A 115,117-nucleotide genomic window follows, 5' to 3' on the forward strand; every position below is an offset into this window, starting at 1 on the left:
AGATTACTAGAAAAGCAGTAACATGTTGAACACATCAAAGAAAACTACAATACTGATAAACATGAAATAAGTCTTGGTACCAGGAATAAGGTAAAACGGTGATTATTTACTGAAAATCCAGAGAGTTGACCTTCTAAAAGAGACAAGAAGATTAGCCGAAGGAAACTATTGTCTGTCTTACTCCTCTCTTCTCTTCACTATAATCAGCTTTGGCTCCCAAGTCAAGGGAAAAGAAAGGCTCCAGTTAGGTGAGATCAATGCCAATCTCAGTTAACTATTTAAGATGGCCAAGTGGAGTCCCCTCAGAATGTCAATGTTACTTTAAAATCTAACACCTGTGAGCAGTAAAATCAAGCACAGAGATTTCTCTACACTCACCTAGTGATGTCCTAGACATAAAGGAAAATTAAGTTTAAAATTAAGAATTTAGGGACACCTGGGTGGCTCAGCGGTTGAGTATCTGCCTTCTGCTCAGGGCGTGATCCTGGTCTGGGGATGGAGTCCCCACATCGGGCTCCCTGTGAGGAGCCTACTTCTCCCTCTGTCTGTATCTCTGCTTCTCTCTGTGTCTCTCAGGAATAAATAGGTGAAAATTTTAAAAACAAAAAAAAATTAAGAATTTGAACAAGATCTTAAAAGATGAGAGATTTTAGGTGGTTATTTCACTCCTGGAGTCAAGCAAGATATATTGTATGATTCTGTTAGGATTTACATAACCGGCTGGATCTCAAGCATGCCTCTTCTGTGTGGGTGATGGTGGTCGCTGTAGCAGGGGAGAAATTTATGATTTTTAACTTTAAAGCAGCAACTATTTTCTTTATTTCCTAACAATTTCTCAGGCACCCCAAGACAGTCACACGCATCTCTCTCTCTTTTGTAAAAATATATTTTGTTTCTTCTCTCTCTCTCAGGTAAGGTTGACTTTCATAAGGAAAGACAGGGATGGTGGTAAACATTGGAGTTTGTCTTTAATCAGTTTTCCTGTCTCCTATTTGGTATTGCTTACTTCCCTCTGGGTCATTTCAATGAAATTAGACTTCACTGTGCCATCCTAAATAAAGGAAAAGAGGAGTATGAATTAATGAAGTTTGGGTAATATAATTCTTTTAATGAAATTCAGGTTTATTGCTTTAAAGAATCTATGGTAATTAAAACTAGACTGAGAACTGCTTCGTTGAGATTCAAATTTAATAAATAACGAAGCAAGATTTGCAATTAGATTATCATATCCAGGCGCCAGCCCAAGTATTGCCGACGTCTGCTTATATTGTAAGTATACTATTTTATTCATTTATTCATTCATTCTTTCCACACAAACTTATTGAGCACGTATTATTTGCCTGACACTCTGCTAGATGCTAGAGATACAATGTTTAACAAGAGAGAATTGCTTCTTCACCTGATTGCACCTTGTATAACTGGAAAAACTTTTCTTCTAATTAATCTTTCCCCTTATGATCTTATTTACATGATTCCATATATTCATATAATCACAAACTCACAATAAATCTAAATTAATGAGGCTTTATCCTGCCCTTTTTTTTTTCCCCAAGGGCAGAAACTGATCAGCAATTCTTTCTTTTTCTGCAGCCGTGTGTCTTAAAAGATAAGAAACCACCTCAATCTGTTTTCTTTTTCTCTGACAATTCACAGGAAATAGATGACTTTTGATCTGAAGACACCCATCAGGTTAGTCTCCTCTTTCTTTCTGCTGTACCAATTATTACAAAAGTTGTAACAAACAAGTTAAGAGTAGTATTATGAAGGCAGGCAAATACTGTACTGTAAAAACACGGTGGAAATCCATTTTGGTGGGAAGAAGCTGAAACCTTCTAATGGGTCACAATAATACAGCTGTCTCAGGTGGAAAGTGACTTTGGAAAGTTACGGTTATGCACACAAGCGTTACCAAGCTTCCTTCTATCATGTAATAGTGTTTAGCGTTCAGAAGTCCCTCTGCCCCGCAGCGCCAGTGGTAAAGGGCACAGAGTCCTGTAAGGACAACTGAGTCTGGTGGTCCCATCTCTGCTGTGACCTTAGTTCAGCGGCCTCATCCCTTAGGGATGCAGCATACTCAGAAGTACAGTAGTTGAAATCAGAAGCCTGATCTGATCTGTGACTATGGGCAAAACTCTTTTCAACAGTGGGCTCTTCTTTCAAAATGATGAGGTCAGGCCAGAAGTTCTCTAAAAGAGTCTACAGTGTTAATCTTCATTTCTAGAATTAGAGTTAACACCAGAGTTGTTTCCCAGGTTGGAAAAAAAATGGTTGTGAATGGCACTTGCTTGTTCACCACTCTTCTTCACACTACTACTTTTGAGATCTTTGCATTAGACCATCCAAGGATAGAGGAGAAGGTGGTAATAAGCCCATATTATGGGTTGAATTGTGTTTCCCACCCCTAATTTGTATGTTGAACCCCAACCCCCAACACCCCAGATTGTGACCTTATTTGAAGATAGGGTTCTTAAAGAGTTAAAAGAGAGAGTTTAGAGAGTTCAAATGAGGCCATTAGGATGGCTATAATCCAATATGACTGGTCCTTATAAATGATAGGGATTTGGACCTAGAGGTACACACAGAGGAAAGGTGATCTGAAGACACAGGAAGAAGACAGCCATCTGCAAGCCAAGGGGAAAGGTGTGGACTGGATCCTTCACTCTCTCAGCCCTCAGAAGAAATCAGTCCTGCCAACATCTAGAACTCAGGCGTCTGGACTCCAGGACTGGGAGATGATAAGGTTCTGTTGTTTAAGCTATGCCATTTGTGATACGTTGTTAAGGCAGCCCTAGCAAACTAATACACCCCATGAGCTAGTTCCAAGAGCACCAAAAGGATCTGACTATCACAGGTAATAAAAGGCTTGGATCCTAGATTTCTTGCCCTTTCCAAACACACACCTCAATTTGCATGTTTCCACCTCATGGCACCAAAACTGCCAACAGACATTTTAACAAGATAGAAATAGATGATGTGATGTCAAGAATTCCTCATATGATTTGCCCACCCTCAGAGAATGAGGCCTCCTTTCTAAAACTAGTCAGTTGGATTTGATAGTAAGGACCCCTTTTAGCTACAGTATCTGCATAAACGTATGTGGCAGGTAACAGAATCTACTGAGACAATTTAAGAAGGAATGATATGATGAAAATGGTGCTTTAGGAAGATCAGTACTGACAAGGCAAAGGAGGGATTAGAAGGAGAGAAATAGAGGTTAAGGGACACGATCATTGTAATTGGTCAAACAGGTGAGATGGCCAAATAGTCAACAGAATTAGATTAGATCAGTGAGTGATTCTCAAACTTGAGTGTGGGCCAGAATTGCCCTGAAGACTTCTTAAAACATAGATTGCTGGACCCCATCCTTAAGGATTCTATGTCATTAGGTTTGGGGAAGAGGACCAGAATTTCAATTTCTAACAAGTTTTCCAAGTGAGGCTGATTCTACTGCTTTAGGGAGCACACGTTGAGAATTACTGGGCTGGACTGTCATGACACCCTAGAGAATTTGGGCTCCAAGTTCTGGTTAAAAAAATTTCTTTTTTCAAATTTGGATTTTGGCAAAATCAAGATTTGTTTATGCTTTAGATTTTGTCTTTGGCCTAAATGATCCAAGCTGTTAAATACACAAGAGTACCAACTCAATGATAATTGTGCAAAATTCTGTCTGATGTGGAGCCATATTAACCAGGAATTAGAGGCCTCAGATCCTAAACCTGAGGGGGAAAGATCATGAATTGGTGTCTTCAAATCTGGCTACAGTTTTCTTTTAAGTTAAAAACATAGGTGATTACCAATTCTATTCCTCCAACTTTCCTACCCCAGTTTAGATCACTGATTTATAATTTGCAAAGCCTTTCCATTTGATTTTCATAGCCATTGATGAATTAACAACTACTAGTTCTGTTAATCATTCTATGTACATAGGCTGAGAAAGTATTTCTCCCAATTTACAGATTAAAAAAAGTGAGTCTCAAATGGGGTTTTGCCCCTCTTTTTTTTTTGTTCTTGCCAGGATTTAAATAATTTTCCAAAAAAGATTAATGTTCCAGCTCCAGAAGTTTCTCTTAACGTATATAATAGAAACAATATTGGACTGATCATTAAATTCACACAAGCAATTTAAAGCAAATCGCCACAGAATTAAGGTCCATTAAAAACAGCCAATCAGCCCTAACAGACTTCTCCATTTGTGAATTATGGATTCTGCTTGAATATTCATTCTATCACATTGATCGAATGTGTTTCTTTCTTTGGTGTTCTTAGAATTAATTTCAAATAAAGTGGCTTCAAGCCACAGATCCAGAAATCATTTCTTGTTAAATGAGGGGAAAATAAGCCTCTTGTTTCTGATTTTCAGCGAGTTCACAAAGAGTAAAAGCCCAAGAACTGTACTTTCTATTAAATCGAGAAGAGAGATGTGTAATGAGGAAAGAATTTTGTTCAACAATAGCAGCAGTGCCACATAGCTGACCAGCTGGAGCCCAGCCCAGCTGCGGCCCCACAGCCCGCCCTTCCAGAGAGAAGCCAGCGTGGCTCAGCAGAGGTGCTCTGACAGAGGGTGTTTGCCCTCAGCCTCCATCCAAGAAACCAACCATCCCTTTCTGTAGTGCGATTTACGCATTTAGAAAACGTTATCCTCTCTCTCTCTCTCTCTCTCTCTCTTTTTCGTTTCCCAACTCCTGTCCTTTAGATCAGTTTTGTGGCTCTTGCAATGAGCATTATAGTATATTGGGTCTCTCCAGTTGATCCTTGGGTTTAAATGAGCCATGAGTTATTTTCATTTCCTTGGGAACTTAATTTTACTCAAAAGATGAGGGTTACACACCAACACTTTATCCTCATGAGAAAAAGCAAGAGAGAGACAGAGACACAGAGACAGAGAGAGGGAGGCATTCTGAAATCGACGTTTCAACCTCTCCTTCCTGATTGCTATTTAAAGCACTTATTCTGACTTGGAGAAAAAGTAATATATAGTTCCTTAATGTGTTTAGTTAAGGACCTCATGAATCATGTGGATTTCTCCACAGCCTAAGTGGCTATTATGCTGACCCAAGGGTGTGCCATTTTGTGGACACTTCATCTGTGTGTCCCTGTTTATTTGTAGCAAGCAAGCCCAGTTCTGTAAGACACTGATTAGAGAGGCAGTAGAAGTTGTTATCTACTGTAAGTTGCATACAGCAAGAAGCTGCCAAACAGTTCACATAATTGAAGATGCCGAGCTTTCAGACTTGATTGTGATTTTGGTTTGGGGCTTCCAATTCTAGCTCACGCTCTCAATAAGTCTAAGACTACTCTTTATCCTGAATGATTCCTTTTCAGGAACAACCACGAATCCTGGAGATCGCATACCAGTTGTTGCGTTTAAAACTTCATTTTTAACTACAACAACCTCATCCTTAGTCCTCTCAAAACTAATGAACCAACGCTGCTTCCTTTGCTTACCACTGGATTTCAACTTTGCAAGGAATTTTACTAAGTAGAGAGAGGCAGTGGGGGGTGGTGATGGCAGTGAGCTAGCACTAAGCAGAGCTTTCTTACCAGCTGTTATACATCAAGAAGACAGGCTTCTGTAACCCTTTCCTGGCATACTAGTGCAACACAAAAGCCAGACACTCGTGGTTGATAAAGATTTTCCCTTGAAAACATAGACACAACATAACATGAATTAATTCATATTTAAAAACGATTAATAAAATATGACACTGTTTGTGTCCGTGTTTTAGATTACTGCAGAAAAGTGTGAGAACAGAGGCACTGAACAGTGTTGGTATCCGTGACATCCCCACATGGCACCGCTATTTGCTTGTTTCTCAAGGAAAGCCACTCTTTTCCCTCTGAGACATAGATCAAGAAAACACCAATCTGAAAAGTATAAAGAAAAAGTTTAGGGTTGGACCTGAACTTGGTCACATCTCAGAAGTGTGTTTAAGGGTTAATTCCAAGGCACCTCCCAGGAAATGACAAATGTTTCCACAGCCCAAGTTTTCCTCATTCCCCGGCCCCCAATATCCAGACTTTCAGTCTTCAAATAGTTAGAAAAAGTGTTTGGTTTGAAATAATTCCTGAGGTTTAGCTTGCCTCACAAACCACATTCTTTCTGCCCTCCTCCCCCAGCCCAGTTTTAAGAGAAAAAAAAAAAAAAAAGAGGAAAAAGGAGATGGCTTGGAATTCTGATGATAGACTTTCATAAAATCGGCAAACAGTGGTAATAATAATAACAATAATAATAAATCTAAAGCGTAGGATTTCTGTAGTTGCCAAAATATTTGTCTTTAATTTAGAGATATCTGTCTTCTTCTTTACATCTTGAATTCATTCTGTGGTTTTCATTTTGCAGTTTTCCATTTTAACTTAATTCCAGTGTCACCCTACAACTCCCATGAAGACATCAACTATTTTGTGAAGCCCAAGGTCCCCGGATGTACCAAAAACCTTAAATCAGTGTCTGTAAGCTTTTTTTTAACTTGCAGATGCCAGGGGCCCACCCCTAAAAATTCTCATCTGATTTGGGTCCTTAGAAAGTGTAATTGGTCTTCCAGTGATTTAAGGCAGAACGGGGCTTGGAAAACACTGCTACACACACACACACACACACACACACACACACGCATGGACTACTCCCATTTAATGACTACCATCAGAGAAGAATAGTCATCTTTAAGAGTTCCATTTGGAATTCTGCTGCAGGGGATATCCTCTTTTTGCTTTATGCTAAACTTCTTGAAAAAGTGGCCTGTCTGCCTCACTGCTTCTTAACCCCACTGCCCACTTACACTGGGTACAATCTAGTTTTCCCCCTAGTGTTTCCTAGATCAGTGGTCAGTTATCTCTTAATCATAAAGCTCAATGGTCTTCTATAGTCCCCTGCTTCTTAAACATACTTTCATCCTTAATACTTGACCATCTTCACCTTCTTGGAGCCCATTACTCCTTTGCATTTGGAGCTCTGCACTCCTTCAGATGTCTTCTTATCTCTTTGCACTTTCTCTGTATCCTCATACTCCTGCTGCAAAAAAAAAAAAAAAAAAAATCCTTCCAAATCTGCCATTGGCTGTTTTATTTTCCATCTCCACAAATTCTCATCTGGCAAGCTTATTCAGTCCCACAACTTTAAGAGCACCTCTTCACCAGGAGCTCCCCAGATCCCTCTCATTCTGACCTCTTTGCCATCTGCATTCCTCTCCCTTTACTGTTCATAAGACTCCCTCATCTGGCTTTTCCACCATACCCCCAAAGCAACATATTCAAAAGGAAGTTAATCTTTTCTCCCAAACCCACTGCTCATATGGTGTTTTGTGGTTTCATAAATAGTAGTTCGATCCTCTAATCAGTTGGGGCTCTAAGCTACAACATCATCTCTGGCTGATTCCTACACTAGCCCACAACATTCAAACAGGGATCTAGGCCTGTTGATTTTTCCACCCAGATGTCTGCAATTCAGTCTCCTTTCTAGTCCTACTGCCAGACTAGAAATACTGTAGCATTTTAAATAAGGTGGAGATTTTTTGAGAACGAGAGTATTCAGAAAAAAACTCAAATGTTCAAGATGAGACTTGAACACTCCATGAAAGACAGATAGGATTTCAATAAGTCAAAGGAAATATGGAATGAAATCTCGTGGAAAGATCAACATGGGTCAAAGCGCAGATATGGGAATAAGCATGGCATGTGCATATGTATTGAGGATTTGTCGCACTAGAGCCAAGTGTGCTTATTAGTCTCCAAAAGTGACTCCCTAATAAACCATGCTTCTAGGTAATCATACTTTATGCCACGCCATCCTCCTAAATCTCAGTTGGCACTGAGGCTGTCTTTGTGACTATAGAATGTATTGGATGTGGCACTGCATCACCTCCATTCCATAACTAAGACAAAAGTCTCAAGGCTTCGGCTTTAGTCTCTTAGAATGCTCTCTGTGGGAGCCAAATAAGAAAACCAACTGCTGTGCTGAAAATGCCACATGGAGACATCTCTGTCAATAGTCCCAGTTGAACCCAGACTTCATCATCTCTATTAAGGCAACACATATACTGCATATATGAATGAAGCCATCTTGGACCCTTTGGACAGAGCAGCTGCTGGCTGAACCCTGAATGACCTCAGTCAATACAAAGTAGAACAGAATAATCACCCAGCTAAGCCCCACTTGAATTCCCAAGCCATAAATCAAGAATTTGGTATTTAAAGCCACTAAGGTCCAGGCTAGCTTGTTAGGCAGCAATAGATAACCAAAGCACAAAGACAAATTTTGTTGAGTAGTAGAAAATAAGATTAAATATGTATGATGCTTCCAAATTATGGAGAGCCTTGAAAACGTCAAGCAGAGAGGCTTCTTTTGCTGATATAGGATAATAGAGAGTAAATGAAAATTTTGAGCAGTAGAAGGATAATCATAGCATTGTGTTGAAAGATAGTTTGCCAGAAACACATAAAATGCATACATGAATGGCAAGCATTTGACAACCTGATATAAAAGATGTAAGGTATAAAGTTGGTTTTGTTGATATAAAAGGAGTTATTAACTTGAGCTTGCTACTACCTTAAGGGATTGTTGCTCTGGCTAAATGGGTCATATGCATGACAGTACTGGAAAGCTCATTCTAAATACCAGATAAAATAAATTCTTGTTAGTTAGATGAAGGAGGGACTAGACTGCAAAGTTGGAACAGCAATCTGTGAGTAGTGTGAAACATTGCTTATTTAGGATAAGGGATTTTGTCCCTCTCTAGCCTTATTTTCCACCACTTCCTGCTACATAATTTGTACCCTAGCCCCATTAACAATAAGGGTGACTTCAACACTCTGGTTCATACTGTACCCCCTACCTCTATCTTGTCTTTCTCTTCTTATCTACCATGCCATCCTATTCCTCTTTCAAAACTCAGTGAGAGGTTTGCTTTTCTATAAGCTTTTCCTTGATTTTCATAGTTTGAATTAATAGCTCTCTCATTGTGACCTCTACTATACATTGTACTCTATAATAATTTCACATCATATTAAATGGCATTTGTTGGTTTATGTATTTGTATTTCCAGTGGAACTACACCGAGTAGCTTTGATTATCTGACACACAGTATGGGGCTTAATCTATGTTGTTCTTTTCTTTTTTTTTTATTAACTAGAACATTAGGGATAGTAATACAAGAGGGTTGAAACAAGTGGCATTTTAAAGAGAAAAAATAAGATGGTAGGAATGACTGAATTTAAAGAACAAAGACTATGGAAGAATCACAGGTGATCCTGAGGTTTCAAATGTGGAAGACCACTATGGTACAAAGAGACTCAGGAAAATATAAAGATTTTGGACATAATGGTGGAACACTTTTGAAAAGCTTAGATGTGAATATGCTGAACTGAGAAAATGACAAAACATCCGAATAGAAATATCCAGAATTAGTTGTATATATAAAGCCAACATTGAGTTCATGGAACAAAAGTCAACCTTTAGTGGGGATGCTTATATTAGAACAATAAAATTCAGTTACCTCCCTGTTAAAAGATCTTTTCAGAGGAATAGTGCACAGAGAGGAGAGGAGACCCATCTTCAGGGACCAAGAGAAAGAAAGAAAGTTACAGAGGGAAATTAAAATGGATCAGTATTCATAAGACTACCAATGGTGATGTCACAGAAACCAGTGGCAGTTGCCTGCCAGTCAGCAGCAACTAAGGTCCTGCAGTCATCTCAAATATACCAGGTGCAAATCTAAGTTAAATTCACAAGTCTGCCTTTCCCCCTTCTGTCCCCATATTTATTAGATACCATCATCCACTCAGTATTCCAAAGGACATTTAATAATCATTCATAATTCTTCCCTTAATCCTGTTATTCTCTCAGCAAATTCTGTGAACCTGCCCTTGCAACACAATTCTCCTCCTCCTTCTGTCCAACCCACCACTATCATGTTATGTGATACAATTCCTTTTTAACTGCCTGCCTCCAATCTCAACTCCCCAAGATCCATCCTTCCCATTGCCAGACTAACTGTTCTAAAACACAAATCAAACCGCAGAATTGCCCTACTGAGAATCCCTCAATAATTCTCCATTCCCTGCAAAGTATACCTTAGCCCTCCATGACATGGATGTTGCCTACTTCTTCACTTCTCTGATTCTTTACCATAAACAGTTCCCATGCTCCATCCATGGGAAATTATACACAGGTATTACAAATACAACACACTTGAAAAGGAATCTGTCATTTTCTCAAGCTTAAATCCACTCTTTGGCCAGGATTCTTTGTCTCGGAAGTGTTATTGCAACAAGGTAGAAAACATTTGATTTTTTCTTTTCCTGATTCTTTTTTTTTCTTTAAAGATTTTATTTATTTATTCATGAGAGACAGAGAGAGAGAGAGAGAGGGAGGGAGAGAGAGAGAGAGAGAGAGGCAGAGACACAGGCAGAGGGAGAAGCAGACTCCATGCAGGGAGCCCAACGTGGGACTCGATCCTGGGTCTCCAGGATCATGCCCTGGGCTGAAGGCAGACGCCAAGTCACTGAGCCACCCAGGCTGCCCATCTTTTTCTGATTCTTATAGCCTATATCCACCTAATTCTCTTCATCCCCAATATTATCACCCTAGATCCACTACCAAACTACCAAACATCTCTCATTTGGAAGAATCTCTCTTTTTGTTTTTTTTTTTAATTTGTTCATGAGATACCAGAGAGAGAGAGAGGCAGAGACACAGGCAAAAGGAGAAGTAGGCTCCCGTCAGGGAGCCCAATGTGGGACTCAATAGCGGACCCAGGGATCATGTCCTGAGCCAAAGGCAGACACACAACCACTGGCCACCCAGGCATCCTTGGAAGAATCTCTTAAAAGTTCTCTTAGAGAGTCCTGTTTCACGCATCCTTCTACAATCCATTCTCAAGAAAACAGAGTTGTCTTTCTAAACAAAAGCTGATTGGGGTTAGAGTTAGAGAGGAGGTTAGGGTTAACATTTGGTTTAGGAATTAATATTCTTCAGTGGATTCTCATTGCTGCTAGGATAAATTCCTTAAGATGCCTTTCAAGGCCCTCCTTGATTGTCCTCTGGCTAACCTGGAACATACCTCTTTGGATTCAATCCCAACCTCACCCATCTATCTTCCCCTAGCTAAATGGCATCCATTTGTTATGGACTGAATATTTGTGTTCCCATCAAATTCAACTGTGATGAATAACCCCCCTATGTGATGATATATAAAGATGGGGCTTTCGAGACATTATGAGGTTTGGACGAGGTCATGAGGGTGAGGCCCCCATGAAGGGATTAATATCCTTTTATGTAGAGGCAGAAAGACCAGAGATCTCATGCTCTCTCTTCCATATGAACATAAAACAAGAGGGCAGCCATTGACAAGAAAAAAAGTGGGTTCTTACCAGGAACTGAATCTGTAGGCAATTGACCTTGGATTTCCCAGGTTCCAGAGCTGTAAGAAATAAATGTCTGTTGTTTTAGCCACTCGATCTGTTGTATTTTGTTATGGCAGTCCAAGACAAGACACCATTCTCATTCTGAGTTTGACATTTCCCCAGAATCCTTCTCTATGTCTCATGGCTAGACCAGGGTTGCTGCCATATATTCCCATAGCACCCCACATATTTCCTGTCAGATGATTCATCACAGTCTACTGTGCAGACTTGTTTAGTGCCTGTCTTTTCTGCTAGACTATAAGATCATGAAAGCAGGAACCCTCTTGCCTTAGATTATCAGCGCCTGCCACAGTGCCTGAGACATGGTAGCGTAAAATAAGTATTTAATAAATAAGCGAATGCTGCTATGCTTTTACACATTCTTGTTTATTTCCTGCAGTATGAACCTAACAAACCCTCACCCATCAATAATCATCTTCTCTTGGAGATCCATCTTAATATTCTCATACAAAGTTAGATACCTCATTTGTTTTCCTACAGAAACACCTCTATCATATTGTATTGTTTCTTTCTCACACCTCCCCACTAAATTATGAGCAACTTGAAGGCAATTATCATCTCAAGCATCCATTTTTCCTTAGGCCTGTGATTCAAGTCATGTTCGCTGAATAAATGGATAAATGATTCACTTGAGAAAGAGGTAAGTTTAGTAATATTTCTTCCAATATGGAAGGATGGAGCTATCCTAACTATTCAGTGATTCCAGTTCTTCATTACCATATTTGAAAGGCATCATGAACATAAAAGGAGCTATAGTCTGGTTTTTTTAGGGTATAGAAAGTAAGGGTGTAAATATAGTCATTTCACATTAGGAATATACCTTCAGTTAATTATGAGACTATTCCACCAAGTCCTTATTGGTCACTATAGTACATCTTTTAACCCATTCTTCATGTTTAAAAACAACTGAAGTAGTAGAGATTCCTTAATGTTCTTTGGGGGAAAAAATCCATCTAAAACATTAGAGGCCATATAATTTTAAGTTCTGTTAGAAGTTTCCACTATTCTTTCTTAAACAATTATTTTTCTATTTGTAATTCTTTTAATTACCACTGTCATTCTCTGACTTCACTTTCTACAAATATTTTGGAGATGAAGTCTATAGGAGATTTGAGTTCTAAGAATTGGCTAACTGTACTATTTCAGATTTTTGCCATTGTCTGGTCACAAGACATTGATGGAACCACTTTATGTCTCTGGAATAACTCCATTATGCTTCACATCAAGTGTGGTAATCAAGACTGTAAAAATAGAGCAAATCATCTCTTAAATCCCTTTTTGCTCCCCACTCCTGACATGGGCTTTCATACTTGCTGAAGCTTTATCTGGAAAGTTTCCTCGGCTTGAAGAACATTTTGTATTATTCGAGACAATAATAGATAGCTCACATTGATTTGCCATATTATTTACTAGTCTTTCTTTCTCATGAGACTGTGAGCTTCCTTTAAAAAATTGCTTAAGGTAAAATTCGCATAAAATAAAATTAACCACCTTAAGGTGTAAAATCCAGTGGCATTTAGTAGATATAGTGTTATGAGACTATAAAACTATATAGTTCCAGAACATTCTCATCATCATCAAAGGAGACCCATACCCATTAACTAGTCATTCTCTGTTGCTCTTTCCCCCTAGCCCTTTTGCCACTACCAATATGCCTCTGTGAATTTCTCTATTCTGGATATTTCAAATAAGTAGAATCCTATATTATGTGACTCTTTGTGTCTGGCTTCCTTCACTTGGCATAATACTTGGAGGTTTATCCATGTAGAAGCATGTATCAGTACTTTTATTCCTTTCCATAGATGAATAAAATTCCATTGTATGGATATACCACATTTTGTGTATCCATTCACCTATTAATGGACATTTAAGTTGTTTCCCCCTTTGATTATTGTGAATAGAGCTACGATGAACATGTCAGCTTCTCAAGGGCTGAAGTTGTTTGTTTTGATATCCTCAGAGCCTAGATAACTGATTAATCAAAATTCTATTGAGTATGATATAATGATATAAATATTTTTAATGATTATACAAAGACAAGCTCATAAACACACACACACACACACACACACAAATTCTGCTTCTCCTCCTGTAGTAATGATACCAAAGGCCACTTGGTAGCCCAAGGCAAAAGCTTCTCCATTTTCCATATTTAATTGATCATCAAGCCCTATCAATTTTAAGTCTTAAATATCTCTCAGATCTGTCCTTTTCTTTCTTTTTTTAAAGGTTTTATTTATTTATTCATGAGAGATAGAGAGAGACAGAGACACTGGCATAGGGAGAAGCAGGCTCTTCACACCCTGAGCTGAAGGCAGACGCTCATCCGCTGAGCCACCCAGGCATCCCAAATCTGTCCTTTTCTTTCTATCTTTACGCTTCAACCCTAGATTAGGCCTTCATCATCCCTACACTATTACTATGACTTTCTAAATGATTGCCCAGACTCCTGGCTCTCTCTACCGCTCCTTGGTAGGACACAAATCACCACTGGACACCACTGCTGAAAACCCTCCAGTGGTTCTCCACACACTATGTATTAAAGAAAGCCTCCTTAATATGGCCCAAGATGCCCTTTACAGTTTTTCTTTTTTAAGATTTTATTTATTTGTTTGTTATTTATTTATTTATTTATTTATTTATTTATTTATTTATTTATTTATGTTAGAGAGCAAGAGAGTGAGAGTAAAGGGAAGAGTGGAGGGAAAGGGACAAGCAGACTCCAAGCTGAGTGTGGAGCCTGATGCAGAGCTCAATCTTACCCTGAGATCGTGATCTGAGCTGAAATCAAGAGTCAATTGCTTAACTGAATGAGCCACCCAGGCACCCCTATAGTTTTTCTTTAATTTACTATGGTCTTATTTTTTCACTGGCCTTTAATTATACCTTAACTTCTAACTCCATGTATATATCCTCTCCCCCCCCCCCCCCCCCCAGTACATCCCCTTCTTCTTCAATACCTCCATTCTCTGACTATTGACACTGGGGTAAATAAGACAGGCTAGGCAATGTTGACATCTAAGGTGGATAATCACTTGTTATGGAGTCTGTCCTGTGTATTGGAGGATATTTAGCAGCATCCCTGGCCTCTATCCACTAGACACCATTAGCACACACCCCCTACAATGGGAAAAAAATGTCTCCAAATATTGCCAAATGTCTCCTGGGGCCAAAATCAGCCAGGGTTGAGAACCACTATTCTAGAGGGAAGTTGTTATAACCTTACTTATTTTTTAAGTTATGATAAATGTCACCTGCCTCTACACATGTTGTACCACTTCTCCAGGAAGGATTTTCCTTTACTTTTGGCCTGATGAATTCCTCCAAGAATCAGTTTCAGTGTTTCCTTCCCCTAGTCATCTATCCCAAGCAGAATCAGTTACTACTTCTTTGATCCTCCTGTAGACTCCCTTAGATCTTGTTAAAACATTGTTCTCTGAATAAACACAAAATATCTTTGTTTTAATGAGCTAATATGTTATTTTCTCCAATTATGTAAGCTAATTTCTCCCCATGAGTAAATTGCCTCTACTTCAAATTTTAGTAAACAAGGGATTTCAGTATATGCAGATTTCATTTTGTATACTTTTTCCTCAACCACAAAATTTTAGATCCAGTATATAAGAATTATAAGTCACTCCTGTTGAGGATGATTAGAAACAAAAAAAAGAAAGAAAGAAATTGGGTGTCGAGAATAAAAAAGTAAAGTAAAGCAGATGGCATGGCAGTAAAAGGGTTTTGCCTTGAGGCTTTAGGAAATAAGGGAATCTGAGGAGACATAAACCAGGACCTTAAAATGGCACTCCCACAGCTGCAAGGAAGCAGGGAAGTGATATTTGTGTAAGAGGGGCCGGATGGCATGTGCTTTAGGGAGTTATCTCTGGGACTGAGGACGCAGGAGTCAACAGTTCCAAATCATGAAATCAGAAAGGCATTGCGCATTTGGATGGAGAACCAGATACAGGGGGAAAAATCCTTTCATATGCATATTATCTTCAGCAAAGCAAAGCAAATTTATGGGCATTTCATTGAAATGGCAGGGGAGAAAGACCCTGAGAAAATTCTATTGAGCAAAAGATGGTAAATGGAAAGCAATTGTACCATAACCATTATTAGTAATTTAAGACGTGAAAAATGTTACTGATACTCTCTTTAGCATGCTGTCTTGATGGTTCTACTTTAGAGATGATACAGAGATTTATAAGGGTTGACATTTAGTCCCTCCATAACCTGATTTTCCCCCTTACATTTTAAGTACCTTGAACTGAAATATCTCCTTATCCCCACAACTGGGGAGAATCTGCTCTGTATTTGTGACATCTCCAGAGATTGGAATGTATACTGTATCCCTCTGTCTATCCCCACATCTGCACCTGGCATATAACTGGAACCCCAACACTGTTTTTTGAGCATACAATCCAAAACAAGATGTGGCTAGAGGAACTGGCAAAACCTATTCTCTTCTCTTAGATGGAGTCTCTGAGAGAAAAGTGGAGATTGGGAGCAGGCCCAGCAGAAATGGACTCAGCTGCAGCCAATAGCTGGAAGTCAGAAGCAGGGAAAGCACAGAGATAACGAGGATGTGCCGGGCCGAGCCAGGACTGCTATCAGTGAGGTCCTGCAAGAAGAAATGCAGGTGTTGCAACAGATGTTGGAAGATAGAGCCCTGGGGAAGCACTAGTGCAGATCCAGGCAGGCAGGTCTACAACAATAACAGGAACATAGAGACATGGTGCTGAAGTTAGGGACAGGACTCTGGTCTTCAGGGTGTCAGGAAAGGGTCATGGGAGGGTTGTCAGGAGCATGTCTCACACCCAGCTCCCAACACTGTATCTTGCATGGACAATAACAGATTCATGGAATGAACAAGGCCACTCATTGAGAAAATAAGCACATTATCAAAAGAGGAACTTGGGTACAAGAGGAGACAGAAGAATGGGCCTCACATTTAGACTGGGCTGTAGCTATAAGAAGTCCAGACAAAAGGAACAATGCCACAGCGTCAAATCCAAACTTGACAGAAAATGTTAGAACTGGAGATTCTTAATCTCATCTTCTACCATGACAGGGTGGATTTCCAGAGTCTGGGTAGGACTGGGTCTGAACATGTACATAAGTGGCCACAGTTGTAAAACCAGGACCCTGTGAGGAAACCCAGCTGGGACTCACAAGCAGGAACAATGACGTCTGCGATTGTTTTAGTCTAGCATGTTGCACATTCTGGAGTTCTGAATAGGAAGATTTGTTCACTCATGTACTCTCTTGGGTGCTTCAGAAGGAAAGTCCATTTTTTAAAGCTCTGGAGTGCCATTCTAATTCAAGTATCAAAACATGACATGGGAACCATAGGGAATAGAAGCATATGCCTGTGATATCAATATATAAATAAAATGTTTCAAAACATCATCTGGGCCTTTGGGGAGGGGCATTATTCAGAATGAGTCATGAATTTGCAGTAAACCATGATCTTTCTTGCCTCACCTGAACTAATTACCCAGGGAATTACACCCAGGACCACAGAGTGGTGGATTCCAAGGTACTATAACAGGGAGAAGTTAATTGGTCCACAGAGGGACTATGGCTACAGCCCAGACGTAATTAGCTACGAGTTCCAACCATGAGGCCAACCACACTCAGCTTTCCTCAAGCGTTCACATATACCCTTCCTCACACATTTTTCCTCTATATATGCTATTTATCCAAATAAACTTAAATCAAATTTGGATCAACAAAACAGGATTAAAGCAGTCTTCCTTTGATGTTACAAATACTATAAATAAAAAATAATTAATAGCCTTTCAGAATGTTCAGCTACCCATTCCCTGAACCAAGAAGAATTAAGAAAAGAAGCAGCAAGTCAACAGATACATTGGAAAGAGAGTAAAAATAGATATGAAGGGGGCTTTCTGGAATGAAGGAGAATAGAGAAGAGGAGATAACATTTTCTTAACTGGACTTTCCCACTTTGCTATCTTGTCATGTTTACCTCTATCCTCCATGATGCAAGCTATAGATCCAATTCAGGTTTAACCATAATAGTCACATTCCTCAATATTAAATCACCTGACAGCTGTTAGAACACAGACTACTGCTAACCCATGTCCAGAGTTATTTAGTAGGTCTGGGATGGGGCATGTGATTCATATCTCTAGCAAGTTCTAGGGTGATGCTAATATCCAAGGACAATACTTTGAGAAAGATCTGGAGAAAACCTTGAACTTTGTTGAGCCTCATTTTATCCTCTCTAAAATAATAACTAATCTTCAGATTGTTGTAAAGGCCAAATACTGCAAAATATTCCAGGTAAATGCTAGTTGTTATTTTAATTTAAAGGAAAAAAATCAAGAGACTGGGACTTAGGAAACACCCCCCCACCCCCCAGTCACAGGTCTGTAACAAGGTATCTGGTCATATAACCTCTCTAGGCATGTTACCTCATTTATAAAATATATTAATTCAGGCATCTAAAATTTATTGAATACTTGATGTGTGCTTCACACTGGCCAGACATTAAAAATATGATAGAAAACAAATCCTGATTCTACACATTTAGAATTATGATTATGTTTTGGATGATACCTCAATTGTCTTTCAACCCTAACATTTTGTGACTTTAAAATTAGTAAAATTAGCTTTTTCTTGTTTTTCAATCACTTTGTTTTTCAATAATTGGACTTGAAATATTTATGAGACACCAAGGAAAAATTAGGGGCTATTATTGGGTGAGTAGGCTAAAACACATTCACGTATTATTGAAGTAAATTTCATGTGTTCACTGCCATTCTTACCTATCAATAAAAAGAAAAATTTAAGTGTGTGGGTCAGATGGTAAATCAACAATGAAGAAAATAACCACAACGGACATTTAGTTCCATATTCCCCAGTGCTGTCATGCCAAATCAGTCTTCATTAACTGAGTAAATATTTGTTGAGCATCTATTATCTAATAGGTGCTATGATAGGATAAAGGGTTGAAAGTGTGAATAAAATAGGCATTGTTGTGGCTATTAATGACCTCACATCTAAGTGAGGTCAGTCAATGGAGAATTAACTCATTTCACTAATGAATCAACTGTCATTGTGAGAGCTACTAGATATTAGAAGTACAAGGCATTAGAAAATGTGCAACGGGAAGATGCTCAGCATCACTCATCATCAGAGAAATGCAAATCAGAACCACAATGAGATATCACCTCACACCTATCAGAATGGCTAAAATCAAAAACACAAGAAACAACAGGTGTTGGCAAAGATGTGGAGGAAAAGAAACTCGTGAATTCTTGGTGGGAAGGCAAACTGGCACAGCCACTCTGGAAAATGGTATGGAGTTTCCTCAAGAGGTTAAAAATAGAATTACCATATGACCCAGTAGTTTCACTAAAGAATATGAAAGCACTAATTCGAAAAGACATATGCACTCATACAGTTATTGAAGCACTATTAATAATGCCTAAATTATGGAAGCAGCCCAAAGGTCCATTGATATAGGTCCATGGATAAAGAAGATGTGGTATGTGTGTACACACACACATATACACACACACTGGAATACATAAAAAAAAGAATGAAATTTTGGCATTTGCAACAACATGGGTGGATCTAGAGTATAATGCTGAGTGAAATAAGTCAGGGCAGAGAAAGACAAATACATATATAGAATTTAAGAAGCAAAACAAGTGAACAAAGTGGGGGGAAAAGACAAACCAAACCAAGATTCTTAACTATAGACAACACTTGCCATATTTTCGAAATAAAATTTCATTAAGCCCTTCAAAAAAAAAAAAAAAAAAACTATAGACAACAAATTGATGGATACCAGAGGTGAGGTGGACAGGGGATGGGTGAAATAGGTGAAAGGGATTAAGAGACATTTATTGTAATGAGCACTGAGTAATGTATAAAATTGTTGAATCTCGTTATGCACACCTGAAACTAAATAACACCATATGTTAACTACATAGAATTAAAAACAAAATGAAACGAAAATGTACAATGGAGACTTAACTCATTCTAGGGTATCTGAGAAGCCTTAGACCAGTCACTTCACTTCTCTAAGTCTCAGGTTTTCCACTTGTAAAATTGGGAATAATAAAACATGTCTCCCCCCACCCCAAGATTTAGATAATGACTATTGGAGGTTTGAGACAATTTATGTCAAATTCCTAGCATAGTACTTAGCACACAATATAATAGGTAGTTATGATGGCTCATTAACTAACAGAAAGATTATCCATGCAAATAAAGAATTCCAAAGGTCAGGATCGAATTTGAAACTCTAAAGAGTTCATCAGTAATACCGTTAACTTAATTCGCTAGTTATTTTTAAAAGATGAAATATAAATTATATGAATTCTAAATATGGCAATATATATAATTAAGTCTTTTAACTTTTTTCTTTATGCAATGTAGGAACCAAAGAGAATGTATCTTGATTCAACTTAATGGGTAAATCAATCAGTTACCAACACCAAGAATCTTTCTTGCAACTGAAGTAAAAGTCTCTTTATTTCTTCCAGCTACTTGAAATGAATTAAAAAATATGACTCTGGAAACCAAGCCAACCAAAGTTCTAATAAGCCGGAGTGGACTTTTGGAATGCATCAGCATTCTGGTACTCTTCAATTTAAGGATAGATTTGGAACTAGTTGAAGAAATGTAATCAGCATCTTCTCAAAAAAAGAGGTGAACTTAATTGAAAGCTGAAATTTTTGTGCCCTAATATATTCCTCTGGAATTATTAGGCTTAGAATAAGTAACCAATAACAAGATACCACAAAACAAATATATTCATACAATCTATACATGAGAATACTCAGAGTCCTGTGGAAGTCAGGAGGTGATTGTTTATTTCATATTTCTAAACTTGAAAAACGGGGCACTGAATCCCAGATTAAGCTGGGATTCATAAACTATGAGATAAATTGACTGTCTACACATTTTAAGAACTCCTGAAGAAAAAAAATGGTCATTCACTATCAAATAAAAAAAAATCTACAAGTACTTAATTGCTCCTTGCTTCAATGTTCAAAAGCAAATGAGGAGGTATATAATGTAGGACAACTAAAGGAGAAGAGCATTTCAATGGAAGTCTTTAGAATGAAGTTCCTAAGAACACCTGGGTGGTGGGTGCAGTGGTTGAGTGTCTGCCTTTGGCTCAGGTCATGATCCTGGGGTCCTGGAATTGAGTCTACCATCAGGCTCCCAAAGAGAGCCTGCTTCTCCCTTTGCCTATGTCTCTGCCTCTCTCTGTGTGTCTCTCATGAATAAATAAATCTTTAAAAAAAAAGAAAGAAAGAAAGAAAGAATGAGGTTTGTGTTAAGATTAAATATCTGCTTCATAAAGTCCCTAACATATATAATTCCCTTCCATATGAATCCTAACATCATCCATAAACTGTACCCCAGCTTTCTCCTTACTTCTGTTATACTCCAATTTAACTTCAGTTCTACCCCAGATGTGTTTGTTACCTCACTCTTCCATCTTCTCATAGCTTGATTCCATTCCATTGAAATCAGCTCATCAAGTTCACAGGTGACCTCTGGGTTGCTAATTGATGTAGTCTGTTTAGCCTTTACTTGATCTCTCAGAAACACATGAAACTTCAGCACACCAAAAAATTATACTCTCCTCCCCTAAACGACCTGTTCCCTTGCCTTCTGTGGTGGAGATGCTACGGTTTTCCCCCATCCCATGTGGCTATTCCTTCTAAGTCACCAGGATGCATTTTCCTCTTCTGTCTATTGCTTACGTGCTGAGCCCCTTCAGAGTTTTGTCCTGGGTTCTTCCTATTGTCCACTTCCACACACACAGAGGATTTCATCCTGTCTACCATGACATCAGTAATCTAATGTCTTTGACTTTGTCCATATGTACATATGACTATGTAGTTGATCTTTTTTATTTTAAGATTTTATTTATTTATTCATGAGAGACACAGAGAGAGGGAGACAAGACACAGGCAGAGGGAGAAGCAGGCTCCGTACAGGGAGCCCGATGTGGGACTTGATCCCAGGACTCCAGGATCACGCCCTGAGCCAAAGGCAGATGCTTAACCGCTGAGCCACCCAGGCGTCCCTGTGGTTAATCTTCTAATGAACACATCCTCTTGGGTGGTCCACAATCACCCAACACTGAACAAGCTCAGATTTGGCTTCTTCATCCTCTCCTCCCTCACCTCAATCAAGTCTTCCCCTCAGATGTTTCCCACCTCAATGGACTATGCCTGCAGTTCCTCCAGTCTTCCCTCTCCCTTGCTTCCCCCAACCAAACATCAGACTACTTCCAACTCTAAGGGCACTACCTTGGTCCCAACCACCATTGTTTTCTGGCAGAATTACTGCTGCAGCCTCCTAACTAGCTCCTCTGCAGCTGACACCATCTTTTTAGATGCACTTTCATTACATAATTTCTCTGCTTAAAATTATCTAAACACTTTCTGTAGCACAGTTTAGAAAACACAAACACCAAAATACAGTTAAAGATGCTTTTTCTTTTTTGATCTAGTTCCTGCTAAATCCACCAATCTCATCTCTAGCTTCTTCCTCTATTCTTTCCCTCTCTCTCCCCACCCCAACTCCATAATCCTACCCTGCTGAAATGCTTCCGTTCCTCAGAACTGCCACATTTTCTAATGCCTCTGTACCTGGATCTCTCCCCCATCTCTTCTAAGTCTTATTCATATTTAAGGCTTGAGCTTGCTACATTCTCCAGGAAGCCCTCTTGACTCTACCTAGAGAGTCTAGATTAGGTGTCCATCGTAAATCCTCCCATAAACACAAAAGCATCCTGTTCTCCCCCCATGGCAGTACTCTCCACGCTCTTCTCTATCCTCCAACGGACTATCAGCCTCCTTAGGGTAATGACCATGACATTCTGTTTCACAGCTATAAACTTTTATAGTGCCTGGTACAACACTAAATATTACATGAATGAACATATATTTAAGTGATTAGCAGGAACTGAATAACCCAACTGATTGGATGTAGGGCAGGAATCTCCATGCCTTCCAAACAGATATCACAGAGAGAAGTCAGCCCTCAAATCATGTTAGCTACTACCTTAATTATTTGCTAATACCTTGTCAGCAATTGTTTGACAAACAACTCAACTCAAACTCGAACTCAAATGAGATAGGGTAGTATTGGGGGCTTTCCAGAGTGGATCCTCCATAAATGTTTGAAAGGAGACATTAGTCAGATGCTTACTCTGATCAAAGAAAAGAAAGGAATCAATGTGTAAGACAACATGGCTTTAACAGGCTGTTCACATCCCTTTATCAGGCAGACAGACACTCAGGTCATACTTTAAGGTGTGGCCCAGTTTGAAAACTGTGGGCTGTAGGGAGCTGAGGAGCCCATCTGTTTTGCAACAGAGAATACTTTAGGAGTAGGAACCCAGGTGATAACTGTCAAGCAGCAGAAGGCTGATCTCTGCCTCCTTTCCTCTGCCCCACCCCCCAGGTCTCCCTCATCCACTCCTTCACTCCTTTCTCCCCCTGCTCAGTCGCCAGCCACCAGCCCAGGTGCCAGACACCCCCACACTCACACACCACGGCAGCCATCACCAGGGCTGTCCTTTAGGGTTTGGGTCAGCTCTCTTCCCAGCTCCACCCCTATTGACACAACAAGCTTCTCTCTGTGGCACAAAACATTTAACAGAGATCTAACTGTAAACACTATCTTCCCCAATGAGTGATGAGTGATGAGTACAAGTCAAAATAATGTATTAAAATGGCTGGGACTGCAATCAGTGTTACGCTTAAAAAAGAATTCTCCTTCAGTTTTCACCATCTTCATTGTTCTGTCTAGTTCCAGGGCCTCCTACCAATCGCTGACGACTGCCTGCTTCAAACCCTGCCACATCAGCAGGGAAGTTGCCGGGGCAGCATTTGGTATTTGCATCAGTTTCCAGGAATGTGTTTCAAGTTATCAGTTTACTCTGCAGAGATGTTTTTCCTTTAAGTTTATAAATGTGTGCTTGAGCTGATATTTCTCTAGTTTTCAAAAACTAGCTGAGCATTTTTTATGCTAAGAAAGAGTTTATAGTTGCACTTCCACAAAATGTTCTCCGATTTAAACTATCAGATTTGACCGCGGCTTCCTCCTTGTAAACATCCTCCTGGAACTGACCAGATACCCTTTCAAATTCCTTCCCTCCACGTTACTTCAAAACGTCTTTCCACATTTTCTCCCAAGTCAGTACCCTTAATTAGAATAAAAGAGGGGTTTATTATATGAGTTTTGTTTGTTTCCTTTTATTTCCATTAACCTGTTTTCTTTTAAGTTTAGAGGAAGCAACCAGTTTAAGAATATTCGATCCCTTTGGTTTATAGTAGCTGCTGATGGAGTTAACTTAGAAATTCTTCCTTAAAGCACAGCCAAAAAAAAAAAAAAAAATCAAGGAAGAGATAGGGGAAAGAAAGAAAGGAGAAAAAAAAAGCAAGGAAAAAAAAGCAGCCCACTCACTTCTGTTTGGCACAGCAGGAATTGACCCAAAGATGCCCCTTTTGCGTTGACTTCTGGGAGCCCCTGGCATTCTGAGTAGCACCTGACTGCCTTATTGGGGGTGCAGAGGGAGCAGAGGTGCAGCCCCAGCCCTATGGGCCTGGAATGACATCTCAGGAGAGTTGGGGAAAGGGCGGTCCACTGAAGTTGACTGCACCCAGTATTTCACAATTCTCAGGACCTCTCAAGGAGTCCTTTCAACCTCAATCCCTCAGGGTCAAGGTCCCAGCTCCTCCTCTCCCTGGTGGGGAGCAGAGAATGGGATGAGCCCTAAAGAGGAGATGGAAGTTGGGTGTTCAGGAGAGAGTAAATATATACGTTGATGAGGGCGCTGCTTGGGTAGTTACCGGAGAAGACCACCCCAACTCAGAATGGAATTGGAAGCCCCTCTAGATGGGCTAGGCACTTCCCCCAAGGTGTAGAGAGGAGCCCCCCATGGAAGCCAAGAAGGTGCTTGGGCGTTGCCCGTAAGAGGGGGGAGATCACTGAATGCACACGGAGGTCCAGAGGCACTGGGGGCACCCCCTGGAGAGTTATCTGATGAGTCCAGGCTCAACATGGAGCTGGTAAATCCAGACAAGGCATCCGTGGAGAAGAGGAGGTGGAGGGTGGAAACCTGTAGGGGAGAGGACGGATTCTCCGCTGCAGCCTCAGAAAGGAGAGACCCCCCCCACCCCCACCCCCGTTAAGAGAGGCGTCCAGGTCGTCAACTGCAGTCATTTCGCAGGGCCAGATCATCTCCAAAGCCTCTGCGAGGAGACTCGGCGTCGGGAGCCATCGACTTTGCCTGATGGCTGGGTCTCGTCTACTGTGCACAAAGCACATCCTCCCACCCCCGCCCCCGTGCTCAGTGCCACGCTACCCCTCGGGGCTCCCCCCCCCTCCCACGGTGCGGGCCTCGACTCCAACCCGACCCTGCACACACAGAACCCCCCTCTCACCCTCTCCCGGAGCCAGAAGAGAGAGAGAGCTACTGCTGAAAAAGTGGGCGCACACACGCCCTAAAGCTGGAGAAAAGCTGGGCGCGGGCGGGGGCGGGGGCGCGGGCGGGGGCGGGCGGCCTCGGGCTGCGCCACGCTGTCGACCCCCGCCCCCTCCTCCCCCGCTTCCTCTGCGCCCGCCGGCGCCCTGCACCCGGCGGGTGGCCCGCAGGGCACAAGGTGAGGCAGGGCTGGACAGCTCCTGCTTTGATCTCCGGGCCCCGGTCCCCTCCACGGCTGCCCGGCCGCCCCGGGATCTGCACAGGCTGCCCACGTCGGTGTCTGCAGAGCGCTCCGACGTGTCCAAAAGTGTTTCCAAACTTGGAAAGGGCGGGGAAGGGCGGGGGGATGGGGAGGGCGGAGGTATGCAGACTGCGAGTCAGACTTTCCCCTTGAAAGCCTCAAAAGTGTCCACGTCCTCAAAAAGAATGGAACCAATTTAAGAAGCCAGCCCCGTGGCCACGTCCCTCCCCCCTTCGCTCCCTCCTCTGCGCCCCCGCAGTCTCCTCCCAGCTGTGGCTGCCCGGGCCCCCAGCCCCAGCCTTACGATTGGTGGAGGCGCTTTTGGAGGCACCCTCGGGCCAGGGAAACTTTGGCCGTATAAATAGGGCAGATCCGGGCTTTATTATTTTAGCACCAAGGCGGCAGGAGGGTTCGGCTAAGTTGGAGGTACCGGCCACGACTGCATGCCTGCGCCCGCCAGGTGATACCTCCGCCGGTGACCCAGGGCTCTGCGACACAAGGAGTCTGCATGTCTAAGTGGTAGACATGCTCAGCTTTGTGGATACGCGGACTTTGTTGCTGCTTGCAGTAGCTTCGTGCCTAGCAACATGCCAATGTAAGTGCCTTCGGCTTGTTTGGGGCAGACGGGGGAGAAAGGTTAGATGGGTGGGCACCCTGGTCTGAAAAAAAAGGAAACCTAAAGTAAATCCTAGGGGCAGCTTGGAGGGAAGGCTCCCTGGCATGTAGAGAAACGCAGGCATGGCTGAGAAACGTGGAAATTATTTGAGAAATGAAAACATAAAAGGCTCAACCCTCGCCAAAAGTCAGGGAACTTTTCTCTCACTCAAGTGAGTCTTAATTTGGACTGGAACCTCTGATTAGGGAAGCTCAAAGGGAGCAGAACGTCTTTTTCCTAAGGATGAGGTATTAACAACTAGCAGGCCCTTGACTGCACTGATGCCCACCTTGTAAAACTCGAGGCCTGCTTTAGAAAGCCCTTGAATTTAGAAATGAAGAACTCACCCCCTGAGGGCTTTTCTCTTCTAGGCGGTTTAAGGCTCGCCTGGAGGATGATGATGACTCTGAGGCGCCCTCTGGAGGGAGGACAATGAAAGCACAGGGGACCAGGCCTTACGCTAATGGAATCCCCATGAGAGACTCTACAGGTTTACACAGAGGTGACCTGCACTTCCGATTGAAGGCATTCCCTCCCTGCGTGTCCTGGACACACTGGGTGGGAAAATGATGTTACTTGGAATGGATACATTCTGAAGAGTAGAATTAGCTTCTTAATTTATCTGGCCCTGGAAATGGTAACATTCTTTAATCAATATCTCTTCTGCCTTCTGTTGAGCCTGAGAGTTACCTCTTTGTCATGTTCTCAATGACAATCAGACATTCTCAACACAGCAAGTTGGAAAATATCAACACGGATCTGAAGCTCAAGAGACCGGGGTTTTCCAATGACTTTGCCACTAATTTACCACGTGACCTGGGGCAAGTCCAACTGAGCCTTTTCTAAAATGCGGAATGCGGATTAGATGGACTCCGAGGCCACTTCCAGCCATAGGTTTTATGACTAGGCCTCTCTGTCAAGATAGAATGAAGAAAATCAGTCAGTTTTTGAAAATGGCTGCCTAATTACCAAAGATACCAACTTGATAGGGGATGAGGGGTGTCTGGCCACACCCAGCACTCCAAAAAGTTTGCTCCGCCCACATGCCACGGTGTCTACCATTGCATCATTGTTGATGCATTTGTGTGTGTGTGTGTATTCTCCCTTTGTCCACTTTTAGTATGCACACTGTGGATATTAAGGAATAATTGTATAGAGCAAATTCACATCACCAACTTTGTTTTTTATGAGATCTGAGGATAGGGGGAAAAATTGTTTCCTAAAGGAAAGATGAAAACAGACCTAGGGAAGTCTGAAGATACAAAAGGCAACTCACCTTCTGACCAACAGCCAACTGCAGTCTGGAATAAAACTTACTAAACACACATTTCTTCAAAATGGCTCAGTCTGAGTAATTAAAAGGCAAATTTCCAAAATCATAAGGACTTCCGTTAATCAAGTCTGGGCATAATTATTCTTCCTACTGATGGACACAATGAAGTAAACATATCATTTTCCTAATTTAAAAGTAATTCTCAAAAATTGCCCTTAAATATCAGTGCTGGATGTGGTCCACCCTCCTGAATTGTGACTATTGCAACAGATGTTCTCACTCCAAATGACACACTTCTTGGCCACCTAATTAAAGCAATTTTTAGGGGTGATTCATCTTGTTGCCAGCTTGGCCACCCTTATATCCTGTGTTAACCTATAATTTTTATACCGTAGGAGAGGAATTCAGTCTTTAAGGACTTAAAGCAATTATGGCAAAGGGGGGGATATTACTTGAGTGTGTTTTTCCCATTAATTCTCAACATCTTTAATCCACAGTTTTTCCATTTATACTGAGCAATTCCTTCTCAGGGACAAAAGTGATACATATTGGTAGAATGACCTTACCTAATTTAAGCGAACCAATTTAAAGCAAAATTTCAGATGTCCAAATGGCCCCATTTTCATAGTAACTAATTTGCAAATTAGACCTTTTGAAAAAGGACATTAAGAAAGGTATAAGCTAAAAAATAAAAGAAAGAAAGGTATAAACTGAATGAACTACTACATAACGTTTATTAAAAAAAAAAAGTCTAAGTAACATAGTTCCCTAAGTTTTCCCTTTTTGGATTTTTAAGTATCAAAAACTATCTGAACTATAAATTATTTCCTCATCAATGTACTGATCTTACTCACATTCAGCGATCCACCTATGCAGTTAACCAACTTAATTACTACGCATTAGAAATATCCTTCAGACGCATTAATATTTTACAGTGTTTATAAAATAGTAAATAATTAACAATTTAATTCAAAATATATTTACATACTAATATTGCAAACAAATCACCCTGCTGATCCCTGCCATACTTTTGACCTGCATAATTTCCAAGTCATTAGAATATTCTTAATAAAAAATATACTTGATCCTTTAATTAGGTAAGCCAATTTTATAGACTATCTATTTGTTAATCACTGCTATAGATCAGTGCAATGATACTAATAATTATTTCTCTCTTTTCTCTTTCCTTTACAGCTTTACAAGAGGTGAGTAAAATTATCTTTAGAATTTGTTTTTTTTTATACTGGAATAGCTTTGGCCACACTAATGCCTTCTCTGGGGAAGAAAGAGGAGGCTACACTCGTGTTAAACAACCTGGATTCCCGAGAAAATCATCATGAGTTATGGTAGTCAAACTTTGCTGGCTGTCTAGAAAGTACCCACCCCAATTTCCAAAGTGGGCGGTGCTACTGGATAAGACCACCCTCACAAGAACACTCATAAGAAACAGAATGAATAATCCTGTGGAAGTTTGGGTTTTAAGCATCTGCTACTACAAAGCAGGAGACTTCACAGAGCTAGAAAATCTTGTTACTCTCTTGGAATCACTTGCAAGAGTATTAGGAACAAATTCTTAGCTCATGAATTGAATTTGAGGCATAATTACAGATAAGTATACATTTTGGTTCTGAACCTATTTAATTTATTGGTAAAATTTTAAATTATACTTTGAAATACTGAAATAATAGGATGCACAACACCGTGTAGATATGTTTTTATACTACACAGAAATGGGAGCCATTTAAAAAGTATATAATTTTCTTCATAATTATTTCTTGTTCTTTTCTAGGCAACTGCAAGAAAGGTAAGAGTCCAATACTTTTCCATAATATCTGAAAAGATCAGAAATAACTTCTAATTTAACTGAATTTATAGTAGACTACAGAAAGAAAATACTTAGTCAAGATTTTGCCCACATGGATATGCATTAGCTAAACCATAAAATAAAGTAGCTTTGATGTCTAAGAAAACCAAGCTTTATTATCTTCCAGCATTATCTCTAATTACACTTATATTATACAAACTGGTGATTTACATACTAAAGAAAAAAAGACTTGTTTTAATTCTGGAGATGGAATGAGTATTATGTTAATTATAGGTAGTAAATTAAAGTTTATTTTAAAGGGCTTTGGCTATATAAATATGCTGTTAACGACGTAACAAAATGGTAATTTAATCCACATAAATCATATTTCTAAAAATAGTAGTTATAATATTGGCCTGATGACTGGTGACTTCAGCCTCTAGTCCTCCAGTTTAAAGACATTACATGTAATTATAATAAAACAATATACTTTTTTGTTGTTGTATTATGCCATTTTTACAGCTACTATCTCATGATATTGTGTTTAGATCAGTCTTAGCGACTAATTATTATCAAGAATGCTTGCTCATTCACTGGTAATTGCTTAGACATTTATTACTGTGCTGTTTGTGTCTTCTTCATAGGGCCCAACTGGAGATAGAGGACCACGTGGAGAAAGGGTGTGTAATTTTTGAACTGTTAAAAGGCTTTGGACCATATTTAAACACTACATGTTAGAAACTACAGAAAACTGACAGTTTATGAGTTTTATGTATCCAGATATTTGCACCACTTTTTAAGCAGATAATGCCCTAAGGAAGAGGTGAATGAGTATTATTATATGTAATCAATAGTTTTTTACATCAAAATTATCTTTTTAGAAAGCAAAGTTATTAAAAGCAGCCATATTCTTTGCATGGTCTTTCTTTGTTTTCAGCTGACCTGTCCAACTTACGCATAATGGAAATGTATCTGCCTACCACCACAATCCTCTCTTTGCACATGTTTTTTTGTTTGCTCTTCAAGTAAGATCTCTTACATAGCCTGGGAATAGTAGCGAAACAGTAGTCAACAATGTTTCTTTCTAAATTCATAAATGTGCAAGTTAGGTTTACAGTTTATCCATGGTATTCTTAGATCTTCCTGCTATGCATATTTGGCATGTATAACTACATTATGTGACACTTTTGCCAATGTATAAATACCTATACCTTATATCTGTTGAGAAGTGCAGACTAAAATGCATTCCACTCAATCTATTAGAGGTAGCATCATGTCAGTAAATTACTTTAACAACATAAATAGCGTTAATGGTAGGAAATCTGCAGGATCTTCTACCTTGTGATAAAGTAACTGTATTCATTATCATACCAATTAATCTACCATTCATACATTATATATCAAAATAGCTGAATAAGTTCATCAGTCTGAAACTGACAATCAAAATATAGTACATCACTCACTGTGCACTGTTTTCCTTATGAAGTTTATAGAATTATAAATTGTAGCTATAATTTCCATCCTTTATTTGGATACTGGAGCTCCATTATGAATTAATATTCAAAGACTAAGGTATCCCTCTTTCAGAGGAACTCATCTGCCTTGTGTCTTCTTTGTATATCAGACACTAAACCCCCTTCTAAAAGAGACCCATGTCCTAAGTGAAGTTCAATTAGTGATAAATAACAGCATATTAAATTTACTTACCTCTTGAACATTGAAGGGTCTGAACAACTGACCTTACCACATGTATCCTTAGGTCTCCTTTTTTATGTATAGGTTCCTATGGGATCTGTCTAACCATGATAATTCGCTTTTTACAAAACAGGGTCCACCAGGACCACCAGGCAGAGATGGTGACGATGGTATCCCAGGCCCTCCTGGTCCACCTGGTCCTCCTGGCCCCCCTGGTCTTGGCGGGGTAAGGTGTCCTAAGTATTGCTAACTTGTAGCTAACTTAAGTTTCTTCTACCTCTATTGGAGGAAGGATCATTGTGGAACTTATTTTCAGTAGTTAAGGTAGAGTCTGCTTTTTGGATATTGGTATATTTTATTTCATTTCTTTGGTTTCTTCATTCAAGATTTTACTTTGCCTGTTCTCTTTCTGAGCCCTTGTCAATTACAGGACTGGTCTCTGTGTTCACTGAAGGTAGCTGCAGCCCTCACAACTATTATTTAATTTGGGGATTTAATATCTTTCATCAGTAGGGTACAAATAAGAAGTGTTGCATTATTAAAGAGTTTGATTAGATTGAATTATAACTGAAATCCCTGATCTTCAGCAATTTCACAAACATCCCACTCTTTTTATTCTCCTTGGCTTGAAGTCTGCTGAACCAACATTCAAAGTAGTTTTAGGTTTAATTTGCTTGAAACTAATTTGAGAAAAGTACATTTCCCTTTTTCATTAATATCTTCTTTTAGCTTTATGTCTTTAACAATGGTATGAGTGCCAAATGGCCTCACTGCAGGAAGGAAAACATATTTGCTTAATTGGTTAGCACTATGAATCAGAAGCCTGATTCTAATACCCAACTGTATGCCAGTAAAATAAGACCTTTCTCCCCCAAAAGATCTTATTATGATTGCTTATCTACTGAGTGCATTAAAAAGCACCTTCTTTAATAGATCTACCACTATAAGAGAGATCTTTAACAGTAAAGTTATTACTGTGAACTATTTTTTAAAAGTTTAATCTTCCAAGGGGCATTTTAATTTAATTTTCCTCTAAACTTCAAAACTCTTTACATCCTTTTTGAAACTCCAGCTAGAAAAAGGTCTCCCAGTCACTTTTGCGTCATTCTGAAGGAGCCAGGCAACAGGTGGGAATGCAAAGGTGACCTCTTGGTCTCTGCTTAATTTATCAGGGATCTCCAGGGACTTAAAGTATAGAAAGCTCCCCTTTCTCAGTGTAGAGGTAGAAGGTAGGGAGAGGGAAGCAGTGATTGGCAGGGCAGGAAAGAGTTTGAAAAATAAGGTAGAGAAACTTCCCACTTCAAACCAGATGTGGACTAAATTTTAAACCTATATTTTCTCCTGACTTTTTAGGAACTTAGCTCAATATGGAATTATAAACTAAAAAATATATAAAAATATCTCTCCCTTTTAAACAACAACATAAAAATCTTTACAAGTAGGATGAGAAAGTGAACTACAGAGCTAATAATTTTAATATATATAATGTATTTTCTCCCCTCTAGAACTTTGCAGCCCAGTATGATGGAAAAGGAGTTGGCCTTGGCCCTGGACCAATGGTATGCTTATTTCTTTTTAATTATGACCAAAAAATGACTGAATAGAGAATTTGTTTCTATGTTAAAAATTTCACTTTGCCATTTCCTTAGCTATCTAGGTTAACTAACTCAATACTTAGATCACATAAAAGCAGCAACTCCGTTTGTATTCAAATCTGTAATAATTTAAGCCTAGATCTGGGGGTTGAATTTTCTGTACAACATGTTTCCAGTGTGTAAATAATTGCTGGACATAGTAACCATAATTTAAATATATCAATTGAATTCAAGAGTGATCACTCTGATTAATTTTTTTATACTCTTTAACACTGCTCACAGTTTTAAGCTTAGAGACATGAAGCTATTAAGTCCCATAATCTTTCTGGAAAGAAGCAACAAGTTCTAGTCCAGTCTATTTTTTTTAAGATTGTATTTACTTACTTACTTAATTAATTAATTAATTTATTTATTTACTTATTTTGGTGATGGCGGGGAGAGGGAGAGGGACAAGCAGACTCTGCACTGAGCACAGAGCCCGAGTGGGGTTCCATCCCAGGACCTTGAGATCACGACCTGAGCTTAAACCAAGAATCAGGAGGCTTGAGACTGAGCCACTCAGGAGCCCCAGCCCATTTGTTCTATAGCTAGAGTTTTAGATTTTCCAGGGCCATGGAGGTGGTTAATGACAAAACATGGACTAACCTCCAGGCAGGATGTCTGATATTCAACGATACCATGTGTCACATATCTAGCACTTGAATAAAACTTCAATTTATTCAACAAATATTTATCTGTACTTTGCATAGTATAGTGCAAACTATACAGTGCATCAGGGATGTAGCACTGAATATGATAAAATCTCACCCTCCCTGAAAGAGTTAACAATACTGGAAATGTTTCCTTTAATACCTTTTGATAAAAATTCCCTTTTTAGTCTATTAATTATAAGTGCATACAGAAAAGAGTATAAGTATAATTTAGCATCATATCACTCAGCACAAATAGTTAGCAATATATACTATAATTTGAGTAACATCTAGAAAAGTTCCCTAGATGATGATGATGATGATGATGATGGTCTATCTTTAAAAAGTGAGCCTTCCAACAAGCATTAGTGAGATGTGTTAGGGGAAAAAAATTACATGAGCATGCAAAATATACTAGCATGCATAAAAGGGAAAAATTGCTGGAACTAAAAATATTAAGTTGGTTAAACACTACAATTTAAAGTTAACATGGTCTCTCAAGTATAAATTTTACCTGGACAATGCATTCAGTTCTCTATCTTCAAAAGAAGATGTTCGGCTGGACCTAATGGTCCGCAATAAGCTAATACACTATAAGGGCAAGATAATATTTTCTGTAAATTAAAACTCTCACTTGAGAAGTAATGTGCCTTTAATTGATGATTTCCAATTTCCTGATTTTTCCTGGTAATTTAAAACATCCATATCTGAAATGAAGAAGTAGAGATTTTCTTTGGCTTTGTTTATATTGGATATTTGAAATTAGCCATTTCAGCTAATGCCGAACATTAGTCAGCTTTAAAGCAGTACCTATGCCTCAAGAAGAAGCTAAAGGGAAAAAAGTAAAATACTAATAAAATAGCCTACATAAGCCCAGAAAATTAATATGGATTTCAGATTCCCCTGACTTTGGAACATTCTCTGGGGGGCATAAAACAGTGTTTTACTTTTAAATATCAGTGAAATATAATTTAAGCTTGCACATCCACACACAGTCACAGACATATGTAATCAACAGATATGTGGCTCACAAATAAGAAAGATAGGCAGCAATAAAGTATTAAAATAATTTTCCATGTTGGAAAATCAATAACTATAAAACCCCACAGGGTTCTTCTCTGAATTAATGAGTAATCATCGTCCGTCTCACAGCTTCCACAAAATAAACTACACTTTATGTAAATGAAATTGTTGCAAATATGCAGAAAAATGAATGAATATAATTAAAAATTCATGGTGTCAAAGAAAATTATTTTTAATATATACCTAAAAAAATTATTTTGATTGAAAAGTGACAGTTTCTTTTAATGTGGAAGCAATTTTCTAAAACCAAACAAATAATTCTTATAATTAAGATGATGTGCTTTTTAATAAAATCCATATTATTTCACTCTAGGCATTAATACATTGGGGCAGACTTGCCTGCAGAGTCCCCGTGGTTGATGTGTCATGAACAAATTACCCTAGACTTACCAATGCAATATTTTCAGCTTGAAGGAACTGGCCCCTACAGGAGAGCTTGCACAGGCACTGATTACCACAAAGAGGAGTCAAGAATGTGGATTTAGCTCTCAAGCTAGCAACACTATCTCACTCCACTTGTGTGTGACAGAATGGAGAACAAAAGAAAGAACAATCTGCTATTGTTGTGGGCCACATTTTCAGTAATGATATTAGAACCTTCCTGGAGGATGTTTTAATATTTTATTTTTCCTTCACCCCTAACTTTTGTCTAACATTTTCATGAGTCCCCAACAGCCTTAAAAGAGACTATTAGGTTATTTAACAAACCCCCCTCTAATCATTAAGGACTTTTGATCCTTTTCAATTCATGCTCCTTGTGGCGATAAAAATACCAATCTCTTAGCCAAATATAACATGGGGAGATGACCTGTGATTGAGGGCATCCAAATGGAAATGCTTCACCAACTGCATGAAAGAGACCTGTGGCCATCCATCCAATTGTGTTCTGCTGATTTGGGTTAGGAGAAAAGGTGAAAGCAAAGACAGAGAAAGAGTGGAGGAAATGTCAGTCCTTAAGAGACTCCTGGGAGAAACAAAAACTAAGAAAAAAAAAACAGGATAATTCTTATCCATCTATCACAAAATGTCTGTGGCACTGCTCTGCTAATCCTATCTAACTCAAACCAAAGCCATGATAACTCATCAGTGCTCACTATACTTGTCTTCTTTACAGGGTTTGATGGGACCTAGAGGTCCACCTGGTGCATCTGGCGCTCCTGTAAGTATTGGAAGCTTGTAATCCCTCTTATGTAAAAAATAAAAATAAAAAAAAAAATAACAGAATTAAAGAAAGGTGTGGAGTATGACATACTGTTTTCTTTTAGGGCCCTCAAGGTTTCCAAGGACCTGCTGGTGAGCCTGGTGAACCTGGTCAAACTGTGAGTACATTTTTGCCCTTTATGGTAAATTTCTTCTTCAAGAAGTTTATTAATATAATCTTAATGAAATGATTGGTCTCCTATCTTCTTAGGGTCCAGCGGGTGCTCGTGGTCCACCTGGGCCTCCTGGCAAGGCTGGTGAGGATGTAAGTATTTACTTATAAGCATTTCCAAAATGCCATTTAAACACTCCTGCCTCAACAAGAATTTCTGGATTCAAATGAAGTATTCTGCCAAAAGCTGAATGTGCCTGACATAACTCTCCCCATATGGAAAATGTTATTTTAATGAAATTTCAATTTGTTTTGTATTTAAGGAAATTAGTTGTTAATTAAATATATATTTGGACCCATATCTTTATTGAATGCCTTTTTCCTATATTTTAAAAACCAAGATGTTCTGACTTCCAGCTGATGGCTTAGCAAGAAAAAGCTTACCCTATGATGCTTTCATGTTTTAGGGTCACCCTGGAAAACCTGGACGACCCGGTGAGAGAGGAGTTGTTGGACCACAGGTAAGCTTTCTATCCCAGTGGATCCAGTCCAGGTATCAGAGGCATCTTGCATGCAAGATGGTCGGTAAAACCAGGATGGGTCTAAATGACCACCTAGATGTTTGACCACCTGTACCCCTCAATGAAGGCATCTGACAAATCAAGGAAGCTAGTAAGAATGCATACGGTTTTCATTAATGCAAGGGATGTCCTCTTAATGACAGCAAGCACACTGTAAACTAAATCGTGTTTTGTACAAATTCCATAGTATCGGTTACTCAAATTAGAGCAAGTTAATTTGCTGCTCTGTGCTTTAAAATATCCTAGTCTTTGATTCCAAGCTCGAACTTCAGTGAGAAGAAATGAAAGGGAAGAAATCGTTGTATTCTGATTTAGAAGGAAAACATCATTTGTCTTCTTCTGTGTTTCTTTTTAAGGGTGCTCGTGGTTTCCCTGGGACTCCTGGACTTCCTGGCTTCAAGGGCATTAGGGTGAGCACATTCTTTACCCAGAAGAGAAGAAATGTTGATTATTTTTAGGAAAAGTGTCAACTATATTTAAACTCCCATGTGACACATACTTGCTTCCAAAGTCCTGGAATTCGCCAGAGTGAAGAGAGAAAGTTCACATGGCTGAAAAGTCCAGTGGGGTGTGCTTTTCTCAGTATGTTCGTAGCTTTCAAGAATTGAGGATCCCTATGGAGAAAATTGTATAAAAGGCATATGACTTAAGAGGTACTTATAACCATCTGAAGATCGTAAAATTATTAAAGAGAGAAATGATGTAAGAGAGCACCTAGTTCTCGTTCCTTCCCTTTCAAATGCAGGGAGGTTTAGTGACTTAACTGGGGCAATGGAGCAAGTTTGCTGGGTGCCAGACCCTCCAGTGCACTGAAGCGGTACATGCACGATTCACTCAGGAGGTTGGGATTTGACCAAGCACGATAATGGAATGGCATTTTAAGAATAAGAATTTGCATTTCAGGGACACAATGGTCTGGATGGATTGAAGGGACAGCCCGGTGCTCCAGGTGTGAAGGTAAATACTAAATCAGAAGTATTATCTTTAAAACAATTGACTGGTAATTCCCCATGATGGTCAGAAAGTGTATTCTTAATGAAGACTACTCTTATTTCTAAGAGTATCGTATTTCCTCCTCAATATTTCAGAGCCTTCAATGGCGAGGATATGGAATTCTGTGACAAAAGGCCAATTATTAATACTGTTTATTTAATTCAATATCTATTAAGCAGTTGAGATAAAAATAATGTCGATAGTTTCTTCCTTCATTTCCTATCCTACAATTTCAACCAATCTTTGCAGCCAAAATAAAAGTAAATAAACATATAATCAGATATTAGAACGCTATGTTATTTTAAACTGTAAATTCTCCTTTGCCACGCACTAATTAGATAGGTACATTCATGTCACAATACACTTTTCAACCTCTTTCCTGTGATTTATCTGTGCACACTCAAAAAAATTTTAATTAGGTAATTAAAGTCTCAGAAGTGTGTTATCTCTTGGCTAGGCTCTTCTCTGACAGCGTTTTCAACTATAAAATGTTCTCTCTCCTATTAAGGAGATAATGTGATATTAAAGTGAATACCAACGTAATTACAAATTAATGAGTAACGAATACTAGCGGGACCAGAAATGAACATGAATATGGAGAATCTGTTCTAACTTTCCAGCTGCCACACAAATGGATAAGGTCAAACTCATTCTCCCTAGAGCCTAATGTAATAGCTCAGACTACTAGTCCCAGCATCATAAAATGTTAGAGCCGAAAGGAGCTTTGGAGACCCCCTCATTTTGCAGATGAGGGAAACTGAGACTCAGAGAGAATGAGTGACTTGCCCAAAGTCACACATCTAGCAGTTAGAGGAGCGCATAGGCTAGAATCCCTGACTTTCAAAGAACAGACTTTGTGTTTATTCCCCAAGAACATACTTCACATGGAATTCTAGAAATGAAGGTTTCCTAAAGGATCTCTCAAATCTATTTCTTCCAGATCTTGATCAGATTACTGAGAAGCAAAGTTCCTTTACATGTGTTATTTTATTTAATTACTGCCACCCCTCACCCGCCACCACCATGGTTTTTACTCAAGATAAGGATATAGCTTGGAAATAAATAAGACAGCTCTGAAAAATATTATGAAGCTTTAAATTTCCATGCATTTTTACAAAAATGAAAATACCAAGTGTTAAAAAATAAGTTTAAAGAGAGTAAATATGGTTCTGTTGAAAGCAATTCATCCTCTGCCATCTCTTTCTATGATATCATTCCTAACATATAAGCCTCGTCGAAATGATATCCCAAATCTAAGGGGAAACATTAGAGCTGGGGTACATAATCCTCAAGTGACCACATCTCCCTCGTACTGTGATTTTTGGTACTATCCATATAAAAACTCATATTTTAGAAATTTAAAAATTTATGTGATTGGCATAATTGAGAAACAGTCTATATGTGTAAGAAATATTATAAAATATAAATGGTCCAAATTAAAGTAATAGGATAAAAATGACGCAATCAGAAAAAAAATAATCAATACCTGTAATGAACAAAAACTCAATCCTTCTTTTCCATGTAGGGTGAACCTGGTGCCCCTGGTGAAAATGGAACGCCAGGTCAAACAGTAAGTATCGATTACTTGATTGTAAATCCAAACGTGTACACCGTTTGCAAGCTAGAACTTCTTTAATGTTTTTGCTAATTACCATTTCCCTCGGCATTGTATTCTTTGATATTTTTCTAATAACTTTCTGAATACTTAATTGAAATCCATTACCTTTTAGTTGGAATTAGAACAAGACCTATTTATTTCTAGTGGATTCTTGCACATGTTGGAAATTGGACAAAGCAAATGATGCCTGTGACATTTTTAAAATTAGCGTTCTGGATCTCATTGAAAATATTTCTGCTTCTAGGGAGCCCGTGGGCTTCCTGGTGAGAGAGGACGTGTCGGTGCCCCTGGTCCAGCTGTGAGTGCTTCCATTTTTGTCCCTTATCCTTTTAAAAATTCTAGTAACTACTACTTGACTTTCCTCTTGACTTTGTCTCCTTATTTTCTTCATAGGGTGCCCGTGGAAGTGATGGAAGTGTGGGTCCTGTGGGTCCTGCTGTAAGTTTTGACACCAAAGAATTTGGAAGAGGTTAAGAGTGTGGGATGGGAACTCTATTCTTTATTAATTTATAAGACAACACCATTTTGGATACCTTATCAAATGTTCCATGAGGTCTCTCAAAGGCTCTGTTTATAAGTACTTGTATCCCTGGTGCTTTTCATTGATACATAACATAAAATCTACCTCACCTTGGATATCTTGAATGTCTTCCCTTTGGTATTAATGACAACAGACCAGCTGTCAGTTTTCTCTTTGCCAATATCAGATAAGATTGGGCCACTCCAAGCCACTTCAATCTTCAGGTCTTGTGTTGTTAATTTGCTGGGAGGACATATCTTAACCACATTCTACTTTGATTTCAGGGTCCTATTGGGTCTGCTGGCCCTCCAGGCTTCCCAGGTGCTCCTGGCCCCAAGGTAAACACACTGCCCACCATTCTCACTATCTCGATAAACTTCTTATTGTGATGTGAAAGATAGGCACTGTGCTTGTAGATAGATAATTACAGAACAGGAAACTTAATTAGTCCCCCTTTCAAAATAGTTATAGAATGACCAGTTTTCTCACTCCAAGCTTGAAATAGAGCGAATCTCTGTACTTGAGGCCCTGAGCATAGAAACAAAAGCCAACAAGGACATTTATTTTCTGGGACCCCTCTGGGATATACTCCCAAAGTAGTGAGGACTGGCTAGCTGAGAACCAGAGTCTCTACCACAGACGGACAGAGATAGGTGAAGATGCTAGCCAAGAGGGCAGAACGAGGCCAGGAAAGTAAGAACCCAAATCCAAATCTGTGGTGTGCCAAACCAGATGAGGGAAATAATTACAGTTCCGAACAAAGCTCATGAAACCTGGTGTCATCAAAATGGAGATAGGCTGCTTCATTATTTGCAGACTAATGCCTCAGTGCTTTCCCTCCGTTAGGGTGAAATCGGACCTGTGGGTAACCCCGGTCCTGCTGGTCCCGCGGGTCCCCGTGGTGAAGTGGGTCTTCCAGGTGTTTCCGGCCCCGTTGGACCCCCTGTAAGTAGCCATTGTCATTAACCTCTTGGAGTGGAAGCAGGCAAAAAAAAAAAAAAAAAAAAAAAAGAAGGTGTGGGTCAAAGAAGAATAGAAATAGCAGAGAGCCTTCTCCTTTCTTTTTCCTCACAGGGTAACCCTGGAGCCAACGGCCTGACTGGTGCTAAGGGTGCTGCTGTGAGTATACAGCTCTCCTGTGCTGCTCTGCGTCCAAAGGCCCTCTCACAAGCACCGCCTCATCTGCCAACCACCTCGTGACAGACCACGCTGCGTTTTCTTCACAGGGCCTGCCCGGTGTCGCTGGGGCTCCTGGCCTCCCTGGACCCCGTGGGATTCCTGGTCCTGTTGGTGCCGCTGGTGCTACTGGTGCCAGAGGACTTGTTGTAAGTGGTCATGGCTGCAGCTTTCATCTCCCTTAAATGCCAACTCTGCCATCATTTGTCACCATCTACACTTCCTTCTTGTGGTTTTATCATTCTTTTGGGGTTTTCCTTGGCATTTTTAGTTTGTATTTCTTCTACAAGCGCATGTACATGTATGTTTGTTCACACACATACCCCTCCTGCTATCCTAGAACATTACCCAAAGGTCAGTGAGGTACATTTCTATACCACTCTTGTCCCTTCAACTAAGCCAGTCCCCTGTAAGCTGTTTAAATATGAACCTGGGCACATTTCTTACAGAACTTGAACTTTTCTTTATCTTGATCCATAACTATTCCAAGATGTTTGTCGTGAGAGGGTTGTGACAAATGTTTGTCATTTGACCACTGTTTTGTATCGAACCCTAGGGTGAGCCTGGGCCAGCTGGTTCCAAAGGAGAAAGTGGCAACAAGGGTGAGCCTGTAAGTAGTTCTCTAATCACAATTTTATGGATTTATTACTTTTTTAATCCAAAAAGTCATACTTCTACTTTAAAAAACAAAGTGATTCCTTTTTCTTTGGCTGCATATGACATGAAAATGATGTTTCCTGTTCGCTCCTCTTTTGCCTTTTTCATTAAACAGGGCTCTGCCGGTGCCCAAGGTCCTCCTGGTCCCAGTGGTGAAGAAGGAAAGAGAGGCCCCAATGGTGAAGCTGGATCTGCTGGGCCCTCTGGACCTCCTGGGCTGAGAGTAGGTTCCAAATGCTCTTGACACCCAGACACACCAGAGGGGTCTGATGACACTCTTTCATTGGGAATTGGTCAGAATTACTGAGAACGTTTTCTAGACGAAGGGAGCATCTGCTTTCCATCTGCCTTATTAAATCAGTGACTCTCAATTTGGTCTGGAAATAATGTTGACCTATTTTTGTAGAATGCCTCCTCCACACATTCCTTTGGGGTTTGGATGAAGTTTTCTGGCTTGGTTTTTTATTTGTATCTCTCCCTTAAGGGTATCAAGATTCGTTGCATGCAAGCCATGTTTCAATAAATGCTGCCCTATTGGATCTAAGGGTTTTTTCCCAATTCTTTCTGTTTCACGTACTTTCTTACAGGGAAGTCCTGGTTCTCGTGGTCTTCCTGGAGCTGATGGCAGAGCTGGTGTCATGGTAAGCTGTCCATTATTCATTCCCGGGGAAGGAAGGAATTTGACACTTCTTTTCGTGGGTGTGTCGTTCGCTTCAGCCCCTTCCGCTCTCCCTTCTGTTTACTAGGGTCCTCCCGGCCCTCGGGGTGCCACCGGCCCTGCTGGTGTCCGCGGTCCCAATGGAGATTCTGGTCGCCCTGGAGAGCCTGGCCTCATGGGACCCCGAGTAAGTTTCAGATTGATTCTGAGCAAGTCACACCTGGCACCATTTCCTGTTTTGAAGGGATGATTAATATCTGAAGACAATAGAAAAATCATCCAAAGTAAATCTGTTAGGAGATTTGCCGATGATTGCCTTTTTAATTTAACTTTATCAAAGCCCAGAGATATTTTTACAAATTTGGTTAGTTCATAAATTTCTTATTTATTTCTTGATCCAATGGCTGTGAGGTTTTTGGAAAAATAGATTTATTTTAATATATCCAAATTAGGCGGGTTCTCCTATCAGCATGAATCTTTTATCTCAATTTGTGAGTTTTATATAAGGTGTCCATGAAACGTATTAGGACTATACATTATCAGTGTATTAGATTCATAAGTGAAATCATTTTTCTAGCAATCACAAAGTGCTATAATGTATTCAGCATCACACTAGCCATGGAGAAATGACCTTTAGATTCGTAGACACTCTAATCCATAGCAATAGAGTGATTTTTTTTGCTTCCATTATCTCTTATGGATGAATATCATCTGTAATTGTACCATAAACAAGTAATAAAGACACCAAATATAGCAATAAAAAATCCCCTTTGAAAATTGCTTACTAAAAGTATTTGTTTTTCTATTATGAGGTAAATAACTTGATACATTTTGCCCATATAGTATGTTGCTTCACAGTTTCTTGAGATATCTATAAATGAATCAGTTGCACTAAACTCCAATAAAAGGAAGGGCATAAAGAAGAGAGAGAAGAAAGATTTCAGAGCTCTTTTCATACCTCCCAGCCAGTGGCTAATACCCCTAATGATTTACCCTGTGCAACCAACAAGAAGTGCGGGCGGGGGGGGGGAGTGCTTTTGTGAGATTTTAATAAATGGGAGCCTCAAGCACGTGTGTTAAAGTGCCAACATGAAAGCATCCTCATTTATTTTATAGGGTTTTCCTGGTGCCCCTGGTAATGTTGGCCCAGCTGGTAAAGAAGGTCCCATGGTAAGAATTGCTCATTTTCCATTATATTTTCAAGGACACTTATTGCACCCTTATCAAGTCTATTCTGTGGCTTATTTATACATGAACACACTGAAAATAAATATCAGCCACATACATCATCTGGGAACGTGAAGGAGTAGATTGTAATTATGGAGTCCAAATGAACACAGGACTGAAAGGAGGGAAGGAAAAAGAAAAACATGGCAGGGGAAATTGAAGAGGGTGATGAGGGTATGGAAAGGGAGGGGAAAGAGGGGATTGGACACATACGAGATTGACTTGGCTGTGTGTGTACTGACATCCTATTTAGAAAAGGAAAATGGATTCATAATTTATTGACACTTTATACCAGAAAGCTCTGTGCATTCAGAAAATGATTCTCTTTCATCCTACAGCAGCCTCACCAGCGTGAGGTCAAGAGACCCTGTTCGATGCTGAGTGAGCTTTAAATAAACTTTGGTTTCAGGGTCTCCCTGGTATTGATGGCAGGCCTGGACCAATTGGCCCAGCGGGAGCAAGAGGAGAGCCCGGCAACATCGGATTCCCTGGACCCAAAGGCCCCACTGTAAGAACAGCACACCCTCTTCTCGCTTGGCACATCTTTGCTTATGTTTCACCAAAACTTGGTTTCTCTCCTGCCCTCAGTCCATTCTATCTCAAGATAGGGAGGGGGGGTCCCTTTCAACACAGAAAACTGCGAGCCACCTACCACATAATTGATCTCCAATATATCATTGCACACCTGCTAGAAATCCATCTCCTGAGTCTGTGCCTCTGAGCACACAGGTGTACCTTCTTGTCCTTGGAGTTGCAAGATGATGGATTATGCCTTAGCCAACGGAACTCAAAGACTAGGAACCTTAGAAAAGAAAGAGAAAAAAAAAAAACAAAAAAGTAACATTTCAAAATTGTCATGGTTAATTTGACTTTTTTTTTTTTTAATGTTTATCATAGGGTGATCCTGGCAAAAATGGTGATAAAGGTCATGCTGGTCTTGCTGGTGCTCGGGTAGGTGCTGACTTTGTCGTGTTATCTGCCTATGTCATATTCACTTAGGAAACACACATCCTTTGAGGCCATCTGATATAATTATGTCATCCCCTTTTCAAAATGCCATCCCCAAGGATCCTTTATGCCATCACAAAACGTATTTTCCTTTTTAAACCGCACTTATAAGACGGTGAGCTCTAACAAATCAGAATGTATATTCAGTCAAAATTATTTATGGGCTCATTTGATTTTTATTTCATTTTTTCTGTGATTAAAAAGCTATGCATATGCTAGTATGCATTCTCTAGTCTTCATAAATTGCTCTCCATCCGTGGACTTCCCACAAGCCATACCAAAAGCTAGTATTTAGGCAGGGGACCCACAATGAGTCATGCAAAGAGCATAAGCGGTGAGAAAGTAATGCACGAAGCTTCGAGTCTTCTGAAACTGTCTGACTCACAGGTAACCCTGAGCCTTTCTGTGAAATATTTTAGGGTGCTCCAGGTCCTGATGGAAACAATGGTGCTCAGGGACCTCCTGGACCACAAGTGAGTATTTCTCCCATTCTTGTTCCTACTGCCCTAAATGAATCCAGTCCTACCAAATGACCATCTCCTTTTTCCAGTCCACGAGTTATATAGGTAGACAGCAATGGTGACAACACATTTCTACTTAAGCTGTTTTTACTATTACTTTCAGGGTGTCCAAGGTGGAAAAGGTGAACAGGGTCCTGCTGGTCCTCCAGGCTTCCAGGTAAGTCAACTAAAACTACAGAACATTGCCTTTGGTCAGACCATCCAGCTGTAAATCACCATAGAACTCTTCCCCCACCACACAGAACCTGATTTCAGAACTAACGTAAGGAAGGATACACCTTTACAAGGCAAACTTCTGTGTGACTCTTTAATAGCATACAATAGTTAGTGACCATGTCGATATCAAAAAGTATCCAGAAAAACCCAGTCATTCGCAAATCCTCTGAAGAGAGCCAGAAGATTGAGATTTTGTGGTTTTTTTTTTTTTTTTAGGGTCTGCCTGGCCCCGCAGGTACAGCTGGTGAAGTTGGCAAACCAGGAGAAAGGGTGAGTAAAACAAGTGATAGTAGAATTATCGAAACTTGGGACTTCTCCCATAAAGAATGCCCTAGTGCAGTGCAATTATAATATGTAAAAAGAAACTTCGTATTTCATATGTTAATGATAGTGTTCTACTTACATTGGTACTTTGGAGAGAATACACCGAGTTACTCATGCTCCTTGGAATAACAACTCCTTTGTTTTAAAAACTGAATGAAACGCTGCATTATGAAAGGAAAATATTATCAATGAACATTCCATTTAATGGCCTTACTTTTTGTATTGTTCTTGGTAACGTTAACATGCAAATTATTTGCTTTCCCATAGTGAAAAAGTAAATGCACTGCTTTTCCATCAAACTAGACCCTGAAAAATTGCATTTAATGTTTTTCTTGGCATTCAGACATGACACTGCTAGCCACAATCAGGGCAGGAGTTCTGAGTCATTTTCTCTGGTAATTGTGATGAATGTGCCTCAATTCAGTTACATTCTGTGGCCTGGTCTCCTTTGTCAACAGTGAGGCACATTAAGGAGACAGCTGGTCAGTAATAAAGGAGATACACTTGGGTATACAATTAACTAGGTAATGTGCAGAATATGATCATTTCTATTAAGAAAGCAGTCTGTTATATAACTAAAAATAGGCAATGTCTGATATTGTCTATCATTATTTATATTATCAAATGAGATAGTCTGTTTTATCATTTTTTTAAAGTAATATAGACTAAGTGATGGAAACCTAAATTTCCTGATACTATGTTCTAGCATAGAAATATCTTTGATATCAGTGGAATTCTCACTTTTTGTATCTGTCTATATACACCTGAAAATTCTCTTGCTCCTAATAGCCCTATACTTATACACTCAGGGAGCTAGAGCCTAGCTGGCTTTGTTTGGCTATTTCAAAACTTACCTAAATATCATAATCATAAGTGGACCTCGAGAACATACATACATTTCACGATTTATCTCTTATCGTGTTTTGCTTAGGGTCTCCCTGGTGAATTTGGTCTTCCTGGTCCTGCTGGTCCAAGAGTAAGTATTATTTAATTAACTTTCATAAACTTCTGGCGATGTGTTTTTAAAACAAGTAGTGCTTTCTCTTAAAAGCTATTGATGACCTTGTGACAAATTCCTGATATTGTTCTGCAGTCAAACATAATCTGTAGAGAACATTTGATTTCTAAATTGAAAGTAGACTTTTTAAATTTAATTATTCATATTTCTTAGCCCAAACCCACACAGTTATAAGAAACGCTTATATTTCTTATACATATATACATTATACACATGTGATTATAATATATGTATTATATTCAGTAATTTATATAGACAAGTATGATATATTTGTGAAAGTGGCTCAACCTGAGCCAAGGAAAGGTAATATCTTACTAAGATTCAAAATCGATTTTTGCAATGTGTGTTGATGTTCAAAGTCTAAAGCTGAAACCATGAATTTGCTCTTACAAAAACAAAACAAAACAAAAAAAAACAAAAAAAAAAACAGATTTGGTTTGTCTGTGTGGTCATTTGAATAACCAGAGAGATGAGTTTGCCCCTCAAGTATCCTGTTAAATGGTTAGTTACCATATATCTAGGATGCCCAAACAAATTTAGTATCATAGAACCATAAGTATAACAAGGACCTTTGAAACAGTTGCAATGCAGACCGTTAAATACTATTTGCATACATGTTAAATACCCTGGACCAAGGAATAACCTCTCATGGTAATATTTCTATGCAATTGAGAGAAATATAGATAGGTAGGTATACACATGCAGGCAAACCCATATATATGTATATCCTGTTAAATATTATAACTATTACATCACTATTGCATAAGATTATTAAAAGGGGGGTAGATATGAGAATGTCTAATCCTATCTACACCTAGCATTGCTATTATAAAATGACACAATCTTTCCCTATGAATATCATGCATAACTGGCATCTATTTTTACCTATGAATCTATTACCAAAAAAGACAAAAAAAAAAAGAATTAATTCCAAATTTGAATATTGTACTCTAGAAGAAAAACATTCTGGAGTTGTAGCCACAGAACATTAAAGCTGAATGAGACTAGAGATTATCTCATCCCATTCGTTCATTTTACTAGTAGAGAAATTAAGGGAAAAAATTATAATTTGTTAATGGCAAAACCAGGATTCAAAAGCTAAAAAAGTATGAACTCTGATGTGTAAAATGGTATCTCTGAAAGTGAACAGTACAACTCTTCTAATCTCTCTCTCTCTTTCTCTCTCTTTTTTTTTTCTTTTCTTTTTTTTTTTTTTTTTTTCCTCACAGGGGGAGCGTGGTCCCCCTGGAGAAAGTGGTGCTGCTGGTCCTTCTGGTCCTATTGGAAGCCGAGGTCCTTCTGGACCCCCTGGGCCCGATGGAAACAAGGTAACATTTTCTGTTCTATATTGCTGCTTTGGCCCACTATCCTCTAGAGTAACTAGATCGTTTCCAATAGTAAATGAATTGCTTTTCAGATTTTTTTTATTTCCAACTCTGTGATGATTTCCATTACCGTAAATGACTGTTTGATTCCAATGGACCCGAATTATTCCAAAAGAAGGAAAATCCCAGTGTTCTACACACATAAATGAATTAGTATGGGCTTTTACTCTTGTGTCATTGCATGGTTTATACTTTGGTTTCCTTTCTTTTTTTTTTAAGATTTTATTTATTTATTCATAAGAGATACACAGAAAGAGAGGCAGAGTCATATAGGCTACTTCTCTGTGCAGGGAGCCCGATGTGGGACTCGATCCCAGGACCCGGGATCATGACCAGAACCTAAGGCAGATGCTCAACCACTGAGACACCCAGGTGCCCCTATACTTTAGTTTTCATCTAGAAACATCACGTACATTTGGACACTATTTTTAGGGAACAAAGTTTCACCCTCTCACCATCCTGCTTCAGAGAGTAAAATTTCCAAAGGTAGCCTGGATTTAATTTTTTTTTATATATTTCCAGCTTTATTTTTTTAATATGTATTTTTTTATTGGAGTTCGATTTGCCAACATATTAGCATAACACCCAGTGCTCATCCCGTCAAATGCCTCCCTCAGTGCCTGTCACCCAGTCACCCCCTCCCCCTACCCACCACCCCTTATTCATTTCCCAGAGTTCGGAGTCTCTCATGTTTTGTCACCTCTCTTATTTTTCCCACTCATAGTCTGAATTTTAATGAGGGAGATAAAAGTTAACCGGACAGTACATTCATCCCCCAAACATAAGCTTGACAACTTGAGTTTCGAAGTAGAATCTGTGGTTTAGATTTTAAAATAGGTGGAATTTTCTAGACACATTTCTGAAAAACAGATGACTTTAACCACAGTAAAGAGAAGGCAACTCCTATTACTGCTGATTCTTAACTTTCAAGAGGGGAGGAAAAAAAAGTAAAGATTAGCTGCAAAAAGCTATTTTGGTAGGTGGAAGGATATTAGAAAAAAATTTCAAAAGCTAAGAGGGCGAGAGGAAGCGAGAAAGTAAACAGCGTCCAGAGGATCGCACTTTCAAAGAGTTCTATCTTAGAAGTTAGTCAATAGGTTTGAAGTGTGTGCAATGGTGGGGTTTTCATATAAAGTGGGAGCTATAGTCCCCACTCTCAAGGAAATGAAAATGTAAACATCTCCCCAGTTGACGAGGTTTCTCTCCCTATTTCCTGCGTGGGCTAAGAGACTTATCCTTAAAAAAGGTTTGCGGGCAAACATTTTTCACTCTCTGCCCCGCATTGTCCCAGCCTCTTCTTTCCCACGCCTGCCTGCCTGCCCAAAGACGACCAGGAGCAGGTTATAGAAGAATCACAGCCCCCCACCCCCACTTCTCTGCTCTTCAGCCCACGGTGTCTTTAACGGCACCTCCTTCTGGGACAGGCGCCCTTCTTTTCAGTAACCTTCCTTTGTGTCTCTAAGCAGGCAAGAGTGTGATCTATTAAATGTTTAAATTGGAATCGTTCACGAGTTTTCATTTTCGTTTTCTTCTTCTGCCACCGCAATCATGGCTCTCACGTGTGTTTGGTTCAAGGGTGAACCTGGCGTGCTTGGCGCCCCGGGCACCGCTGGCGCGTCCGGTCCCGGTGGACTCCCAGGAGAGAGGGGTGCTGCCGGCATTCCTGGAGGCAAGGGAGAAAAGGTACCCTCTCAGTGCTGGGCCTCCGTCCGGGTGGTTGAACTGGAGCAGAGCAGGGCTGCGCAGGGTTGCCCAGTTTGTTTGTTTTCTGCAGTTCCTGGTAGGTGGCCTGGTAGCCTTTCGCTGTCTACCTCTACGCGCTCCCCTCTGCCACCTAGCACCATCGCATTTCTAAACTCTCTAATCTGGCAAAATTCCTTGCTACCATGGAATTTCACGCAAACAGATGGTGTTGAGTAATACATGAGGCTCATTTTAATGCCACTAACAATAATGCCTCATCCTGCCCTAATTAATGGGAAGAAGCTATATTGAACAGCTGTCAACCGTGCTGCTGCATTAGTTATGCCATAAGAGTGATAAGGCACTGAAGCCCATTGTGATGTTGCCTTATAATTCTGTCCGCATGAATTTGTACCTTGCTTGATTATGCTTCAGGAGAGTGTATGGAAATTAGAAAAGAATATTTAGCAATAATCTAGAGAGAGCCTTGAATTATTTTTTCCTTAAATTTTTTTCCCATTCAACATCCTGTAGATTAATAGGGACGTTAGTAAATATTAAATGACTGAAGGTGAATAACATTTTCTGTAAAAAAATAAAATGAAATAAAATAAAATAAAATAAAATAAAATAAAATAGCTTTCAGATTAATTTTGATTCAAAAATTTGGTCAGAAAATAAAAAGTTGCCCTTGCTTTATACTTTCAGGGTGAAACCGGTCTCAGAGGCGAAATTGGTAACCCAGGCAGAGATGGCGCCCGTGTGAGTAGAATTTTGTTTGTTCGTTTGTACTTAGGTTACTGTTGTTGTTTTTTCACCTTTTACTTGATTTGAGTTGAGCAGCTTTCCAAAATAGAACTGACGAAAGAAGGATCCAGGTTTAGTGAGAGTAGTCCTCTCCTTTCTGGATCTGTGAAAAGTAGTATCGTTTCACATGTTTCAAAAGAAAGATCTTATCCCTTTGGAAATCATAACCTGAGTTTTCTACCTTCCTTAGTGTTAACTCGACCAAATACAAATTCTAAACTGAAATCTCTAGGTTTAATAGAACTTTGATTGTTTAAGTTATTATAGGACTTCGGGAAAAACAAACAAACAAACAAACAAAAAACAACAACAACAACAAAAAAAACTAACTCTTACTTTTTAAGAAGCCAGAACCTCTAACAAGGTCCTATTTATTCAAATGTGTGTCCTAAGAATTTATCACTCAAAGAGCAGCCCCCGTGATTAGTAGTTAATGCCATGGAGATGCCAAAGATGATCCCATAAAGGTATAATAACCTTACCTACAGCATTGGCAACGTGGCTCTTCCATACCATCGGCTACCTTGGTCCTCCTTCTCACCTCCCTCAGACCTGATAACTCACTTTGGCACATAGATAATAGTCCTTTCTCTGAATCACACAGTCCTGGCAGTTTCAAACAAGCCTACTCATTTGCCGCTCTCCAGGGAATTTGACAAGAGCAGAGAGTTCAGATCTCCCCAGTTCCTAACCTGCCCTTGACTTACACATTTCTATCACCTTTATCGCTGAGGTACCTTCCTCCAGAGAGCTGCGTCTAAGAGTTTTGATCATTAGAACAGAAGTACATTGAAAGCTTTCTTGAAGTCCACCCAGAGCATGCAGTGAGAGTGTTCGGTTACTGTATAAACACAGTCAGGGGGCTGGGAGAATGGCAAGGATCACTTTGGCTGGTCTGGGGGTGTTATTAACAAGACTCATTTCCTTTTGGTACCAGGGAGCTCCTGGTGCCATGGGTGCCCCTGGTCCTGCCGGAGCCACTGGTGACCGGGTAAGTGTTCATTTTCCTGGACTTGCCACTCTCTGGGCCAATAGTAGTATGTAAAATTTCCTGCCTGCCCTAGCCCCGGAGAGCCCCAGCAATTCATTTTTATGACTCCGTATAAAGCCTACTTATTTAAAAACCTGTCTGTTGTGATGGGGCAGCAGGAAACAAATGCTATGTGTTTAAAGTTCTCCTTCCCTTCCTATAGATGTGCCAACTATCTGATCTATACTTTAATCCCTATCATTTGTTTTAAAGACTTTCCTGTTGCCCATTAACAATATCCTAATGCACCAAGCCTCCTCAAAGCCTTCAATTGTAAAAAATCAATAAAATACATAGTGTGCCCATTTCGCATCGAACAGTCCACTTAAAATAGACCTTATTTATTGTACTGCACAGATTGCAGCAAATAGATCAGCTCTGTGTCCATCTAAAAATTAAAACGTCCTCCTCCTAGCATTGTGGGCACTGATTTATGGTGTTTTTGCAAGTCTGTGACCAATACCACTTCAGCCCCCAAAATGAATACAACATTAAGCACAGTAAAAATCCATTTTATTTCACTCCCTGAGATGTGCATTAGTTTTCTCTTCTGACACAACTCCAAACTCTGACAAGAGCCTACTGTCTACCACTGGTTCCTCTCCCCACCTGCTCTTTGAGCATCAACGTGAAGCACATTAACAAACTCATCTTTGGTCCCCTTACAGGGTGAAGCTGGTCCTGCCGGTCCCGCTGGCCCTGCTGGTCCTCGTGGTAGCCCTGTAAGTAGAAACCTGGGTCATTTGGGACACTCATAATTTTTAGACATTAATGAATCTAAGGTTGCCATGATGTTCTCAAACCCCTTCTCCCTCCTAGGGTGAACGTGGTGAGGTTGGTCCCGCTGGCCCCAATGGATTTGCTGGTCCTGCTGTGAGTATCCTTAGGATGAAGGTTAATCTGAAAACATTCCAAGCTGGCAAGCAGAGTGAGCTGCAATGCCTGACCACAACTGTTCCTTTCTAACAGGGTGCTGCTGGTCAACCTGGTGCTAAGGGAGAGAGAGGAACCAAAGGGCCCAAGGGTGAAAATGGCCCCGTTGGTCCCACAGGCCCCATTGGATCTGCCGGCCCATCTGTAAGTTGAATTCATTGGTGGTCAACATGGCTTGTGTCGTTACCCATGAAATCTTGTAACTCAACACACATCAATCAAGTGCCTACTGTATACCAGGAAGGTACTAGATAGAAGATGATTTAAAACTAAGAATTAACTTTTGCATTCCACTTCATAATTTGTAAACTTTTCATAAACATTGTATCCTCGTACTTTTTTTTTAGCCCCCATGAGGTGGGTAACACTGAAGTCAGGACATTTATTTTATGACACAGATAATCGTTTTTAATTTCTGGATTTGCTCCTAATAGACATGGGAGTAACTAACGCCTTTGAAGAGAAAGTAAACATTAATAAGCATTGTCTTGTGGTTTGACCCCATCTTTTTCTTTGTTTCCTTTTAGGGTCCAAATGGTCCCCCTGGTCCTGCTGGAAGTCGTGGTGATGGTGGCCCCCCTGTGAGTATTTATAATGGACCCTGCTAACATTGCTTTCTTTAGAATCTTATTGAAAACAACTTGAAAGCTTGGAGGTTTTGGGTTAATCCTAAACTTTAACAAGGAGACTCTCCAGATCCAAGTTCATGTTTTTCAGAGAAATTCTGATATTGAAGTTACCATTAGGGTCATGGGATATTAACTTAATCCCAACTGGAACTCAGTGCAGTGTCGGTTGCTACCACCTTACCTGAAGTCATAACCAAAGTTAACCCTGGGTTGGTTAGTTGTGAAATGGGTAAAAATAATCTCTCTGGTACCCTTTATCCTTTTGCTGATGTGCCCCCCCCTTCTTCTGCCCAACCATGCCCCTTCTCTTGGCACCCTGCTGTTACACTGACTCCTTAAAGACCCAGACCTCCCTAGGAATGAACTGCACTGACTCCTTCCTGCTCTCCTCAGACAGCAATTAATACTCTTGGTCTTCTGTTGTACCCTCCTCTGTAAACATAAGTACTTATCCAGTGTCCATTTCCTTCATGCCCAGCCAGGTAGTTAAGGTACTTATTAATAAATACACATCAATGTGTAATAAGAGCCTCGTGTCCTACTATCTTGTTCTTAGAACCATCATGCTGACAAATAGCATTTCAAAACAGAACATGAGAGCCTTTATGCAAAATATGCATGTACAGAGATCTAGGGTCTTCGGGGTCCTTGTTACAAAATACCCTGTATGAGGCTGCCCCTGCCTACTCCGTGGTCCATCCTCAGTCATGTGTATTGAGGATTGGCTGAAGGAGAAATTTCCATCTCACCCAAATCCCTAGAGTTGGCACTGATTGTGGAATTTTAATGTGCTTGATTCTTAGGGTGCTACTGGTTTCCCTGGTGCTGCTGGGCGGACTGGTCCTCCTGGACCCTCTGTAAGTAAATCATTTCAAAATCTGTCATTTACTCTACCCAATAGGCCTTTGCCTCTAGTAGGAAGCTGGTAGGAAACTCTCTTGGAAACATCTTACTAATATGTTGCTATTACTTTCCTGGTCTGAAATCAGTTTTCCTGAACCATTAAGGCAGAATCATCACAAATTATATTTTATAAGATCAGCATAAGAGGCTTTTATTCATGTGAACACAAGTCCCCTTTTAGGGGCATGGTCTCTTTGTTAAAAATAAAAAACAGAACAGTTTTAGTCACATATCAGATATTTCTATATCTAATTACCCTTTATGGCCAACATTCTGCCTCCGTTGTTAAGGTATAATTGTTCCTGAATTTAAAGGTGGTTTGGCCTCTAATTCAATTCTGATTCAGACTCTCCTGTCAGGACTCAAGAGAATTTAATTAATTACTAAGGATTAAGTCTTCCGGTTAAGGTTTCAGGGAAAAAAAATAGCAAAGATGTTGATTTCTTGGAATCCTTTTACAGGTTCATAACAGAAAAATCTTCATTCCCTGTAGGCATTTAATTAAACCTAGTTGAGAGCATATGTGATTCCTCAATTATGAACAAAATGCCAGTATTGGCTTTCTTCAAAAAGGGATGAGCCAGAGTCCTCCCAAGCCCAAAGTCCCATTCATATACAACTAACTCTCCTCACCATAGTTCGAATTCCAAGATGCCAGGGTCCCGGGAGCACAGCCTTTCCTCTCCTCACAGACATTTGCCGTCGCCTCAGCCTCAGTTAGTCATGTTATTACAGCTTCAGGAGAAGGAGGACAGCTGTTGCTTCTCTCCATTAGAAGGAATGTGACAAGGTCTAAATAGGTCCCCTCAAATCACCAGGATGTCATTTCATTGCTTCACACTGTTTGCATCTTCATCTCTAGAGCCTCAGCTGCTTTATCCCCAATCTGTAATGACTAACAGACAATAAATGACTCTGTCATTTGCTCCCAGGGTATCACTGGCCCTCCTGGTCCCCCTGGTGCTGCTGGTAAAGAAGGACTCCGTGGGCCTCGAGGTGACCAAGGTCCAGTTGGCCGAACGGGAGAAACAGGTGCATCTGGTCCCCCTGGCTTTACTGGTGAGAAGGGTCCCTCTGGAGAGCCTGGTACCGCTGTAAGTGATTTCAACCTCCTCTTTCTTAATACCTTATAGCAAATTAAAATAAAGCCTTTACGCAGATCTTCAAGTGGCATATATCTGTTGATAAGTATTGCAGGCTTTCAAGTAGAGCTCAGTTGAGCCAAGAAATCTGTCCAGCAGCTACTGAGGTGTCACAGCTGCAGCAGTTGCTTAGAAGGCACTAGATAAGGATGGCAATAAATGAAGGAACTCACTGTTTTATCAGAAAGGCACCTTATTGGTCCTGGGATTAGAAAAGAATCCCATAGCCATGGCCCTCCTATTGAAAGTGAATCAGTCTCAGGAAGCTACCAATTTCTTAAACATGCACTGTCCAGTATTATTGTTACTCTGCAATGTGCCTTTACTAGACCTAGCTCGGTTAGAGGCCAAAGTCAAAATTTGCTTCTTGGCATAAATTCTATAAAAACTCTATTGCATTTCATTAAATCTCAACCACATATTGTCCAGTGTTGTTCAACTGGTCTCTAGGAGGAACCGGGTATAATGAAATATACTTGCCAAGCTGTAATTGTCATTACTGGAGACAAGATATCCAAGGATATATCTTCCTAAAAGAAGGTCACTAGGCTTTTTCTAAACTAAATAAGAACAGCTTATTCTTACAATCATCAAGCCAACCTGTATTATCATCTAGGGGCTTACCCAGTAATATTATTTTTCCTCTTGTTCAGGGACCTCCTGGCACACCAGGTCCTCAAGGTCTCCTTGGTGCTCCTGGCATTCTGGGTCTCCCAGGCTCTCGGGGTGAGCGTGGTCTACCAGGTGTTGCTGGATCCGTGGTAAGTGTTTGACACCATTCTTCTGCTCATTAACATAATAAAAGATTTTAAAAGCTGCCACTTCAGATGTGACAGATTGATCACTGAATAACTCCACTTAAGATTTTTTATTCATGGCATTTTCTTTATACAGATCACATGTCACTTATCTAAGAAGCTTTAATACCACCTTACTTAGACACACGCTATAAAGATCCAGCTTAACATTATGCAGAATGATTTTTGTTCTTTTTACATGCTTAAGAACTATATAAGCTCTAATTGCATTTACTCCTCTGCAGTATGAAATGCTGGCATCATTTATCCTGTAGGAAGAATGAAGCTCTGGAAGTTCTGAATCATTCCATTAAATCTTATACATGACAGCAACTAGGAATCATCTCATCTCCATAAACCCTCTCAACTTTATGATTGTGTTTCATTTGGGATATCGGATGCAACTAGGCTCACCTAGTAGAGTGACATTCCAAAACTGCCTAAAGCTGGCTATCTGACCATGTAGGATGAGGGTCAGGATAACACCAATGATACTTCTTGCCGTTTTGTGGTCCATTCACTTTCACTGTACTTTCTCTTTTCAAACTGGAATCTCCTAGCCAGGGTCATTTTGGGGAAAGAGATATTTGCACTCAATCCAGTGGGAGGAGTGTTGTTTAATTTTCTCTGCCTCTAGGGTGAACCCGGACCTCTTGGCATTGCTGGTCCACCTGGGGCTCGTGGTCCTCCTGGAGCTGTGGGTGCGCCTGGAGTCAACGGTGCTCCTGGTGAAGCTGGTCGTGATGTGAGTCTAACACTTGGTTTGTATAATAGAACAGAGCTGAATTCCATTGTGTGCAACTTCATATCCTGAGCAGAGTTCCTCTTGTTCCAAGTGTCTGAATGAGATGGTCTGTTTCTCCATAACATTGGCATGTACTGGCCACTCCTGCTATTGAAAATATGAAAACTTATTTGGGCTGGGAGATGGCTCTTTAAATAGTATACTTCAAAGTTGGCCAAAATATTAAAAACATGTCTACAAAAACTAGGTTGGCAGGTTCTTGTACCTACTATCTTTTGACAGTCTGACAGGGGATTCACTACTGAGCCTGGGGATGGTAAGGCAGAGGAGGTGAGATGAGGTGAAGAGCCTCCCCGAGTGCCTTAACTGGTGTGGTATCTTCACAGGGCAACCCTGGGAATGATGGTCCTCCAGGCCGCGATGGTCAAGCCGGACACAAGGTCAGGACACCTCTTTGTCTTTCTCCAATTGAAAAGTGACTAAAATATAGGCCAGTTTGATGTGAAACTTCACTTTGCCTTTGGTAGGGAGAGCGTGGTTACCCTGGCAACATTGGTCCCGTTGGCGCTGTGGGTGCACCTGGTCCTCATGGCCCTGTGGGTCCCGCTGGCAAACACGGAAACCGTGGTGAACCTGTAAGTTTGTTAATACCAGTCTTTTAATGCTGGCATCTTTGTAGGCTTCACTTCTGACCTCCCCACACTGGGGCACTGCGGGGGCTTGGGGAGAAGGGGGGCTTGGCCCTGGCTGACCAGTACCGGTTTGCTTCTCCAATGTGCAGGGTCCTGCTGGTTCTGTTGGTCCCGCCGGCGCTGTTGGTCCAAGAGGTCCTAGTGTACGTACATGGTGATTTCTTCACAAATTAACATTTAAGAAGACTCAGTCCAGTCTAGGCTAGACTTCATATTGTTTAAAAAAAAAAATGTGGTCCATATTGAGAATTGCTACAAAGGCTTCTAAGTCTCTTCTATTTCAAATCTCTTCTGTTCATGTGTATGAAATAAGCACAAGAATCTAGCCACAATACGGAGTCAACTAAAGCAGGTTAGGGGAATAGATAGAGGTAGTACCCACATGGCTTTTAAACCTTTGCTTGTCTCAAGTCAGCTCTGTAAACAGATTAAGCAGTATTTGGGGGGAAGTGGGCACCATTTTCAAAGGAAGGCAAATGCCCTATGTGTCCTCCTTTTTCTTTACAGGGCCCACAAGGTATTCGAGGTGATAAGGGAGAGCCTGGTGAGAAGGGGCCCAGAGGTCTTCCTGGCTTAAAGGGACACAATGGACTGCAAGGTCTTCCTGGTCTTGCTGTAAGTACAGCGTGGACATCTGGCATGTATACAGATCTAAAATGATCTTCCTCAAATTTTCACTGCCCTTGTTCTAAACTGTCCTACATCATACTCATTTCCCATTCTCCGGCTGACTCCATCTCACAGAGATAACGCTATTTCATCCCAACACAAAAAGGTGAGGGTTAAGGGAGATTGAAATATACATATATTAAAATCTCCTGGCAACAATGTCCTTCAACCCCACTTAAAATAAATATAATTAGAGGAATGACTAATATTGCACTGCTGAAATAGCTTGTAGAAAAAAATATAATTGAATATAATAGACATAATGGGAGAAAAGAGCCCCATTTTACATTTTCAATTTTCTCAATCCAGAGTCCATTGAAACTAAAGTTTCCCATTCAATTTTAAAAACAAATCTACTTATCAGCACATGTTCTGAAAGTGTGATTTTCTGGTTTTCTCTCTCTCAAGGGTCAACATGGCGATCAAGGTGCACCTGGTTCTGTGGGTCCTGCTGGTCCTAGGGTAAGTCAACCTCAGAGACATTTGTCTCTGAAATCGAGCTGATGGCAGGCAGTGAGTCCCCAGGCCTCTGCTTCCTTGGGGGATTTTCACTGACTCACTCAGACTTGGTGTCCTTCTTCCCTAGGGTCCTGCTGGTCCTTCTGGCCCTGCTGGCAAAGATGGTCGCACTGGGCAACCTGGTACAGTCGGACCTGCTGGCATTCGTGGCTCTCAGGGTAGCCAAGGTCCTGCTGTAAGTATCATTCTGGGAAATAATAAAGAGCATCACGGACCTAAGGAATATTCTCTTCAGACTAATCAAGATGGTTGTGACAACACATTAAAGCAGTCCCCCACTTCCATATACCAGTTCTAAGAAATGTAAAAATCATATGGGATGAGCTGTTTAGCCCATGCTTACAAGTGTGCCTGGGATCCAATTATTTATTTACAGACACTTGGTTCTTTTTTGACTTGTTAGAATATGCCTCTGTGTGACACTTAACTGAAGGCGTCTGCTGTCATTGACGCCTCTCCCTATGACCCAATACGAAACCTCTTCTTTCTTCCTTTCACCTTTGCAGGGCCCTCCTGGTCCCCCTGGCCCTCCTGGCCCTCCTGGCCCAAGTGGTGGTGGCTATGACTTTGGTTATGAAGGGGACTTCTACAGGGCTGACCAGCCTCGCTCACCACCTTCTCTCAGACCCAAGGACTATGAAGTTGATGCTACTCTGAAATCCCTCAACAACCAGATTGAGACCCTTCTTACTCCTGAAGGCTCTAGGAAGAACCCAGCTCGCACATGCCGAGACCTGAGACTCAGCCACCCAGAGTGGAGCAGTGGTAAGTCAAATGTCCAAGCCAGATTGGCCCTTCTCACAAGCTGGGCTTTGCAAAGTCACTTCCCACTGACATTTAGAATGAAAAAAATTTGAGTAAAAATTGCATTAGGTGGAATTATACCTGATTGATGAAGCATTTTCTTCTCCCATCCTGCACCAAGTCTCAGGCTTCTCTTAATAAATATTTTTGCCTTTTTCATGATAATATACTTTGATTTAGGAGGAAAGGAGGAACTGTCTAATCTTGAAAATTGCCAACCTCTTCCTGTTAAATGTGGAGTAGACAGTGTTACTTCTGGGAATCAAAATTCTTTGTCTAGTAATTATTAGAACCTATGTTCCACTCAAGGAGAGGTTTTATGAGCTGGGCTTTTTTTTTTCTTTTTTTTTTTTTAAAGGTTACTACTGGATTGACCCTAACCAAGGATGCACTATGGATGCTATCAAAGTATACTGTGATTTCTCTACTGGCGAAACCTGCATTCGGGCTCAACCTGAAAACATCCCAGCCAAGAACTGGTACAGAAACTCCAAGGTCAAGAAGCACATCTGGTTAGGAGAAACTATCAATGGTGGTACCCAGGTGAGGAATCCTACAAACATTCCTTCTCCTACTAAATAATATTGTTAAGTTTGCTTGCTTTTTAATGGTCTGCATTTTAATCCTTTCCCAGAATAGGATTATTGAAAGAACCTGCTTTTTGCTCAGGTTTCAGTTCTATCCTGGACCTCGCATTAAAGATGGATTGATGGGCATATCCATGCAATCTAAAGTTATTATTCAAATTTGACTTAGCTGATAACCACTAGAGAAACTGACTAATGCCATTTAGTATGAGGAAGTACTGGCCAGCACATAACCCTGTGCTCATGCATATGCATTTTCAGGACATGTGCTTTTCCAAATTTTTAATCAAAATCTTTCACCAACTTTATTGAATGCCTACTGGTGGGAATCACAGAAAAAGAAAGAGGTCTGACTCTCTGTCTTATTTCTCTTTCATTCTAAGAAGAAACCTACATATAAAGGGTTAACTAAAACAGATACCATTTTGAGATTATCTTGCCTCAGTCTGGTAGTTCTCGTGTCCCTCCTAGGTAACTAATATTGCAAAGACATGTGAATTGTGTTTCCTATAAAAGTATCTTTTTCCCAAGGTTCAGATCTGAGGTCATCATTCTTCCCTATACCAGCCTTTTCACTCTCTCTCTCTCTTGACTCTTAGTATTTGAGTCCTTCTCCACTTAACTAGCATTTCTATTTTATTCTCTGTAGTTTGAATATAATGTTGAAGGAGTAACCACCAAGGAAATGGCTACTCAACTCGCCTTCATGCGCCTGCTGGCCAACCATGCCTCTCAAAACATCACCTACCACTGCAAGAACAGCATTGCCTATATGGATGAGGAGACTGGCAACCTGAAAAAGGCTGTCATTCTGCAAGGTTCCAATGATGTTGAACTGGTTGCCGAGGGCAACAGCAGGTTCACCTACACTGTTCTTGTAGACGGCTGCTCTGTAAGTAATAGTGAAATTTGGGAGTAGCACTTATTTACAAAAAAGGGGGGGGTTGGAGTTCTAGCTTAGACCAGTGAATGAACAGATAATGAGACCAAATTTACTCAATCTAACTTCATAGATGTATTTATTTAAATTCAGATGCTAAAGAGGATTCTTATCAGATCTTGCCTTTGAAAATTCTCTGAAATACTGAAATATATACCATGTCCATGCATTAGCTGTTTTTCTTTAAACTTGAGTTTTTTAAATGATGCTGTCTTCCCATAACTTAAAATTACTTGGGGTTAAAAGGTCCCAAGGTATAATTTATAGCTATATGTACTTTATTTTACTTATTAGTATGGTCTGCATGTAATTTTTCTCTACAATATTTTATACCTTGGAGAAAAATTAAAATTTACTCACAGTGTACCCACTCAGCTCTCCCTAATGACACACACATCCCAAAAATGATAATGTAGCAATAAACCACATGGAATATGTATTGAAATTTTCTTTAAAAAAATTAGACTGATAGGAAACCTCTCTCCCTAAAGATACCCCTGATTCTTCTGTCTCAAAGGTGAATATTTTTATCTGGGACACACTTCAGATGAACAAGCCCCAAAATGGTTCTTAAATATGTAAAGTTCTAATGATATTAGATTTAGGAATAATGCAACTTTTTATAAATATTCTTTTCTTTTTTAAACAGAAAAAGACAAATGAATGGAGAAAGACAATCATTGAATACAAAACAAATAAGCCATCCCGCCTGCCTATCCTTGATATTGCACCTTTGGACATCGGTGATGCTGACCAAGAATTCAGGGTGGACGTTGGCCCAGTCTGTTTCAAATAAATGAACTCAACCTAAATTAAAAAAAAAAAAAGAAATCTGAAAAAACTTTCTCCCTTTGCCATTTCTTTTTCTTCTTTTTTTTTTTTTTAACTGAGAGTTGAGTCCTTCCATTTCCTCTGCACATCTACTTGCTTAAATTGTGGGCAAAAGAGAAGGAGAAGGATTGATCAGAGCATAGTGCAATACGATTTCATTCATTCCCCCTCCCTGCCCCCAAAGATTTGGAATTTTTTTTTCAACACTCTTACATCCGTTGTGGAAAATGTCAACCTTTGTAAGAAAACCAAAATAAAAATTGAAAAATAAAATAAAAACCATGAACATTTGCACCACTTGTGGCTTTTGAATATCTTCCACAGAGGGAAGTTTAAAACCCAAACTTCCGAAGGTTTAAAACTACCTCAAAACACTTTCCTGTGAGTGTGATCCACATCATTAGGTGCTGACCTAGATGACATGAGCTGAGGTACTTGTTTTGTTTGTTCAGAATACAAAGGTGCTAATAGTATTTCAGATACTTGAAGAACGTTGATGGTGCTAGAAGAATTTGAGAAGAAATAATCCTCTGTAATGAGTTATATTGTGCCTTCTTTTTTCATTTGATTTAGCATCAGTATTTTACATCTTATTCCCAAATAAAAGTATGCAGATCATTTGCCCAACCTTGTCCTCTTCTTTAAATTCAGCATTTGTTCTTTGCCAGTCTCATTTTCATCCTCTCCCATGGTACCAAAAGGAAGCCTTATTTCTCGGACAAGCAGAAAAATTAAATTGTACCTATTTTGTATATGTGAGATGTTTAAATAAATTGTGAAAAAAATTAAATAAAGCATGTTTGGTTTTCCAAAAGAAAATATCGAGTAGATTTCCTTGCTTTGAAGCTCTTTTCAATATAAATATGGATTATGGCATCTCTACCAGCCATTAGACTGTTTCTCATTAAATAGAAACTATGCAAAAAAGGCAATTTGGTATAGTAGAAAGAGCAGAGAACAAGGACCCAGGAGATCTGAGCTCCAATTCTGACTTCTCCTGGTGGCTGAGTGACCTTGAGCACTTCACTTTTCTGTGTTTAATTTCTGTATCTATAAGATGGAGAAAGATAAAACATTTGCGCTACTCAAAATACATAATACTTAAGCAAATGGTATCGTAGACCTAAGTTTACTCTAAGCGGAGATCCACAGAACCTTCTGGTGTATATTATCTATTAAGCACTTTGAAACAGTGGCTGAAAGTTGGTCTATGTACAATTAATACTATTAACTAAAACAGTTTCAAATATTCAGTAAAAAATGCCATACACTTAAATCTGATGCAACTGAGTACAATGCCTGTTAGGAGGTAATGTGTGTGCTGTCAATCAGCAGAGACAGTTGTGGATAATAGTACCATGAACACCTACCTGCCAAATCAAGTTCATTTTCCTCCCCTGCACCTTTCAATGACATCTTTAATACACTTAAACATAGTAATGTGTCAAGTAAAATGTTAAGATTCATTTAGAGCTTATTTCCTGTTGCAGAACATAATTGTGATTGTAATATTTGCCTCTTGAAATAAGTCATTTCAAGATTCAATTAGTTTTAAAAGCAAAAGACTGAACATGATGAAAATCTAACATCTAAATCTAAAAAGTTACCAAGATCTATTAAACAAATGGTAACTTCAAATTATGGTCTGGCTATCATCTGAATCAGAACACAGGGATGCTTATTAAAATGCAGATTCCTGGTCCCCAACCACCAAATCAAAATTTAGTAAGGAAGCAGTATTCTTAAGCACCTTGCAAAATTCTGTTGTGCATCCATTGGGAAACCGCTGGATGTGGTGATTTCCACAGCCAGCACTTTGTAGCTCTAACATTTCCTATCTGGCAAGAATGGGTCAATATACCTGACCAAATGACAGGAAGAAAACTAAACCCCTGTAGTCAGAAAACCCAATGCTCCCTACAAATTAGTAATTGAAATGGCCAGGGCAAACTTATATGATAGCCAGTTAGAAATCTCTAGGTTTCCTCAACATGTTATGCCCTCAGGTACACAACCCAAGAAAGTTGACATACAAAGGGCAAAAGTGAAGAAGAAAACGTTTCCTGAGTACCAGTTGAGAGCCAAACACTATGCTAGATGTTAATAATGCTCTTTGTCAAACTAAATCCAAATAGGCAGATTTCTTAAGCCAATAGTCATTAATAATTTAATCATGAATGTGGGATTACAAGAAGATAGTTTAAAATACAATGGTATATCTGATAAATAACAATGAGGAAAAATAAAAATAAAAAAAATAACAATGAGGAAATAAATGATGGTATATCCAATCAAGACTAATGAGGGATGAATACTGGTCTAATAGACAGCAATAGGAAAATAGTGAAATACATTTTGATACCCCAATGACATTTATGAGTACGATTAAACAACAAAAAATGCTTAGAATGGAATGTTGTAATCTTTAAAATATTCAAGTACATTGTCATTAGAAATACATCGAACGTGCATATAAAAATGCTAAGAGAAGGTGCATTCATGGAGTAATGATAGGAATGACTCTTATGCCTCAATTTTCCAAAATTGCTGAAATGTAGTTGTATCACCTCTATCATCTATGACAAATTAACTCCTAAAATATTATGAAAAGTAAGAAGCAGTGAACAATTGAAAACAATCCTGGTTGAGGAGTGGCCATCTCTAGTGAAAGATGGTCAACCTCCCACCCACTCATCTTCTGAAAGATAAGGAAAAGCCTAGTCTCAGAGTCATCGCTCATTGCAACCCGGCCACACTGAGGGGGCCTCAGGGAGGGGTGCACAAAGCCATACATACCAGGCAGCAACATCCTCAGGGACTCCACAGTTCAGGTGCAGAGAGAGAATAAAATAATGTGTGAATGCAATTTTAAACAAAGTGTCCTCTGAGGATAGCAGAGGACACTATTAATTAATGAGAGGGGATCTCAGAAAATTAACCTTAGCTTCATGCAATAACAGTGACATTTGGGCTTAGCTGGCCAGCTTTTCCCACAGATCTCATTTCACTTTCAAATCCTCTATCTGGCTAGAGGTTTCTTCTATGGAAGCTACATATTAGAACAGTCTGGTACTTACCAAGCCAGGAGATCCACTGTGAATGTGCCTGGGGCTTGGGCAAAAGGCTGAAGGCTTGATCCTTCCACGACCAGTCCCCTCCATAGAGGCTAATCATCAGGCCTGAGGGACCCTCCTCACAACATTTCCTGACCCTTGATCCTCTGAAGGTCAGCCGTCTCTAACTTGTGCCAGTCTGAGAGGGAAGAAGATTGCATATGAGAGAAAGAAGGAGCAGGTAGCCAAGATCGGGGGACGAGACATTAATCAAGTCTGGTAAAAAGGGTCATTTAAAATTCTAAAATCAATACAGCTAATGCACTGGCAAAGAGCAAGGACACCTGACCAATGCAGAGCACATTTATTATCTTTAATGCCAAAATACTTTTTTTCTGCTATTCCACTTAATATCACTGAAAAAGAAGTTCAGAAATTGGATTATATATAAGAAAAGTTGGAAATGTCGTTTTGGGTCAGAACAACAATCCATCTAGATGAGTACTTTGCCTTTGACAGTGGCACCAAGGGAAATTTGGGAGAACGAGTGGTTGGCACTTCCTGAGAAACCAGCCTCAAAACTCCCATTTAATAACCCATTGTAAATCTTTTTTGTACATAGATGTATCTAAACCCTTCCAGAGCCCTCTATCTGTTTTGAAATATGTTGGTATTACAGTACCAACAGGAGAGAGCTAATGCTGAATTGTTAGCTCGGCTTCCTGGCCCTCTGATCAAGTAGCTAAAATATGCTTTCTATCCCTGTATCTGGATCAGCCAGGGATTCAACGACTCAGCGTCCACAGGGAAGCACCAGTAACTGCAGCCATGGGGCCATTGACAGCCCATAATGATTGACTTATCCCTGCTGTTTGACGAAATAAGCACATAATTTGTGGTCAGCAGTTGAGGTTTCCTGCACCAGCTCCACCACTGACTAGCCAAGGGCACTTGGGAAAGTCTCTTAAGTTTTCTAAGAATTTGGTTAACATACCTTACTCTCAAAGATTTCTATTAGCACCTGCTCTACCTATGTCACAGACAAATAGAACATTTGTGAATGGACTTCATGAAGTGTGGGCAAATGTTAGGTGCTATCACTAGGTCCAAAATTTCCAGTCACCAGTAGTCACCTCTTGAGTTAATCTCCTATCCTTGGCCCTCCACTGTGGGGAGAGCAGAGCCTAGAATTTAAATTTCATTGGCACCACTCTTTAAATACCAATCGATCACTTTCGAGTCATGCTTCCCTGTCAGTAAAAAATGTGATCCCTTACAATTACTTTTGTTAATCTATTTATATATAAATGTTATGCGAGTGTTATATACTACAGAACTCGCATATGATGTGCAACGTAAAATCTACAGGGAAAAGAAAACCTTTAAAAGAGAGACTATAGGTGCACCTGGGCGGCTTGGAGGTTGAGCATCTGCCTTTAGTTCAGGTCGTGATCCCGGGGTCCTGGGATTGAGTCTTGCATTGGGCTCCCCGCAGGAAGCCTACTTCTCCCTCTCTCTTTGTCTCTGCCTCTGTGTGTGTGTGTGTGTGTGTGTCTCATGAATAAATAAATAAATAAAATATTTAAAAAGAGAGAGAGAATAAATATAAATAGAAAATTCCATACTCTGGTGGATGATTTTACACACACCCTGGGGTGCATACACATTCCCACTCCCTAACTGTAGAGACTAGTACCCTAAAAAAGAATTCATGATGCGCTTCAGGGGAGTGCAGCACATCAACGAAGTGCTGAAATAGCATGCTAAATTTTGTGTGCACATGCATTTTTCTTGGGAGGGGATGCACAACTTTCTCCAGATACTTCAAAGGGCTCATGACCAAAAAATACATGTTATGAACTACTGCACAAAAGCAGTATTATTTATCTAATAAATTCTGGGCTTTTCTGAAATATGACTCTCCTATCTTATCTTGGATCTCATACTCAGAACATGCTACTTCTCCTGGCCTAGGACCTGAGAGAACCAACCAGCCACTGACCCACATTAAAATAGAGGCTTGACTTTCCTTCTTCCACTTCCCTGCTGTGGGCCCTCCAATGTTTTAATAAGGCTTGGCAGATGCTTCATGACCCAGAGTTGGACTTTACATATCAAAGTGCACCTGTCCACAAACAAATAGAAACAAATAAACTCAATAACGGAGACTGGTTAATGAGTTATTCTTTTTAGGTAAAATATGCATATGTTAATTATATTTTTTTTAAATAAAAAAAAAGCTTCAACCTAAAAAAGACTGCAATTCCTGGCAGAGACAGGAAGAGACACTAAGGACAATAATTGGAATGTGTTCCTCAGAGACCCTCAAATCATCCCAGAATCAAATGTCTCCTCCTCACCTGGCTCTTCCCAAACAGAGCTGTTATTCTGAACCGAAGCTATAAAAATAATTTTGGCCAGAATTAACAATCCTCATGGACTCCAGAAAGGTACCCTTAAATTTTCAATTCATTATAGAGTTAAAGAAATTCACAAACACAAAATGCCACCAAAGTGACTTTTTTCTAGTGCAGCATTGCTTCTGGTGCCCAATGACTTAATTAACCATCAACAGCATGGGGGATAAAAAAGGAGAAATAATTTTTTTTTAAATGAAATCTATTAATGCCAGGCAGAATAAGAACACCCACTCATAAACCACCGTGCTGAGTAGATGGCCTTTCTCTCCCTACGGGATGTCACTTCGAGTTCACTGCTCCCCCTGCTGACTGGATAATAGAACACCCCAGTCTTGACACAGCCACATGCACACCATCAGAGAATGAAAACTCAAATTTCAGAGGAGAAAATAGAACAGCCTCCTGTGCTTATTTCCTGTCTGCCCCAGACACACAGCCTTCTCTCCAGCTTCCATGCCAGCCTACCTTCAGGTCTTCAATACTCCTTTTTTTTTCTTACCCTTTTCCATCTATCCTTAATATCTCTCCCACAGAGCCAGTAAATGGAAGTCACAAGGAGGCGAACGTAAGCTCAAAAGGAGAATGGCCTTTTGGGTGAGTAGAGCTGTCCAGTGCTACAAATATTTCCCCACAATGCAGTGAAAAACTTCAGGATTGAAGCAAGGGGTTTTAGGGATTACACAGAATAGAAGCAAGAGGACGTGACAGAAAGAACAAGGGCGTAGGAGGCAGAGCTATCTGGATATGAACCCTGTCTCTCTCATTTCATCTGTAAGACAGGGATAATGGTGACCTGCCCACTGGGTGGTTAGGATCAGAAACAGGAAGACATAGCAGCTTGTAGGGTTGATGGAGAGTAAGCACGCAACACCATTGCTGGCGTAGTCCGCCACAAGGCTGGATCTTTCCTCAAGCCTGTAACTCCATCCTCACCTTCCCAGGAGTGCTGGCTTCTCTGACGACAGTGGCCTAAACTGATAGCACATCTACAATTCAATTACACTTCAATATCTCCTACTATGAAGGATTCCGGCAAAATTCCAAACCCTCGCAATTCTGATGAGTCCTTCTCCACAATCTAATAAAGAAGTACTGAGCTTTTATTAGAAGCTTGAAAATCATCTCGATTTTTTACAAAGAAAACTAACAATCCCACCTTAACAGTAAAAGCAAAAGCTAACATTTCTGGGAAAAAATTTTTTTTATTCAACTAGTCTCTGCCACATACCATTTGGTGCAAACCATTTTAAAGACAAAGCTTTCTGAGCTGAAAAAACAGCCCTTTGCTTACTTGGAAGCCAGTTCTCATACACAAATGGACTATAACTCATATGTATGTGTTGAATTAGCCAAACTTCTGACTTAATTTTCACAATTTGAGTTTCTCAAACTTTGTCTCTGGAGCAGAAATTCTAACTCAAGAGTTATCAGCACAAGAAATGATCGTAATTATTAAACTCATGTCCTTGGGGAAATTTCTTGGCCTATATGAATTTACTCAAGGGATTTAAACACCATTAAATCACCTATTATTACCAGTGCTTTGAATGTCTATATGAGTATTATTATAAGTGGATCTACTTCAAAGAAGCTGTATTATAGTCATTTCCAACATGGTTTTTCTATCACTGATTATAGGTCTCTCTTCCTTAAAATACAAAAGTCTAAAAAAACTTTTTAAAACTTATCAATGTAACTAAATTAAAGTTTCCATCCACTACTTTGCTCATCATGATATGTTCCTAATCAAAAGAATAAAAAAAAGACTTTCCTCAGATAACAAAACTGCCCATTTAACCATTTCTCTGGGTTTACTCATAATGAGTATTTACTTTTTGTCAAATATTAAAATATACTAAACTTACAGCCAATTTGAAGCTCTGCATGTTTTCTTAGAATTTCTTCAACTAAAATATCACAATAAACACTCACCTTGTCACCATAAACTATAAAAAGAGCCTGGCTTTTCTTCTCCCAAGCTTGGGAGGGCTATTTATCAAACAGAATATAAAGTCTACTAAATCCTTTGAACCTTTGAAGAGAGAAAGACAAATCAATGCCAAAAATGATGTGCCTTCTCACCAATACACAAATTAAACTGTGTATTTTGTAAGATTTATAGGGTAAGTGGGCTTCTTTTTATTATCACTTTTGCTAGGTATCTGTCAAGTGAGTCTAATTCAGTAAAATAGATTGATACATTGGGAAAAATCTCTAGTCTCCATTCTGGGATGGGGAAAAAATGATGCAGACAGTTTAGTCACCCTATACTACTCATATTATTATTTAATTGGTCTGAAATATTGTTTTATACTCCCTTGGTGATTGTAATACGCAGCCAGTGCTGAGAAAAATTGTACTTGACTAATGCCACAGGGTTCGGAAACCCTCCCTTAAAATCACTGGTAGCTGGAAGTAGGTGCAAATGTGCCTTTTTCTAGGAAGATGATGTGCAATACTCAAAGTTTTTCCAGATCCCATACAATATCTACCTAACCAGCATTGCTAGGGTGGGGTCAAGTTATCTTCATTTTCAATGAGGACATTGAGGTGATTCCCATGTACTCTCAAAGTTTGGGAACCACTGGTTTACTGCTGTCACCACATTATTGAGATATTCTTGGATGATTCTATGCCCCTCTCCCCAAAATGTTTAGGGCCACCACTCTAAAATCATGGGCTCTCTAAGCTGCTTTAAATGAGAACATGTAATGGCTCATTGAACTCGTGAGCAATTAATTTGGGAACAGTTGCAGTATTATAAATGTGATTACTTATTGCAAACCCAATTAATCCAGTCAGGAGGAATGTTAATTACAAAGGAGTATGGAAATTAGCATGAGTGCATGACTAAATGCCTAAATTCTGACCTATTATATTGTTTGTCTGGTAATTTACTTTAAAAATACTTCCACAGGAGGTCTAATGTATGTATGTGCATGTGGGCAATAAGGTAACATTAGTCCACACTCCAGGGTTGATTAGATAACCTTGCAGATACCCTAATTAGGAAAATCGAAGTTTTAGAGGTGGCTACTGTGGTATTTCAAATGGGCATTACTGAAATCTATGTCAGGGGATATATTAATTAGCATAAAAGATGTGAAAAATAAATTTTTATTGTTGAAATAATTGTCTTGAAGATAAATGACTAGCTAATAAATATTTCATATTAATAAAATTTGAACTAAGCCTTGCTCTACTTGTAGCATGCCACTTAATAGCAAGATTGACAAGAAAAGACAGATAGTCCAATTGATCTCCAACCACTATAAGCTACCTATATTTGCCCAAAACTCTTGAATCACTAAATTGGTTTAGATCAGGTCACAAAATGACTCAAAAAAAAAATTCTTTTTTTGAGAAATGGCAGGAGATGGCCAAGAAAAAACATGCAAAGCAAAACTGTATTTAATTGATTTTTAAAAAGAAATTGCATACAATAACCATATTTCTTTTATGAGCAATGGAGTATCAATCAAAACAAATCCAGACAGAGTAGAAAGCAATTGGGAAGGTTTCCAAAACTCCTAAGAAATGATCTCCCCTAATTTGGGAACAGCCAACATTTACTAGGTCTGTGATTTTATGGCCCTTTCCTCTTCCATAAGTGAAAAAGTAGACAGAGCCTGAACCAACCAGGCCATTTGACTCCTCTTTCCTGAGAATTTAAAACTTGGAGTGGAGAATGACAGAGACTGGGAGCCACTGAAGTTGAAGCATGCTAATGACAGCACTCTAGGGGTGGCCATCAACTTCTGCTGATGAAGTCCTAGAACAGCAGTAGGTTTTTGGTTGTGTTTTGAATTATGAAATAATCCAGTATCCTTTCACTCTCTATTCTGCTTGAGGTGGAGAAAAGTTGGTTTCTATTACATAAAACAAGTTTTAACTCATACATCTCGTAGCAGGATATAGAGTGCACACCAAAAACAGAGGAGTATAGAGCAATCTTAGAGTAAATAGATACTTAGTTAGAAATAAGAACCAAAAATGTGAATGGCCTAAAAAAGTAGTAGCCAGAAAAAGAATGTTGTAGGGAGACAATTTTGCAAAATGTCTTGCAGGCAAAGGTACTGAGGACATTTGTTCTGGATTATCTTTTCAAGGACATTTGTATAGTGATAGTGAATAGCCCTGAAAGAGAGAGAGATAGTATCTCCTTCCAGAGTGGAGAACAACTTTCTGTCCAGTATAATAAAGATAATGTTTCCCTACAGGGCAAATTTCTGGCAGGTTTGCTTGCAGCCCACCATAAAATGTTTGGGTTCCCTATACTTTGTGTTTCTCCATCATGACACATCCAGCTGGGTTGCTCTGCATGACCCCCATAGAACTTGGGGGCAAGGGAACCAGAAGCAAACATAAAGCTTCCTGTTGCTTGCCTTATTGTGAGTAATTACTCCTTTGTCTCTGACCTAGAAGTCATGTCTTCTGCCAGCATCTGTTCAACTGTGGCCGACTAACATCTTAGCCTTAAAGCAGAGAAAATTTCAGACCCTCCACAGTTCTTGACAAACATTTTGAAGAAGAATACATGCCAGAATGAAGCTGCATCGGATCTGTATGCCTGTCTTTCAAGTTGCCTAGCAACTAGTTGGTCACCATTGATCTGACACTCTGCAGTAACGAAAGACCGCACTATGTAGAAAAGTGTGATGGAACTGTATGCTTCTAGATCGCAGAGTTTGTCTGATTCGTCTCAGTATCTCCTTTATCACCTGCCCAATACCCAAAATAGACTGCATGTTTGACGATTTTATGTTGAACAAATTGTTAAATCAAAGAATTAACTATAAAAATGACTCTGCTGGAATATGTATGGAATTCTGACTGAGATACTTTTAAATCTGTCACATAAGTACTCTCCCTCAGAATCATTCTGTTTCCTCAAGTTCACTTAATTGTGAATAATAGAGATGACTCAAGGAAGCTCACATGGCAGGGACATACTTAGAATGGGAAAGGTAAACAGCTTTGCTGAAACTGGAGCTGGAATGTGTCTCTCTAAGGTGGCTTTAGAGATCTCAGGAGCAGGAATTTGTGGCTTTTTTTCTCTACAGCTCTACCACTAATCTGTTTCATTCATATTCTGTATTTTTGTCTTTTTAGATCTATTATTAATTGGCAGCCTTTTTTAAAAAAAAATTTTTTTTTATTTGCTACCCTAATTCCTTAAGAGATTCCGGTGCAGTTCATAAATCCCTTGGCAACCTATTAACTGATGACCTTTGAGTAGACATCTCATCAACTGTGATCATTAAAGTCATGTGGTATAACACCTGGCATTGGAAGCCATGGGTGGGGCAATTTTTCAAGGGGTGGAGGGCATGAAAGGCCATAAGCAACATCTCTATTTGGAGGTCTGCAGCCTATCCTATCCTCTCACTCTCTTCCCGTCTCTTCTTCCTCCTGAAAAATGTGTATCTTATTTCACGTGGTTTGAGTACTTTGTCTTTAGATACAAACATAAAATACAAAAACTTCTTAGACATTAATTTAAAAAAAACTTGGGTGGTAGAACATGAATTCTGGAAAAAGAAAGAAAGAAAAAAATGTCAATAAATATACCCCCAAAAAAAGTACATTTGACTTGTTTAATAAACAAAAAGCAAGATCTTAACTGGTCTATGGCTAACCTTCTTTTAAAAATTATAGTGTTTTCGCCAAAAGATCAGTCTCATGTACAGCTGGCATGAATATAAATCAGTAAAAAACTTTTGGGGAAGCAATTTAGCAGTATGGATCAAAAGCTTTACAAATATTTTATACTTTGACCAGTTATTATTCCACATGTTGGAATGTATCCTAGGAAACTAGTCCTTAAGTTTTCTGAAGACTTTTAAACAAGCAGAGTTTGTAGGTAGCGTTTTTTATAAAGCTGTGAGACTCTAGTTTTCCTTCCACAGCCCAAGTCAGAACACCTAGCTGTCCTCTAGTGCAGCTGCCCAGAGCAACCTAAGTTTGGAGATGGAGAGCTATGCTGGTATGAAAGACTAGCCCATGAAATCTTCTAACTTTGAGAAATGCCATGGCTATTTGCAGCAGGAAGCTGACAGAAGGAGCCAGAACCCTGGAGCTCTCAAAAAAGTCACAGCAAATCCACCTTTTGAACTGGCTCACGTGACTAAATGCCAATCCAACCTTCTGAACAGGAAGTGTCATGGTAAGGAGTCTCCAAGAAACACCAAAAGGTTGTATTCAAAAATGTATGTCTTATTGCCTCCTCTTCCACTGAAGTCAATCCCTCGCTGGTTACTGTGAAACCACAGTCTTCTGCCTCCTATATCTTATCAGCATGAACGTGATAGAAGTGCCTGAAGGAAAGACACTTACAACAGCAGTAAGTACTTGCGCAAAAATAATGACTGATGCTCATATCATATCTCAGGCGCAACAGTTGTCATAGCCTTATTTATAGTGAAAGATTGGAAATTAACCAAATGTCTAATAATAGTGGATTGGTTAGAGTAGATATGGCACATCCATGTGATGGATTGCAATGTGGTTATTAAGAATGTTCTCAAAGAATACTTTGTGATATTAGGGGGGATTAATAACTATATACTAAAATAAACAAGTAGATTATAGTGAAGTTGCCTCTCACGTAGGAGATTGGTTTTTAAATCATGATGAAAAAAATCTCATATAATTAACATTACCCTTGAAAATCTCCAGGTTGGATAGCAAATACCGTAACTGCATCATAGATTTCCTTTTAGCATTAGAATAGGTAACTGTGTCTGTGGCTGAGCATCAAAGCAGCTGGCCTGAGTTTAGATCATGTTGTAGGAAAAATATGCATTCTTACCACTGGAGTCATGGTCCCTGCACAAAAATGCATATACTATAAGAGACACACAGGAATTGAGACGCAGAGACTAGGAACAGCAAATTCCTATCACTCATCTCATGCTTATTCTAGGGCATATACTCATGTACAAAATGAAGGGGAATATTTTTTAAATCTATTTAAATTCTTGTCCTCTCACAGGCACACAGAGTAAAATTCACATAAGTTCAATGTGTGTAGTGATTATCTGTATAAATCATTATCTACATGTCTGAGTCTGCTTTAAAATTTTCATTTTATACAGATATGCATACAAGATCCAGACAGAGTATATGCAAAAATTGAATAGCCATCATCTCTACTGAGATTATGGGTATTGTTCGAGCTTTTACCTCTTATTTTTCTGTATTAAAAAAAAATTTTAAACGAATATTTATTGCTTTCATTATCAGAAAAAGTGACTGCTTTTAAATGGCACTCACAAAACATAGATGATATCTTTAAAACCAAGCCTTATTTTTATTTCAAATGCTTAACAGTATATAGTATTTGGTATGCAATCTCTATATCAAAAGAACAAGCACTTGGTTAAGCAAACTGCTGCGAAACACGATAGAAACATGAGAACACATGTATAGTGCAGGAAGTCTCAATCAACAGAATTCTATTAGTCTACCTCGGTAAAGCAGTGTTATTAGGGACTACTCAACAGGACACAGAAACAGCCTCCTTATATTGAACTGGACATTAAAATGTACTTGCCAAAAGAAAAAAGAAGGTTCTATCTAGATATGGATTATGTAAATATACATGCAGCGTCTATAGTAAATTACGTTAGGAGATGCCTTCTGAGCTTCCCTGAATTCCTACCCTTTATGCACTTGCCTAAAATTTCATTAAAATACCTATTACAGCAATACACTCTCTGCTCCATTCATAAAAAATGCATAGATGTACTCATGTAATAAAGGAAATTTCTCTATGAAACACATATATCACTCTAGTAAGTCTGTTTTAGTGATTGGAAAAAATAAATGTCTCATATGAGAAGGATTTAAAAGACAGGTCAGTTAAAATAGTTCTTCGATTGTGTAAAATTACTGGTGGTTGATCCATTGTGTCAGATGTGAAATGAGATTAAATTGTAAGAGTCAGTTTTAAATTCTCAGCATTAAACTGAATTAATAAATTGAGCAAAGACATGGTTCAAGTAGGATTGAAAGGTTCTGCTAAAACCAGACTGTTTAGATCCATTAGCAACACAGCTACAAAGAAAGAATATCTTATCAGAAAGGAGTGTAGGCTGTGGAAAATTAATAGAGAGTGCTAGACCCAATCTTGGTGTAGAATTACATGGAAGGGATTAGGAAGTGAGGGGAAGGTAATTAAGTAGAAAGAACAGCCGGAAAGAACTGAAAAGCGAAAGATCAGATGGTCTGAGGTTGAGCCCCTCACCATCTGTTGGCAATCATCAAAATTTATTTGATCTTATTGTGTATTTACTTTGTAAAAGGAGGGGAAAAAACCCTCATTCTAATGAATGAATAGGTGGGATACAAGGTGAATGCCCATTATAACAGAGCTCATTATTACTGGGAGTAAAATCATTGCCATTGCAACATAACAGATACAATTAATGCAATCTAATTGTTCCATCTTTGTTCATGTCTCTGACATCAGCTTCACAAAAAGGTTCTTATGCTTTCCTGGCCTTTTGTGATTTAGTTGGAGAGCTTTGTCTGTAATTTTACTGTCATTGTTTATTGTATGTCTGTCTATACAATTTGCTCTTGTAAAATTTCTGAGTGCATGTATCCATTAGCAAAGTAGGTCAACCAGCCACTTATGTTTCCCCCTTCTAATCACCATCAACACCTGGGATTTCAGTATCAGCTAAGGGTGTTAACTATCCACCCAGCTACACAAAGAAGAAAACTCAGTCCTTTCCTCAACTTTACCTCTGGCCCCCATATTCACTCAACTACCAGATCCTTCTGAATGTTTTTCCTATATGCTTTCCCTTTCAAATATTTTGGTGGCTTCTTCCCATCTTTGTCACCCTGTACTGCAACTGTAGGCTTCCGTGGTCTTTCACCTTCACTGTTATCTGCCTCTCTTCCTGTCCCCTTCAGATTCATCTGCCATCACACAGAGAAAACACAAATCTGACCTTTCAATCTTCTGTTAAAAGATTTCTGTTTCCACATCACTTACAGGAGAAAGTCAAAAGGCATCTGTGTGGTATATGAAACCCTTCACTATGGTGTCCCCTGACAATTTCACCTCTCTAGCTCTGCTTCCCCATCTCACCGTTTATACCCTTTAGCAAAACCAGAGTGATTTATAAAGCAACTACTAATAAATAATTAAGCAATTTTTATGATAATCAACTCATGACATGCCTCGGGGATGAGTATTTTCATTCATTTTTTACACCTGTGCCATGCATTACTATTTTAAAATTAGCTGCTTGGGTTTTAGAGTGCAAGGCTTGCAAGTAAGGCAGAACAGACTACACAGCCAGCTGTCACACAGGAGCATCTGTACAGGAGGTCTCAGCACACCTCAGCCAAGACTAGCAGATACATCATGTATCTCTGGACACATTAGTATTGCCCACCAGTCAAGCAGTGTGCAGCTACACAGGAGAGCTGTATATTTTCCTTTATTAAAAAATGATTGAAACAGTGTCGTTCTTTGTCTAGTATCATCTTTCACGTACCTAGCAACACACTTTTAACATGCCGGATATTTGAAAGCTTTATCAAAAAAGGCTGGCTGCCTCAAATCAAGGGTTTTATTTAATTTAGCTCTAAAGTTGCTGGAGGAAAATAAACTGATGTCAGTTTTTAATTTTAACATCACATTTGCATTGCAGATGGACTATTTAACAGTTCACATAATCAATAAAATTACTGCTGATGCACAGGATGTATTAATGAGAGATTCTAATATCTGAGTAAGTGTTTTCCTTCTGAAAAGTCAAATCATGTTTGTTTGGTTGCTTAAGTTTGTGAATTATAAGAAGTCACCTTCTTTCGATGGAAAAATAGCTAAATGTTTCCACAAGATACTTGACTCCTTGTACATGATAGAGATTAACATTATCCTGATAAGTAAAAATATTCTACCCTATTCCCCCACCCTAGAAAAGAATGTGCAGATCCAAATTTGTGTAAACTGGTTTAAAATACTGATTCATTACCATGCCGAATGCCAGTGAAGAAATATTTTGAAATGTCTTCTGTATTCTACAAATCTACAAATGGGGTGAAATAAACATTAGGCTAGTAAAAAGTGACACCACGTTTTTAAACATAAAATTTTCCTTTCAGAAAGAAAAGATGAGAATTGTTTCTATTTTGTTATTGAGCAGCAGTTTTATATTATATATCAACAACTTCATTGAAGAATCAACACCATAGACTGCACATATTTAAAGTATACAGTTCAATGTATATATTTGATATACATGTATAGACTATCATTTCTAGTTAAAAAGCTAGAAAAATAAAGAAGAAAACTATCAACTATATTCATAGTACTGTAATCACCATAAACCTTTAAAACATTGCCTTACCAAATTTTAAAAACTTTATCATATATATGTATGAATAAAATAGGTACACTTTGACTTCTATCAAACTGTGAACAAACTGCATATACTGCATATACTTTTCCTCTTTTAACTATTAGGTTTTCAAGAATATTTTCCACGACTTTAGTTAAATACAATGTACATTTTTTGTTTATCAGTAGTAAAATAATTACAAATGAATAATGAAGGCAATAGCCATATTCCTATAGCCATAGAAATATAAACAAAATAATAACCATACAAAGAATTATTATTAAACTCTAAAACAATTTTAATCTACTTAGATGAATTACAAATGTAAATATGCATATATACACATACGCTTTTTTATTAATTAGTAATCAAACTACATGTATTATTTCATACTCAAATGAATTTTAATGAGCATATTGTATATTTGTAAATTTTTGTTGCCAAAAGTTAAAAAGTACAGACATGCATGAGGAAGGATATTATCACCAATAACTCTAGTAATACAAAAAATCACTACTAAAACTTTGGAATAACATTTTTCTGGAGAGATGTAGATAAACTGAATTATTACTTAAACCCTATTTGTAAACTAAATTTGATATGGGCATTTTTCCATGTTACTAAATATCTTTTAAGTAATAATTTTAAGTAGCAAAGTAGCTCTGTAATATGGAGTACTTTTGACATTAGTATTTTTAAAATCTTGGCCAATATAGCTAAATCTTTCATTTAAAAAAAAGTGCAATCCTTTGATTAGTAATGAACTTTAATTTTTTTTTCAAATGCTCATAAGCCTTTTAAAAAATATTTATTTTGTCAGTTCTATATGCTAGATGTTTTTTCGCAGCTTCTCCTTTGTTTTTATGGTAATATTCTTACACAGAAGTTTTCAATATTCTCCTTTACAATTTTTCCTTTGCATTTTTGCTTAGCTTAAATATTCATTTCTGGATTTTAAAATCTATTTTATTTTATGTTTTTAATTTTCACATGTGGAATTTATTTGGTAAATGATGTGAGGTAACCAAGCATCCTTGCACATGAAGTTGAAATGGCATCTTTATCACATAATAAATTCTTATGTATGCATTTGAATTTAAAATTTGTGCTAGTGGAGTGATGAAAGCTGCAGTTCAATCTCAGAGCTTTTGTTCCTTTTGTATCTGTTTAGTTAAATGTGGCATTGATTTAGGGCGGTGCTTTTTTTTAACACTCCATAAAGTGCTGTTATTGAAGACTTACATTTCGATTTATATACACACATATACTTATTTTTCCTCTTCAGATTTAGATTTTCTTTAAAGCAATAGAAGCTTTCTGCAGAAAAAAAAAAAAACTTTAAATGAAAGTGTAAGGAAGCAATAAAAATTAGTTTAATCCCTCTTAATCTTAGTATTCAGCAGCGACCACTGATAACACTTTGGCATAATTAATTCTAAGCTTTTTTTTTTTCACCTCTCCACATTGTAGAGGCTACAAAAGATGTAAATAAAGGTTTCTAAATGGTTTTATAACAATGACTTTTTTATTCTTCAGATGAAGCTTTAAATTGTTTCATAATAATGAAATTCTTTATTCTTCTAATGGAGTTTGAAATGTATATTTTTAAAGAACCTACATGTATGAGTTCATACTCTGAAACAGAAAACAAGTGTTTTCTTAACTGGTGCAAATGAAAATTCTCTATTTCACCAGTGGGTGGCAATCTCAACATATACCCGGTTTGGTGTTATCAATGGAACCCATTCACGCAAAGGGGAAAACTAACCTAAAATGTCTGACAAACATAACTCCAGCAGCTGTTGTTGCCCTTCAGTTGTTGTGATTTAAAAAAGAAAACGAGTAACCTGCAGAAATAATCACAAGTAAGAACATTACACAACATGGAACAAAATTACCTTGGCTTAATGTGGGCTCAGTGAAAATAAAAGCTATGTGTTAAAATATTATTCCTTATGTGCCTCTAGAGAACACAGCGTTTTAAATATTTCCAGATAGGACTAAGGGTTTACATCAAACAAACATCCTACGATTACAGGAATTACAACTATTGCTGAAAAAAAAAACAGAACAGAACAAAAAGTAATGGAGAATACTATTGTGATGGGAAAATAGCAAATTTGAATTATTGGCAAAACATCCAAACGCGTAGTTGAGCCACCATTAGAGTTAAAGGCAGTTAGGATGGTAGAAGGCTTATAAGGGCAGGAGAATACACATGGGGATGAACTTGTAAGTAACAGCCAGAAATTGCACTTATCTCAGACTTTAGAAACAAAAATGAACAGAAAATCAAGGTAATTGGCGTTTTTAAGTGCAAAATTCAATGATCCCACACATCAGCTCATGAAAGAAAGCAGTTCTTGGTAGTTTCACTGAGAGCTTTGACCAACACATTTAGATACTTAGTCTCCAAGCCAAATAGAGTATAAATGTGGCATTTTTTTTATTCTGTAGAAAAACCCATATTCTTTTTTGCATTAATAATTTTTAAAAAACTAAATAGCACAGTCACTTGAGAGACAGAGAAAGAATCTTCAACGTGCCAGGCAGTCTAAAATTGAGAGTAGGGCTATGCTGCAAAGCTGTAGAATTTGTCTTCAAACCAAGTACATGCTCTCAAAAAGATAAAGCTTCAAATATAGTCTGTCCAATCCAGTTCCCTCTTACTGACCATGAATCCAGACCCGTTGGCTATCCACAGTCTGTTAGTTCCAATTTCCCACCTGTTTCTACTCTGGTGCTTTAGAATCTTCTGAGCCTGGGGGAGCAGGGCACAGTGAGAGTTTGACTAATGCAGAGCTCCCCCCCACCCCCGGCAAACTGGTTTTGCTCCCTCTGTAAAGACTGAGGAGCCTCTAGGGAGCATTATTTGGGTGGGGGGAGGGAAGGACAAAAAAACTGACCTAGAAATAAAGCCATAGTGACTGCAAGAGTAAGGGCTTCTAAAGTGTAGTGACTCTTGATGTCAACTATCTCCAAACCAGCCTAAGGGATTTGCATTAAAAATTGACTATAAATAGAAATCTAAAAACTGCAAACCTCTCCACTAGCATCTAACCCCAAAGAAAGAGACAGTCTTATCCCCCATCTCATCCAGTGCTTTCAAACATTTCTCATCTAGAAATTGCTAGACCACCCCTCTACTTGCTTCTTGTGACCAATGTCATTCTCAGGGTGTAGATTCCCATAATTAAAACAAATATCCTAGCAATGCAGAATAAAGCAGGGCATCTGTAAACTGGACCCTTTTTCTGCATTAATGGAATACAATATTCCTTTCGCTTTTTTAGTATTGACTCAGAGCTTTGAATAAATATTTATCAGAGGTCAGTTTAATGTGAACAGCACTATAATAGGGAGTCTGCTATCTTAAACACTAGGAGAACCATATTCAGCGCTCCAGCGGGGATTAAAGTCACCTCAATAGATGGTGATAGATGAATTAATGCATGATCGAGTGCCAAAATGAGCATGGCAGATTCCAAGAGCCTTAGTAGTTCAGAGTCAAGGAGTAGTTATGGCAGACAGGACTTAACAGCTAATGTTCATGGAGTGTTTATTTGGTGCCAGGCTCTGTCCCATGTTCTCTCAGTAGAATGATCTCATTTAATCCTCACATCAACCCTGTGAGTTAGATACTATTATTATCTCCATTTCACAAGCAAGGAAACTGAGCCTTAGAGATGTTAAATAATTGATCCAAAAGTATACATTTGTAATTGGAAAGATCTGGTTCTTGAACCTAAACAGCTTGACTCCATTCTGCTATGCATTCTCCCTACACAGCTGCGTCGACGATTTCTCAGTCATGCCCGAAAAATCAGAGGTGTCTCATTTAGCTTAGTTCATGGTGGCTGCTTTCTGATCTTCAGGGACTGACACTTCTAGGCTTCCTTTTTTATGTGAAACCAGGCAAACTGGACATAATGAAACAGTCTGAAGCTTTGTCACATCCGAGTCCACTGCATTCACGAGGATCCAAAACACGTTGGCAGGTTAGGGCTCCGTGAAAATGAGCAGCATAAACATCAAAATAACCCATAATGGAAGACTTACGAAAAGAGCTAATATTATGATCTATTTTTGATTTGGGGATAGTAACACAGATAATTCAAAACTATTTACATCTTTTTCACTCAAATAACAAGCATGACAGAGTGCATAATGTGTGCAAGGTGCTCCAATAGATACTATGGGTATTCACTGCAGGGCTTGGGGAGATGTTTATGGATCTTTAGAAGCAGATATACTTCTTAAGGTTTTTTCCTTGGGATTTAAATTTTTAATTCTAAGCACACAAGGCTATCATGACAGAGGTGAGTATGGAAGATACCACATAACACCAGAGGGAAATACACCAAAAAGTAAAAAGTCCTTCCACCAATTGAGAATATTTATAGTAATTGAAAGTCAGTAACTACAGACCTATTATGATCATATTCACAGCCTCAGGAGGACAGTGCTGTAAATAATGATAAAGTTGAAAGAATTCCTTCCACAGTAATAAAATATTTGGTCTTTTTATATTGTTCTGAGGAGAGAGAGCAAAACAAATGTGTCAATAAACATATGAATGATCCCTATTAGACTAATGAAAAGTGAAAAGTGATTTTATGTTCTTTTTTAAACAACTTAAACATTTACCTAGACAAGTACTATATTTAAGGAGCCAAATTCTGCCTCAAAGGGAACCAGCTGGCCATGAAATATAATCTCTAGCTGGATGGAGGATAAACAAAGTTTAGTTCTTCGTGCAGAACATGCAATGAAGATGGAAAGCGCATTGCCCTGGGATTTGTCCGGAGCAGGTGTCAGCAGCCTCTGTGAGATGGCTGCCAAGTCTTTATTTATTCACTCTCTCACGAACTGGAAGAGGGAAGGATTCTAGTGTCTTTAGGTCATTCACATACACAGGCCCAGAAGTGGATGCACTTTCAGGCAGCTATGTTAAATCTATAAGCAGAAATACTATGAAAAACATCTAGTCCATGTTTGCTGCTCCACTGAAAATGTGGGGATAGGGCATCTCCCTCAAAGGATCTCTCTTTCCACAATATCAGTGACTGCTTCAGGGCTTCTTTAGAGTTCTCAACAATTTCCTTTTATAATGCAAATACCCTTAAGACAGACCACACCTTACATCTATTAGTACAAAGCCCTTCGAAGTTGAAAGACAGACACCGCTCAAGCATACTTTTGATCTTATGATAAGAGAAGAGGACATTTCAATTCCAAGTGTTTATCTGGTCCCAATGGTGTGGGTGTGAGGGGCAGAGTGACAGGGAAAGGCCAAGAGTGTTGTTGCTTACGAAAGGAGTAGCTGCTTATTTTCTTGCTGTTCTGCTCATCTGCGTTAAGATCTCAGGGGCCAGTGTAGTAGATCAGCTTTGAGGCAGGAATACCACATTACAATCATATTTTACATATATTTATGCTACTGAGTGGGTCAGTAAACAACAGTAATCAAGCGCTGACCAGAAGCAGCATACCGTATTTGGGATTTATGAGAACAACAAAAATAAAGGGTGTGGTTTAACCCCTAGTTTGCTAGCCAACAGAATTTTTGCTACTATTTACCTAGTCACCAGAGACAACTGGAGCAATGTAGTTAGTTTTCCAGATCATCATGTTAAGTAATAACAGTCTTAAGTGCACTTGGATCGATTAAGGAAACATTTGCTTGTTTCTGTTGTATGCCTATATAATTATTTTCTTCATTTAGGTTGATCTTAAATAAATTTGTCTTTAGTCTATATATAAAAAGAGGAGTGTTATGTAAGATTGATGACAGAGAATTAGAGACCTTTAAAAATCTTCATAATTTGATAAATTCTGTTTTCATATAGAAACTGACAGCCACCTTCAGACTCTCCAATCGGGAGCTTTTAGCCTCTTCTGTCTGTCTTCCCTATCCACCCATCTGTCAGAAATCTTTGGTTGACTTTCAAGAGAGGTTATTTAGCTTCTAGAAATGCTTAATTCAATTACAGATAAAAATAAAGTATGAGTTTAATCAAATAGGCAATGCTTACAAAATCCCAGTACTCTCCCATGTTATAGTACCAATATGTCAATTCTAAACATGTTAAAGAAGTTAATCCCCTAGGAAGTGTTTTCCATATGACTGTCCATTGATGATAATGATTCAGAAGAGCCTTTAGATTCCAGATTTATAGATTTAATCTTTGTGAAGCCAAAGACATAAAATATCATTGTTTATATTAACTTATTAACATGCAGGTACTAAATTTTATTAATAGGTTCTGGTTCTAAAATACAGATTAACACATGCTAATATCTCTTCTTCATACATAAAAACAGAGGATAACAGAAAGAAGGAAGGCAAAGGGAAGGGGAATATTAATAAGAAAGGAAACTCTTGGTGGGTGTAAATTTGTGAGGTATCATTGAAAGAAAGACTGGCAGTGATAGCAATGAGCCAAAATTATAGCCATAAGTTTAGGAGGTATCCAGGCATCCATTGTGTGGGAAGTCATCATAACTGTAAGTCATTCTAGGCAAAAAAAATCTTTGGGCCCTTGATATCTGGAGCCCAGATATTATGTCAGAGTTGCTGTGCTAAGACACTAAGTCAGCCATCCTGAAAGAAAATACTACCCTTGCTATATCCACTTCATGTTGTATCAGGAGAACTACATCATTCTCACTGGGCACAAATTTGGATACCATTAGGAAACTAATGGTAGCCTAGCATATATGCAGAAGAATTCTGTCATGAAAGTTAAATGTCTAAATAAGATTTATTAATCATGTAGCAAACCATGAGAGACTACTAACAAACTCAGCCCCCCAACTCACAAGAAAGAACTTATGCCTGAGGAAATGAGTTAATAGAAAGGTCTCCAAAGAATATTTCATAGGATAGGAGAAATAAAGCAGGGAATGAATCAAATATCTTAAAAGCAAGAACAAGTAGTTATGAAACAAGAATAAATATCAATAAAAAATCAGCTGAAGTTTTTTAAAATGAAAAATATACTCATTAAATTATACAACTTAATAAACAGACTGAATAACATTGTGTTTACTATATAGTAATTGGTGAGCTGTAAAATATTGCTGAGGATTTCTTCTAGAACATAAAACAGAGGCTAAGAGATATAAACTCTGGAGGAAATTTTAAGAGACATAGCAGATAGATTCAGAAGTTCTAATATCTGACTTAAAGAATTTTTTAAGAAGAAAGGAAAGACAAACAGGATAGCAATATTTGGAGAAACAGAGGCAAAGAATTTCTAAGAACTAAGTGATGAGATTCCTTTGTCAAAAGAGCTCACCAAGCACTACCAGAAAAATAATTCAATAAGAAAAAAATCCAAGTCTAGAAACTTCAGAGTAAAATTTCAGACCATGAAAGAGAAGTAAACCTCTCTATTTCTCTTCTTTTTCCTCTACCTAAATGGTTTACTTTCTTCCACTTCTCTTTCTTTGGAGATAGTAGCATGACCAAAGACACAGCGGACAGTAGTGGGCCTGGAGCTGACAAAGTGATGTGGGCCATGGCACCAACAATGTATTTAAGGAGGTGGCAGTAGAGACAGGGGCCAAGTATGCATGAGGACAAGGAAAGGGGAGTAGTGAGGAGGTGACAGTGAAGCTAAAGGCCAAAGATATGGTTCCTGTGGTCAGGAGATTAGCTACATATAGGAGGGTTGAGAGAAAGAATAACCATATTAAGGATACTGGGAGCCAGATTGATCAGTGTTGGAGAGGTGAGTTACAAATATGAAAAAGAGGAAGGTTGGAAAGAGGCCTGAGTTGTTAAAGTGGAATTGGAAGTACCAATGTGAACTCATGTTTGTTTGATATATTTATGTGGGTAGATACATAGGTATAGATATGTATATATCATAATACTGTGTATGCATGTTTATATACACATATATATTTTCTACCTTCTACAAAGAGTCTAGGAGCAATGACATTCTAGTAACTAACAATGAACATAAGTGAGTGCCCAGATCAGATTGAAATAAGTATCTAAATGTCTAAGATAACATAACATTTGCTTATATATATATACATATATGCATATTGATGTATACTTATATGCATATAATATATATCATATGTGTTATATGTATATGTACATACATATAAAAGTATGTGTATATAAGTGCATATATAATATGCACACACTATATACAGAAAATAAACTTCCTTTTCTAATATAAATAAGAAGTTTGCAACACATAACCATGTGCTACCCACAAAAGAAGGTTCAACAAAGTACAAAAAGAAAAAAAACCCTGATGTTATGTACACTTGTTCATTGCCTACATACAATAAAATTAGATATAGAAACTAAAATAGCAGAAAACAAAATAAAAACATAAAATAATCGTAAATGAAACATTTATTTTCTGGTTCTCAAAATTCTCATTAAATGGGTAGAGTATTTCATAATTGATGGTATCTTAAAATTGAGGAAATGTAAGCCCAAATTTCTTATTCAAAATTGCAAAATCCAGAAACTCTGAAAATCTAAAGTGATTTTTATATTCATTTGGTAGCAAAAAATAATCTGATCTGAAATCATTTAGTAGCAAAAGCTGATCTAAATTGACAAGAGGCCATTTAAAGACTTTATTCTACTAAGAGTATGGGTATTCCTATGTTGGTGACAAAAAAAAAATGGATATTTTTGAGTACACAGTGCTGACCCAGGCCCCTCTGGGAGATAATAAATTCATACCTGGTACATAAATTTTTGGTATTATTCTAAAATCTAAAAATTTTTGAACTCTGGAACACACATCAGACCTCAAGTGGTCCTTATAGGAAATGTGGACTAGTTACAGTATTTCTTCTGCATTCTAAATTACCTAAGAAAAAAGGGTAACTAGGGGAGCTGTTCAGCTCCAATGCTTATTTTTCCAACTCCTAAAGCTTCCCAATTAAGTATTTTTCTGTGGCAAGACTACAATTTTATGGCTATCATAATATGCAAACTTAAACTGTTTAATTTTTTCTTTCTTTTCTTTCATGCGGAAAATGATGAAATGCAAACATTTTCCCTCGCTTAGAGGCAGAGTTTCAATATTAAGAAAAAAAGAACTAATATTTTCATTGTTAATGATTCAAAATCCAAGGGTAATGAGCCATCAAAGTTTATTGTGTGGGGGGAAAAAGTCAGGAGAATAAATTCAAAGAAAGGGAAAATGCCAGTGAGGGAAGTCTGAATAGAGAGGAGTGGGTTTTCTACCACCTTCCCCCATCCCTGGCTAAGAGGATGTTAGAAAGAGGGGAGTAAATGAAAGAGAGTACCAGGAGCCCCAGCAGCCTCAAAGCCCAAGAAAGAGCTTGCTACATGGGGAAGAAACAAGTGGGTAGATCTAATTAAGGACTATTGCCAAGAGCACTATTCCAGTGCCCAGAAAAGAATGGAAGGTGAGTAAGCAGGAACTCTCACTTGAGTGAGAATGTCACTACTCCAACTGATTTCTCTCTTTAGCAAAGATAAAGGACTTAATTAGAACCCAGGGCTTCACCTATTGATTTTAAGCAGGGATGTTGCCTTCTGGGTTATAGGCTTTTATTAATTCCTTACTGAATAACCCATTGAGGAAATCTGCCTCCTGATTATGATACTTCAGGACTTCTCTAAACTCAATATAGGAGAAATAAAATCCTGGACAACTAGTATAGTAGTAATGATGGGGAAATCACTCCTTGCATTTCTGCTGCAGGGGAAGGAGTACAGAAAGGAATAATATTTTATTTTGTAAGTAGCCTAAAAGACTATCTTGCATCTGAAGGATTTGCAAACATAATAGCTTATGTTTCTAGCTATCCCAACGTCTCTTTATTGATATTTGCTATCAGAAGTGTGGGCATTTTTAGCTACTGAACCAATCTACAGACTTTGAAATAAAAAGTACAAGAAATCATATTAAAAATAATTGTCATGTACGTAACAAACTAAATGCAAAAACAGATTTTGTATAGGCACTACTAAAACAAACAAACAAAACAAACAAACAACAAAACCCTGAGCAACTTCTATAATCTTACAGACTATTTCCTATGTTGACTGGATCTATATCTTAAAACCCACAAAGGAGTCAAGCTCGTATCTTTCACACTTCCATGGACCATCATTCTACTACCCATTCAGAGATGCCTAAATTACATTAACACCTGAATGCATCTCTTCTTTAAGAATCTCCATAAATGAAAATACAAATAAAAAAACTATAATGAGACATCACCTCACACTTGTCAGAATGGCTAAAATAAAAAAACCCTAGCAAGGATATGGAGAAAAAGAAACCCTCTTGCACTGCTGGTTGGAATGTAAATTGGTACAGCCACTGTGCAAAACAGTATGGAGGTTACTCAAAAAGTTAAAAATAGAACTACCCTATTATGCTTGGGTGGCTCAGTGGTTGAGGGTCTGCCTTTGGCTCAAGGTATGAGCCAAAAATTCATGCACTCTTATGTTTATAGCACCATTATTTACAATAGTCAAATTATGGAAGCACCCCAAGTGTCCATCAATAGATGAATGAATAAAGAAGGGGTGGAATATTATTCAGCCATAAAAAGAATGAGATCTTGCCACTTACAATGACATGGATAGAGCTAAAGAGTGTTATGCTAAATGAAGTAAGTCAGTCAGAGAAAGACAAGTAATATACGACTTCACTCATGTGGAATTTAAGAAACAAAACAAATAAGCAAAAAAAGATAAAGAGAGAGAGAGAGAGAGAGACAAACCAAGAAAGACTCTTAACTATAGAGAACAAACTGATGGTTTACCAGAGGGGAGGTGGGAGGGAGAATGGGTGAAATAGGTGATGGGGATGAAGTTGTCATAATGAGCACTGTGTGATGCATGGAATTGCTGAATCACTATATTGCACACCTGAAACTAATATAATACTGTATACTCTATTACTACACTGGAATTAAAATAAAATAAAAATAAAAAATAGATAAGAGTTTCCATAAATGAACAAGCGCAAGGAAGCATTATGTTAGATGACAACTTTCAAAAGAAGATAAAATCATGACTCTCATATAAATATAAAATTAACACATGTCAAAGGTGTAATTTAACCCATTAATTAAATGAGAGACCCATTACAGTGGGTTCAAAAGGAGACCTCAAAGAAGACACATTCATGAATCTGTAATATTGACACAAATGTGCAAAACTGGCTTTTCCACAGGAGGAAAAATGTTTTCCCTCTATTATACAAAGTTTCTGTATATGTCTACAGACAAAAATTATTTGCATTGTTAGCCATTTTCTACAACTTAACTTTACTCTGTACAGAGTTGTAAAATAGCTTAGAGACAAGGTTGCACATTTCTAAAGGCTCAGATAATCCCCAAAGGCTCTAGCACTGTGCTGAATTATATAGACAGAAGTCTTCTTGCTTATTCCAAAGTCTTAAATTTCCCTTATAAGTACTATTTGAATGCAATTTTTAAACTGTCACAGCTATTTCTGTAATTCTATAAGTCAAGCTGAGGATTCTGTTTTAAAGGAAATGTTCATCATTCATGTGGATAATAGTCAAGGCTTTTTGATAATTGTCAAAGTATCAATGACAGTGAGTAGGCAGAAATGATTAGTTCCTGTTCTGATACTTACTAGATATACTTACAGTTTGCAAAAACTTAGGCAAGGATAAAGAGAGAGAAAAATATTTTGTCAATCATTACTTTAAAAGTAATGTTCAGTAGAAGAAACATCCTGATAGTCATCAACAGCAATGTCAATAAATATTTTTATATGTGCTGTAAAATTTCCGGGTAGAATGGAGATCAATAGAAGGATTTTCTACTGAGAGAAAATGTAGCAAGCAGCTCAAACTTTATTGGAAACATTATAAAGAGACCTAGCTCATCCAATTGTAATTCCTGAAATACTTTTTGCATTCTAAGGCGAACAAAAATATAATGAATTAAATGCTAATGGTAACCAACATATTAACTGTGGATCAACATATTGATATAATAGGGTTTTTCTTGAATATATTATGCATTACATATGCTGAAGTTCCTTATATATAGCAGAAAGGAACCCAACCTGTTTTTACTATTTTAAATTATCACATCTTTGTGTAAATGTTATAGCATTCAATTGGGGAGGGGGGCTGTCTTTAGAATTTATTTAGTACCAAGTCTTTTGGTCAAAAGTAACACCCCAAATTACGACACCAGAAAGTAACTCACTTTCTTAAAAACATTACTTACTAATATGACAGAATTATATTGCCCCAAAATAGAGGGATTTCCTTATATACTTTTCCAAAGAAAGCTGGGGTAACTCTGCTTCCAGCTATTATAGAAAACATACTTCAGAATACTTCTCTTCCCAAAATCAAATATCAAATGCATGAAACAATAGTTTGACAACAGCAGAGAGTCCTGATGGCAGGCAGGACTTGAGAAGCAGCAGTCTTGCAGAAAAGGTAAGCACATGAGGTGAACCTCTGTGCTATTCCCCCTCAAGACATCTGCAGGTTTGTAGCAGAAACTGATGCTAAACATAAAGACACACCTGGCTTGCAGCACTCTTACTGGACTGAAGAGACAGAATTAAGTAGTTGAGAGCAGCCAATGGGGTTAAGACGAGAAAGAGGAGGAAATACATAAAAGTGATCTTGGAATTCTGCACACAATTTTCCTGAAATGAGTTCACCATCTCCAAAACTGCACATACACAGAGCAAGACTCCCAGAAACCTAGCTGACACTGCAGCATGCTAAAGAGCTAGCCAAAAGCTTTAGTGCTAAAAACAAAACAAAACAAAACAAAAACACAAAAGCTTAAGTGGTATGGTGGTACTGAGGACATATAGATTATAATTCAGGGATCACAAAAGTAGAAGGGATGTAGGAAATAATCCCATGATACATTTGAGAGCACAGAAAGGCTAGACCCTAGAAATAGGGCTCTGTCCTAGGAATAAAGGCAAATTAGAACTAGACCTGTCCCATCAGAGTAGAAAATCCACTCTTGATCAGATCAAGGTGATTTTTCATATATCTCGCTTCCTGTCAAAATGAAATTACATTACCTTTGGGGAAGTACATCATATCTAGGACCTCCATGATTTTTTGTTCAGGATGTCCAATACTCATCACATACTAATAGGGAAAATAAGAAATTGGAACATATAACAAAAAATTAGGAAATATTTGAGAATAGAAATAGAACTAAAGATGTGTGACCCAGATATTGGAATTAATGTTGGAGACTTTAAAATAACAACATTTAACAGCTACATATTCAGGAATGAAACTGGATGGCTTTCTTACACCATACAAAAATAAACTCAGAATGAATTAAAGACCTAAATGTGAGATCTGAAACCATAAAACTCCTAGAAGAAAACATAAGCAGTAATTTCTTTGACATTGGTTGTAGAAACATATTTCTAGATATGTCTCCTTGGGCAACACAATCAAAAGCAAAGTTAAACTATTGGACTACATCAAAATATAAAGGTTTTGCACAGCGAAACAAACCATCAACAAAACAACAAGGTAATCTACCAAATGGAAGAAGATATTTGCATATTGTATATCTGATAAGGGGTTAATATCCAAAATATATAAAGAATTTATACAACTCAATACCAAAAAATCCAATTAAAATGAGAAGACCTGAATAGATATTCTTTCAAAGAAAACAAACAGATAACCAACAGACACATGAAAAGATGCTCAACATCACTAGTCATCAGGGAAATGCAAATCAAAACCACAATGAGGTCTCACGTTATATATGTCAGAATGTATAAAAACAAAAACATAAAAAATAACAAATGTTGGAAAGGATGTGGAGAAAAGGGAACCCTCATACATTTTTGTGGGAATGCAAATTAGTACAGCCACTGTGGAAAATAGCATGAAGGTTCCTCAAAAAAGTAAAAATAGAATTACCACATGAGGGATCCCTGGGTGGCGCAGCGGTTTGGTGCCTGCCTTTGGCCCAGGGCGCGATCCTGGAGACCCGGGATCGAATCCCACGTCGGGCTCCCGGTGCATGGAGTCTGCTTCTCCTCCTTCTGCCTGTGTCTCTGCCTCTCTGTCTCTCTGTGGCTATCATAAATAAAAATAAAATTCTAAAAAAAAAAAAAAAAAAAAAAAAGAATTACCACATGATCCAGTAATTCTACTACTAGGTAAAAAATATATATCTATATTTACATATATTTAAATATACATTTATTAATACATATAAAAAGAAAACACTAATTCAAAGAGATATATGCACTATTTCCTATATTTATTGCTGTGTTATTTAAAAGAGCCAAGATATGGAAGCAACCTGCATCCATCCATAGATGAATGGATAAAGAAGGTGGGATACAGCTACAGTAGAATATTACTCAGCCATAAAAAAGAGATGATATAGATACAATGGAATATTACTCAGCCACAAAAAAGAATGAGATCTTACCATGTACAACCACAGATTGACCTAGAGGGTATTATGCAAAGTGAAATAAGTTAGTCAGGGTAAGACAAATACCATATGATTTATTCACATGTGGAATTTAGGACACAAAACAAAGAAAAAAGAGACAAAAAAGACTCTTAAATCTAGAAAACAAACTGGTGGTTGCCAGAAGGGAGGTGAGTGTGGATGGGTGAAATAAAGTGGATTAAGAGCAGAGTGATCATGAGAGGCACTGAGCAATGTACATAATTGTTGAATCATAAGACTGTACACCTGAAACTAAAGTAACACTGTATGTTAATTTTACTTCAATAAAATTTGAAAAATAAAATAACAATGCTTAATATATTTGTAAAAATAGAGAACACAAGAAAGAATTTACCAGAAGACAGAAATCTACCAAAAAGAATGAAGCAGGAATTGTATAACTGAAAAAGGTAACAACTTAAATTAAGAATTCAATACATGAATTTAAAAGCAGATAAGGGAAAAGTAAAGATTAATAGTTTAATAACTAGTTTAAAAACTAGAAAACATCCACATGGAAAGTCAGAAAGGAAATTCAATGGGGACAATTCAATGGGGTAAGAATAGTCTTTTTAAAGGTGGCACTGAGACAACCTCATACCCACCTGCAAAAGAATAAAGTTCAACCTATAACTCAAAATTAACTCAAAGTGGATTGTAGCCCTAAATGTGAAGCTAAAGGCATAAAACCTGTAGAAGAAACTAAGTGTAAATCTTGAAGATCTTAGGTTTGGTGATGGTTTTTTAGATATGCCACCAAAGCAGAGGTGACAAAAGAAAATAAGTAAGTTGGATTTTATCAAATTAAAATGTACTTTAAAAGATATTATCAAGAAAATGGAAAAAAATAAACAACTCCCAAAATGGACAAAAATATTAGCAAATCACGTATCTAATGAGAGATGCACCCAAAATATGTAAAGAACTCATACAACTCAACAATTAAAAAATAAAATAACCCACTTTTAAAATGGGCCTAGGTTTTCAACACATATTTCTCCAAAGGTCATACAAATGATCAGTAAGTACCTGATGCTCAAAAATCATTGGTCAAATATAAATCAAAACTACAATGAGAAACCACCTCCCAGTTATTAACATTTTCAAAATAAAAAGACAGACAACAACAAGTGTTGGTGAGTATGTGGAGAAATGAAAAACTTCAAACTGTTCTGGTGAGACTATAAAATTTTGTAACCATTTTGCAAAAAAGCTTGGCAGTTCCTCAAAAAGTTAAATAGTATTAATATCTGATCTCCTAGTTCCACTTCTAGGTATATATCCAAGAGAATTGAAAATCAACTGATGAATCAATATAAAATGCTATATATCCATATAATAGAATAGCATTTGGCCATAAAATGAAATGAAATATTTATACATGCTACACCTGGATAAATATTGAAAGTATCATGCAAAGTCAAAGAAGCCACACAAAGGCCATTATTTTATGTGATTCCATTTGTATGAAATGTCCAAAATTGGCAAATTTATAGTGACAGACAGTTATCAGGGGTTGGGGAGAAAATGGAATATGGACTAGCTAGTAATGGGGAGAGGATTTCTTTCAGGGATGATAAAAATAGTCTAAAATTACATAGCATTTACAACTCCATAAATATATAAAATTAGACAATGTATTTACAACACTATAAATATAATAAAAGCCACTGGACTGTCATACTTTAAAAGGGTGAATTTTATGGTATATGAGCTATATCTCAATGAAGCTGTTATAAATGAAATTAAAGTTCAAAAACATAACAGAACTGAATGTAGATACATGATTAAAAAAATACTATCAAAATTCTTCACTTAGAAGGAAGATGATCTAGCTGGAAGTTTTGTGATATCAGAATTAAGGAAAAGACCAAAAGTTCAAAATGTAAGTAAATCTAAATTGCTATTAATTGATTTTTAAAAAGCATCTTGTACAGTTTAAAATATATGGAAACCAATATATATCACAGCAGCACAAAAGGGGAGAGTTGATGAAATCAGAATGTTTGCAAGATTCTTTCATTGTCCAAAAACCAGTAAAAGTACTAATTTAAGGTAGATGCTACTTAACGTAGGCAATGAGAATTCAAGGATGCATACTGTAATCTCTACATTAACCACAAAAGAATTTTTACTTTAATTTTTTGGGGTTTTTTAGAGGAGAGAGAGATTTGGGGAGGAGCAGGAGGGAGCGAATCTTAAGCAGGCTTTAAACTCAGGGCAGAGCTGGATGCAGGGCTTGATCTCACGATCCTGAGATCATGACCTGAGCAAAATCTGGAGTTGGATGCTGAACTGAGCTACTGGGGTGCCCCTGGAAGGAATATTCTTATATGCATTGTTACTACCAACCTAAAAGAAGTAGAAAGAGAGTAATAAAATATACTTATTAATTCAAATAAAGTTAGTGAAGAAGCAAAAGAACCCAAAGGCAAGAGGAATAAAATCAAGCCAACATAATAAATTTAAACACGAATATGTGACTAATTACTACAGTTAAGGACAAAGTTGTTCAAGATGGATTTTAAAATCTGTCTGCTGTTTACAAAGCAACCACCTTAAAGGTAAGAAAACAAAAGTTGGAAGAAATATATGGAAAAAGAGGTAAAATACAAATACTAGCCGTAAGAGGAGTGTTGTGACTATACTAAAATCCAATAAAGTAATCTTTAAGGCAAAATGTAATAGCTAGAAATAGAGACATAGAAATATAATTTTTAAGCAGGCAATTCAAAAGCACCCTACCACACAGGCATACTTCATTTCATTGTACTTCCTTTTACTGAGCTTTGAAAAACCCTTAGGGTGATGTCTTTTGGAATTCAGAACATCTTGGATTTTAAAAAACTACAGATACTATCTCCTGTAACAACTCTGTGGAGGGAGAAGAGGGAGGTATAGCTTATAATCAAACATATTAATATTTCTTTAATCATACACACAAATATTCACAAGAGTGAGATAAATATAATCTATAAATTGCCACAGAGTAGCTCATGCCAGATCTGAACCACTTAACCAGTTTTCCATAAGATATGCTATTTCTTCCTCAGCTTTTCAGTTTTCAAATCCCAAATAAGGGATCATGGACCTGTAATAGCAAACACTCAAACTTCATTTATCATGAGCCAGGAACATACTAAATGCTTTACATCTCAAAATATTTTACCCTAACAGTGTGATTAGCTTCGTTTTACAAATGAGGAAACTGAGGCACAAGGACATTAAGTGATTTACTTAAGTTACCTATCTACTACAGAAGTGCAGAATCAGGATTCTTTTACAGAACTTCCTTCTTATCAACTTGCTATGGTGGCTTTCTGAAATCTAATTTAAGTCCTAATTACCTGAAAAGCAACACATGTAAAGGCCATTCGAAATAACAATTTCTAAATTCAGCTGGAGATCAGTCAGTTTCTGGCCAAAGGGACCATTAGAACTGTAGTAAAACTCCCCTGCTCTGTGTGCATTCTTGCACTGTGAACAGAAATAGAAAACCTTATTCAAAGTACCAATATGTACAATATCCACCATCATGGGCCGATAACCACATTTTTTTTTCTCTGCCATGCTGGCAGTGAAAGAAATAGCAGGGAGTGAGAAATCGGTGGGGGAGGCAAGCAGAAGGGAAAATAGCATGTGAAAATCAATAGGATCCCAAGTGGGTAGACTTGTGTCATTCCCATGTGTTTATCCTTCTCTTGAGAGAACAGGGTAGCAAGTTGTCTGGGCTTGACAAGAAGTCACATTGCATTGGGTATCCTCGATCTCCTCTTGAAGAATTATATAAAAGTCACATTAGAATGTTGGTTATTGATTTAGAACATTTCACACCTCTGATTTGTTCAATGTAGTAAATATAACTTGAAAAGCTTTACCAGAATTTTCTATAACTTAAATTCAACTACAAAAATACAGTGGCTTCTTTGAGGTCTCTGTGGTAACAATAGCAAATTATTAGCTTTTCTTTCAAAATCAAATGACCAGCATTTTCCAAATTAGATTTCTTTATTTTTAAAGATTTTTTATTTATTCATTTATGAGAGACACAGAGACAGGCAGAGACATAGGCAGAGGGAGAAGCAGGCTCCCTGTAGGGAGCCTGATGCAGGACTCAATCCCAGGACCCCAGGATCATGACCTGAGCCAAAGGCAGACTCTCAACCACTGAGCCGCCCAGGCATCCCTCAAATTAGATTTCTTTATAGATATATAGTAACCATATTCTGTCCAAATATCTTCTGTTTAGGTGATTAGCTCTGCAAGCTAGGGTATAACTGTGGAAAAAATATTTTTTTAATGAGATGTTTTCAATGTTAGTCAAAGAAACAAAGTATTCATTGTGTCCCTGGCCATCCCAGATAGACAAATCTAGGCTGTGTCTGTAGGTTGAAAATCATTTTAATTATATCTCTATATATCCTTGTTGGAAAATCTGCCTTATTTTATACTCTTGTTTTCCTATTCCCATTTCATGCCTTGGGCTCCCACTCCATGTAATCACAGTGTTGGCTCTTACATTTGAAAAACAAGTTTAGGGAGATTAGGTTTGATTCTCCTTGGTGGAAATGCTGGCTTACAGTCATTATATTTATGGTATTCAGGGCACATACAGAAGGTAAAAAAAAAAAAAAAATCTTTAAGAATCAAAGGGTCCAAGAAGTTACTTAATACTGAAAAAATGTAAAAGCTAGCCTGATCCATCTTGAAAAATCCAAAACATGAATGAGAATATAACAATAAATGAGCCACTCACTTCTAAACCCCAGCCTTGAATGCCATCAAGTATTAAAAAAAAAAAAAAAGCATAAGATCAAATGGGCTAAAGTGAAAAAGGACAAAACTATATAGATGAAAGTTTCAAATAACTTAGTAGCGCTTATTATCTCTCTCCCCAAGGGCAGAAGGGCCATTACTGCCGCTGTGGGACAGTGACATATTCTCTTCATTGCTGAATTGAACCAATCTCCTCTCTTATGGGTGATCACAGCAAGGGTAAGTACACTAAGTGAATCAGGAAAAGAGATTGCTGGCGGGGATGTCTGCAGACAAGGCGTGAAAGAGCTCTTCTCTGGGTTTTACCAGGGCAATCACATTATGGGAAGAGAAACTTTCAATCAACTGGGAAGAAAAGGTTATTATCCCGGAAGTCCTCTTTTTTCACCTGATCACAATTAAACATCATGGATTAAGAAGAAAGAAAGTGTCATTTGAACAGCACAGTGGCCAAAGCACCTCAATGAGTACTTTGTTCATTTGATCTCACTTGTAACGTAGATGACTTCCTCCCTCATGACACCGGTGAGACTACAGCAGAGAAGCTGGGTAATTTATCCACCATCACTCTAGCAGTACGTGATAATTTGGGATTCAAACACAAGTCGGATTCCCACCCTAGAACACTTCTTTAGAGGCAGGAATTTGTCTTCCCTTCAGATTTGGTGTCTCTCTCTCCTGGTCCACAACAGGACAAACCCTCCTGGCTTGCTTTAGCAGTGGGTTAACAGCCAACTCATTATTTCACAGATTCAGTATTACTCTACTTCGTTAAACTCTCAGCCTTCTGAGAATACTTGTGACTTCTATGTTTGCCCATATACACATTTTTTAAATTGTACCTATAATCTTAATTTATGCCTTATAAATGACACCGTAGTAGAGTAAAAGTTAAAAATAGAATTCTCCTGAACTCAGTACATGAAGGATTAAAGTTTCCCCTCAAGCTGGAAAATGAGGGAAGTTGACCCTAAAATGGTTAAGCTTGGCCTGTAATAACTAATAACCAAAGATATGAAAGAGAAAAGTTGACTGTGTCCTGCCTGTATTAACAGTTAAAGAATGTTTATTTAACCAATTCCCTTTGTTCTGATTTCATATGCATCAAATAAGTTTCAGGTTATAATTTGGTACTTCGTGTTCAATTATCTACAGAAATAGAATGGACTAGTCATAGACTAGAGTTCTCTGGTTAGTGTGACAACTATATTTCCCATTAAAAATTAATAAATTGGCACTCAATTTTAGATATCAACCTGTGAGCTTGGTTTACATCAAAGTGTCACTGAGAAATGCATCCATCCTCGTTGAGTTGAATAAAACTTCAAAACTTCAAGCCTAGACAAGCTCAGGCCTGGATCATTTGCTGTGACAAATTCACCAAAAGAAAGCCTTCTCACAGGGTTCTGTAAGGTGTCTAGAAAGTCAGCTGCTGGCTTGACCCTGAAACACACTTCTCACAGACTGGGTCTGTCTTCACATTTCTATTACTTCTGTACACTAATGTTAACAATAGTAGCGAATTAATTGTTGGCATCCTAGTCAGCCTTATGTGCAGGAATTTGCCACAAACAGAACACATTCTTCACAACTAACTGGGGGGAAAATACACTTCAGTTGTTGTCTCATCCCACTTGTGTCAGTTGTCCATCGTCAGTTTTAGGAAGAAAAACAAAATTAAAGAAGGGAGAGTCGATAATAATTGCCTCCTCTCACTACCAAGAACACCAAGCTAATGCACAAAAGATAACACTTAAAAAAATATTCCAGACTTACAGGCTTTTTCCAATTTACTATACATGTTTACTTTCCCCGGTTTTGATAAGGAAATACAAGATTTTTTTTCTGTGCAATTTTTCTCTGTCTTGAACATCTGAAAGCAGACAGATTTGCAAATCCATCATCAAGGTAGGATACTGTAAATATATTTTATTCATGTTTACCCATGTTATCTAGAGAGTTGTTTGCTTTCCTACTGTTTCTGGGGAAAAGTGAGAGCTCTACTTCACAGGACTACCACAAACAACAGTAATGTAATTTCATGACAGCCAACATGAAGAAGCACTTCTCTATCAGTTTCTAGATGTATTTTGAATTAAATCAGCCAATATTTATTGAGTCCCTAATATGCGTGCTCAGCACAGAGAAATCCCCAAGTTTATATTCATGAAAATGTTATATTTGAAGGAGGTTTTATGTGTTTATTTGAAATTGTGTTGAGACTGAGACAGAGACTGGTGGGGGTCTTCATTTGTTCTCTCATGTTGCTACCATAAAAAATTGTGTTTTCCTTTTTCTGTGAAAAGTGAAATAATATCTATAAGCCTCAGTTCTAACTCTATTATGGGTGAAGGAAAATTAAAATTTAACTTGAACATCTCTGCCACAGAAGTCCAGTGATCATTAATAGACTCTGAAACTGGTTAACACAGAGATGGCTGCTGCCATGTACAGCCATACAGTCTCGTAGAAAGAAAGTATGCCTCTATTGCTAGAAACTCTAAGCAATATCAACATATGAACCACCCTATTCTAATTCATCAATAAAATGTTGGTGAAAAAGGGAGAAGAAAAAATGTTCTACAAATAATAAATATCCATAACAAAAATATATGATTCCTTACCTCTTGTATGAGCTCTTTTTAAATATATTTTTGCACTTATTGTTTCTATAACATAGAATATGCAATATTTTCTGAATGTGTGAGGAGACTCAGGAACCAAATTCCTCTGCAGCCTGGGACAATGTCCTGGGAATGCATTTTCAGGATGCCTTTGGCAAAAGAAGAAACACACTGATAAGAACCTGTAATTTTGCTAGGTTTTGGAGAATGGATTGTGCTGAGAGTTACACTGTTGTCTTTCCCATGAGTGAACATAAAACCTCTCTGAGAACTAAAAGGTGCAATGTTGCTGATTAGAAGTAATATTGAAAGTTCCACAGACTGAATTTTGGTGGCTTAGGTATATTTTGCTTTTGGTGTGTATGTGTGGTGGTTGTTATTGCTTCTTTCTTTCTTTGGTGTAGTGTTTTTAATCTCCCTCCGTTGACCTTACCTCAACTTCTATTTATTTATAAAGCTTCTCTATAATTCCAGTGTAAACTAAGCCAGCTTCTCTAGTCTCTGTGATTGAATATGTGTGGGGACAACCATCACCAGCCATTCTACTTCAAGGCACTCTGATGTCCTTTTAAGGGATGATTTCCCCTTTTGGCGTATGATCATAGTTGGAAAGTAATTGTAGGTGCCTGCCCTGTCGGGTTCCCATCTCTAAGTACATCTAGAGAGTGGACACATGACCTAATGTCAGCCCCTTGGAGGTTTTCATCCTATACTATGAAGCTGAGCAAGTGAGGCAAGAACAAAACGAATGGTTGACAGTCATATGCAGCAGTGTCAATATACCAGACTGTATGCCATGGTGGTTGTGCTTCCTGCTTCTCTGCCATTCAAGACTCTCTAGGATAGTCCCTGTTCCCATGCCCGGCCCCTTACCTAACCTCCAACTAATTTTGAGAGGCCCCCGATACTTTTTTGAAGTCCGTTCAAATTTGCTTCGTCAGTGAGCTTCTGTTGCTCACAACTGATACCCCTTACAAACATACTCTGTAAATCAGCACCTCATTATACACGTTCCCATAATTTTTGTAATTCAGTTTTGTCTCCCCAACAGGACTGTAAGTCACAGAGTGGATATTTACTAAATTCTGAAAATATTAGGATAGAGGGTAACATAAGCTGAAGGGGATTTAAAAAAGAAGTGATAGATGAAGAAACACACTACACCTAAAGCGATTTGCCGTAGTTCACATACTTAGTAGTGGGATCAGGACTAGAACAAGGATTACCTGCTCTGCTGTTTATTACTATTTCCACCAGAACAAGCTTCCTCCTTGTTCGTTAAGTCATTTGGGGGGAAACATTAAGACTAAACCATGAATCATATTCTCAGATAATATTCAAAGAGAATATAACATGCATTCAAACAAGGAGCCCTAAGAGCAGTTATAGAGCACTCTAACAAAACAATAGAACCGCATCAGTCATTTTAGGATGTCATCCCGCGGAGCTAATGGAACACAGGAAATAATTCCCAAGAATGTGCCAAAGAAAGTAATTTCCCATAAGAACCCAAGGAAATATACTCTATAATGATGACTGCAATAACTGATATACTATTCATAAGCCTTCATTTATCATGAGCTTTATAGAGTTATTTCCATACTGAATAGAAATTTCTCTCTCCTTTTCTTCCATGAGACAGCTGCAATACTTAATGTTCCAGGATTAACCAAAAGGTATCATGTTGGATTCAGAGTGACTATTTGCATAAGTGTTGCAGGGAGAAGTTTAAGAATTGTGCCGAGAGGTCTGTAATTCACATTAGAGAAGAAGCCAGGAACATTGCTGCAAGACAGCCGAGCACACGTCCCTTGCTGTCTGTGCATTCTTTAATGTGGTTACGGAAAAACTGCACTCTAATGAGAGACAATGCATACTGCTCCTGCCAGAGATTTCCATCTCTGGGATTTAGAGCTAAGTCCAAGAGGAAAGATTTCCTGTTCTGGGATTTAAATCATAGATATCAAAGAACAGAACCTTTAGCTGCCATGTTTTCATTGTTTCCCACACATTTTCTATGTTAACAAATTAATAGTTTGCTTTTTCTTTTGGCATGATTAATATAAACTATTTATAGCTGCATTTTAACCTGTAACTTCAGTCTTATAACAAGCAGATATATCATCTAGAATCTAGATGTCAATTATAACTACTTAAGTATGGGCATCCCCCTGATGGGCAAGGATTTAATCCTTGGATATGAAGAGTTGAATGAGATGAAAACCTGGAGTAACATAAATGAATTTTTTATAACTATCTGGATATAATAGTAGTACTGAGGTCCTAAGAGAACAGATGTAACATGTCTTAGTAGTTTCTTACCTCAGAGACTAGAAGTACTTAGAATTATGTAGTATATGTGATTCATTAAATAAAATTAGGTTAATAAATCTACAGGGAGGCTAGGGCCAAGAAAATGCTTGAAATGTTTTGAGAAAAGCCAAGTTGTCATCAAAATATTTTAACCAAGGCCTACAAGGCCCTCTGTTAGTTGGCCTCTGCCCACTTTGCCAGAAGTATCTTCTATCTCCCTTAGCCTCACTAACTAAACTCTACTCACACTGACCTTATTTCTTGATACTACCTTAGAGCATTGCACACTTTTGTCCCCGAGTTTGGAATGAGTGCCTCTTTCTCATGGATGTCTTCAACCCAAAGAGCTTCCCAGACCACCATAGCTAAGGGAGCCTCCTACTCACTGCCATCTGCTTCAGAGTTACTTTCTACTCAGTCTTCCATCTGCTTCATAGCATTAATACCAAATACAATTATCCCACCCAGTTTGTACTCGAGGGAAAAACATGAACAAAAACAGATGAAAACACATTCTTTTTTTCCAACCATTGCCTTCAACCTTGCACTGTTCAATTTTCCTTTCCTGCCTTTTAACAATAACTCAGGCAGTTCTCAAAGCTGTTGGGTCACTTTCAGTTATTAAAAATCTAGACAAGCTCATTTATAAACCTCAGTCTCATTGTCTTTCTCAGGATTTTTCTTCCCAGCATCTTCCTTCACTACTCCTCTCCAATCCTTCCAATATTAGGGCTTCTGGAATTGGGGATAAAAAGGAAGAAAATATAGCCAAGATCTTATGTAACTGTCTCCTTGTTGGCAGTTTTCTCTTGGTCACTCTCTGGATAACACTATCTAGCCTTTGATGCTTTCCCTGCAGTGAGATTCCAAAGGCTGGTTCCCCAGAAAACTCTGAGGGATCTCTGGCATTTGCAATCCTGTTGTGGCTCACTTCTACAAACTTCCCACAGCAGCTACCCTAGTAGTATACCACAAAGTTCTTGGTTGTCAAGACCTCCTCACCAGGTAGGGTTATCAGAAGGTCAACCCATCTACAGTTATAATATATAATATCAATATGAGCTGAGGTGTGTGTGTATATAAACATATATATGTGTGTGTGTATATATGTATATGTGTGTGTATATATACATACATATATATATATATTCACCATGCCAAGGTTAGAGGATAGGCTACTTCCCCTCTCTGATTTTGTTTCTGATTTTTTTCCACAATATAGAAATGGCAGAAAGGCTGATCAGTGAGTACATGCATAAGCATTTGACCCAATAGAAAACAAGAGATAGTCTTGCTTTCTGCAGATACCCCCAATCTCTATAGATGGCTATCTTGAAGTGTCCCTCCCTCAACTTTTGAGGTTAAACATTCACATGACTTTTAGAGGACACCCCCTCAACTCTGCAAAGCACAGGAGAAACAAATATAGTAGAGGAAAAGCTAAGCACTCTCACTTCAGGCAACTGATTCTTTCTCTCTCTGTCCCCTCTCTAATCCCCTCTAAGAGAGGTGGAATAAAAATGGAAAGGGGAGTTGGCCAGGCTCTTGGAAGAATTACTTAAGCAACTACAGCCTTGAGGGGATGTCTGTCCCCACTTCTTCACTGTTGTCTTCAGAATCTGTGAGTACTCAGCATTTTTTTAACCTCAGATTTGGCTTCTAGCCATCAATCTAAAAGTTTCTAACCAACAAAACAGGTCCTTACTAAGTATCCTATATTAAATTTTACTTATGTATATTTATTTTTTAGCACCTCCCACCAAAGGAAAAGTTTAAAAAGGGCAAGAATGCCCTAATTCACTACCATATCCCCCCAGTCTCTGGTATAGGGCTTGGCACATCTGAGGTGCTGAATATATTAATAGTATAATGATAGAATAATGGAATCCAAGGAAAGTTATAGTTTGGGGGTTTTATTACTCCCCATGTGCAGAACAAGAAAAGGCATCCTAAGACTACAATAGTGAACAGACTAACTGCTATAACAAGCTAGTGACCAAACTGTAACTAGAATCCAAGTTCCCCCCACTTTCCTTTTCTTTCTCTCCCCTTCTCTTCCCTTATTCCCCCATCCCTGTTGTCCCTTGTCCCTCTCTCCTTTCCTCCTTCCTTCCCTCCGTTTTTCCTTTTCTTTCTTAAACAAGGAACAAAGCAATAGACTACCTCATTTCTATGTATGGATAAAGAGAGATTTTATTAAGGTCAAATTTTTGAAATGTTGGGAAACCAGAACAGCAAGTTGATTAATTTAGAGCAGAGATTTAACATAAAACTGAATTTCAAAGAACCTTAAGCTAAGCAAACAGTAATATTTCTACAAACAAGAAACCTGGTGTTCTTCATATCTTTAATTTGAAAAAGATCCATGGTCATATTAATACCTTTCACCCAAACTTTTAGAAGAGAGGATAATATTTCTCCAATTTCCCCTACTTTTTTTTCTTTCTCTCTCTCTCTCTTTGCTTTTACTCATAATATTCTCTAATCAAATTCACACTGGGAAGAAGAAAACTACTGAGAAATGTCTTCATCCATTCATTTCAGGACTTTCTCAAATTCCCACCTGATTTTTATATGTAGGTCTACAAATGATTTCTAGTCAAGTGTGTCAGAAAAGGTGATATAGGGGAAGAGAGAGAAAAATAAAACAAGACAAAATCAGAGTGGGAGACAAACCGTAAGAGACTCTTAACTATAGAAAACAAACTGAGGGCCACTGGAGGGGAGAAGGGTGGGGGGGATGGGGAAAGTAGGTGATGGTCATTAAGGAGGGCACTTGATGTTGAGCACTGGGTGTTATATAAGACTGATAAATCACTGAATTCTACCTCTGAAACTAACAATAGATTATATGCTAATGAATTGAATTTATATATATTTTAAAATATGGTAAAGAAAAAAAAAAGAAAGAAAAGAAAAGGTGATATATTCTAAGTCAATTCCAAAAGGGAAACTCAAAGGATTTACCCAGGGGCTACCACGCTGAGCAAGCACACTATTTTTACTTAGATTTCATGACTACTTGAGGGAACCATTAAAATGTTAGGTCTAATGATAATGGAGTGCATGGCAATCTACCCTCTCCCAACCAAAAGCCTCTTTTGACTGTCATGGAACTTAAATTTCTAAAATGATCCCTTGTTAAAATACTTCCTCGATTTTCCCTTCGTTATCTCTAGTGCCACGCTGGTCATTATCCTAGCCCACATGAAGCAACCACTAACCACTTTGGCAATTGCAACATTTGTAATGAATGATTTTTGAATCTTCCTTCCCACTTACACATCTAAACAACTACCAAATTGTATAGTTTCTATTCCTAAAGCACTTCTCAGAGCTGGCTCATTACTTTCTACCATCAGGCCAGTCAATCTCATTGTAGAGGAATATTATGCTTCAACATAAAAAACAAAACAAACACATTTTAAAAACTGTACTATTTAGTCATACTGTTCCAAGTATCTGATTCTAGTCTTTGAGTTACTTTATAATTTTGTGAGATATAAATAACCAATAACAATGGATAATAATTATTGTCTATAATTATGTAAATTCTGTCTGGTGGAGTCAATAAACTTTCCTCCCTTCCCACCCACCCCCATGAGGCCAGTTTTACCTCCATTTGTACATTTATTTCAATATTCCTGATTTTTGAATCTTTCCTTTTTTTAATATAATTCCCCCTTGAACTTATGACACCTTACCAGTTTCCTCATTCATGAGTTAAATAAAATCTTTAACACCTATTAAGCTTTATATCTGTATGAACTTTATGATGTTATCTTTTTAAGAAATATATTTTAAAATCCAACAACAATACACTGTCACTTCTTAACATTCAAGGTCATCAGTAATATGGCCTCTTTGGCCATCCTACTCCCTATGTAAACTCATCAATACTAAAATAGCCTAAATCTTTGTGAGTATACTGTGGGAGCTTTTATTTCCTTTTGCTAGTTCTTGGCCAAGACTATTCATCTGTTCATGTCTTGTCTAACTCCACAGCTGGACCGGACCCATGGACCAGTGAGTACACTGGACCACTGGGCCAATCTTGATTTCATGGTCAAGGAAGTACCCTGTATATATGGAAGTCTGGTTGCTGCACAGCCAAGGAGTTATTCCTCACTGAAAATAGCAGTATTTGGGAATCCAGTTTTATGATCTAATTGCTAGATGATTCTGTCAGTACGTAAGAGATGATAAAGGATCTGTTTTGTTAACCGCTTTTTGTTATCTGATTGTTATGTATGAATTCAGCTCGGTCAAGAAAACATTTTATTCTCACTGAAAGTAGAACATCCCTTTGAGATCTGCTCTTGCGGTTGTCATGGTTCTGTGTTTATTGTTAACCTATGATTGAGGTGGTAAAGCTGCAAGCTCTCAGCAAGTCTGTGCATCTGTAACCGAGAAAAACTTAGACCTCTCACTGTGTGTTTGACGTTTTCCTGCCTATTGAGCATATAAATAAATTACAAAGTCTCTCAAATCCAAATTGCTTCAATCTAATAGGTTCATATAGAAAAATAAGCACTTATATAACTCTAATATTCCCAAGTTCCTCAGGAAATTAAAATAAAATGGACATGTAAAACTAGCCTTAAAAATTTCTTACAGAAACCTCAAAGTCAGAAGCAAGTTTGCATAAAAACACAAGTCCATGTAATAAAGTTATATCTTTTACAATCTAGGTGAGTTTGGTAACTTTTGGTTTGAAAACAGCTATCTGATTCTCTACTGGTTTTACCAATGTGATTGTATTGGTTTGCTATTGCTGCATGACAATATTGCCACAAACTTCTAGGCTTAAAGCAATACACATTTATTAACTCACAGTTTCTGTTGATCAATCAAAGCTAAGTTCATTAGGCCTACTGCAGTAAGGGATAACACCACCTTGAGAGATTGTAGTAATGGCTCAAAATGGGGAAATTAGGGGAGGATAATTATAGGGCTCGGGGATCTGGACTTAAGTGGTTGAAGGCAAGTTTGTCAAGACAGAAAACTAATTGACACGGGGGACAGTCCTTGACATAATAGTTTAGGATTGAGAAATATAGCAAGACCAGCTTCTTGACATGAGTCTTAATAAGTAAATGCTTTTTTTTATAAGCTACCTATTTGGCCAAGTGAGCAATTTATTATCCTGATAGGAGACAGAGCTGTTTGGCCAGATGAACAAATCATATGGATAAATTGCTTTTCAGGAATTTCCTAAAGCAAACAGTAAAATTGTTTATTAGTTTATATCTTTATCCTCCTGAGCAAGAATTTCCTGGAACAAGTATTAAGTCAAATTGATATGGGGAATCTCAGCTATATGAATACAAAGGATCTAAACTAAATTCTTAAGTTTTAATTCCGATAAATGATTTGCTAAGTTGTAGTATGTACACTTAACCAAGTGATTCACTAATTTAAAATACAAAAACAAGTATATGTGAGTAGAGAGTTTTACATGTGTATTCAGGAGTTTTGCCAATGTGCTGAACAGTATATGATACTTCTACATTCCCCTTCCAGTTTTCACTATGAAATATAAATTAGCTAATTTGACTGAAAAGTTATCATCCATACAGGTATTCAAAGGCCAGACCAAAGCAATTGTCACAGAAAACTACAACAGTGAATACAATATAATGGAAAGTGCTTTTGTTTTCAAGGAAAGGAGAGTAGCTTTGTATTAAAAAGTCTGGTTCCTCCACAATGTAAAAGAGGACTGTAAGAGACAAATATTTAGTAGATCTAGAAAGTTATAGTCGGGCAGAAAAAAACAAACTATATTTGTCTCAAACTGCAAGCAACAAATCTGAAAAGAAATAAAATGTATTCAAGTTTTGACAAAGTTCACTCAGTTTTGGTAGATTTATTTGTAAGATAATCTAAAAGCTAGAGCAGAGAGCTCATGAATCCTTTATTGCTAAATATAATGTTGATGCAAAACTAGAATCTGGTTTTCTATATACTAAACTGACTATTTATCTTGAACTATTTGGCCTCCTCTTAACAAGAGATAGTAAATAGTTATTCTTTCACATTCTCTGTGACCTGTCTGCATGGCAGAAATTCTACATCTCATCAAAATAGTCTTCTATGTTTTGTGCTGACTTTGTCAAGCCCTTGATTAAAAAGCAACAAAAATACAAAGTTCCTCATTTCTGAAAGATCTAAAATTCCTCTCGATTGTGTCACCTTCTTCTCATTTAGAATATTGTATTGTCGCTTTGCCTTAATAGGTAGCCAATGTATTCTCAGGCACACCTGATCCTGTCATAATAGGTGATCTAAAGTATTCTGATAACTCTTTGTTTTTGCTTTCCCATAATCATATCCAAGATTCAGAAAAAAATAAAATTTCAGGATTTTTCTTTATATGTAGCATTTCTTTAAAAATTTTTAACAAGGGCCCTGGAAGTTCGTGAAGATTTGGTCTTTTGCCTTATAAAAGAAATGATGCCCAAAATAGTTGTTTTCTTGACATATTCTATATTTATTGATTAGCTCAACACTACTGTAAGAACTGATCAAAAGAGTGGTCAAAATAAAGGTTAGTTTTATAGGTAAAATAATATTCATATACATGTTTCTGAGATTGTACACTAACAGAATGAATCGAAGGGCCCTGGAGATCTGTCAGTGCTCTCACTGTTCATAATACATTCTTACTCCTGTGAAAAATACTAATCATATTACTACAACAATTTTGTCCTGCACTCAAAAGAGATTGTACTCTCTTCAGTTTTGGCATTGCTCATTACCACAGTGAAATAACCATAATCACTTTGCCTGATGATTTCTATTACCCTCTGATGCTTGCCAAAAGGCACAAAGGTTAAAATTTGTGTCTTCAGCAATGAAGGACAATCCCAGAATTTCACAGAAAGGACTGTATTGTATTCTTTTAATTGTTGATACTTCAACAAATAGGTTCATGAATTGCAACTCTAGAGCATAAAGATAACTTGGCCCACACAGTTATCAGATATATGGTGGGAATGAGTTGGGGTTTCCAAGACCCTTTCTACCTCAGAAGCAGATGACTTCAAGAGAGTATACTGATGACCCAAGCTGGAGCAGAAGAAATAAGTACATACTTGAACTAAATGAACTAAATTTCATTATAGATATTTGGTTTGGAATACAGATGGCAGTTATTTATCATCTATTTTCTGATAGTTGTATGAAGAAGTCTTTTCTTTGCTTGGTAATTTACCTCTAACTCTCTCTCAACATCGAGTGAAACATTTTTAAAATGGCTTCTAACTCTTGGTGCCTCCTTTAGATTTAAAGCCAAATACAGAGGCTCCTAGGTGGCTCAATCAGTTGAACGTCTACCTTCAGCTCATGTCATAATCTCAGGGTCCTGGGATTGAGCTTGGCATTTGGCTCCCTGCTCAGTGGGGAGTTTGCTTCTCCCTCTGCCCCTCCCCGTGTACTCATGTGCACATTCTCTCTCTCTCTCAAATAAACAAATAAACAAACAAACAAACAAACAAACAAATAAATAAAATATTTAAAAATAAAATAGAGCCAAATATGTGTACTGCGTCTCTATACCTTCCATGAAAATAAAGTTACCTGCATAGGGTCAATAAGAAGCTGTTTTCCTTTAACCAGGTATCAAATTCCTATAAAACATAATGTGTCACTCCAACAGAGAGTTTTTACTGTCTTTAATTGTGACACTGTCACACAAGGTCATAACTGAGAGTCACATTTAAAAATAAGTGACATTTAATCAGTTATAAAAATTCCATTATTAAGGAGTAAATGTACTTTACGTGTAAAGCAAGAAACCATAAAACATACCACCCAAGAACACTGATCTGGTGCCTGTTGTATGGTTAAAGCCTCATAGGTCACCGGCAGCATCAACCACCAGCTGGCCAGGAACTAAAGCACGTTTGGGACTTTGTGTAGGAGTTCTCCAGAATCTACACATAATGAAGATGAAATCTTGGTGGATAGATTTTCTGGGGTTTGGTTTCCTAATCTTGGGACAGAAAAAAAAAAGGATGCTTTTTAATGATTGAATCCTATATTCCTTAATGAAGTTATTCAGCAGAATTTATTTTTTTTATTAATTTTTATTTATTTATGATAGTCACAGAGGGAGAGAGAGAGAGGTAGACACAGGCAGTAGGGGGAAGCAGGCTCCATGCACCGGGAGCCTGATGTGGGACTCGATCCCGGGTCTCCAGGATCACGCCCTGGGCCAAAGGCAGGCGCCAAACCGCTGCGCCACCCAGGGATCCCTATTCAGCAGAATTTAATCATTTGGTCTATATACTTGCTCAATACTGAATGCTCAAGGAGGAACATGTGGTTAGTTAATACCTTTTGCTGAACTATATAAACAAACATAATGAAACCAGACTTCTGTATGTGTAGATCAAAAATAATCTCTAGAGGTTATTTATGATCAAAAGAGTGGACTGTTAAGCAAAATTATTTAAAACTTGGAAATAAAGCAAAAAGATGGGTAGCAGGACCTTTTAATAACATACTGGGGTACTGCTTAACAGACTAAAGGAATGTATCTGTGCTGGACTATTTTCTATTAAACACCTAGTCTCTGTGACATATATCTTAACTTGTAGATATTGACTGGTAGAGAGCAAATTGAAGAACAATTGCTTGTGAATTTACCAGTGACAATGAACTTTGAAGGAAGAAAGAATCTTTTATTGAGCATCCCCTAAGTGTCAAAAACTATACATTACTCATTTAGTCATAAAAACAACCTTGAGTGATAGGTATTATTATCTTCATTTTACAAGTAAGAAAGTTGAAGTTCAACAGGCAAAATGATTTGCTACATTATTTAGCTAGTAAATGGTGAAGCCAGGTGTCAAACTCTGAACATTCTTTCAAAACCTACGCTCTTTTTACATTATTCTACCCCCGTACTATAAACTTTTTTCCTAACGGCCACAAAGTTATACCTGCCACTTCTGCAAACCAAAAATGATACCTAAATGTCACCAAAAAGAAAAATATGCTAGTTAAAAAGGCAGAATTTCATGATGGGAAATATAAGTATATGTTCTGTGTGCATAGAGTAAAAAGATCTATGAGTCATCTCCTGCAACCCACTAAGTGTTTAGTTGAAGATTGCTCTTTATCATCTAGCTAGATGGCAATTAGAAGCGTGTGAGACAAAGTATCCCTTAGGAAAAACTGGCTCAAGAATAAATCATTTAAAGTGCTTTACAGACGTTACCTAATACATTTTCACACATCCCTGTGAGCTACACAGCCCCACACAAAAAGCGATTCTAATTTGTTTACAGACCTTCAAAGGTGATATAGCGTAAAGTGGAAGGCCAAGATGCTACTAACAACATTAGACTTACCTGAGGCCTAGGGCAGTTTCGGCCATTTCAGCTGAAACACCACTAAGTTAATTAACCTCTATTGTTTTTCTTAACCTGCTTAATGAAAATGTCAGTACCATTTGGGCCAGAAGGCTGTGAAACCAGGCAGGTCGTTTAGAATTTTTTTCTCCCCTTCAAGCTGCTCCATTCTGATTTGATCAATGGTTAACATCCTTCACCTTAGAAACAGTGGGAGATATTCATATTCTCCTTCCCTAAGGGACAGGGTGCCTTTTAAAAAGCAGTGAACTGTGAATTTCCAGCTAATTTAAACAACTCTTCTACAGAAAGAAGAATTTGTCTTAGCCTCTGAGGAAGACCTAGGGCAAAATAATTGTTACATTCCCATCCCTCTCCCCCTTTATCTTTAAAAACTGTTTACGAAAAAAATGTTGATTCCGCCTGGAAAAAAAAGGTGTGCAACTTGGAACAAAGTGGGAGATGCATTTTTCTGTTTTAGAGAAAGAATATTGAGGGTGGTGGATGAAGCAAATTTTCACACATGAAAATTTAGTACGTACTATATTTTCTGGGTTTTAATTCTTAAACATACTTTAGTGTAAACAAGAAGACACTGAGAACGATGTTATGATAATCTTTCCCAAGCTTGTTGCCACTTGTCTCCCCATGTCAGTAAATGGTCCCTGAAGCCACAAGTTGCTCAAGCCAGAAACAGAAGTCACCCTTGGTTCTCCCTCCTCATCTTCCACATACAATCCATCAGCAAGTGCTGTCTACTTCTAAAGTCTGTCTCCAATCTGTCCACTTTTTTTCTCATTTCCTTTGATTTCACCTTTGTCCAAACCAGTAAAGTGAGTGAGGCTCCAAGGGAGTGAAGAAGGGCTTTCTCAGAAGTACGGATATTTGAGAACACTACAATCAGAGCAGAAGGAAAGGAGATAGAAGAGAAGCTGGAAAAGTGGGAGAAAGAGAATACAATTGGGATATGAAGAGAATTTAGTCCAAAAAACCCAGAGACCTGAGGATGACTCTCACACATTTCCTAATCTGAAGACAAGGACAGATGTGAACATAAGGTGCATCAGGGATGTGTTTTGTATATTTAAGTTTATTATATCATGTGAAACTTTTACTTTATACAACTTCCAAATGATTACTGAGAAGATTTTTGTATAATTTTTTTCAAGGTGAAATCTTCCAGACTAACAAAGGAAAAAAAGGCAACTAAAACATATAATAAAATAATTGAGTAATACTTTAGAATTCTTATTATTTTTTGTATCAGTTTTTGAATACTTGAGTAAACACGAATTGGATATTTGGGTTTTGTTTTGGGTACACTCAACTTCATCAAAGAATCCAAAGGCCAATACTCAAATTCACTGTGATGAAAACAAGTTTTAAATCTACCATAGGAAATTATTCACTTGTTCAGACAAGCCAAAAGTCAGTTTGGAAAATATTTATCTATTCCATAGTCTCAAAAATTCTTATTATAAAAGTATCTCAATTTTCTCCAGTGTTCTTCATTAAATGGCCTTTAACTTGGATTTAAGAAACATTAATATTTATTAAGTTCAAGGCATATTCATGTATTAAAAGATAATTTTTTAAGAGGATATAGTATAACTTTCATACAGATATAAAATGAACATGTGTCAAAGCTTTTATTTAATTCATTATTAATGAAGGAACCAGAAGATATTACAATTGGTTCAAAGGAGAATTAAAAGAACCACACATATATGACATTAGGAATGGCGAAATAAATTTGGTTAACAAATGTAAAACTTCAAAACTGCTCAATATCCACAGAGCAATAATCAACTGAATCCCAATGAGATGCAATTTGCATTTCTATGGACAAAAATAATTTGCATTACTATAAGTATTATATAACTTAGAGCAATGTAAAATAACTCAAAGACAATAAAAGATTCAGAGACCCGATAGAATCAGATAATCTGGACAATGCCTACTTTTCCATTGAAGACAACCACAATATCTTGGATTTCTAAGTCTTTCACAAGTTTTCTCTACAAATAACACAAAAAGTACTAACTCCCTGTGCCCCAATGCATAAAGTCTAGAAGGAGGTGAATGAAGAAGACAAAGATAAACATAATAACTGAATAGATTATAAAGCACAGTGGGATATATCCCAAAAGACTGGGCTGATAATTTCCCAATACACACAATATGCACAAGTAAAGAAGATATCTGTTCTGATTGGATAGTGCCAGTGCTTGATGCATACTTAAGCACAGACAGAAACAAAGTACTATGAAAAATCAGAGAAAGGAAAGAGTTATATTCCCATAAGGAGCCATGGGCTTACTTCACAGAGGAGGCAAAATGGAACAGACTTTAAAGAGGAAAATTCTTCTGATTCTGTTAATCATTTCACAGACTGCATAGATCAAATCATCACATTGAACATTAGAAATATAAACAGTTGTATCTGTCAATCATACCTCAGTAAAGCTGAAGTGGGGAAAAAAGAAGACAGGTTTTAAACAAGTAGAATGTGAGGTACAGGGAAAGAAGTATTTTAAGCAAAAGGAAGAGTAGGAGAAAAGTTCCTGGCTTGTAGGTTGTTAGCATGGTTGAAGGAAATGAGAGCTAAATAGAAGACACAGCAGTTTAGGCCAAACCACAGACAGACAACCCTAAATACATGAAGACGCTGGGAATTCTTTGTGTCCAATTGGGAACCCCCAAAGTTTTTAAGCAGGGAAATGATAAAACCATATATAAGTCTCATACAAATAACTCTATCAGCAATTGGCAAAAAAAAGAGATTGAAAAAGTGAGACATTAGAAAACAGAGTCCAGGAGGAATCTATTACAACGGTCGGTTGGAGCCTGAACCAAAGCATTCTGGGGAGAAGGAAGGAGCTTTGAGGAAGCCAGAATAAACAGGATATGGTGATTCACTAAGTAAGTGATTTGGGGTTTTTGACTATGCACTCAATATTAGTTAAAATTTGATCATGCACCCCTCCAACTAATGTATATTTATTTAGTTACAAAATATGTACTGCTCTACTAATAAATTAATATGATACTTATAATTTGAAAGATTCATATGTGGTTACAAACTGTTTTTGCTCTTAAAAAGAGTGGAGTTTTCATGTTTGGATACTTAATTTCCAAATGTCTTAATTTCCTTGGCTTCAGATCAGTAGTAATTCACCTCCAAGCACCACAGATTTAACAGATTTACCACAAGATCTATGGTCTACAATGAGCAAATGTAAATTCTCATTTCAAGCAGTCTTGATAATTTCAAAATTGTCTATGATTTCTTACAGATTTAAGTTGTCCATGTCTGTGTATGTCACAGATGATATATAATCTATGTATATATCTGATATATCTACATGTGTGTGTATATGATAGATATGTGTACTTTTAAAAAACTATGTAATGTAGTCGATGAAGAGCTACATTAGCAGAAGATTCCATTCCATACATTCTTGTTGGCCAGTGCTTTTATAATTAGAACCATCTTTAATTCCCATTCACAATAGGGATTTTTTTTATGTCACCTTCTATTTTGTGAGTTTAAGTAGATAATACAATCTGTGAACGCATTTGCTAGGCTCATAGGCATAATATGCCTAATGTCAACAAATAAGTGAGCCCCTGTTGATCTCTTCACAAATGTGAATTCCCAAGTGCACTTGACATTATTTTACATATAGACCAATTTAGACTACCAGGGAAGTATTTACATGAAATAATAATAAAACTTAATTTTATTGTAGTTAGGAATGTTGAAATAACTTCCTAGGCCCAAGATGAGCCATTCCTGCCCAGGGATGTCATATCAGCAAACCAAAACTTATCTATGCTTTATGTCTCTGTAAATGCCCCCCACTTAACCAGAAATGTGGTTACTGATCCCCAAATGCCAGGCTAGTTCTGGGCTGTATACTTATTTCCTTGTTTCTTCTCATTCCAAACAAAGTTGACTATGTGACTCCAGCCTATTAGATATTTTCTCTTTTTACCTTCCTTGGTTCTTTTTTTTTTTTTTTTTTTTTTTTAAGCCTATAAAAATTCCTTGCCTTCCATACCATTTTGCAGTTCTGTGAAAGGGGCTATCCATTCCATGCGGTGTTAAGTGAAGTTTGCTTTTATCATCTAATTATCTTTTTAAATCATTCTTAACAGGAATTCACTATAAATGGAAGTTTGAGTACTTTGCTCTGACTATCCAAAGGCTCATCTGTGATCATACCTGCAACTGAAAACCTGTACTTTAGATAAAGCAGTGGAGAAAGATGAGCCAAAGATTAGCAGGCATGACTTGAAGGACAGTAATGTCAATAAACTAAGTGGTAAACATAATAGGATGAATGGGATTATAAGGAAAATAAAACTGATCTCTGACACACTGAGTCTGAGGTTACATAAAGTACTCAATGAAGCTATCCCTGAGATATATGAAAGAGGTCTGGAGCTCATGAGAGGAATCTAAGTTGCATGCACGGATCCAGTGTGATAGTTGAAGCCAACCTGTAATGTAGGTTTGCCAAGAAACAAAGTAACCAAACAAGAAAACTCTGAAAAGTACTCACTTCCAAGAATTTTAAAAAGCAAGAGGATTCTTCTTGGAGATGCATGAGAAAAGAGAGAGAGAGAAGGCTGTAGTGTCACAGAAGTCAAAAAAGAGAAGATTTTAAGAAAGCAAATATTCCAAAAATGCTGTGCAGAGAAGAAGGATAAAGCTAAGATAAAGACACTGGATTTGGTAATTTAGGATGTAGTTGACATTTGAGCAGGCAGTTTAAGTAAAGTAATAGGAGTAGAGGTCAGTTTTCAAGTTTTTAAAAATCAGTAAGTAGTAAAAAAAAAAAAAGAAGAAGAAAGAAAGAAAGAAAGAAA

The 115,117-nt window shown here is 38.1% G+C and overlaps 1 protein-coding gene and 2 long non-coding RNA genes across 4 annotated transcripts; 1 reads left to right on the plus strand and 2 right to left on the minus strand.

Annotated features, from left to right (window-relative positions):
- Positions 1-25,302: 25,302 nt before the first annotated feature.
- Positions 25,303-61,158, plus strand: COL1A2 (collagen type I alpha 2 chain). The gene is made up of 52 exons (XM_041727879.1): positions 25,303-25,740; positions 28,268-28,278; positions 28,863-28,877; positions 29,522-29,557; positions 30,706-30,798; positions 32,078-32,131; positions 35,054-35,098; positions 35,205-35,258; positions 35,351-35,404; positions 35,719-35,772; positions 36,189-36,242; positions 36,736-36,789; positions 38,351-38,395; positions 38,688-38,741; positions 38,837-38,881; positions 39,248-39,301; positions 39,810-39,908; positions 40,038-40,082; positions 40,190-40,288; positions 40,696-40,749; positions 40,912-41,019; positions 41,384-41,437; positions 41,543-41,641; positions 42,571-42,624; positions 43,091-43,189; positions 43,579-43,632; positions 44,109-44,162; positions 44,314-44,367; positions 44,643-44,696; positions 45,682-45,726; positions 46,998-47,096; positions 48,729-48,836; positions 49,545-49,598; positions 50,581-50,634; positions 51,342-51,395; positions 51,493-51,546; positions 51,643-51,750; positions 52,134-52,187; positions 53,039-53,092; positions 54,071-54,232; positions 54,934-55,041; positions 55,715-55,822; positions 56,209-56,262; positions 56,350-56,457; positions 56,604-56,657; positions 57,022-57,129; positions 57,592-57,645; positions 57,770-57,877; positions 58,209-58,467; positions 58,865-59,049; positions 59,743-59,985; positions 60,683-61,158. The coding sequence occupies exons 1-52, from the start codon at positions 25,671-25,673 to the stop codon at positions 60,827-60,829; spliced, it is 4,101 nt and encodes a 1,366-aa protein (XP_041583813.1). The 5' UTR covers positions 25,303-25,670; the 3' UTR covers positions 60,830-61,158.
- Positions 36,270-45,394, minus strand: LOC121474778. Of its 2 annotated transcripts, none has more exons than XR_005983523.1 (3): positions 44,830-45,394; positions 43,334-43,483; positions 36,270-36,446 (listed from the first exon to the last, which is right to left on the minus strand). It is a non-coding gene; the product is annotated as an uncharacterized LOC121474778 (long non-coding RNA). The 2 variants fall into 2 exon arrangements; XR_005983524.1 differs by lacking the exon at positions 36,270-36,446 and adding an exon at positions 41,629-41,711.
- On the minus strand, positions 53,110-90,684 carry LOC121474776. The gene is made up of 4 exons (XR_005983522.1): positions 90,627-90,684; positions 63,942-64,116; positions 54,905-55,063; positions 53,110-54,033 (listed from the first exon to the last, which is right to left on the minus strand). It is a non-coding gene; the product is annotated as an uncharacterized LOC121474776 (long non-coding RNA).
- Positions 90,685-115,117: the final 24,433 nt, after the last annotated feature.

The sequence above is a fragment of the Vulpes lagopus genome, chromosome 13, assembly GCF_018345385.1.
Source record: "Vulpes lagopus strain Blue_001 chromosome 13, ASM1834538v1, whole genome shotgun sequence".
Classification (NCBI taxonomy): Eukaryota; Metazoa; Chordata; class Mammalia; order Carnivora; family Canidae; genus Vulpes; species Vulpes lagopus.

What these genes read in the sequence shown, in the direction of transcription:
- COL1A2 (XM_041727879.1), top strand. Translation starts at nt 25,671, where the DNA reads ATGCTCAGCTTTGTGGATACGCGGACTTTGTTGCTGCTTGCAGTAGCT. An exon ending in GCCTTGGCCCTGGACCAATG is followed by an intron (nt 32,132 to 35,053) that starts GTATGCTTATTT and finishes TCTTCTTTACAG; the next exon opens with GGTTTGATGGGACCTAGAGG. An exon ending in CTGGACCTCCTGGGCTGAGA is followed by an intron (nt 41,020 to 41,383) that starts GTAGGTTCCAAA and finishes ACTTTCTTACAG; the next exon opens with GGAAGTCCTGGTTCTCGTGG.